Below are 144,179 nucleotides of genomic sequence, written 5' to 3'. Positions count from 1 at the left end.
AAGCAACTGGGTAGGGATCTTCCCCAGAATACACACCTCTACACGCAGAGGACTAGAGAAAACAACGTTCGGACCGCCCGGCAAAACAAAAAGAGGAAGCTAGGTATTTGGCAGTCAAGGGTAAACTTTGACACCTCATCCAGCTCTCGCCCTCTAGTAGACGGAAGGGATAACACGCACCCATCAAGCCGAAAACACCGGTGGACGCCACTCACCAAAAGCGTCACGGAGATATTTGCCACCGAAAAACTCCCATGGCCAAAAGCTCCAATGATCCGGCAACGACCTAATGCGGATCAGAGCAAATCCTGTGACTTTCACGGGACAAAGGGTCACAACACTGATTAGTGTACATCCTTGAAGGATATTGTTGAAACATTCGTCAAGGATGGAAGACTTACACACCTTGTGGCATCAATCAAGAATGGAGGGAGGAATGATAACCGATACAAAGGCAACGGACGAAAGCCCGTTGACATCAGCATCCACATGGTTCATAGTAACATCAGAGGAAGAAAAAGACGAACGACAGAACCATGCGCGTGGAAGGAAGCTGAGGTGCGCTTCCCGCGAGAGCCAGGAGGACCCAGCAAAGAAGGCCCTATCGTCATCAAAAGCCAGCTCGGGCACTACATCACCTCCCGCACTCTTGCTGACAACGGCGCCTCGTCAACGGTTATGTACAGGCAGTTCTTCGACAAGCTAGACGACGAAGACAAGGAACGCCTGGAAACGGTCTACGCCTCGATGGAAGGGTTTGACGGCAGCACAAACACCCCCCTGGGTATCCTATCTTTCCCCGTCATTCTCACGGACGGGAAACACTTCCGCACAGAAGACGTGGACTTTGTCGTGATGAGGAAGCCACACCACACATACGACATTCTCTTCGGGAGAGACGGGATGGCAAGATTCAATGCCGTGGTATCTTCAGTCCACGGCATGATGGGATGGCCAACAGCTGAGGGTGTAGCGATGATCACCGGTATTCCTCAGGTATGCATCGCATCTGTCTCATCTAAACCCAAACCAAATATGGCTAAACCAACCATCACCGAACCAGAAAAATGGGCCCTCAATGGCAAATACCCCGACCAGGCTGTTACCATTGGCCCAACAATCACTGATCCTACGCGCACCTTACTCAAACGCTTACTACAGAAAAACGCTGACATCTTCGCGTGGACACCAGCTGACATGACTGGTGTACCTCGAAGTAAGGCAGAGCATAAGCTCAAGTGTGACCCGGCTTTTACGCCAGTCATACAAAAGCGCAGAGTAATGGGGGCGGAACAAGCTAACGCGTGTAGAACCCAAGTCAAGGAACTCCTTGACGCGAGCATCGTACGCGTTAGCAGATATCAAACTTGGGTTGCAAATCCCGTTATGGTACCGAAGTCTAACAAGCAATGGCGCATGTGCATAGATTTCAAAGACTTGAACAAAGCATGCCCCAAAGATTGTTACCCGTTACCCGAAATTGATCTTAAGGTAGATTCGTTATCACCGTTTCGCCTTAAATGCTTCCTTGATGCGTATAAAGGGTACCATCAAATCCACATGGCCGTTGACGATCAGGACAAAACCGCATTTCGGACGCCCGATGGCACATTCTGTTATCAAATGATGCCATTCGGACTTAAGAATGCCGGGTCCACATACCAACGCCTGATGGACAAAGAGTTTCATGCCCAAATTGGGAGGAACTTGGAAGTATACATGGATGACCTGGTCATCAAAAGCCTTGACCCAGAAGCGATGTTGAAAGACATCGAAGAAACATTCAACACACTCAGAAGGATAAACATGAAGCTCAACCCGAGCAAGTGTTCCTTTGGGATGGAAGAATGGAAGTTCTTAGGAGTCATTGTTACAAAAGATGGCTTCAGAGCGAACCCTGAAAAGGTCGAAGCCATTATCAAAATGGAATCACCTACTACCATCAAGCAAGCTCAGACACTGAACGGACGCCTAGTTGCACTTAACCGCTTCTTGGCAAATCATGCGGATAGGTCGTTCCCATTCGTGTCGACGCTGAGAAACTGTCTAAAGAAAACGCACTTCCGCTGGACACCAGAAGCGGAAGCAGCTTTTCAGGAAATTCGGTCACGCTTGATCGAACTCCCAACGCTCACAGCACCAGAAGCGGGGGAGGAATTAATCCTATACCTTTCCGCCACAGATAGAGCAACCGGGGCAGTCCTGCTATTAGAGCGAAAAGGCATCCAGATGCCTATTTACTATGTTAGCCGTGTCCTAACAGACGTAGAAACCCGGTACTCTACCCTGGAAAAATTAGTCTTAGCACTTGCACAGGATTCACGCAGGCTAAGACGATATTTCCAAGGTTACCCAATCACCGTTCTCACCAACTTCAAACTTGCACACGTTCTAGGCAAACCCGAGTTGTCGGGACGCCTAGCCAAATGGGCAATAGAATTGGGAGAATACGCGATAAAGTACAAGCCGAGACCAGCCATAAAAGGCCAGGTCTTGGCCGACTTTATTGCAGAAGTCCCCGCTTCGCGGGAGAAAGAGTGCCAGGAGGCTCAACCCTCCCCAGCACAGGACATCAATGATGTCTGGCGACTCTACACTGATGGAGCAGCCAGCAACGAGGGTTCAGGCGCAGGGTTGAAACTAACCAACCCAGCAGGCCAAGAATACACTTACACTATTCAACTAGATTTTCCAAGTACGAATAACGAAGCGGAGTATGAAGCATTCTTGGCCGGGCTGAGAATTGCGCGTAAGATGGGAGTGAAGAACTTGGAAGCCCACGTGGATTCCATGTTAGTAGCCAACCAAATAAACGGGACGTACACGGCCGTGAACGACACAATGGCCCTGTACCTCGCACAAGCAAAAACCCTTATGCGCGATTTTAACGATTGTAGAGTCATACACGTCAAGCGTAGCGAAAACAAATCTGCGGATGCGTTAAGCAAGCTTGCATCGTTAGCCTTCACCCACTTGGGAAAGGATATCCGCATTGAACTCCTTGGAGCACCATCAGTCCCGCACAAGGAAATCTGTGTCATCCAAACCGGCACAGAAACGTGGATGACACCAATAATAAATTACCTTGCGGCGGGTATACTACCAGAGTAAAAAACACAGGCAAGAAAAATACGTTGTAAAACACTGAACTATCAACTCATCGATGACATCCTTTACAGACGTAACTTTCTTGGCCCACTCCTAAGATGCGTGGACAACCAAGATGCTGGCTACCTCCTAAGGGAAGTACACGAGGGCATCTGTGGAGTACACGCAGGTCCACGCGCTGTTGTAGCTAAGCTAAACAACGCGGGATACTTTTGGCCGGGGATGCATACGGATGCGCTGGCATACATCAGAAAGTGTAGGTCTTGCCAGCTCTACGCACCTAACACGCATCGCCCGAAGAATGAACTTGTTCCAGTCACCTCTTCATGGCCATTTCAGAAGTGGGCCATCGATGTGACAGGCCCATTTCCCACAGCAGCAGGGAACGTTCAGTTTCTAGTGGTAGCCATCGACTACTTCACCAAGTGGATAGAAGCAAAACCCTTAGCCCAAACAACCGCAAAACATATCAAAAAATTTATTTGGGAATTTATTATTTGTCGTTTTGGACTTCCACAGACTTTGGTGAGCGATAACGGCACCAACTTTGCTGACAAGAAGCTACAAAAGTGGCTGGAAGAACTTCAAATCACCCACACCTTTACCTCAGTGGCACACCCGCAGGGTAACGGTGAGGTGGAAAGAGCAAATAAGAGCATCGTCGACGGCATAAAGAAAAGACTCCTGGAACACAGATCCGGCTGGGTGGACGAAGTTCCACACGTCCTTTGGGCAAACAGAACGTTGAAAAAGGAAAGTACGGGAGAAACCCCATTCAGCCTCACTTATGGCACTGAAGCCATGGTCCCGGTCGAAATTGGTTTACCCTCACCAAGGGTCTTGATTCAGCCAGAAAACAATGATGCGGAAAGACGGTTAGACCTTATGCTAACCGAGGAACGCAGAGACTTAGCCGCAGCGCGTGAAGAAAACTATAAGCGACAAATGCAAAAGTACTACAACACGCGGGTAAAACTCTGCAACTTCAATGTCGGAGACTACATACTGCGTAACAACGAGGCTTCGAACCAAGAACGCCCAGGAAAGCTGGCCCCGGTCTGGGAAGGACCATACATTATCAACGAAGTTTTGGGAAAGGGCGCATACCGGCTCGAAAGGCTCGATGGCACCCCCATCCCAAGAACATGGAATGGAGCTCAATTACGCAAATGTTACATGTAGATAAATTCCAAACTTGTAAAGGCCTAGAGCCACTTCTAATGGAAATGATTCTCCTTTCACATTGTGTTGATAACCTTACCTTTATACTTATGAATTTCCCACACTGATATGCCGGTATTCACCGCATAAATATGGGAAGAAGTAAGTCGTTGCGTGTGGAAGGCGGCAAAACCCGCATAAACACAAAAAACGGAAAAAATTTCTACGGAAAGATGAGGAAAACCTTCACGCAGGTCAGTTATAGGTGAAGTTTGGTCATCCCACTAAATGAAAGTGACGGTCTTACCCGCACAATCATGATAGAGGAAACTGAACATTAACCTATTGACAACCGCGCGTCGAAAGGTTAACTTATTCAAAACACTTAGAAAATTTCTAAGGAAAAGATGAGGAAAACCTCCACGCAGGTCAGATATGGGTAAAGTTTAGCCATCCTACTAAGTGAAAGTGACGGTCTTACCCACACAATCACGAAAGAGGAAGCAAACTTTAACCTATCGTCTGCCACGTTGAAAGGTTAACTTATCCAAAGTACTTGGGAAATTGCTAAGTTAAACTAGAATATGCATGAGCAAAACATATAAGGTTTACAAGGCAAGGCATTAACAAAAGATTTATATTCCATAAAAATACAAGTATTACAAGAATTGCTGGGCATATACCCGCATACAAAAATATAAATCTATTCTAACAGTGGGAAGGGATCTAAAGGGTCAAGCTTCAAGACCACTCCCACTTGAACCCGCACCATCAGTAGAGTGTGGCGGTTCAAGGAAAGCCTTGAGAATGGCTAGCCCATCATCAGCAGCAGTAATCTCGTTCACCTTCTCCACCACCGGATGTGGGAAGGCAGCATACTGGTTCACTGCTTGGTCATAAGCAGCTTCAGTATCCACGTCATATAAAGGGAAGTTGGAAGGCGGGATGCCCTTCTCAACAAACCCTAGACCAAGCAGGAAGCCAGCCTTTTCCCCATCCTCATGAGAAGCGTTGAGGGCTGCGCTCATGGCATCGTCATAAGATGTGTTCGTAAGAACCCGGTGTACAACCTAGAAAACAGAAATATATCAAAAACTCATCTAAGGAAAAGCGTAAAGAAATTGTGAAACTGCGCATACATGAGACAACGCTTCCCAAAGAAGCCATTCCTTGGTAACCAGAGCCTCCTGGAGGGCAGCTTGAGCTTCATCACGGGCGCGTTCGGCTTCGTTTTTAGTAAGGTTGGCAAGCAACACATCTTTAGCTGCAGCCTCTTCGACGCCCTTCAGCTTACGCTCAGTGTGGTCAAGCATGCCCCTCTGGTCCAAGATCTCTTGGAGCTTCTTGGCGTCTTCCATGGCCAAGGCATCATGAGCCTGTTGGAGCCTCTCTAATTTGGCTTTAAGCTCCTCATTCTCGGTGCGTAGAGGCTCAGCAACAGCTTCAGCCTTGGTGGCCCTCTCAGTTGCATTCCGTGCAGTTTCCTTAGCCAACTGAAGCTGTTCGTTAACAGCTTGGGTAGCCTTGGAACGGGCCTCGAGTCGGGCCTGAACTTCAACCTCGAGGGCCTTGAAGGCCTTCTCCTTTTCCGCAGCAACGGCGGCTAGCCTCTTATTCTCCTCCCGGATAGCCCGCGCCTGAGCCACTTCCAGGCTACGCGCCGTCTTTAACTTGTCGTTTTCACGACAAAGCAACTCGACGCGCTGCTGCATCCGGGCAAGGAGAATTCTAAGCTCATTGGGTAGCCTACCCTCCTGGTAGCTAGCCATTGCCTCCCCCAACGCACCGCTTGGGGCGGTGTGGCGCGCCCATTCAACGCAATTCGCAGCAGTCCGGAGGGTTGTTCCCCGGCGGATACTCCACCGAGGAGCGTACACCTCGTTGGAATCACGAACTGCAATAAAACAAAAAACAGTTAAAAAAAGGGGGGGATAAAAAGGATATAAGGCCAAGATAACCCCACGCACCTGTAGGGTCGACAACAGGCCGATAGCCACCAAACCCATCACCTGAACCTAAGGGATATCCATCCAAAAGGTCAAGGAGACGGGAAGGAGGCAAAGATTGGCTAGACGCCCCAACCCTGAACATACCTGAAGGACCGGCCGTAGTCGCCGGCGCCGGAGGAGGCATGGTGGAGGCCGTCGCGGTAGAAACCAACGGAGGTGAACTCACCGGAGGTGAACTCACAACCGTGGCTGTCGCTGCGGAAGAACCCGCAGGAGAAACCACCGCCGGCTCAGTGAAGGATTCCGTGAAGATGGCACTGACAGCCGGCGGGGATGATGTTACAGTTGGAACAGTTGCCTCAACGGGATGAGCAACTGAACCAATACTGCAAACAGGCGTAGCCGTCTGGGTCATCGCCTCAGGTAGGTTGACCAAACCTACCGTCATGGGTCCAGAGCTGCTCCTTCCCGTTCCACTCTGGAATGCGGTTGTATCCACGCCTGCATGAAGACAACATATTTAAATATAACGGCAGAAAGATATGAAGTTAAAGTAAATGAAGTTTATACTTACGAGTCCTCTTGAGCTTGAAGGTGCGAACAGGCGGGGACGAACCCGATGGAGCCGGCCTCTTCATACCGGTCACCGTCGTCGTCCTGGGCTGCTCGGAGGTGACAGCTATCTCAACCTCCGGAACAGTGGTCTCACCACCACCAGGGTTCCCCGCCGCCTCGTCACTTTCGGTCTCCGAGTCAGACCGGTTGCCCTGATCGGCAGCGGAGGCAACCTTAGCCTTGCCCTTCCCGCCAGCAGCCTTCTTCTTCCTCGCGAAGAAAGGACCATCTGCGGATTCGTCATCAGAAGATGACAAAATTAGAGGAATTCCAGCAGAGGTTTGAGCATTGAGAGGGCGAGGGTTAAATAATCCCTTACCTGGCCGCGTGGCGCTCAGAATTTCGTGGCCTGGCGGGTAGGCCTCCACAAACCGATCCGCCGTTTGCTCAAGGATGGGCAACTCGTTCTCGTCAAGAGCACAAGTACCCAACCGAGCGGGACCACCACTCTCCCGCGGCTGCAGAAGAGACTGCAAGTTGTTTCCCTCTGAAAATAAAAGAAAGAGATGGTTAGAACAAAAACCCTAAATTAGCAAATAATATGAAGCATACCGTAAGGGATAGAGTTCAAACCGTATTCGAGGACGATGGGAATCTGTGGCGCCTCCGCCCCAGCATCTTTCCACACCCGGCTCATACCGAACATCATACCAGACTCCGCAAAGCGGTAAACCGGAGTCTGGATCCGGGAGATCTTGGCAAACCATTCCGCCTCCTGGTAGTTGGAAGCGTGAAGGTTGGGGAGTGCTCTCCCGTTCTTGAATGTCATCGCGATAGGGACGACACGAGCAGAGATGTAGAAGAACTCCCGCTTCCAAGACCGAAGACTGCGCTCGGTAGCACAGATCTTCAAACCCTTGATCCGGGTGACCAAGGTGTACCAGCCTTGGATGCACCTCCAGGAGTAGAAGGTCATCAGGCGGTCGACATGGGGCTCCACACCCAGAATGAGGCACACCCATTCAAAATGGCGGATCTTGGCGATCGCCATTGGGTGTACCTCCGTCAGGTGCACACCGTGTCTCTCCAAAACACGGTATACAAACTTCGTCAATGGGAACCTGAGATTCCCATAGACGAAGAATGCAGCATATACCCCTATTTTGCCCTTGGGGGCATCGTACACCGTCTGGTGAGGCTCAGGAAACTCAGGCTCGAACGGCTCGAGCATGAACTTCCTGACGATGTACTGATAAAGGTCGATGGGAAGAGCACACTGGCATTCGCCAGCAGTGCTCTTATCGTCATTATCAGACGTGGACGTCGGGATCTCGGCGTACACATCAGACTCCTCGGCGGTAGCCTCAAGATCATGAGTAGAAGACATGTTTTAGATGTAAAGAAGGAACGATTTCAGGAGAATGCTCGACGGAAAAGTTAGAGTATTCGCCGGAAATCGTTTTGAAGAAGAGAGAAGTGAAAGTGTGGATTAAGATGCACCCTCTCCCCCTTTATATACTCATCGCAATGAATGCGATGAATTTAATGCGGGGGAGAGAGAAAAGCGCAGGTGCAATGAAACTATGACACGTGGAAAGAGCAAGCTGGCAATAGCTGTCGACAGGACGCGTGCCGTAAATCTCGGGCCCACGCGCCTGAAAAAGCGTCTGGAATGACCATATACTATCACGTCGCCATAACTTCCTGCACGTCCTGAAACTGTCAGAAGAAACCGTCGGACGACACTAACGTCCCTTCAACAGTTTGGACTGTTCTTATCCTTTCACCAACTCTTCGAATTTCAAAAAGATTCAAAAAGATTCAAAGATTCAAAAATAAGAGGGAATATACCCCCTTACCTTGGTACCCAAGAAACCGTAAGACAAGTGCGGGTACAGTGTCAAGGCGAAACCCTTCACATACCTAGCACCTGCAGGGAATTGAAGCCAAGAATACATTGGAAGTAAAGAAACCATAAGACGAGTGCGGGTACAGTTTCAAGGCGAAACCCTTCACATACTTAGCACTTGCAGGGAATTGAAACCAAGAAGGATCTTCTGGACCGTGCTTGCGGAAAGAGAAATAGCACCTCCACATAGCAGGAACGTTGAGAACTAGCCTGTTTGAAACTTCAAGGCGGAATTGGTGGTTTAACATAACTGATCACTATGTCCGAAACTACCAAAACCTCGTGAAGAATCTATACAAGTGAAACTCAACGCTCCCGATGTGCGAAGGGGTTAAACACCTACCCGCATCACAACCAAAGATCAGGCAGAAAAGTCGGGAATTTCTGCGAGTGACATTAGGAAAATCGCGGGAAGAATCCCCACGGAAAACCTTAAAACTAAAAAGCCTTTCCAAAACCCCTTGCTTAAGTCCAAAAGTTCACCTCACTTATTAACAATTCATGAGAAGAACATTGGACTGGGGGGACTTGAAGAGGTAGGTCCCAGCAGAGCCCAGTTGGACCCGCAAGACTCACCTTGAAGAGGGACGTCTGCGCAAGGACCAACCATGCTCAGAGAAGACCTTACGCGCAGTACGCCAGCTGTTCCCGTAGGAAAAGCCTCCCAATGGTGAAGTACCCCGCCTGTTCCCGCAGTTGCGGATACAAGCCATCAGGGAAGGCTACCCGCACTAATAGCAAGGCTACACGCACAAGGCACTAAATAATTCAGTAATGTCACCTGAAGGAATGAGCAAGGCGGGAATACTCCCGCCCAAATGAGCCAGTCCGTACGCTTCTGGAAGATCTTTTGTACTATACCTGCCAAGGTATGGACAAAATAGACAAGATCTGACCAAAGCAGCCCATGAACCAATCACAGGGTGACAGCTCACCGACAACAGTACGAGGAGGAGCACGCTCTAGTACAAAATGTCACTATCAGCCGCTGCCTACTCACCAACCCTTGTCGTGGCACGTACATAGCCTGCAGTTGGTGGAAAAGGAATAGTACACAGCCGGCGGAAAAGGAATAGTACGTAGCCGGCGGAAAAGGAATAGTACACAGCCGGCCATGTCACTATCAGCCGCTGCCTACCCACCAGCCACCAGCATGGCACGTGCGTAGCCACAGTTGGTAGAAAAGGAATATTATACAGCTGACTGTACCTGCTTGGAAACCTACCTTCGGCTATAAATACTCCAACACCTTGGAATGATATCATCACATTATCTTCTCTAGCTATTTCTCTTAATATACACTTATATTCAGAGCAATCTAGTCTGATTCTCACGCCGGAGGGTGGTCACAAGGAGGAACCCCCCCTTCTCAGTGACGAGCTCACGGTGTCTGTTTTGCAGGTCATCAGAAGAATAACCATCTTTGCCGGACCTAACCCTCATGGGAAACATCTACTTAACCCCCATACTATCCGTAATCTGCCCGGAGTCACTTAGTGTTTCTTCAGAAATATATCTTTTTTATTAGGTAATATGGAGATTGTCAAGGAAATGAAATAATGAACGTTTGACGAACTGTTTATGAAATGTTCGATAGATAGTTAATTTATGTCCCTTTCATATGAATGAACGTAAACAATGAATTTTTTAGAAATATTAAATGAGCAACATTTTTAGAGTCCATGTTCGCTTAATCACGTTTGTAAATTTTCCTTGATATTTGTTTTTGATTGTTCATTTTATTAGAACATTTTCTATCATTTGTTTGTATGTCAAAAACCAAAAAAAAAGATGCATAAAATGATTGTTTTACATCTAAAAATGAGTTTTTTTAATGAGGATTTTTTTCCCTATAAAACTAACTGTTTACATGATTTTTACCCCCTCCAATTAACCTTTCTCTTTGTTTGTATCTGTGTAAAGAATTGTTTGTTATATGTGTGTGCTGATCAAATATATATGATTCAAATTCCAAAGATAATAATATTTACTAAAGTAATTTCAAAAATAAATTATATTATTAATATATTTATGCAAGTAACATGTTCCTTTAACTCACGAATCATAACCTAGGCCATTGTATGAAATTCAAATTTGATTTATATAAATCTCGTTATAGCTCTAATCAAATTAAGCTTTTAACATAAATGCATTTGTGAATATAAAATTTAAATTAACATAATACATATATTGTTTTAGACTAAACAATTATAATATGATATATCCTTTCGTCAATGGATGCATCTGAGTGACCGGACTTTGTTGATCGTTCAAAATAAAAATAATAATAACTCGTAATATCCTTCAACCATGCTCCCTCATCCGGTCCCCAACGAATTGACAAAATTGCTATTAACTTTGTTGTCCTCAATTTATTGGAATCACATCTCTAAAAGTATTAGAACTAAATACTATTAAATAGCGTTGAAGAAACTTCATAAATAATTGCATGCATTAAAAACACAACAATTTCGTGAGCTCATAGACGGCAACAACAGCTCGAAGAGTTGTACATAAATGCTTCATTGTTGTATTTAATTAGTTAATGTTAAAAGAAATAAATAAAAAAGAAGTGAAATATGGTTGGGACTAAAAGTATTTGAGTGTTGGTTGAAATTGTCGGGGTGTCCACAAAACAACATTATATTATTCTAGAGTTAACATTACGTCAAAAATACAATAATTCATTGATTATTTTACAAGTAATTTGATTTTTTTGTTAGTACATATATTATAATGTTTATAATATTAATTTCAAATATTAAGTATTCTAAAGCTGTTTGAAGCTTTAAAGTAGTCGAATTTAGAATGACATCAATGTATTGTTTCATCTTAAGGGACGCTCATCAAGTTGGAGAGAAAAGAAAATCAAAATAGTTTTTTTTTTGAACGGCAAATTAGGATCACTCACGGATCACTGAAGTATCATCGTGTCACCAGCAGAACCACGCGATCATATCCATCTCCACTAGGCAATAATGCCTAACCACCAATTCATAAAGAAACCCAATAAATCTTGGGAAAACCCTCTTGTGGGATTCGAACCCATGACCTTATGGTCCCAAAGCCTTATCCCACCACCAAGATGCCACTAGGCTATAAAGCCATGGACATCAAAATAGTTAATATATAAACATTTTGGGATTTCTAATTAAACTTGATTGTAAATAATAATAATTACTATTGGTTTATTTTACAAATTAATAAAGGCATTAACCTACTTCACTTTTTATTTGGGGAATACTTGAGTCCTAAACGCGGAACGTCTCGATCGGGCTTTGAAGATAACACGCGGGCATGTGATTGAAAAAAAAATTAATATTACGCGTGTATAAGATGGGTATAAGATTATGTAATATCCCGCTCAATTATTACCTGAAACTATATTTTTGTTTGCCGGAAACATGTACCCGAATAATAAACCTGAAGCTTTTTATTTTTATTTTTCGTAAATCTTGTAAAATAATGCATTATAGTAGTGCCCCAAAGTTATCTTTCGAGATTTTATAATAATGAAACTTACATATTTTTTAAAATTGCAAACATTTGTAAAATCACTATACTTGTTAAAAACATAAATTTATATAACAATTAGTACAGAAAGAAAAGAAATATACTTCAAAATCTCAATGGGAACTTTTTACAATTTAATAATAAATCATTTACAACATCTTAACTTGTTTGATTCATTCATATATACCTAACATGAACGAAGAGTCATGTGTAGGTTCACCAAATTCAACCCATCAACCCTAATTACCAGTGTGACAAGATATATACACCAAGTATAGGCCAATTTTATAGTTTTTCTTCATTTCAAACATAACCAAAACAAATGCCTTTTAAGTTTTAAGTGATGAACACACATGATCATTCCCAATCATAATAACGACCACTTGCTTTGCAGCGATGACAATATAATTAATCTATAGCTGTTAACATTTTATCTAGTTAGCACTGTATGATAAAACAAATGTAAAAAACTTTATTGAAAACAAAAATATTAAATTGTTTTAGATACATTTTCATTAGTAGTTATGGGAGGAGTTGTAGTTATTCCGGTTTTGCTTCAGTTAATTGGTTACAATTTGCACCTCTATTTTTTATATACACATTTATATGTTTTGAAAAGTGAATATTTGCTTTAGAAACGTCAAATCCGGAAAGAATACAAGACCACAAAATGGGCCCACAAGAAAGCCCAAAACTAGACCGAAAGACAAAGCCCGCCTGCCTAGCCCAAAGACATTCGAAAAAGTCCAAGAGAAAGCGAAAGTGTGTACATAATTTCTTTATTTTCCTTGGTCTTAAAAGAACCGATATAACTTGTTGCTTTATTGTTGTGGTGTCCCCAAATGAGGGGTGAATCGATCACTATTGGGCCTGGCGAAAGCCTACACTCTGGGCCGAAACCGAACAATTAGTGGTCGGCATCTTTGCGACTTTGATGTCCAACATGAGCGGCCCAAGTGACAGCCCATATACATGGTATTAGATATCATCATCATTAACAAATTATTGAAAAATCATGATTTAGAAAAAAATAAACTTAATCGTGTTAGTGTTAGGAAAACTTGATATTAAAACAAGAAAAAACATATAGAATGATGCAATAGAAAAACTTGAAACCCTATACAAGACGGTGTCGCTATCAAATCAAACTAGTTTTATACCCGTCCGGTGGACGAGTAATTTAATTTCAAAATGGCAAAACTGTCTTTCTTTGCATGCTAAACCGAGTAGCTTATTGATAACTATCATTATATAAATAAGTTAAAAGTTACAATTTATAATATTTGGATTATTTAAAAGTTAAAATGGAAAACTGCAAGATATAAGCAGTAGATCTATGCTTCCACTGGAGTGTAACTTTGCATGCAAAGAACCTTGTGAACAAAAGGCACAACACTGACAACAGGGTGATGCCATGTCTCTTACATTGAGGGAAAACCTGAAAAACCAAGCATACATTAGACATAGATAATAATAACATAACGAACTTAGTAATTTAGGTTTTATTTTCAACATTTAGGTTACAATTGTTATGCACCTAGCCATCTAGCATGGTTTCATTTGGTTAAAAAAAAGTGCGAAATACGCATCCAAGTGAGAAGTTAGGCACTTAAGTTTGGAAACATACATCCAAATGCAGATTTAATGCTTTGTGTTTCTCACTTTTTGTCATATGACAGTGTTGGAGAAAATAGATTAAGGGGGTGTTTGGGATTTCTTATTTTACCTCCTTATAACTTTTTATAAAGTTAATAAGTTATAAAAGTGTAATTTATGAAACTTTTCCTCTCACAATATAAGCAATCCCAAACAACTTATTACTTTCCAAAAAGTTAATAAGTTATAGGTTGGTAAAAATAAGCAATCCCAAACACCCCTTAAATCCAACTTTGCCTATAATTACATTTGTGGACACTCATGTGTGTGTGTGTAATACATATGGAGCTAAGTTCAATGGTTCCAAAGTTCATTTAAATAAGGTTTGTTTTTGTGGGAGAAAGTTGAGGTTTTTAAAAAAAGTGTGGAATCTGATGTGGTGATGATGTGTCGGTTTGTATGAGTTTTTGTTGTGGATGCTTTTAGTATAGTTAAAATATAATATTATATATTAACTATAGAGTGAAATAAAAAGAGAGCAGAAAATATCATAGATGATTTGGTGTAGATAATTAATAAGAGAAGATGCATGATCACAAAGTGGCAAATGCAAATTATACTTTGTGATACTACAACGCTAAAATGGGAGAATCATGTTAATGTGTAACTTCCTATCTCTTATAAACTGAAAGCAAACAAATATAATGCATTCATAATTATGAGCCGTTTACCCCTATTGTCAACTCAGCATATATCCAAGCATGCCTAAATTTACATGTATAGTGCTATATATGTACTATAAGGTAGCATTTGCATTGAAGCATCAGTCCAACTTTAATGACATGCTAATGCCTTCCAGTTATGAGCACATTTCTAGGACCATCATGGTTCCAACAACAATGCCACCATCATCTTCACCTTTAATCAACATTTCGAGGTTAATTTTGATGTTAAACAAATAATCTAATCTTGCAAAAAACCGAAGCCAATTCAAATATATTTCACTCTGGTGCTCATCATGGTCACAATATATCTCCCAAATTCTCATATTTCTTTCTACTTCCTTTATTATATTTCCCTTCCTCGTTTGTGTAAAATAGGATGTGATGATAAGGTTGAATTTGTAGATTCTTGATTACAATAAGCAAAGACGCTATGTTCATCTCTTCCACGTGTTCATTATCTTTCTTCAATTCTTGTTGTCTACCATATAACAAAAGTAAAGTAAGGGCTTGAGGCCTCCAATTTGAGAAATTTGAAACCATGTATAACCAACCTAGGCTTGTTACCGAGAGGCAGAATGATCGTGAGGAGTAGGAAAAGAGAGTCCAACGACAAGCGTGCAACATGAATTTGTTGGGTTTTACAGAATTCTCAAGTTGCAGGTTCCAACAATGGTGGTGTGGTGTGGTGTGGTGTGGTGTTGCAATATACATAAAATGGTGAAAGATGTGGTGTTTATGGAAGAATGACTTGTTGGGGGAAGCCTCACAAACTCCAATGCCCAATGGTAAATGTGAGCCACACATATTTTTTTTATTTATATTTATTACTGATTCATTTGTGATTTTAGTTTTCTTCATTAAAATGTTTATACTCTTAATTTTATTAATATGTTTGGTTGGTGTGCATATCCATTAACAGTGTTTCTATAATTAAAATTAATAAATATATTTAACTGTTTGTATGTACAAATATCTTCAGAGGTATGTATTTTATAATCCAATCTGTACAAATTAAGATCATGTGTATTGAAGTTTAAAATTTAGTAATTAAAGTTTATTAATGTTGGTAATTTGACGAATAGAAGAGCGGGCTTATAACAATAAATGTCATAAAAGGGCCTCGACTTTCAGATTTGTTTTAGGCCTCTAAAAAGGTTGGGCCGGCCATGGTCTAGTGGATTTGAAGACTTTTGTTAATGGGGAAGTCGGTGTTGTTGTAGATCTCGGTTGCAATAATTGGACTAATCGGTGAGGGTTTATAATAATGAGGGTGAGGGTGGTTTTTAGGTTCCGGAGGAGTGCCACCTTTTTCTCCGGAGATGAGAAAACTACCATCAACCTCAACCGCTAGAAGGTTTTTTTTATACATTGAACGGCCGGGATCCAATCTTAAGGACTTTAAACGGTTTAGATCATCCTAAAAAGCAGTTTTCATGATCGGGAACAATAAATTATATAATATTGGCCGTAAAATTTGCTCATATAATTATGTAAACGAATCAAAGTTATGATTTTAATAAAGATTAAAATTAAAATTTAATTTTATCATTTTTGAAAAACCTTTCCTGGGACGAGTATAAAACTAGTTACAAAAGATGGGGTGATGCCCCCTACACTTCCGAGTATTAGTCATTCCCGAGATGAGGTAGATAAGTGCCTAACTACCCTCAAGTTACTCCATTTGCTTATCCTAGTGATGTTTGACTTCGTTCATGAGTTTTGGTACCAATTTGGCCATTGGGTCATAAATCTCAACGCTTTTAGGCATGTATAGTTGGTAATACTAATAAATACTTCAAATGCCAAGTAATTATATGAATTTTACAAAGTTGATGTTTATTACTCGGGCATGATTCAAGACTTCTAGTTCCACTAATAAACAGGCATCATAACCACACATCAAATAGCACAATGCCTGTAACATAACTTGGCAAAGAACAAAATATATTATAAACACAATGAAATTAAAGAACTATGACATAACTTGAATGTGCTTATTTATTTAGTAACTAGTTGTTTGACCCGCCGCGATGCGGCAGGGAACACTTGGGACACGGGATATTTTCGCTTTGATAACATTTTCAAACGAACTACAATACAAACAAATGACTACCTAGACATGTACATAAGGTTTTTCTGCATGAATTTAAAAAACAAAGTTGTTTTCATCAATTCCATAGGTGCCCCATCTTTTATAAGTGACTAAACATGATCAATAGTTGCATCCTGCGTTTTTAACACAGGTAGATACAATCATGAAGAGGTTAATCAATCATGAAAGATATTAACTATAAAGTAATTACCTTAGCTAAAACCGGAGCCATGCCCATGGTAACAGAGTCGAGAGCAGACATATCATGCTGCGAAGTCAATTTGTACATGCATGCCATTGTAAGAAAAGTAAATGAAAACTTGAAAAGTATAAAATTTTGAATATAAACTTTATGAAACAAACAACTACCTTGAGACATGGAAGAATACGCAGAAAGCAAGTTCAAATGCGAGAGATCTTAGCGAAAAGACCAGCTGCTGCAATAGGAGCTGCTTTTATTTTCACAAAGCAACCTGACGTATGCTGGAACCGTATCCATCCTATTACTTATAAATAGGATCTCTAAACTTCCTCAAGAATTTGCCATTATCTTCTCGATAGATATTTTTGCTGAACTTTTGACGGGCGTTTATTATTCTTGGCTGGAGTGTTTAGCTTGTTGACGATAGTTGTTCGAATTCGGTTACCAATAGGTAGTTAGTTTCTCCAAAGCTGCACATCATACAAAATCATCAAAACAAATATAACTCAGTCACCAAAATGAATATAGCTAGAAAAAATGGCAATGGGTAATCACTACAAATTTTGTAGAAAAGAAATGCAGCTTTATCTAATGTCCAACGATACAACAATACCTACGTAATCATATAAAAACCATAGATGACATTTTAGTTCCCAGTTGAGAAATTATCTGGTTTGAACAAATATTTTTTAAAAATAGATTGTATACTTGTTGCCGGTTAGTAGCAAAGCCTATGCTAACATATAAGAGCTAAATGATCTCATAATCAATGAAGTGAATGACCATGAACTGACAATGAAACATCAACATAGACATATTACATTATTGGAATAGCATAATGCTAAGGAAGACTATGAACAGCAAGTATACAAAATTTAGATAAAAGTTTATACTTTTTTTTAACGAAGAATATTTTTTGTCGAATATGGGACTTAAACCCAAGACCTCCCCCCTAACAAACTCCAAGTGTTTAAAGAATTTGCCTTTGCCAATGAATCACCACCCCATTGGTATAAAAGTTTATACTAAATGATGAGGTGTTAAGAACATTGACATACCTAATTTTAATAGGCATCGTAACTTGAGGTGACAATTCGTGCAACTAATAAAAGAAAGTACATAAGACATACCTTACACATCTCAGCCGTGAAGCAACCTCTAGCAGAATCGCAGAAGTAACATCATGCAACACCAACAACTAAGCCTGTTACAAAAATAAAACACCATGCACAACAATAAATTAGCTCAACTCAACATAAATTAAGTAGTACAATTTTGATAATCTGAGGAACTGAAACTTCGAGACCCGCATTTTGGGTCCCTAAAAGGAAGAAATGGTGCAGTAGAGAATTTGTTGTATATATATATTCAAATATTATTGGTTTTATTATTTACTCATTTACAAAATTAGATCATATACAACAGGGAAATATGGTGTATGATCACCACAAATACGAACCCCCCTCCAAAACCTTCCAAACACAACCCATTACACAAAACTAAATTATGAGATTTACTCAAACAGCCCGTTTTGCCGAGGGGTTTAACTTAGATTTTTATATTGAAATTACCTTAACGCCCTTCGATAGATAAATAAAAAAACAACAAAATCGTAAATTTGCAAGTTCGATACTTTAATTTGAAAAAAATTGATTTACGTTTTGGTCGAAAAAGAGAGATCCACCCGCCAAGCTCAGAATATGCCACCCGAATTTGAATCACATCATAGCCTCATGTTGCAGATCTCGTTAGATAACGTTGTCTGCATAATATCAATATAGTTGCCAAGTTATAATACACCTTTCATATTTCATATATAAACATAAAATAATGAGTAACCTTTGGAGGCATCATTTCAAGAATTTCCAACATAGAGCGAAGTGATCCTGTAAAGTTAATAACCAAATGCTAAATTACCAATTTCGTAAACTCACATGAACAAAATATGACATTAGACTTGAGTCTTTGGGATTTATATTTATGCGTCATCTCTGACATGAGGAAAAAACATAACATCAATTATAATAGTCAAGCCAGTATACATGGGTTTACAAAAGTGAATTTAGGACACATATCGATCCAGCAAACATTTCATCAAACACCTAGCATGCATAACTGAAAACCAAAGAATATCAACAATGACAAACACTCTTATCCGCCAAACATTTCATCATACACGTGGCATGCATAACTGAAAACAAAAGAATATGACCAATGACAAAAACTCTTCCAACCAAAACATTTAAACACCAAACACATAACCAGAGGCAAAAACAAAGAGCAACTACTGTCATTTGGTCCAACAACGGGAATGCAAGCAACACAACAATCGGAATGCAACAAAAGAGAGACAATATATGGGACACGACAAACATACGTACCCAACACAACTTCTGGCCGCCATCTCCAGCAACAAAATAAACCCAATCTGACATTTCAATTAACGAAACTGGGAAGAAAAATTAAGCGAATAGAATGCGAGAGTATGTAGTTTACCGTTAATTTTAAAGAGTTGTCGTTAACTTTTAGACTGTTCCGGCGATTTGTGGATTTCAATTGTTTTTACTTTTTAGAAGTGATAAAAGAATAGAACACGTGTAAAGTTAAAATGCACCTGGCACACAAACACAAACACAAACAGGAGGTAGTTAAAATACACCTGGCACACAAACAGGAGGTGAAATAGGGTTGCAAATGGTTAACCAAATTTCGTGGCTTGTTAACATGGAACGAATTCTTACGTGCTGTTCTAGGTCGGTCTGGACCCACCGACTGTGAAGACCCCTCAGAGGCCTTGACACGGCTAAAGTAGGTTACCACTACTGCCCAATAACACGATAAGATAAACACCGCCATAGAGTAAGATCAGACAACATATTAACACAATACGATAAACACCACCATAGAGTACAATTAGACAACATAATGCATAAAGTTATTCCTCAAACCTCACACCACATATATACAACTGAGCAGTTTACTAGCAACCGCCTAAACGGAAAGGGTAGAACTTTTTGAGAACCAAGGTCTTGTTTAACATGTATACTTTCTGGATGTTGATCATGTGAAGTAACTTCTTCAAGGAGCTTATTCAATCATCTTGGAACATCAGACACTGCATGAAGTTCATACATTAATACAACAACCACATTAATTAGAAAATCAAAAGAGGAAAACAAAGTAAACATGAACTTACTTCTCTACTTGAGGGTTCTTGAAATGAGCACGCCACTTGTCTATAAACGGCAAGTCATCACTTGGATCCATATCACGTGGAGTTTCATCGCGAGCTGCAAGAATTTCCATTAGATTTTTAGTCCTACCTAGAAGCCTGGCTGCATCTTTAACACTGGCCTCCCTTTTTTCTATCGCGTCAGCGTGGCATTTTTTTATTATAGCTTGTGGTAAGTTGGTGAGACAGGCGGCTATTATGTCAGCAATCATCGACGTTAAATGATCGAACAAATCTTGTGTGCTAACCTCATCAATGTTGGGGTAGTTAAGCATGATTGTTTTTGTTATATGATACATTGAGCTGGCACAAATATACTTGTAATGCAAGTGATCATTGTCATATCTTCCTTCATCACTTTTATCTATGCCTTTAGCTTTGTCCATAAACCATTTAACAATCTCTACACCTTTTTTTCCTTCAAAGCAACCGCCTTTCAACTTGTGTCCTAACCATGTTTTGTAAAGATCAACTTCATTCCACAAATTTTTAGCTTCCTTCTGAATGTTTACATAGTCTTCACCAACATTAAGGCTTTCTTCCACACGTGTCACGTATTTTATACCCTCTCTCACGCTTTTCAACAAGCTACGAACTTCATCCTGTTTTTGAGTGGCCGTACTCTGTTCAGGAGAAACCGCGATGGCCGTACTCTGTTCAGGAGAAACCGCGATGGCCGTACTCTGTTCAGGAGAAACCGCGATGGCCGTATTCTGTTCAGGAGAAACTGCGATGGCAGTATTCTGTTCAGGAGAAACCGCGATGGCAGTATTTAGTTGAAGAGAAACCGCGATGGCAGTTAGGGTTACCACCGGCAAGCTCCAGGTTTCCGGATATCGCTCTTTAAATCGTAAACTGGGAACATAGTGATCACTGTGATCAAACTTTCCAACTCCGAGATAATGTTCAGTAGATTTCTTTTCAATGAGCGCTATGAGATTTTGTGGTGGGCGCTTTTCACCCTTTTTGATCACTCGGTTCACCGATTTAAAAAGCCCCCCCAACGTCCTGTCGGCAAGTTCCATCTTCTTTTCAAGATGCAAAACATATTGATCAAGATCTTTCTTGTTAATTTGTTCCAAGGAGTTACTATTAATCCCTTGATCAGTACTACTTTCTTCCGATGAACGAATTAACACGGACTTTAACCACTTCAGACGTTGATAACAATACCAGACACATATCAGAAAGACAAACGGGAACAACGTAGTTATGTTGCATACCACCACAACTCCCTCTTGAAGCTCTATACAAAACCAAAGAATTAGCCTTTTCAAAGTATCTATGACCACTTTGAGTTTATGGCTACCAAATGAGAGATCTATACTTGCACGTTTCCACTCATGTAACTTGTATGTCCAGTGGTTTTCTACTTTAAAGACCTTAAAATGGTTTGAAATGATTTCAGGGGACACTTTAAAGCTTAAGGTTGCAAAACATCTAGAAAGTGGTGCAATTGTGCCAACCACAACTCCAATATATTGTACTACAAGTATTACTATCATGGACCAAGCATAATCCGATTGACATGAGTTTTTATCGAAAATATCTTTAAAAGTCCAGGAAATAGTAAGAGTGTGCGAGACAGTGACCAAAAGACATGTTACCCCGGAAGCAGATGTCGTGCGAAAGTAAGCCGCTATGAATTGGGGGTTGCCACTTCCAGCCATGATCCAGTGGCTGGTCACATGCTTTTTTAGCTTCTTAACCATTCGCTCTTTATCTGTTGCTTGTTGGAACTCTTTTGAAGCTTGGTCATCTGTTGCTTGTTGAAATTCTTTTGAAGCTTGGTTATCTGGTGCTTGGAATTCTTTTAAAGCTCGAGCATGACCTTCTTGGTATTTTGATTCTATAATCTTTTTGGATCTTAGAATCGCTAGACACGAACATACATGTACCATCGTCAATACGAGTAAGAAAGTCACATAAATGGCTGCTTGTATGATATTGCGATGTTTAATTATGCTCAATGAATTTTGATCATACTTAGGAGCAATATGTGTAACAATACGAGCATCTTTACCGTATGACACAACTCCCGTTTGTATTTGAATGACAACATTCACAACCATGGTGACCACTAGAATACACAAAGCCGTAACGTTCGACAAAAGTTGATCGCTGTCCATGCTTGCTAAACAAGGCAACAAATTGGCCATCATGGTGCACATAAAGGCCATGCTTCCGAGCTTTCCCGCTTGGTCCACAGTCCCAGGCATGGAACCACTTAGATCCACAGGTAACTTCATCGCAATAGATATTAAAGCGAGAAAAGCCGCATTAAGTCTAAAAAACTTACACGGGAACCATAGCTTCCGGCGATGTAAACCATATAATAAATCAGCCACCATTGCAAGGATGCACACCAGAGACGCTGACGCGATATACATCCCAATGTATAACATAGGTGCGGCGTACTTGTCGTCCATATCTTTTTGGTATATGGACTTCAAGTAACCCAACAACCCAGGTACAATATCTTTAGACGTATTATTCAAATCAATTAATTCATCTATAATTTTAAGATAATCATCTGTTGAGCCCATAGTGACTGATATGATGAATTAGAGTAGGATTGGATATTGGGTTTGTGTTTGGGATGGGATTATGGTGTTGAGAAAGACTTAACTATTAATTAGTTGTTGTAGTTCAAGTCTGCATATATATGAGATAAGAACAATGATAGATTTACTGATGGTAACTATATAAATATATTACCAGAAACACATGAATCATGCTTTTCCTTAAAGCTACTTTAATTTGTAGCAGTCACACTACTTTCCAGCAAAACTTGCATTTTATTTTTATGAGTATGACATGAGAAGCAGATGCATGATATCATTTTGTGGGGTTTTATTTTGGAATCAAATATATTATACATCCAAATCCAATCATCTGGGCCAATCCATGAAACTTTATTTACAATAATTGTTCACTCCCACAGTCCCACACAGAGCAGTCAATAAGCGGATTCTATTAATTGGTCTCTTTAATTACAAAAGCTTTAAATAACTAATGAATACACAACATCAATGTGGACGTGTCACCATGGACACTATCATTAAAGCTGGTCTTGAATACAACATAACTTGAATAGCCATATTTTGCAAGATTATGTTGAAGATAAATATGTTTTTAACAATCTAGACTATTACCTATGATACTATAAATTTACTTTTGTTTCAAAGAACAATTCCGGTAACGTATATAATCATCGAGATGATTTCCACTTGATTTAGCTCGCAATGATGTGTATGAATAAATTGAGGAAACTTACAAGTGTATCGAGTGGAAATTAAGTGTAAATTGAGAGCAATAATATTATGATTATGTTACTAGAATTGTTTCTTGGCAACGAAAGTGAATGTTATGAGTGCTGCTGGTTAAATTGCCATTAATATTGCATGTAGTAAGGACTAATTGTACAAACATGTAATAAGGTTTACTTGATATTGTTATCCAAAGAAAAACCTTTTGAACTAACTATCATAACTTTCATCATAAAAAGACTCCAATATATTCATAACATCAAAATAAACATGGACCATAGTATCATACATGCATGCGAAGGCAATCGGGCATAAGGTAATTAAGCTCTCCCTGCCAAAGTTAAGTTTATCATTAATGCCAAAGCTAAATTTCATCTAACGTACGTATACTAATTAGACACCTAAAAGGCTACAACATACGGGAGGCCTGTATGGGTCGTTCGGATTAGGTGGCACTTGGTGAAGGAGAGAAGTTAGTGAAAGAGAAGAGAGAAAGTGAAGGGGTCCAACAAAGCAGACGTGAAGCACACAAGGTTGTGAGGATAGAGGAGATAGAGGATGTTGTTGAGGTGGTCTTCCAATGTTGCCGATGCTCTTACTTAATGTTAATGCAATTTCTAGTTAGTAGGAGCTAACTGGTTAATCTTTTTTAGGATTGGATTTCTATTGATGTTTGAATATTGAGTTAACTTTTTAATAATTAAGTGATAGTATTACATTTGTTTTGTTTTTTGCATTTAGATTTTTGTTAACTTCTCATGCCTACAAATTAGAGAGTATGGTTCCATTACATTTGATAACTTTGTCATCTCTTATTGAATTATAAATCGTTTTTTCTAAAAAATATCATCTAGTGCTCTACATCATATGCACATCAAATTCAAAGTATATTATCTATAGCATGAGATGAAATAATAATAAAAAAAATCATAATGCTACAAAATTTAGAAAAATGATTAGTACTAATCACAAGTTAGTCATAGAGAGGTGACATTAACAGAAAAGAGCCAATTTTCGGTTTCGACATATTTATGACAGGATTAGATACCAACATATTTCCGACGAAAAAACCCGAATTTTAGTGACACAATCTTGAATATTTGGGTCTCCCTTTGTTTTCCAATAATAACTTACGTAAATTGTTAACACAATGAACACAAACGCAGGGTAAGAAAATACAGTAGTAAGTTATGACAACAAACCACAAGAAAGTGTATTGAAGCATTCATCAAACCACACAAGAAACCAAATATTTATACAACAATTTACAAAGCTAGCAAACTAGGAAATATGGTAGAAATTATGAGAGCCAAGGACTTGATCATCACATATACTTTCTGGTGATAATTGTGCACATTTTATTCTTCAAACTGGAGCATGTTATTCGATCTCAATCTTATCCTAGATTACACTGCGATTCATACTCAAGTGTTAGCATAAATGCATAAAAATAGGAGGAAATCAACAAAACAAAACAAATAAACATGACATTATATTCAGGCAAATGAACTTACTCCATTACTTGAAGAACGAAAATGGTTTTTGATGAACTAGGGGTCCCCTAAATAGGCACGCCATTTGTCGATAAACGATAAGTCATCTGGATTCATGCTTGGAATGCCGCGATCTTGAAGGGCTTTGATTATTTGTGTAGTCTCACCCAGAAGCTGGGCTGCATATTGGACAGTGGCTTCCCTTTTCTCTATCACACTAGTGTGGCATTTCGCTATTATAACTTGTTGTAAGTTGGTGAGACAAGCGGCCATAATGTCAGCGATCATTGATGATAAGTTATCGAATAGTTTCTTTTGGTTAACGTTATCATCAATGTCGGTTTGGAAGGTAAGCATGATTGTTTTGGTTACACGATACATTGAGGTAGCACAAATAGACATGCTAATGCTATCATCCTTACTTACGTCCTCCGTGTAAACTATGTTTCTAGCTGTATCTCCGAACCATTCGACAATCTGTCCAGCTCTAATGTCTTGGAAAGCATGTTCTTTCAACTTGTATCCTAACCATTTGTGGTGGACATCAACTTCTTGCCACAATGTTTCCGCAGCATGTTGAATGGTTACATAATCATGGGTAGCATTGAGGTTCTCTTCCACAAGTGTGACATATACTAGACCTTCCCTCACACTTTTCAACAAGCTATCAACTTCCTTCTTTTCGATTTTCGGAAGAGAAACCGCGATGGCTGTTAGTGTTACCACAGGTAAGCTCCAACAATCTTGATATTCCACTTTTGATGGAACATCATGATCAATGTGATCAAAACATTTAACTCCTTGAAAACCACAAGAAGATCTTTCTAAAATCAGCTTCATGAGATGGTTTGGTTGGCTTTTTTCGCCTTTCTTGATCATTTGTTTCACGGATTTTGATAGGCGTTCCAGTGTTCTCTCAGCAAGCTCCATCTCATCTTCAAGTTGCAAAGCATACGCATGAAGATCTTTATTTTGCTCCGATGAACTAAACACGGCCCACTTCAAACAATACAAGACAAATATCATCAAAGAAAATGGGATCAAGGATATTATCTTGCATACCACCACAACTCCCTCCTGAAATTCTATACAAAAGCTAATAATAAGCTTTTTCAAAGTCTGGACACTAGCATATTTCCAAAGATATAACTTGCTAGTCCAGTAGCTTTCTACTTCAAAGACATTAAGATGTTTTGAAATGATTTTGAAGGACACTTTAAAGCTTAAGATAGCAAAACATCTAGAAAGCGGCGCGATTGTACCAATCACGACTCCGATAGATTGTACTATGAGAATTACTGGCATGGACCAACTATAATCCGAATTATAGTCCTTCATCAAACCGGCTTTAATAATCCAGGACATAGTAAGAGCGTGTAAGATAGTGATAAAAACACATATTACCCCAGAAGTGGATGTTGTTGGAAAGCAAGTGGTTATGAATTGGGGGCTGCCACTTCCTGCCATGATCCAGTGGTTGGTCACATGCATTTGTAGCTTCTCAACCGTTAATAATCCTCCTGGGAGGTCTTTTAAAGCTCTATCATGACGTCGTTCGTATTTCGATTCTATAATCTTTTTAGATTTCAGAATCGCTAAACACGAACATACATGTATCACCAACAACACGAGTAACAGAGTCATATAAATGGTGGATAGCATGGTATTGCGATTTTTAGTTATGGCCATTGATTGAACATCAGCATACTTAGGTGAAATAATCTGAATAATAGGGGCATCTTCTTTGTATGACACAACTCCTGTTGCTATTTGAATGAGAACATTCACAACCAAGGTGATTACAAGAACACCCAAAGCTATGATGTGTGTCAAAAGCTCATTACTACCCATGGTTGCTAAACATGGCAATAAGTTAGCCATCGTAATGCACATAAAGGCCATGCTTCCAAGCTTTCCGGCTTGATCCACATCACCCGGTATCACACCACTTCTATCCACAAGTAGCTTCATTGCAACAAATATGATAACTAGAAAAGCGGCATTCAATCTAAAATACTTGCATGGAAACCCTAGCTTTCGGCTACGTAAACCATGCAACAAATCAGCCACCATAGCAAGGATGCACACCAAACTTGCTAACACAATATACAACCCAATCCATAACATAGGCTCACTATACTTGTTTTCCATATCGGATCGGTATATAGGTTTCACGTAACCAAGCAACGAAGATATAATATTCTTGGGAAGATTGTAGCCGTCGACGAGTTCATCGACAAGTTGGAGATACTCATCTGTTGAGTAGGTGTAACCCATATTGGATTTGATATTGGAGATGAATTGAAGTTGGGTCTATAGGAATATTAGGAATTTGAGCTATATTATAAGTTGTTATATTTCAAATTTGCATATGAGTTAGACTTACGGACGGTAACTAAATATATTACCGGAAAAACATGTATCATGCTCTTCCTTAAAGCTACTTTAGCAGTGATCACTGATCATTACTTTAGTTTGTGACCCAAAAGCAGATACTTGATAATTGTGTGATTTATTTTTTATTATAAGAATAATATATTTTATCTAATCCATGAAACTTTATTTACAATAATTGTGGAATTAAAAGAATTCTTGAAAGCTTCCCACTCATAGTACTGTCGATCAAAAGTGGGTTCCATCTGATTTTTTGTTTTCAGTGGCAAATAATTTTCGTCTTGATTACGGTCACTAACAGTTGGGTTGCAATATTGGTCGTTAAAAGGAATAGTATGTTAGTAACAAAATCAGCCGCAAGGCAATCCGGACGCTCAATTTCTGATGATAATAAGACTAAATAACACTCGCAAAATTGGTCACAACAATCCCTTGGTCAGAAAAATGCTCGCAATTGATTACTGACAAATATAACCAGCGAACCAAACACTGGAGGAGAGATCATAAAAAAATTTACATTTATGAGAAAACTTAAAAAAAACCAATCTTCAAAAATCATGTGCTAAACACATGAATCATGCTCCTCCTTAAAACTGATCAGTAATCCTTAGGCAGTACTTGTCCAGTTGTCCGCTCAACTAGTGTCTAACGACTAACAACTTCTACAATACCGCAGGAAACACATGAATCATACTCTTCCTTAAAGCTGCTTTCGCAGCAGTCACTAGCTACTTTATTTTGTGACCCCAAAGGACATAGATGACAGTTTTGTGGTTTTTATTTATATATTATTGTACGTACTAAATAAATTATTCATTCTCCTGGGCCAATGGCCAACCCATGAAACTTTATTTGCAATAATGGTGGACAACAATTTCTTGAAAGCTTCATAAACATTGTACGTGATGTCTAAAAGTGGATTCCATTTGATTTTTTTTCTTTTCAAACTTTTTAAAGCTTTTATTCAATAATGCATATTGATTATTGAATGTGCAGTTTGAAATGTTTGGGTAGAATAGCAACTTTAATATTTGAACAATAAAATGACAATCACAAAACCGGTACCAATTTTTGAACACTCGTTAGCTGTTGGGTCGCATCTTGTTTTATTGTTAATACAGGCTACTCGGGAGTACTCGGACACGTTATATATAAAGAAAATTAGTTTTTGGATATTACATATATGTCAAATATTATAATTTTACTAATATTTATAAGAAAATAGGCGAATATCAATATAAGTAAAAGAAATATATTTTTAAATAATAAAATATTTTGAAAATTGCTAATCATTAATAAAAAATGATATTTTTACATTAATATTATTGAAATATGAATTATATTTTATTTTTTTGAGTCAAAATCGGCCCAAGTTCACTGATAAGATGTGATTCTGGCTGATGTTGACCACCTTTGATCGATTCTTAATAACTAGTTGGATTTACAGAAACTCACCTCGGCGACATACCTTGTAGCGAGTAATCAGGGAGTACCCGACCTTGTTATCCTACTTTTACAACATTGCGTTGTATTCATAATATACACCATTTAGATCACTTAATCCGTACATAAATAATTACAATTTACAAATAGAACCACTTAGCTTATAAACCGTATATTCTTTTTTCAAGTCATTAAGCTGTGCATTAACGAGAATTACATGGTTTTAAATACAAACATGATTGTGTTAGGCATGTTCTGTGTGATGTTCTTAGACATGCAGTGTTTCTACTAAAAAGAGGGTCCCTGTTATCTTTCAGACGGATCTGATTGAAGGGAGGTTCACTTTACGGCCAACTGATATTATGGTGTTTGGATTGGCATGGGGAAACACGCTTATGTGGACCTTACATGAGTGTCTTTTCTTGTTGAGCTTAGGGACCATGGTGTTATTGCGGATCAGACTGTGTTGAAGGCCGAATGTTGCAAAATTGCTAAGCACGAGAAAGTTTGTTTAAAGAATCAATATGTGTTTCTCCCGATTTCTTTTAATACGTTTGGTTTCCTAACCCAGAGGTTGTGAATTTTTTAGCAAAGTTCAACGTTCGTGCATGATACTTTTTCGGCTCTTAAGTCCCAAAACTTCGTGTTTACAAGAATCGGTTTTGTTATTCAAAGGGGTTTGCGGTGCAAGTTAATTATTGTCCGTTTACTTGCCACTTTATTGTAATCGTTTTGAGTTTAATAAGATTAAATATTTAAAAAAATATCGTTTAATCAAAAAAATAAAATAAAATAATAAGCCAAGAAAAAGACACATGACTGCATGATCATCCTATAAGTAATTACAAATCATAAAAAACAAACTCACATAAAAAATCATAGCACAAAACAACAGTGTATATACACATCAATTACTTTATTCCTTGTCGATTGTAACTGCGAAAACCACACATTTTCGTCCCATCACTTGATCTTACTTATGTAAAGTGAGTGGCTGGACACCATCGATTAATCATCCATGCATGCATCTAGGCTACCATTAAATTTGAATAGCATCCATTACGTTGAAAGGACATCACAAAACTCAAAAGCATCTTTGGCTCATCATCCACTAAGTTCTTATCAAATATAAAAGGTTAGTGAATTCAAGGCCTTGTTTATTAGCTGTCTTAATGAGTGTGCCAACAATCATGTTAACTATGTGAAATTCATTTTTATTGGATTGAACTCCTAAATTTAGTCGTGCAAAATTCATGTCATGTCATTAGTTCATATTATTGAATTCACATATAATATCTTAAGCATGTAATGTAACATACTTATTAAATAAACATGTATGTGTAAGTATTTAAATAAATGACATGCTTAGTTAAATGTGTCAAGTTTATGTTGCATAGTCGAGTTAAATGAATCTTCTCAAACACAAACCAAAAAAAACCTTCTACATTTAGAATTTGATTTGTTAATTTATTCATTGATCCAAAAGGTTTAGTTTTTACTTTTTAGAACACACCCAAAACAAAGGCACACAACCTCCTAAACAACTAATTTCATGGAAACTTGTCCCAACACATAAAAATCACACGCAATTTTAGTAACATAAACCACCAAACCGAAAAGCAATCACATTAGATTATACAAGTTTACGGTGTGAAGATACTTGTACTTGGTGTATCCCTGGTGTCCGTTGAAGGGGTTTCATCATATCCCCTAGAGTGGTCATCGGATGATGGTCTCAACCACATATCGACCATCCTCCGCACCACATCAGGCATTGTTGGCCGATTATCAGGCACAATCGATACACAATCCTTAACTATTTGCAACAATTGCAACATCTCAAAATCATGACCCCTCCCTACTTTCACATCAAAAATCTCAACATTTGGTTCCTCCCATTTAACTGACTCGACCAAGTTCGATAAATGGACCCTTTCCTCGCCCAATGAGGCTTGCTTCACGGGTTCGCCTGTTAAAAGCTCCAATAACAAGACCCCAAAGCTATAAACATCAGATTCAAATGTGACTTTCCCGGTCTTGAAAGCTTCCGGGGCCCAGTAACCAGTGACATGACGTTTTAAAAAACCTGGCTCGCCAAAAAACATGTTAAGGCCGTAGTCAGACAAGGAAGCTTTGTGGGTTTCTTCTTGGAAGAGGATGTTTGATGATTTAATGTTGCCATGAACAACTTTAGCTTCATGTAAATGTAAGTATGCCAATCCCTTAGCAGCACTCATTGCAATTCTCATTCGCTGGTCCCAATTGAGTTGTGTTCGTCGTGAACCTATACTTCTTACAAAATAGTCATTTACACCTCTTTGATAAATGGATTCAACTATACAACCCATTAAACATTATGAAAGATGATTTATAATCCATCTAAAAGTGGATTAATTAAATCAATTATTAAAAAATCACCTTTCGTGATTTTTTTATAGAATGTGATCGTATGATAAAAGTTAGTATGCAGGAAAACAAAAAGATAATAGAGACATCACATTTCAAAAAGATCGTGGCAACTAAAGGACGGGGAAAAATGGGACACACTTTGAGCAATTATTATACCTCAAACATCCATTATAATACCATAATTTTATTATAAAGTGAATTAAAATATTTTTTATATATTTATTATTACCTTTTTCTTTCTGTTTCAGTCATTTACAAATATTAGTTAAAAATTTATAGAGTACGAATAGTGTTCCTTCAAATTTACTTATAAACAGTAAAATTTTCTCTATCATCCACTCACAACTGCTTATAACCACTCTATACAATATATAAAAACCACTTACATAAATATATATAGAGGACCTATTATAAATGCTCTTGCAAGGTTAAATGGATTTCGGACCTAAAGAAATATGTACTAGAAAATTTATATGTATTTTCGGGTTTAAAAATATAATGTTTTTTATATAGTATCTTTTATTAGTATCTTTTATTCAAACTTGGTTAAAAACAATCGCTGACGATTTCAAACATTTTTTATATAGTATCTTTTATTCATTTCATCTAGTGTTTAAGAATATAATTATGGTTTCTATAATTCTAAAAATTAATAGTGTTTAACGACTTATTCAATTAATTCAATATTGCCGAGTTTCAAGCCGCACATCTTGATAACCTTTAGTTTTGAAAATGTAAACCGAGCCATATAATTTCCCGAACGATCAAACCAATTGATCTTTAACTTAAATTGTTCGGTTAATTTTAACTATTAACCATCACCCTTTTTTTAACCGTTATAAGATTTATTCCTTTCCAATTTATACCTTGTTCTCTCTCTCGTTGCAAGAAAATAGCATCACTCATGACAAGTGACAAGGAATTCTATGATCTATCTTAAACTTTGGTATAAATTCTTTTTAAACACATCTATGCTATTGTCAAATATTTATCTAAAATATTTTAGACTAAAGTTTCAACTAAATATATCACTAGTCACCACTATTTTTAAAGATTATTTTTCTCAATAAACATATTGCATAGGGCTGTACCCAACTCATCATTGCAATAAAGCATAACATTCATGCTTCACGTGTTCCATGTTGGAGGCAATGAAAGACCCAACAAAGTATACCAACTATTATCAAGTTACACTCACATTCAGTTATGAAAAATCCCGATTAAACGTCGATTAATTCTTAGCTAGTCCCGACTTCGCTAAATAATTTCAGGTTAATCGGCTAATTATTCGGTCAATGATTAAATCGGTCAAAATCATGATTAATCAGACTTAATAGGTTTTTTCTGATGAGGGTGGCCAAAATTGGCGTTTCTGGCGATATTCCGACCAAAATCAGCGGTTTCTAACGATATTTTGACAAAAAATCAGCGGTTTCTAGCGAGATTCCATCCGATTTCCAGCAAAATGTGTTAAAAGTATACGTTAAAGTCCGATCCGATTAATCTGAAAATTACATATAAAAATGTGTACGTGTATATAAAAAACTGAAAATTATACGTTAAAGTCCGATCCGGTTAATCCCGATTACTCGCTAGTCTCAACACCATCGCCCGACTAGCGACTAGTAGGGGTGCAAATGAGCCGAGCTTCTCGCGAGCTATTCAAGATCGACTCGTTAAAAAGCTCGATTGTGCCGAGCTTAATCAAGCCCGAGCCCGAGCTTCACTTATCGAGCTAGAGGCGGTTCACGAGCCTAAACGAGCCTGCCATTTATATCATTTTTTTAAAATATATATTTAATAATCATTACTTAATATATATAATGTTATGAAAAAATAAATAAAAATAACCAAATAATATATATAATAATTATAATTATATAAAAAGTAAATGAAAAATATTAAACGAGCCGAGGCTGAGGTTCAAAATCCATTCACGAGTCGGCTCGAGCTCAAGCTTTGAAAATAGAGCTCGCTCTGTGTAAATTAAACGAGCTGAGCTCGAGCCTAGTCGAGCTCAGACTCGACTCATTTACACCCTTAATTAACAACTAGCGATTTTTACATCAATGTTCACATTAGACCATAACATTTTCAACTTATCATTAACCACTTACCCCTCAACAAGGTTATATGATCCTAATAACATGGAAAAGTTATACGGTATTTATAACTTTATGCGACTGGAAAGTAAAAACTCACCGATGATGCATACTGTCATAACTCATAAATAATATAAACGAATATGAAGAAATAAATTACCATGAAGACGATCAGCTAAGCTACCACCAGGCATGTAATCATAAACAAGCCATTTCTCATGCTCCGAATAATAATAAGCTAGCAATGGAACCACGTTTACGCTCTTCAATTCCTTAAAATCCTCTTTCAATCTTTTTCTGAATTCGAATTCTTTCGCCGTAACATCTTTCAATCTTTTCACCACAACCACCCTCTTCTTCGGTTGTTTTTTCGACGTCCCAACGCTCTCTGATTCCCCTTCTACCGTCTGTTTGTACGACGTCCCAACGCTTCCTTCCCCTAGAACCTCCGCGGACGCATTCAACAAATCGTCCACATGGAAACGAAACCCGTCGTCCATAAACACCAAATTGTTAACTTTTACCAAATGAGACAGAGGTCGTTTGATCTCAATATACATCATTTTCCTTATACATAAAAGAAGGATAAATAACACTATTCCTGAAGCTACGGTAATCCAGACGATTAACCGTATGTCAACATGGTGTTTCTTCGGTTTTACATAATCCGGAGACAAAGTAATCGAGTCGTTGCATTTGGTTTTGGTCGGAGGACCACATAGGTAAGGGTTGTTGTCGAATGACGGCAACGAGAACTTAGAAAACGGATGTGGAATGGAACTGAATAGTTTATTATCCGAGACATCAAGTTTGATTAAATTATCGGCTTCTATGTAAGGAAGCTGGCCCGAAAACTGGTTTCGATGAATAAAAAGGCGAGTGAGCGAGGTAAGGTTGGAGAAATCATCGGGGAGCTTGTCGGATAGGGCGTTATCATGGATGGAAAGCACACGAAGGTTAAGTAGCTTTCCGAGTGAGTTATCGGGTATTTTTCCTACGAGAGAGATGGCGGGTAAGCGGATGTAGAGGACGGTGATGTTTTCGGGGTCGCAAATAACGCCTTTCCAGTCGTAGCATGCGCGTTGGAACTTGTCCCAGGTGAGCTTTTCTGGGTCATGATTAACTCCATTGATGAAGGTGAGGAGCGCGTCCCGCTCGTTGGATTTTAGGGTTTCATTGGGGTTGTCGCCGTTGTCGCCGCGCACGGTTTGGAGTGGGAGAATAATAAGTGAAAGCAGGAAAAATGGCTACCGGAGACATGGATGTTTGAGAGCTTTTAGTTTGTGTGTGTGATGAATATTTATAAGTCTGTTCTCTATAGTGGGGATATCGAATTTTCTCCATAACGTCAGGATCATGTAAACACTTGGATTTTGTTTACAAACACTTTTGATGTAATCGTCTTTCGTTTGTTGTTTTCCAATTTATATACATAGCAAGTTCTCAAAGGGAATAAGTGGCAAGTGTAAAGAGAAGCTAAAGAGTTTAGAGAAAACTTAAATGGTGTTGCAACGATCAGTAATTAATTAGGCCGTTAGATTTATTCGTTTAATCGTAATGATTCATTAGTTAAGGAATTATGTTTTGTTCATATTTGCTGTAATAGTGACATGATATAGCAATTAGCAAGGTCGGGGTGTTAAAATATAATTACTTTGATTTTGTTGGGCATGCTTCACAAATCCAAGTCAACTTTGACTATTTGAAATACAAATTAAGTGCAATTTGAGATTATTATTATTATTATTATTATTTTTTGAGCGACCAACAAAAAAAACTTAAATTAAACACTAGCAAGGTACTAGAACCGTCAAATACAAACACCAACAATCTACACAAGATTATTAAATGTAATAAGATGCTCCAGATTTAATTTTTAATGGGCCAAAAGGCTATATGCATGTTTTTGTTAGGGCTCACAAAAATTTTTACAAGTTTTTAGTTCGAAAAAACATGGCTTTGATATAGGAAACGGTAGTATTTGACACAAAAGAACTGTATGGTCGCTTGATCAAAGATCATCGCTAGTTACTTGGTTTTGAATTGGAATGAGGAAATTATCATAAAATTTGTATGCTTTTGGAGTCATTTAAGATTTCATCGTTACCGCTTACTCAAAATGATTTATATATTTTAATAAGTTTGATTTTTTTTTTAACTTACATAGAACCAAAATAATTAATATTTATAACTAAAAGAATAGTTGATTTCTCTATAATTATTATAATTTCAAATAAAAGGATCCAATTACAATAAAGATGCAGGTAAGCGGGCAACAAGCTGCACCGCCACCCCCCTTTTGAATGGCAAAACCGATCCTACTGAAAATAAAATTATCGTTCTTTGGCGTCGTTGAGTTACTTGCTAGCTTTTGTCGATTTTTGTTTGGTTCATAAATGCTATGAAAAGTATTATTTGCTATATTTTTTGTTTGGTTCATAAAAAATAAAATAGTTGATTGTTTGGTTCATAAAGAAAAATGCTATGAAAAGTATTATTTGCTAGCTTTTGTCGATTTTTGTCGCTTTTGTTTGATTTAAGACACAAATTAAAAAAAGGAGTAGAATGAATGGTTGAAAAGACGATTAACATTGGAGAAGATAAATGTGAAAAACTTACCACTTAAAAGATAATAGTTCCACTATAAGCTTTTCAAGTATGTATAACAATGACCTCATTGGAATGCTGTCATCAAAATTCATTGTTATGTAAGATTAATTTAGAGGTTTAAGTATGTGTAACACGAGTAGGACTCTTTAACATATAAAGGAATGAGTCCAACCCGACTCAATCTCGAGTTTCAAAGTGTAATTACAGACTGAGTTTAAGCTTTAAAAATATAGTTCAAAAAGATTCGAGCATATATATATGAGCCTTGTGTGACGTGCCAAATGTTTGAAAATTGCATCTACTCGTTTTGTGATGAATCACTTGGGTCACTTGCTACTCCTACATCTCGTCATGAGAGCCTCAACGATTAAGGAAAGTTGTTCAACTTCGGAAGTACTTGCATTTCGTTTAAAAAAGTAAACGGATATGAAAACATGGAAACTCAAAATGGGAAATCGGTGTATTATTGCGGCTTAATTCACATAATATATGTGCAATTAAGTGCGCAACCGAGCGACATGTGTAGAAGTTGGTGGTACTCCAGGATATATCAAGTGCAGGGGCGGACCCACATAGTGTGGATCGGGGTCCCGGGACACCAATGTTTTTTAAAAATTTATTAGAAGCGGTATATTAAATTTTTTGAGGACCCCATAAGATTTAATACTTGGAACCCATACTATTAATGTTGATGTGGTCTGGTGGAAAGTCCCTTGTTTTATCTTTGAAAGGTCATGGGTTCAAGTCTTACAAGGCTCAGTTTTTGGTTTTTTGTGTTAATTTTTAGTGTTAATCAATCATTTGATTGCTAATGTTGCAATGATAACTTTGGAAACATTCAAACACCTCTAAAATACATATCATTGTTTTCAACTTTATGCATGGTTTTCTTTAGAAACATTCAAACACTTTAAAATATCAGTTTTATTCACTACTTTAAGTTAATGGTTTCAACACATGCTTATGAAAGGATGGATCTAGGTTCTATCTCAAAAATGTTTAAGAAAGGGAAAACAAAGTGTTTATGTGTCAACCCGACCCATTTTGACCCGTTCAGGTAGTGATGATTGAAAATAAAGTTTTATTATGATATTGTTTTTTATTATGTTCTTCGCCTCGACCCGACCTGAACAACGACCGACCCGAAAAATTTGAACACCGAAAATATGGGACCCCATTGGCAAAAAATCCTGGGTCCGCCACTGATCAAGTGTGTTTCGAAATATGTTGCTTAAACAATGTTATAAAAAAAAGAAATAAATCAAATCATTGTCATTATTCCCAAACGTTTTCAAATTGGTACGTACGTATATTTTGAATGCATTATTGAATAATAATTAAAAAAAAAAAATCAAAGGGTGTCCATTTTAGAGACATCTTTATGTGTGGTATAGCTTTCAAGTGTTATTTTCCACAATTAAAGTTTCATGGGGTGGCCCGGGTGATAGGATGATGTCATGAAAACATTGATTTTAATGCAAACGAGCCAAGTTGCTCACGAGCTACTCGAGATCGACTCGTTAAAAAACTCGATCGAACCGAGCTTAATCGAGCCTGAGCCTGAGCTCGAGCCTAAAAGTAAGCTCGTTTAATAAACGAGCCCGAGCTCGAGCCGGCTCACGAGCCTAAACGAGCCTGTTATTTATATAATTTTTAAAAAGTATATATTTAATAATTATTAATTTATATATAAAATAATTATAATTATATAACAAATAATTGATAAATTGTAAACGAGCTGAGCCCGAGCTCTTTGTAAGTTAAACGAGCCCGAGCTCTTTATAAGTTAAACAAGCCGAGCTTAGGCTCTGCTCATTTGCACCCCTAGTTTTCTATATAAATTAATAAGTTATACCCCACAAAATTATCATTCATCTGCATTATCAGGTCATACTCATGTTACAGGTTTTGATGGAAATTAGTAGCAGCTTTAAGGAAGAAGATGATTCATGTGCTTCCGGTACTATTTTTCGTTACCATCTGTAAATGATCATCCCTATTATATGCAAGTTTTGAAACCAAAATCCAGTCCAAAGCTCTATCCGCATTACTTTTAGTCGTTATGGGTTACAAGTTACAACTCAACATGAGATGATATATTATCTTAAAATCTTGGATGAACTCTTCAATAGATTCAACATTAATGAAATTACGAAGAATTCGTTGACGGTTTACTTAAAGTCTATATACCAAGCAGATCTAGCAAACCAATACACTGCACCATGATGGCTAACTTATTGCCTTATTTAGCAACCATGGACAACAATGAATTGTTGTCAAACATCACAGCTTTGGGTATTTTTGTAATCACCTTGGTTGTAAATTACGTTTGCATTCAAATTCACACAGGCGTTGAAAATGTCCAAACTACTTAGGGTGCGTTCGCTTCACGGACTTTTTTTAAAGGATTTGGAATTGGAATAAGAATTGGAATGGAATGGAGTGGAATGAATTGTTTGAGAATCCATATCATGTGTTTGGTTGGTTAATATGTATTGGAATTGGAATCTTCTTCATTCTTGGGTTTTTTTTGTAAGAACGAGGGCAAAGACGGAAACGTTTTAGTTTTTTTACATTTTTCGTTTTTGATTTATATTTTGAGTTATGATTTTTTTATTAATTTTTTTGAATTTATTTTGGAGGGGTTTTTATTGTTAATAAGAAAATCCTTAACAATCCGTTCAAATAGGTGGGATTTTAAAATCCCATGAAATGTGGGATTTGATGGTATTTAGTTTCCATTCCCATTCTTTCATTTAATGAAACGAACATATCAATTCATGAGATTTAAAATCTCATTCCTTATAATTTCTTACAAATCCTTGAAACGAACAGGCCCTAAGTATATTGTTCCTAAATATGATGTTACATCATTGGGCGCAAGTAAACATCGCAGTACAATACTAGCTAACATTTATGTGGCTTTGTTACTTGTATCGTTGATAGTACATGTATGTTCATCTTTAGCGATTCTAAAATCCAAACAGATTATAGAATCGAAATACCAACAACGGCATGAAACAGCTTTAAAAGACATTCAACCATCATGACAGTTTGCTTTCGTACCACGTCTGCTTCTGGGGTAATATGTGTTTTAACCACTATCTAACACATCTTACGATATCCTGGACGATTAATTCTATTTTGGAGAAGGATTGTAACTCGGATTATAGTTGGTCCATGATAGTGATCCTCATAGTACAATTTATCGGAGTCGTAGTTGGCACAATTGCACCGGTTTCTAGATATTTTGCAACCATAAGCTTTAAAGTGTCCTCCGAAATCATTTCAAAACATTTTAAGGTCTTTAAAGTAGAAAGCTACTGGATACATAATTTGAGCTTAAGATAAAACAATTTTGATGTCACAACGCCAACCCTTCCTTCCAACAATTTTGCATTGCATTCATATCTCATAATGGCATGCGATTCCACTTTTCCTATCCGTATATGTGCTCCCAAAACGAAACGCATCATCCGTTCCATTAACATCATTTTGTGCCCTTTTAACCCAATCTTATCTTTCGAATAGCTCCACTATAACATCCCAACAATGACCTCCTTGGAATGTACTTAGTCATCAAAATTCATTGATATGTTGATTAATCTAGTGGTTTAAGTATGTGTAACACGAGTATGACTCTTTAACATATAAAGGAATGAGTCTAACCCGACTCAGTCTCGAATTTCAAAGTGTAATTACAAACTGAGTTTAAGCTTTAAAAATATAGTCCAAAAAGAGTCGAGCATATATGAGCCTTGTGTGGTGTGCCAAATGTTTGAAAATCGCATCTACACGATTTGTGATGAATCGCTTGGGTCACTTGCTGCTCCTACATGTCGTCATGAGAGCCTCAACGATTAAGGAAAGTCATGCAACATAAAATTGTTGTGTCAAAGTCCTAGCGGCAAACGATTTTAAAAAATATATATAAAAATTGATCAATAAAAACCCAACGAGGACGCAGCTGTGAGTCCACCAAACAACTGGGCAGACCACCGGAGACATTTTGTTAATAAAATTGCCAAATCGACGATATTATGTCAGGTGGCGTAATCTGATAGACTAAAATTCCCGTCAAGTTAATAATTAAAAATCGTCGAGTTGTCAGGATTTAACGTGGTTAGCTTTGGCAAAACATTAATGGACAGGCTAGGCCTTTTCCCTATATAAGTATCCCCCTTTAAACCTTAGTACTCACTATCTTATCAAACAACATCCACCTCATGTCTTTGGTAGCCTTTTTCCTATTTTCACTTCTTATTGTTCTCCCACTACAAAACGAGTGTAGTGATCATGTGAAACTCGAACCCGAACCCGAACCTGAACCCAAAACAAAACCTGATAATATGCTAATTGCCGAAGAGAGGAAAGCGCTCATCGACTTCTTCCATAATGTTCCCAACAACACTACTTGGAACACTTCCGAACCCGCTTGCTCTTGGAAAGGCGTTACTTGTGACAACAACAGCCAAACTGTCTTCTACCTTCAGTTACCCGGGAGGAGCCTCGTCGGAAGCTGTAAGGCCCCGTTACCGGTAGCCCTACTTTCGTGTTGGATTTACTCATAAACGCAGTTCTAAATATCAGAGTTAATTAAAACATTCGTGGAATATAAAAGCTTTCATAAAACTTTTCATAACAAAACACGTCTTGTCTTAAAACATCATTTTGTCCTTCAAAATAAACGAAACATTAAACTTAAACGTCTTGAGTCTTCCGATGCCAGCCTCTTGTTCAGTGCCACGTGTCTCCTCAAGCGAGCTGCCTCATCCTACTCACCTGCGTGCATACTAAAAGTCAGCTACGCTGAGTGAGTTCTAGTTAATCATACACTATACAATACACATAAACTTATATTCTTTCATTCATACTTTCATACTTTCTTTTGTATTAACTTACTTTCATATCTTACGTTATAAAGAGCATTACGCCCTACATTCCTCGAGTATTATTAGGGCTTGGTACCCTCCTTCCTCGAGTATTATTAGGGCTCGGTACCCTCCTTCCTCGAGTATTATTAGGGCTCGGTACCCTCTTTCCTCGAGTATTATTAGGGCTCGGTACCCTCTTTCCTCGAATATTAGTAGGGTTCGGTTCCCTAGTTCTCGAATATTAGTAGGTTCGATTCCCTCTTCGTTACCATACAACCATACATCATACCTCGAGTATTATTAGGGCTCGGTACCCTCTTTTCTCGAATATTAGTAGGGTTTGGTTCCCTAGTTCTCGAATATTAGTAGGGTTCGATTCCCTCTTCGTTACCATACAACCATACATCATACCTCGAGTATTATTAGGGCTCGGTACCCTTTTCGTAACCATACAACCATACAACCATCATTTCCTTCTTTTATTAACTTTATGACGTTCATACACATAAGCATACATATCATACTTACCTTATACATAGCGTTACAACCTGACAGTACGTGCAATATCCGAAAATCGTTCACGTACCATCAAGCAATCATTCATACATTTCACATTATCCACATAAGACATACACTTATCTCTTAGGATAAGCGTATTAACAAACATATTGAGTATGCACACAGCCCCGAAAACATAACACATAAATGGGGCTAGAAACTCACCTGAACACGGTTACGTTCACCGTTAATCGTAATCCCTTTCTTCAGTTGTGCACGGCTGACTGTATAACAAGTATACGTATCAATTAACTATCACTACTCATATCATCTTTCTAGTCTTAACTACTACCCACAACGAACGGGGTCCGGGGGCAGCGCCCCTGGCAGCGGGGTCTAGGGGCGGCAGCCCCTAGCAGGGTCCAAGGGGCAGAGCCCCTGGCTGGGGTCGAGCTGTCTTAACTGTCTTAACACATTTTCCATTAGGTTTTTAAGTTATTTTCTAAGCGAACTTAACTTTAGGCAAAGTTGAACCTTAAGCGAACTTAGCTTTAGGCGAAGTTATCAGTTAGGCGAACTTGGCCTTAGGCGAAGTTATCAATTAGGCGAACTCGGCCTTAGGCGAAGTTATCAATTAGGCGAACTCGGCCTTAGGCGAAGTTACCAGTTAGGCGAACTTGGCCGTAGGCGAAGTTAGGCCTTGAAGGCGAAGTTAAGCTTTGAAGACGAAGTTAAGCTTTTGCAGGCGAAGTTGCCCAGTTCGCAGGCGAAGTTGCCCAGTTCAGCTACGGGTTTGGTTTTTATCAAGCATTTTGGCGATTTTAATACCCTTGTTATGGTTCGACATCACCCACTACGTTCCCTAACCGTTTTCGGTCGTATATATATCCCGTATATACTATAAAGCTTGGACCTTTAAGTAAAAACGTTCAATACTACGTAAACTTTAAAGGTCAAGAACATACCTTTAGCGCTCGTTCGATCTTGGTTAGCTTGTTTATGCACTCCAGATCTCGTGTAATAAGATCTAATACCAACTAACGTTTACTCTCTCTCGGGTCTTGCTCGTTTATGGTGTGTGTGTGTGTTTGGAGTGTGTAGAGATTATGATGGAAATGAAATGAGGGTTTATGGTTTTAGGTTGGTTTAGGGGATATTTATATCCCTTAAAGCCCATGGACCTAAGGCCCATTCTCATTTAACCCATCTCAATTAATCTAAATCCATGATCCGTTCTTTACTCGATATTAATTAATTAATAACGCGAAATCACTAAACGTAACTTTCTTTATTCAACATTATAAATTTTAGGATGTTACAGAAGCATACCACTCAAACGATTGGAAGTTTAACTAACCTTCGGGGGTTATCCTTTCGCGCTAACTGCCTCTCAGGTGAGCTCCCTACGGATTTCACCAACCTCACTTCCCTTACCCACCTTTCACTAAATAATAACAACTTTTCGGGCACCATCCCTTCAGGTGTCTCCAACTTCCCCGATCTTATTCGCCTCGACTTAAGTGACAACAATTTCACTGGCCAGCTCCCGTGCATAAATGCAAAGAAGTTAAGCATATTTAACGTGTCGTTTAATAAACTAAATAGTTCAATTCCACGTTCGCTTTCTAAGTTTCCAAAAAATTTATTCTCCAAAAATGTTTTCCTTTGCGGTTCTCCTTCTAAAAATGTATGCATTAGTTCGTATCCACCCTTGTGTCATATTGATCATGAACCATTGAAAAACCCTAAAAAGACACCTGAAATAATAGGTATTTCGGTTGGGTCTGGTCTGCTGGTATTGATTCTCGTATGCTTTGCACGGAACAAGATACACCAGCAGACCAAACAACCTCCAAAACCTATAATATTATACAAGGAGAGAAACAACATTGTGGTGTTGAATGAGGGGATTTACCGTCTTGATTTGGATGACTTGTTGATTGCGTCCGCGGTAGTTCTTGGAGAAGGGAGTGTTGGGAGGTCGTACAAACAGGTACTCGAGGGGAAGAACACAACGGTGGTCGTGAAAAGATTGATCATAGATGTCATGGTGACCGCAAACGAATTCAGGACAACAATGGAGAGTTTGGGGAAGATGAAGAACGAAAATGTGGTTCCATTGAGAGCTTATTATTATTCAAAACATGAGAAATGGCTTGTTTATGATTACATGCCTGATGGTAGTCTATATGATCGACTTCATGGTAATTTCTTCGTCTTTTGGTCTTTTATTTATCACTGAATTTAGAATAAGTTAGTACTGTAGAGTTTTCCTTAAAGTATTTGAAGAAACACTAAGTGAACCCTGGACAGATTATAGATAATCTGGGGGTTAAGTAATGTTTCCCACGGATGAGATCTAGCTGAGAAGGCTGTTCTTCAGGAGACCTGCAAAACAAACACCGTAAGCTCGTCACTGAGAATGGGGGGGGGGGGGTTCCTCCTTGTGACCACCCTCCGGCGTGAGAATCAGACTAGATTGCTCTGAATATAAGTGTATATTAAGAGATTGCTAGATAACTGGATAGCAGATGATCTTACCATTCCAAGATGTTGGAGTATTTATAGCCGAAGGTAGGTTTCCTAGAAGGTACAGCCGGCTGAATAGTATTCCTGTTCTACCAACAGTGGATTATGCACAGGCCATACTGGTTGGTGGATAGGTTACGGCCAACAGTAACAAAGTCGGCTGCACTATTCCACCAACTGTAGATTATGCACGTCCCACCTACTGTGGATTATACGCAGGCCATGCTGGTTGGTGAGTAGGTTACGGCCAACAGTAACACTATTCCACCAACTGTAGGCTGCGCACGCCCCGCAGTAAGGGTTGGTGAGTAGGCAGCGGCTAATAGTGAAAACAGTACTAGAGGGTGCTCCTCGTACTGTTGTCGGTGAGCTGTCACCCTATGATTGGCTCATGGGCTGTTCTGGTCAGATTGTCTGTCCTATCCATACCTTGGTAGGTTACAGAAGATCTTTCAGAATCATAGACTGGCTCATTTTGGCGGGATTGTTCCCGCCTTGCTCATTCCTTCATGTGACTACTGAAGTATCTATTGTCTTGTGCGTGTAGCCCTGCTGTCTGCGGGTAGCCTTCCCTGATGGTTTGTATCCGCAACTGCGGGAACAGGCGGGGTACTTCACCATTGGGAGGCTTTCCCTGCGTGTACAGCTTGCGTACTGCGCGTAAGGTTCTCTGAGCATGGTGGGTCCTGCGGGAGCAGATGGCCTTTGCGCAGACGTCCCTGTTCAAGGTGAGTCTTGCGGGACCAACTGGGCTCTGCTGGGACCTACCTCTTCAAGTCCCCCCAGTCCAATGTTCTTCTCATGAATGTTTAATAAGGTGAGGTGAACTTTTGGACTTTAAGTAAGGGGTTTTGAAAAGGGTTTTTAGTTTTAAGGTTCTCCGTGGGGATTCTTCCCGCGGGTTTCCTAATGTCACTTGCAAAAATTCCCGATTTTTTTTGCTTGATCTTTGGGTATGATGCGGGTAGGTATGTAACCTTCTCGCAAGTCAGGAGCGTTGAGTCTCACTTGTGTGGATTCTCCTTGAGGTTTTAGTGGTTTTGAACATAGTGATCAATTATGTTTAAACCACCAATTCCATCCTGGAGCCTCAAACAATGTAGTTCTCGACGTTCCCGCTATGCGGGGATGTTATTTCCGTTTCCGCAAGCATTGCCCAGAAGATCCTTCTTGGTTTCAATTCCCTGCGGAGCGCTAGGTATGTGAAGGGTTTTGCCTTAACACTGTACCCGCGCTCGTCTTACGGTTACTTTACTTTCAAGGTATCCCTGGCGTCAATTCCCTGCGGGTGCTAGGTATGTGAAGGGTTTTGCCTTAACACTGTACCCGCACCCGTCTTATAGTTACTTTGTTGCCGGGGTATTCTTGGCTTCAATTTCCTGCGGGTGCTAGGTATGTGAAGGGTTTTGCCTTAACACTGTACCCGCATCCGTCTTATGGTTACTTGGTTGCCAAGGTAAGGGGTATTTTCCCGCTTACTTTTGAATCTTTTTGAATTTTGAATTTTGAAATTCGAAAGGTTGGTGAGGATAAGAACAGTCCAAACATCTGAAACGTCGTGCGACGGTTTCTTCTGACTGTGTCAGGACGTGCAGGAAGTTATGGTGACGTGACAGTACATGGTCATTCCAGACGCTTTTTCAGGCGCGTGGGCGCGATTTTTCGGGCGCGTGGCCGCGAAATTTCTGGCACGCGTCCTTTTTACAGCTGTTGCCAGCTTGCTTTTTGCCACGCGTCATAGTTTCATTGCACCCTCGATTTCTCTCTCCTCCGCATTAAATTCACCGCATTAATTGCGATTAGTATATAAAGGGGGAGAGGGTCCTTTTTAATTCACACCTTCACCCTTCTCTTCTTCTTAGCGATTTCCGGCAAATACTCCCCTTTTCAGGCAAGCATTTTCCTGAAATCGCTCTTTCTGCAAGATGTCTTCACATGATCTCGAGTCTACCACCGATGACAGGAGTACTGCTGGTGAGTGCCAGTGTGCTCTGCCCGGCGATCAGTACCGGTATGTTGTTAGGAAGTTCATGCTCGATCCTTTCGAGCCTGAGTTTCCTGAACCCCATCAGACCGTGTACGATGCCCCCAGAGGCAAGATCGGGGTTTATGCAGCATTCTTTGTCTATGGGAATCTTAGGTTCCCATTGACAAAGTTTGTTTACCGTGTCCTTGAGAGGCACGGTGTTCATCTGACCGAGTTGCACCCCATGGCGATCGCCAAGATTCGCCATTTCGAGTGGGTGTGCCGGATTCTGGGCATTGAGCCCTATGTGGACCGCCTGATGACCTTCTATACTTGGAGGTGCATCCAGGGGTGGTACACCCTGACAACCCGGATCAAAGGTTTGAAGATTTGCGCGACCGAGCGCAGTCTCCGATCGTGGAAGCGGGAGTTCTACATTTCTGCCCGCGCCATCCCCATTGCCATGAAGTTTAAAAATGGCCAAGCAATTCCGAGCCACCACGCCACCAACTACCAGGAGGCGGAATGGTTTGCAAAGATATCCCGGGTCCAATCTCCGGTTTACCGGTTTGCGGAGTCCGGGATGGTGATGCTGGGGATGAGCCGGGTATGGAAGGATGCGTCTCAGGTTCCCATCCTTCTCGAATACGGTTTGAACTCTACTCCTTATGGTATGTCTTGTCTTTCTTCCTGATATGAGTTTGTCTTCTAACTGTTTCTTTTCTTTCAGAGGGGAACAATTTGGAGTCGCTCCTGTACCCGCGGGAAGCTGACGATCCTGTGCGGGTGGGTACTCGTGCTCTTGACGAGAACGAGTTGCCCATCCTGGAGCAAACAGCGGATCGGTTTGTGGAGGTCTATCCGCTGGGCCACGAGATCCTGAGCCACCGGCGGCCAGGTAAGGCGTTATTCTCTCCTCCACCCCTCAGTGCTGTACCCGCTGCTGGAATTCCTTACATCCTGTCTTCTTCTGAGGAATCCGCAGATGGTCCTCCGTTAGTGCGGAAGAAGAGGGCTGCCGGCGGGAAAGGGAAGGAGAAGGCGGCCTCCACAGCCGATCCAGTGCTCCTATCTGACACTGAGTCAGATAGTGAAGAGGTGGCGGGGAACCCCGGTGGTGAGAAGACCACTGTTCCGGAGGCTACGACTGTTACCTCCGGAGAACCAATGACGACGACGGTGACCGGCATCAAGAGACCGGCTCCATCGGGTTCGTCCCCGCCCGTTCGTACGTTCAAGCTCAAGAAAACCCGTAAGTACAACTCTCTTAGCTTTTATCTTCGTAGTTTAATCTTCAAGTCTTTTTAACACTTTTCTTCTTTACGCAGGTGTGGATGTTGGCGCATTCCAGGGTGAGGGGCCGAGTACTACCTCTCCGCCAATGACGGTAGGCTTGGTCAGCCTACCTGAGGCGTCGACCCAGGCGCCTGCGCCTGCTTCCGCTGGTTCAGTTGCTCATTCTGAGCCGACTGTTCCAGCCGAGATGACGTCACCGCCGGCTGTGAGTGCGATTTTTACAGCATCCTTCACAGAGCCGGCGGTTACTTTTGCCGCGGATTCTGCGGCAGCGACCGCGGCGGCGACCACGGCGGCTGCTACCATGCCCCCGGCAACGACGGCCGGTCCCTCAGGTACGTGTGGGGCTTCTCGCATCTTTCCGCCACCTTCCCATCTGCCTGACCTCTTAGATGGATTTCCATTGGGTTCAGGTGATGGGTTCGGTGGCTATCGGCCTGTAATTGACCCTACAGGTGCGTAGGGTTCCTTTGGCCCTTTTTCACTTATATATTTTATCATCTTTTCCTAACTGCTTTTTGTTTTCTGCAGTTTCGGATTCCAATGAAGTGTATGTTCCGCAATGGAACATACGCCGAGGAACAACCCTTCGTACCCCTGTGGAGTGCGTGGAATGGGCTCGCCACGCTGCTCCCCATGGTGCGTTGGGGGAAGCCATGGCTAGCTACCAGGAGGGTAGGCTAACCAACGAGCTTCGAGTTCTCCAAGCCCGGATGCAGCCGCGCGTCGAGCTGCTTTGTCGTGAAAACGACAAGTTGAAAGCAGCTCGCGCCAAGGAAGTATCCCAAGCGCGGGCTCTTCGGGAGGAGAACCAAAAGCTGTCCGCAGCTGCTGCGGAGAAGGAGAAGGCCTTCAAGGCCCTCGAGGTTGAGGTTCAAGCGCGACTCGAGGCCCGCTCCAAGGCTGCCCAAGCTGTTAACGAACAGCTTCGGCTGGCTAAGGAGACTGCGAGGAACGCAACCGAGAGGGCCACCAAGGCTGAAGCCGTTGCTGAGCCTTTGCGTGTGGAGAATGAGGAGCTCAAGGCCAAATTAGAGGCTCTCCAACGTGCTCATGATGCCTTGGCGATGGAAGATGCCAAGAAGCTCCAGGAGATCTTGGACCAGAGGGGCGTGCTTGACCATACCGAGCGGAAGCTTAAGGGCGTCGAAGAGGCTGCCGCAAAGGAAGTTCTACTTGCCAATCTTAATAAAAGCGAAGCCGAACGCGCCTGCACCCAAGCTCAAGCCGCCCTTAAAGAAGCTCTGGTTGCCAAGGAATGGCTTCTTCGAGAAGCGTTGTCTCAGGTATGTCTATCTTCATGTCTTCACGCGCTTTTCTTTGTAGATAGGGTGCTGACACTTGTATATTTTCTTATGTAGGTTGTGCATCGGGTCTTCTCAGAGACATCCTACGACGATGCAATGAGCGCAGCCCTCAACGCTTCTCACGAGGATGGGGAACGGGTCGGCTTCCTGCTTGGTCTAGGGTTTGTTGAGAAAGGCGTCCCGCCATCCAACTTCCCTTTGTACAATGTAGATACCGAAGCCATATATGACCAAGCAGTAAATCAATACGCCGCCTTCCCGCATCCGGTGGTGGAGAAGGTGAATGAAATTGCTGCTGCTGATGACGGGCTACCTATCCTTAAGGCTTACCTTGAACAGCTACGCTCTACTGACGGCGCTGGTCCAAGTGGAAGTGGCCCTGAAGCCTGATCCTGAAGATCCCTTCCCGCTACTAGGATAGATTTAGTTTGTATAGATTTACTTTCTTGTAGGCGGGTAGTTACCCGGCCATTCTTGTAACGAATATTTATGAAATGTAAATCTTTGCGCGGCTAAGACCGCTTGATTCATTGGATTCCTTGCTTTATAAACGTTATGACTTACATAAGTTTAAATTAGCAATTTTCCAAGTGTTTAGAATAAGTTAACCTTTGAACGTGGTAGATAGGTGTGAAGTTTTGCTTCCTCTTCCGTGATTGTGCGGGTAGGACCGTCACTTGCACGTAGTAGGATAGCTAAACTTTACCATCTGACCTGCGTGTAGGTTTACCTTATTTGAGGATAAGTTAACCTTTGAACGTGGTAGATAATAGGTGTGAAGTTTTGCTTCCTCTTTCGTGATTGTGCGGGTATGACCGTCACTTGCACTTAGTAGGATGGCTAAACTTTACCCATATCTGACCTGCGTGTAGGTTTTCCTCACCTTTTTTATTTTTTTTTTATTTTTTTTTTTTAGGATAACCTTTGAACGTGGTAGATGATAGGTTGAAGTTTTGCTTCCTTGTTCGTGATTGTGCGGGTAAGACCGTCATTTGCACTTACAAAGATGGCTAAACTTTACTTACATCATACCTGCGTGTAGGTTTCCCTTATTTTTAACGTTGTGTTTATGCGGGTTTTGCCGCCTTCCACACGTAACGACTTACTTCTCCCCGTTTATGCGGTAAATACCGGCACCAGTGGGAAGTTCATAAGTATAAAGGTAAACACATTATGAAAGGAGAATCATTTCCATTAGAAGTGGCTCTAGGCCTTTTCTTTACAAATTTTGGAATTGATCTACATATAACATTTGCGTAATTGAGCTCCATTCCATGTTCTTGGGATGGGAGTGCCATCGAGCCTTTCGAGCCGGTATGCGCCCTTTCCCAGGACTTCTTTGATAATGTATGGCCCTTCCCAGACCGGGGCCAGCTTTCCCGGGCGCTCTTGGTTTGAAGCCTCGTTGTTACGCAGTATGTAGTCTCCTATCTTGAAGTTGCAGAGTTTTACCCGCGTGTTGTAGTACTTTTGCATTTGTCGTTTGTAGTTCTCTTCACGCACTGCGGCTAAGTCTCTGCGTTCCTCGGTTAGCATAAGATCCAACCGTCTTTCCGCATCATTGTCTTCTGGCTGAATCAAGACCCTTGGCGAGAGTAGACCAATTTCGACCGGGACCATGGCTTCAGTGCCATAAGTGAGGCTGAACGGGGTTTCTCCCGTACTGGCCTTCTTCAGCGTTCTGTTTGCCCAAAGGACGTGCGGAAGCTCGTCCACCCAGCCGGATCTGTGTTCCGATAGCCTCTTCTTGATGCCTTCGACGATGCTCTTATTTGCTCTTTCCACCTCACCATTACCTTGCGGGTGTGCCACTGAGGTAAAGGTGTGGGTGATTTGAAGTTCTTTTAGCCACTGTTGTAGCTTCTTGTCAGCAAAGTTGGTGCCGTTATCGCTCACCAAATTCTGTGGAAGTCCAAAACGACAAATAATAAATTCCCAAATAAATTTTTTGATATGTTTCGCAGTTGTTTGGGCTAAAGGTTTTGCTTCTATCCACTTGGTGAAGTAGTCGATGGCTACCACTAGGAACTGAACATTTCCTGCTGCTGTAGGAAATGGGCCTGTCACATCGATGGCCCACTTCTGAAATGGCCATGAAGAAGTGACTGGAACAAGTTCATTCCTCGGGCGGTGCGTGTTGGGTGCGTAAAGCTGGCAAGACCTGCATTTTCTGATGTATGCCAGTGCATCCGTATGCATCCCCGGCCAAAAGTATCCCGCGTTGTTTAGATTGGCTACAACAGCGCGAGGACCTGCGTGTACTCCACAGATGCCTTCGTGTACTTCCCTTAGGAGGTAGTCAGCATCTTGGTTGTCCACGCATCTCAAGAGTGGGCCAAGAAAGTTACGTCTGTAAAGGATGTCGTTGACGAGCTGATAATTCAGTGCTTTACAGCGTAGTTTTCTTGCCTGTGTTTTTGACTCTGGTAGTGTTCCTGCTGCAAGGTAATTTATTATTGGTGTCATCCACGTTTCTGTACCGGTTTGGATGACACAAATTTCCTTGTGCGGGACTGATGGTGCTTCGAGGAGTTCAATGCGGATGTCCTTTCCCAAGTGGGTGAAGGCTAGTGATGCAAGCTTGCTTAACGCATCCGCAGATTTGTTTTCGCTGCGCTTGACGTGTATGACTTTACAATCACTAAAATCACGCATAAGGGTTTTTGCCTGGGCGAGGTACAGGGCCATTGTGTCGTTCACAGCCGTGTACGTCCCATTTATTTGGTTGGCCACCAGCATGGAATCCACGTGGGCTTCCAAGTTTTTCACTCCCATCTTACGCGCAATTCTTAAACCGGCCAAGAATGCTTCATATTCGGCTTCGTTATTCGTACTTGGAAAATCCAACCGAATAGCGTAAGTATATTCTTGGCCTGCTGGGTTGGTTAATTTTAACCCTGCGCCTGAACCCTCGTTACTGGCTGCTCCATCAGTGTAGAGTCGCCAGACATCATTGATGTCCTGTGCTAGGGAGGGTTGAGCCTCCTCCTGGCACTCTTTCTCCCGCGAAGCGGGGACTTCTGCAATAAAATCGGCCAGGACCTGGCCCTTTATGGCTGGTCTTGGCTTGTACTTAATTGCATATTCTCCCAATTCAATTGCCCATTTGGCTAGACGTCCCGATAATTCGGGTTTGCCTAGAACGTTTGAGAGTTTGAAGTTGGTGAGAATGGTGATTGGGTGTCCCTGGAAATATCGTCTTAACCTGCGTGAAGCGTGTATGAGTGCTAAGACCAATTTTTCGAGGGTAGAGTACCGGGTTTCTACGTCTGTTAGTACACGGCTAACATAATAGATTGGCATCTGGATGCCTTTTCGTTCTATTAGCAGGACTGCCCCGGTTGCTCTATCTGTTGCGGAAAGGTATAGGATTAACTCTTCTCCCGCTTGTGGTGCTGTAAGTGTTGGGAGTTCGATCAGGCGTGACCGAATCTCCTGAAAAGCTGCTTCCGCTTCTGGTGTCCAGCGGAAGTGCGTTTTCTTTAAGCAGTTTCTCAATGTTGACACGAAAGGAAACGACTTATCTGCATGGTTTGCCAAAAAGCGATTAAGTGCGACTAGTCGTCCATTCAGTGTCTGAGCCTGTTTGATGGTGGTAGGTGATTCCATTTTAATAATGGCTTCGACCTTTTCAGGGTTCGCTCTGAAGCCATCTTTAGTAACAATGACTCCCAAGAACTTCCCTTCTTCCATCCCAAATGAACACTTGCTCGGGTTGAGCTTCATGTTTATCTTTCTGAGCGTGTTGAAAGTTTCTTCAATGTCTTTTAACATCGCTTCTGGCTCGGGGCTTTTGATGACCAAATCATCCATATAGACTTCTAAGTTTCTCCCGATTTGGGCATGAAACTCTTTGTCCATCAGTCGTTGGTACGTGGACCCTGCATTCTTAAGTCCGAATGGCATCATTTTATAACAAAATGTACCATCGGGCGTCCGAAATGCGGTTTTGTCCTGATCATCTACGGCCATGTGGATTTGATGGTACCCCTTATACGCATCCAAGAAGCATTTAAGGCGAAATGGTACCAACGAATCAACCTTAAGATCAATTTCTGGTAACGGATAACAATCTTTGGGGCATGCTTTGTTCAAATCTTTGAAATCTATGCACATGCGCCATTGTTTGTCATTCTTCGGTACCATTACGGGATTTGCAACCCATGTTTGATATCTGCTAACGCGTACGATGCATGCGGCAAGGAGTTCCTTGACTTGGGTTCTACACGCGTTAGTTTGTTCAGGCCCCATTACTCTGCGCTTTTGTACGACTGGCGTAACAGCCGGATCGCACTTGAGCTTATGCTCCGCCTTACTTCGGGGTACACCAGTCATGTCAGCTGGTGCCCACGCAAAGATGTCAGCATTTTTCTGCAGTAAGCGTTTGAGTAGGGTGCGGGTGGGATCAACGATTGTTGGTCCAATGGTAACGGCCTGGTCGGGGTATTTGCCATTGAAGGCCCATTTTTCCGGTTCGGTGATGGTTGGTTTAGCCTTTTTCGGTTTGGGTTTAGATGAGACAGATGCGATGCATACCTGGGGAATGCCAGTGATCATCGCTACACCCTCAGCTGTTGGCCATCCCATCATGCCGTGGACTGAAGATACCACGGCGTTGAATCTTGCCATCCCGTCTCTTCCGAATAGGATGTCGTACGTGTGGTGTGGCTTTTTCATCACGACAAAATCCACGTCTTCTGTGCGTGAATGATTCCCATCAGTAAGAGTAACGGGGAAAGATAGGATACCCAGGGGGGTTTCTGTACTGCCGTCAAACCCTTCCATTGAAGCGTAGACCGTTTCCAAGCGTTCTTTGTCTTCATCATCCAGCTTATCAAAGAACTGCCTGTACATCACTGTCGACGAAGCGCCGTTGTCAGCAAGAGTGCGGGAAGTGATGTAATGCCCCAGCTGGCTTCTGATGACGATGGGGCCTTCTTTGCTGGGGCCTCCTGGCACTCGCGGGAAGCGCACCTCAGCTTCCTTCCACGCGCATGGTTCTGTCACTCGTCTTTTTCTTCCTCTGACCTTGCCATGAACCATGTTGATGCTGATGTCGACGGGCTTTCGTCCGTTACCTCTGTACCGGTTGTCATTCCTTCCTCCCTTCCTGATTGATGCCACGAGATGTGCAAGTCTTCCATCCTTGACAAATGTCTCAATAATATCCTTCAAGGATGTGCACTCTTCAGTACCATGACCCTTTGTCCCGTGGAAATCACAGGATTTGCTTTGATCCGCATTAGGTTTCTGCCGGATCAATGGGGCTTTTGGCCATGGCAATTTTTCCGTGGCAAATATCTCTGTGACGCTCTTCGTGAGTGGCGTCCACCGGTGTTTTCGGTTTGAAGGGTGTGTGTTGTCCCTTCCGCCAACAAGAGGGCGAGAGCTGGATGAGGTGTCAAAGTTTACCCTTGACTGCCAAATACCTAGTCTCCTCTTTTTGTTCTGCCGGGCGATCCGGACATTGTTTTCTCTTGTCCTCTGCGTGTAGAGGTGTGTACTCTGGGGAAGATCCCTTCCCAGTTGCTTTGCCGTCTCGGCAAAGCGCTTTGCCGCCGTCATGATGGCATCCCATGTTGATGGCATGCCATCCTTACCCGTCAATGTGAGGATAAGTTCTGGGTATTCGGCGCCTTGGATGAAGGCGGCGCGAACCAGATCCTCACTTATGTTGCCGAGACTTAGCTTTTTGGAGTTGAAGCGAGTGATGAAGTCTAGTAAAGATTCATCCTCCTCTCTCACGCAGTTGAGGATCGTCCACTGCTCTTCAGTGTACTTCCTCTGTTGGCTGAAGTGCTGGCTGAACTTGTTCTGAAAGTCCGCCCAGTCATATATGTGGTGGATCGGTAAACGATCGAACCATGCCCTGGCCGCTCCGACCAGAGTCATCTGGAACATGTAGCACCACGTGGGTTCCGTCCAGTTGCTGACGGTAGCCCCCGCAATGAACCTGTTCAAATGGTCGTCTGGGTCGGATAGACCATCATAAGTGCCAATGTTGGACATTTGTTTGGCACTTCTCGGGGCGATTGCTTCCGCAATGTCCCTTGCGAATTTTGACTTTCCTGCATTTGTAGCAGTTGGTCTAAAGGTTTTGGAGAAGTCACGCGGGTTTCTCTCCGCGATTGGTTTAAAAGCTTCCCCAAAATTCCTTTTTGGTTGGACATCCGTTTCCTTATTCTTCCCTTTCGCCTTATGGCGAGGGTTTGCGTCGGTATCGGACTCCAACTCGTCGTCTGAGTACTCGCAGTCACTGCTCATATTGAGGTGTTGGCGAGTACTGGCGAATTCGTCAGCCTGTTGAACTGAACGCAAGCGTTCATCCAATTCGGCTTGGAATTCTCTTTGCCGTGCTTCGGCCCACGCCTTCACTTGATCTAGTGTTTGGCGAGGGACCTTCGTTCGTTTTTCCAGCTGGGTATCGGTGAACCCCAGTGGAATATTTACTGCACTTGCCCCGGCTTGGGTAGTCGGGGTAGTGTTCGTAAGGATTGTATAACCGCCGGTGTTCCCCCCAGTTGCTGGGGTTGTTACCGGGGTTTCTTGGTCGGTTACTGGCCTTTGGACCGGAGTAACGTTAACCATTTCTTCAGAAATTGTGAAAAAACTAAAATAGTTCTAGCTTTTATGCACGGATGGCGCCAATGAAGAAACACTAAGTGAACCCTGGACAGATTATAGATAATCTGGGGGTTAAGTAATGTTTCCCACGGATGAGATCTAGCTGAGAAGGCTGTTCTTCAGGAGACCTGCAAAACAAACACCGTAAGCTCGTCACTGAGAAGGGGGGGGGGTTCCTCCTTGTGGTACCCTCCGGCGTGAGAATCAGACTAGATTGCTCTGAATATAAGTGTATATTAAGAGATTGCTAGATAACTGGATAGCAGATGATCTTACCATTCCAAGATGTTGGAGTATTTATAGCCGAAGGTAGGTTTCCTAGAAGGTACAGCCGGCTGAATAGTATTCCTGTTCTACCAACAGTGGATTATGCACAGGCCATACTGGTTGGTGGATAGGTTACGGCCAACAGTAACAAAGTCGGCTGCACTATTCCACCAACTGTAGATTATGCACGTCCCACCTACTGTGGATTATACGCAGGCCATGCTGGTTGGTGAGTAGGTTACGGCCAACAGTAACACTATTCCACCAACTGTAGGCTGCGCACGCCCCGCAGTAAGGGTTGGTGAGTAGGCAGCGGCTAATAGTGAAAACAGTACTAGAGGGTGCTCCTCGTACTGTTGTCGGTGAGCTGTCACCCTATGATTGGCTCATGGGCTGTTCTGGTCAGATTGTCTGTCCTATCCATACCTTGGTAGGTTACAGAAGATCTTTCAGAATCATAGACTGGCTCATTTTGGCGGGATTGTTCCCGCCTTGCTCATTCCTTCATGTGACTACTGAAGTATCTATTGTCTTGTGCGTGTAGCCCTGCTGTCTACGGGTAGCCTTCCCTGATGGTTTGTATCCGCAACTGCGGGAACAGGCGGGGTACTTCACCATTGGGAGGCTTTCCCTGCGTGTACAGCTTGCGTACTGCGCGTAAGGTTCTCTGAGCATGGTGGGTCCTGCGGGAGCAGATGGCCTTTGCGCAGACGTCCCTGTTCAAGGTGAGTCTTGCGGGACCAACTGGGCTCTGCTGGGACCTACCTCTTCAGTATTCCAAAAAGAGAAAAAAAAAATCTAAACATTCTCATAAAATATTGTCAAATCCTCCATTTCTGTAAAGAGAATTATATGCTAAAGTTTTAATGTGACAAATTGTTTAGAAAAAGACCTTGGCTGCAAAAGTTTCAATACAAAAATACATATATGTTAAAAGGGATGATTTGTGTTTAACGATAAAATAATTACCCTTTTTTAGGATTCATTAATCCATTTTAACATATACATCATTAATCCCTTTTATTATTTTATCGTTAAACATAAGGTCATCCCTGAAATTTCGAATGACTCATACGAATACAAAAAATTGGTTGAATTATATAATTTTAAAAAAACCTATGAAGAACTGTACCTTTCTATAGTTAATGACTAGGTTTATGTGTTGAAAAGTTAAGGTTAACCGTTAACGATGCATTTCTTCGTTTGAAACTTGAAGCAGGCTGAAATTGAATTGTTTTAACCGCAAAGATAGGATTTGATTATAGGTCTTTTGAAGCACCCGTGAATAAAGACCCCCCCCCCCCCCACAATGTCAAAATACCATAAGTTTGGGGTATAATAAGTGCTCAAAATGTATCCATTTGGACGTATTGATTTTTTTTAACAGTGTTTAAAACTATCTCTTATATCATAGTGAAACTTTCTGAGAGGGGATATACTGTCCATACTGATTTTAACGCTTTAAATCTGACTCGTCCTAAAACACCAAGGAAACCTACCACTATAAGAAAATCTCATTGAGTCAGGTTTTGAACCTAAGACTATTAAGACCACAAGTCTTAACCATCGTTCTCATGTCCTTAGCGCATAAAGACAGTTGCTGGAAATATTGATGCATACCCTCTTTGACTCTTTCATTATCATCTCTCTTTTTATTTTGAACTAATAATTAAATCATGGTGTTACAATAATTGACGTTGGGGGCATAATAATTGCTCTAAATGATTTCATTTTTGCATGTGGTCGATCATTTGTTGCCACAATCTTTTGGAATGTGTTGTCTTTATTATGTTTCTATTTTTCTTTATACCAACTTTTATCATATGATCACGTTCTATAAATAAAATGCACGAATTGTTATTTACTTATTTATATTATAACTCATGTTATGTAGTACTTCTACTATTGCATCATTGCGTTTAGCTTCTACATGCACAATTTTGTAGGAAGTACTTCTTTGGGACAAACACACATCGATTGGGACCATCGTATGAGAATTGCCCTAAGTGCCGCTAGGGGACTTAAATACCTACATGAAGCCGGACAACTTCACGGCAACATCAAATCCTCAAACATCCTCCTCCGATTATAAGAAACCAACACCGAAGCTTCCTTGTCTGACTATGGTCTCAACAAGCTTTTTGACGAGTCAAGTTCCATAGAGTATCAAGTGAACACGGGTTATTGGGCCCCAGAAGATCCTAAGGACCGCAAAGTTACATTCCAATCTGATGTGTATAGTTTTGGGGTTTTGTTATTGGAGCTTTTAACGGGCAAAATCCAAAGCAAGAGTCATTTTCTAAGTTGGTTCAATCGGTTATATCCGAGGAATTGGAGGCTGGGGTTTTTGATTTGAAATTAAGGAGGGGGGATAATATTGAGGAGATGAAGCAATTGTTGCGAATTGCAAAGAATTGTGTGTCGAAAGATCGAGATCAACAACGAACAATGGAAGAAGTGGTTAGCATGATGGTTGAAATGTGGCCGAGAGTGTCTTCGTGTGACCACTCGAAGGGGTATGATGATACGCCTTCAACAGATACCCAAGATACACTGAGTACGAGTACCTTCACACCATAAACCCTTGTGCTCTTGTGTGATATTCATTTTTTTCTTTCAAGATTCTATGGGACTAAAATTGTGTGTGATTTTTATGGGTTGTTTTAAGTTTTTATGGAGTCGATTGTAAATGGCCGGGCTTCATTCTAGGGGTGTTCTTCGGGTTATTTATTCGGGTTTCGGATTTTTCGGGTCGGGTTGTTCGGGTCGGGTTTCGAGTTTAACAAGTTAATAAAAGTTCATCATTTACAAGATCATAAATAAAACCATAATTTGAGCATTCATAAAATCATAATCAAGTCAGAGCGTAGTAGGAGTGCTTCACGGATTTGTGTGATGCTATTAATGTGATGTGCGGCTGTGGATTGAGGAATGGAGAAGAAGAACCACCGATCAATACATAATTACATATGACCAATAGAGATTTCGGGTTTTTTCAATTAAATTGTGAATGGAATGAATATTGCATGCCATAACTAATTATTGATGATATGTATGCATGCAACAACCAAGACTTGAAAGCATGAGACATTTGGTGACCCTAGGCTTATAACACATTGAACCTAGCTATATGGGTTATTCGGGTTGTTCGGGTCAACCCGATATTGGATATTACAACCCAAATACCGACCCGCTTGTTTGTTCTCGGGTTCGGGTTAGAAGTTTAATTGGGTCGGGTTATTTGGATATCGGGTTGCTGGGTGGGGTTTGGTATTCTGGTACGGTTAAAAAACACACCCATGCTCCATTCTTCAGATACATGACATCTATACAATTGTTGTATAAATCTACATTACTCATATAGATGTTAGATATTGTCTTGTGGTTAGACGACTCATATAGGCGTATACAAATTGTACAGGTCACTATATAAGTCGTGTAAGTTTATATAACTTGTTCTTTATAGTTTGTCAAAATTTATAACTTTTAATAGTTTAGTATATAGCTATGCGAGTTGTCTCTTTTATAAACTTTTAAATAATGAACGGCTTGGTTGCTGTTGGTAATTTTTAATAATAAACAACAAAAAAAGAAACAAATAATATAAACAAACAACCAAAATAAGCACATCAAGAAAACACAAAAGTATGCATCTACCAATAACACTGGTTCTCATGATCTAGAGGTCGTTGTGACTTACTCTGGATACTGTCGTGACACTAAGAGTGGAGGAACTTCGAAACCCGCAAGACGCTCTCGGTAAGCCTATCACATAATATACCGTGTCTGGATGTCTTGTTGGTAATTCCGGACCGCAGGGCCGAACCAACCTTTTCAGAGGCCTAAAGCAGTCTCTGAATTTGAGGCCTTTTTACTACCAAATAAGTTTGATATAACGAGTGGATCAGCCAGGTCGGGTGACGTATCATAACGGGTTCAGGAATAGACTTGAGTCATTAACAAAGATCATGTACTTAGTCAATTAGCAACATCAAAACAAGAAATTCGGACTTAACATCATCACATAGTTTTGCATAAAAGGGCACGATTAATGAATATATATTGATCCATAAAAAGACCAAAATATCACATTTTACTGACCATCTATGGCCGAGTGTATTTCATGTATTTAAAATTTTAAATAGTTTATTGTTGGAAAAATTTATTAGTGAAAATGGGTTTTTCACTAACTTGGACATGAATAATATATTTATATATGTGTTGTATAAATATTGATTTGAGTGTCCAAAATGGAACGTAGATAAATGAATATCAATGCTCGAAGTTGTATGGTTGGAATAACCAAAGAAGAGAAAATTGGATTTATCTTTGACATCGTGTCCCACGTAGGAGCGCATGAGTGTCGCGCCTGCATAATGACTGTTGCGAACAGTTGTTTGGACCTGGTTATATAGTTTGTTTCAACTCATGTCATGAATAAATATGATGGTTTTGATTCACCACTTAAATCTAATTAAAAGTATTTAACCATGTTAATTACAATAATTAATTTCAAGTTTATTACAAGATTAATTATCTTGTTTATGACTAAATTAATTTTATTGTTTATGACATATTAATTTTGGTTGAGTATTTCTCATTTTGTGTAAGTATATAATGAACTTGTTGGCTCATGTTGTAATACACTAAAAACATATTTTTGAGTCACTTACACACACTCATGACAAAATTTAGAGAGGAACACTCTCTATACTTATGTCAAACAACTTCAACAAATTTTTTCTACATCTTGATAAACACCAATATAGCCAGTGACTTCCTCGGGTTCGTGGCCATCTCCGGCAGTACACATACTGTTTCGGTTGTTGTACCCTGGGAAACAGACGCGCTTGAAAGTAGGCACGGAATCTGTTTTAAGGGCCTCTTGTCTAACACCATCCTCAACCAAAACCGTTACCCAATTTCAATAAACAAATTATTGTTTTGAAGAAACATTTGTTGAAGACTCAAGTGATGAAGACTTGTGACATGAATGCTAGAAGAAAGCTTATGGAAGCACTCCTAGTAAGATATGGATTGAATCATTTCGGTATATAAATTTGAATTTTATATTCTTTTTATGTACTTTTGTTAACGGTATTGTACTAAGTGAATTTCCCACGATTAACGAGATTATCGTTATTGTATTTTTATTATTATCTTAACTAAAAGTGAACCACTTTTCCTACAATCTTAAAACAAACTTTCGTGAAGATTGACGGGTCAATCTTAAAACCTATTGATAAGGATTTTTGGTTCACGAAAGTTTAAAATGTTAATTGGATGTTTTCTATAAAATCTTATAAATATTTGGGGAAATAATGTGATTAGTACAAAAGATATCGGATTTATTTATATTGGAGTACAATATTAAATCCGAATACCGTTACAAATCGTATGGTTCGATTCAACCTTTAGAGTCTTTAAAACGATTTGTTATCGTTTTATATCTAACAGTTGTGTTAGAAAAGACTTCTAGCAATCCGTTTGAGTTAAAATGTTTTATGAGTCCAGTAAACCTAGTATGAATTTGTTGCATTTTTTTTATTATATGCTAGCAAACATATGTCATAAAATAATATAAGAGTTTTGACAATTTCTTCTCATGAATTAATATGGGAGTTTGTTATTAAACTTGACATTAAACATGTCATTAATAAAATGGCGGTTTTATTTTGACTCATAAAATCCATGTTGATTTTGTTTAGTACAAAACTTAATATGGAAAATAAGTTTCAAGTGGGTGATTGATGAGATGAACAAAAGTGCTCATTTTGTTGCATATATATTTGTGTGAAGAGAATCACAATATATTGAAACGATTTGAAAAACCGTTGGGTTTTTAATTTAAAATGATTTTTATAATCATTCTTCATCTAACGAGCGCGTTAGAATATATATTATTTAGCGTAATAATTCTGGTCTTATTGGGTTTGAAATGTTTATATTTTCTAATGAGCGTATTAGAAAAGGTTGGTTTAGAAAAACCATATGTATTTATAAACATACAAGGTGGGATGCGAGGTACGGTTTGTTGTTTGCGAAGTAGGTATTTCGCAGTGTGCGAACAAGTTAAAAAAAGATTATTTGACGAATTGATGGTTTATACCTTCTAATGAGCGTGTTAGAAATGGTGTTATTTGTATAAACTACTAAGCTTTATAACGGTTTTTACCGTTTATTTCTAAGGAGCATCTTAGAACCGCTTTAAATCTTATAAATTAATGAGCTTTATAAACAAGTCTATTCTTTTATTTTCTAAGGAGTGTCTTAGAAGTGGTTTATAAGAATCGTAAGTTTTAAAAACGATGTAAAATTGGTTATTTCTAACAAGAATTTAGGAATGGCTTATGTTAATAAGAACCAACATTTTATCGTTTAGTAAACATTTTTTTCTAATGAGCGTATTAGAATCGTTTTATCTTATAAACCATCTACTTCAACGATGTGCAATCGTGTATTTTTCTAACGAGCGTGTTAGAATCGGTTTAGTGTGATAAAACTATATTTTGGTGAACAAACGATTTGTAATCGTTTTAATTTTCTAACGAGCGGGCTAGATAATGTTTTATTTAATAAACATATATTGGAGTTTATGGTCTTGATTGGTTATCAAAACATAAAACACATAAAGTTTATTATTAAAACAATTGCAAACTTAAGATATGACTTGAACGAATAAAACATGTCTTTTGCAATTAATATTGGTTCGTTGCTAGAAAGATAATTAGCACATCTTGAACCATATATTAGCTAGTCTCGAGTAAGTTATTTTGTTAAAACAATTTTTTATTGTTTTGAACATAATTAATTGTTCAACTACTTATGAGTAGTTTGTCATGTAAACAACTTTATTGTTTTGGACTAGATTTGTCATTGTTCAAGTTTGGAGTTTCAAGATGAAACAACTAACTTGTCTTTATGAATACTTGACAATTTATTGAGAGAGTATCTCATGATATGTCGAAAGACAAGATATCAAACGTTTAACTACATCGTGAGAGTATCATGATAAAAACTATACGTATATTGAAAGGATATACACAAGAATGAAATATATCATTAAACGTTGAGAGTATCAACATGAGAATTTCACAAAGTGTGAATTCTAATTTGATTACAACATATGAAAAAATATATGTTATTATTATTATTAACATTTATAATAAATCGTTCGAGATTTGTTATAAGAGTTTTACTAATGATGGACTCGTAGATGCTTCTACCACCATCAATTTTGTTTGAATTATGTGGAGGACGTGTCCTTCATTTTGGGAGAGTATCCTAATACATGGTTTCAAGAAAACAAGGTCTTCACCAAAATTGACTTGGATTAAGACTTATGTGTAAGTCCACATAAGTCAAATGTTGAAGCCTTGAAGATCAAGGGAAAAAGAGTTGTGTTCTTAAACTGAATGATAAAGTCATGTTTGTAACATGAAATAATCTAGATACTTTTTCTAAACATTGAAGTTTGTGGTGTGTCTAAGTGAATGTGAACAAGGTATATGGTGTTATACCTTGAGGCTGTGAAGAATCAGAATGATGCATCTTCTGTTCACATGCTAAAGTATTGTAGTCTAAAGCATGCTAGACTAGTACTTAGTTAATTATGGTAATCCTCGGAGACTAATTAACTTTAAATATTCAAAACGTATATATGGACACACAACGAATTCGTGTGTAGAGAAAGTTGAAAGATACTTTCATTCATTGTAAGGAAGGGCATTAAACTCATTGGTTTGATGACAAACTTATGACAATGACATATGTTGGTTGGTCAACTCAAAAGCTATTGAGTACCAAAATAAACATTGATGAACTCACTGATACAATGAGGCAACTCTTGTTCAAATCACGGGTATCTAAATGTCGTTATAAACATTTGTTGTCATAAGTAAGGTTATACAAATAGTAGTTCAATGGCAAGAAATGTGGGGGGATGAGACATTTAAGAACCGACCCTTTGGGTATGTAAAATTGGTTGTATGAGAAGATTCTCAAACACGTAGAAAGGGAGAACCTTTCATTACCCCATTTGGATGCTATCCAATAACACTTAAATCTGGGAGTAACTTGCATTTGAATATTGGGCATATATTTGATTGCTAATGTTTGGCAATAAGAATTTGGTGATCCAAATAGATATTGCAAACACGTGTTCGCCTAAAACATAATATTTATGTTCTTCTAAGACACTTATTATAACAAGGTTCAAGGTAGAGGTGCACATATCGGTTTTTTTTAAAAAACCGGTACGGTTAATAACCGGACCGGTTTTTCTTGGCCTGGAAAAAAACCGGTTTTTAAATAACCGGACCGGTTTATTAACCGGTTTTTTTGGTGCAAAAATCGGACCGGTCTAACCGGTTAGGACCGGTTTAGAAACCGGTTAGAACCGGTTAATAACCGGTTTTTTTAATTAACCGGTTTTTTTTTTAAATAACCAGTTAATAACCGGTTTTTTTCATAATAACCGGTTTTAAAATTAACCGGTTTTTTCCATAACCGGTTCAGTAACAGGTTTTTTCTCTAGAACTTGTAACCGATATACGAACCGGCGGTTACTAAACCGGTCAAACCGGTTTTTAAATAACCGGTTTTTGTAAAAACCGGTTTTCGGTTTAAACCGTTGAACCGGTTCACCAACCGGTTTTTTTGCCCATCTCTAGTTCAAGGTGATACCTGTTGTTATAGTCATAGAAGCTTGAATATAGGCAAATTAACTTACAAGTTAAGAACACATCATAACAACTCATCTCAAACTGAAATTATCTACAAATGACTTGACAAAGTCATAGATAATATTTGGATCCAACAACCCGAGGGTTGACGAGAGATGAAGTTGTGGAATGGGACTAAAGCCCGTGGGAAAAGGAAGTATGAGGGAAACCTAACTTAGCAGACTGGAGATCCCAGGAGCTAAGTTCAATAGGACAACTTAATCATATAACCGAAGGGTAGTCACTGTGGGGGCATCGCTAATGTATATGTTTACATACAAGCTAATATATATGTTTATATATATATATATATATAAATATCCTTCAAAATTATTAAAGGGAGTTTAATTACTTCCTAGTCCATTCCTATTAACAACGGTGACATGTTGTGAGGTTAAGCATAATGTATGGTTGATGATTTTGTGTAAATCGTGTTAACCTTAATGTTTTTAATGACTTGAGACAAAATCACCTATGTGAAAGAGAAGTGGAGTCGCTTCGAATGAAACTGTGGGGTGCGCAGTTCCTAGAGCTTTCACAGAACCAGGCTAGTGTTCCATGACCATAACGGACACGACAGTGAGGGATGTGCCCAGCTAAGAAGAGTATTGTGTGAAGGCATATTGTCGTTTCCACAAATGGGGGTCTGTTCAAAGACATCGCGTCTACAAACCGCTAGGAGGCTAAGTATGCTTCATAAAGGAAGGTTCAAAGGGTAACACCTACCTATCCTGCAATACTCAACTGTCGAGGTTTTCATTGGAAATTTGTGTGTTTTGATTGATCTCCATTCATGTGGGGGATTGTTGGAAAATTTTATTAGTGAAAATGGGTTTTTCACTAACTTTGGACATGAATAATATATTTATATATGTGTTGTATAAATATTGATTTGAGTGTCCAAAATGGAGCGTTGATGAATGAATATCAATGCTCGAAGTTGTATGGTTGGAATAACTAAAGAAGAGAAAATTGGATTTATCTTTGACATCGTGTCCCACGTAGGAGCGCATGAGTGTCGCGCCTGCATAATGGACTGTTGCGAACAGTTGTTTGGACCTGGTTAAATAGTTTGTTTCAACTCATGTCATGAATAAATATGATGGTTTTGATTCACTACTTAAATCTAATTAAAAGTATTTAACCATGTTAATTACAATAATTAATTTCAAGTTTATTACAAGATTAATTATCTTGTGTATGACTAAATTAATTTTATTGTTTATGACATATTAATTTTGGTCGAGTATTTCTCATTTTGTGTAAGTATATAATGAACTTGTTGGCTCATGTTGTAATACACTAAAAACATATTTTGGAGTCACTTACACACACTCATGACAAAATTTAGAGAGGAACACTCTCTATACTTATGTCAAACAACTTCAACAATTTTTTTCTACATCTTGATAAACACCAATATAGCCAGTGACTTCCTCGGGTTCGTGGCCATCTCCGGCAGTACACATACTGTTCCGGTTGTTGTACCCTGGGAAACAGATGCGCTTGAGAGTAGGTACGGAATCTGTTTTAAGGACCCTGTGTCTAACACGATCCTCAACCAAAACCGTTACCCAATTTCAATAAACGAATTGTTGTTTTGAAGAAACATTTGTTGAAGACTCAAGTGATGAAAACTGGTGACATGAATGCTAGAAGAAAGCTTATGGAAGCACTCCTAGTAAGATATGGATTGAATCATTTCGGTATATAAATTTGTATTTTATATTCTTTTTATATACTTTTGTAAACGGTATTGTACTAAGTGAATTTCCCACGATTAACGAGAGTGTCGTTATTATATTTTTATTATTATCTTAACTAAAAGTGAACCACTTTTTCTGCATTTATTTTATAGATTTATTTAGTTTGAAGTTAAGATTATGATACTTCAAATGTGTTTTTATATTTTGTAGGTTCCAAAAGAGCACGAGCTAAAACGTTGAATTATTCTATTAAACATCGCAAGATCGACATGCGCGTATTCACTCTCAACTTAATGCTCGAACAAGTGATTAAACCTGTGGTGAAATTAAAATAATTGGGAACATTATGTTGCCAATTTAAAAGAAAGTGAAATGTGTGCATGTAGCCACGGATTAATATGTGGAGTTTTAAAGTGGTGTGAGCCAGAATTAATAAAATGGTGTCGGAAAGTGTAGAATTGAAGTTGGCTCCACCACTAATTGATAAAATCGAGTCGAGTTTTATTTAAGTCGAATTGAGTTTCATTTAAGTTGAATCGAGTTTAATCTAGTCATGTTTCATTTAAGTCGAATCGAGTTTCATTTCGATTCTATTTGTTTCGACTTTTCTTCCAAACGAATCGAGTTTCCTCAAGAACTCGATTTGAATCTGGTCCTCCATGCCTTTCAGCTATAAACGTTTTCTTCCGTCTCTTAAAGACCCGTTTTACTACTACAACGAGTCCTGGGTCATAACAGCTTCAACTTCTCGCTTTAACAGGTCCGAACGTCACCCGTTCGTCCCGTTTCACACATGTTAAGTCGTTTACCATAAAATTTATGTTTTTCTAACACTATAAGATCCGATTTGCCTTCGTATCAAATCTTAAGACAAAATGATGTCTAAAACTAACCTCTATATCATAAACATACCTTTTTGGATTCCGGTTTTGCTTCGTACCAGATTCAACACGTGGATCTTAGACGTGTTTCTTGTTTGACGATGATGTTAGAACATGAAATCTATTCCTCTTTAGCTCATATCTGAATCCATGTTTGAAGGAGTGTTTGTGTGTGTTTTTAAGTGTGTGTATGGAGGCTAGGTGATGGAATGAGGGTTTTAGGGTTATAGAAAGGTTTAAGGGTGTTTGAATACCTCCAAGATTATGGACTTAAGGCTCATCACACATCCCTTAATTCATAAGCATACACTCTATTATTATTATTTAACTTAATTAAATAATAATACACCATTAAGTAAACAAAATTCTTTTATTTATTATTATCAAAAGTAGGATGTTAAAAATGGATAGATATCTTTTTTTCAATCCAAAACGTTTAATTGTCATTGTACCCGTGTATTCACTACTACACTGGCATTTTAGAAAAACTTTGGTCACATGACCTGCAGCCTTTTTCTTCAACCATATGGAGAGTACAATGACACGAATGTCACGACCACTAGCTTGCATCCAATCAGCAAGGATTTTATAGACACGAATGACTAAAACAAAACATAATGAATTAAAATTAGTTTGGTTTAAACTTGATCAATGGAAAACGTTGATATGTTTGTTAGAACATTCACCACCTAATTCTAGATATAGTTAAAATTATTGATAATGCAAGTGATAGAATGAATTAAAGAAACAAGAATGTAATGAATAAAATGTAGAAACCTCTAGTCTTGTATAGAGTAGCTCCGGTGGAAGCTTGTAAAATGTCAAATAATTGATGATGGAATCTTGTATCGTGCCAAATAATTGGCGGGTTCTTGTATCGTGTCAAATAATTGGCGGAATCTTATATTGTTTCAAATAGTTATCGTAATCTTGCATGTATCGTGTCAAATAGTTGTTCTTGTTCAACATGTATATCACACTGAATCTTGAATTGCACATAAAACCATATATCTATAAGAGTCGTATAAGGCTATACGACTAGTATGGTGACCTAGTCAACGCCTTTGGTCAAGTCCATCTATATTTGATGTCTTTTAGTAATAAGAAAGAAAATAATCATTATATATTCATTATTCAATGATGAACTTACATTTCACATTGGTCTTTTATAATTGGAAAAACCAATCAGATGAAATTCACTTTAAGACCGCACTATATGTGGAAGTGAAGAGTTGCTTTCCACAATTATTGCAAATAAAGCTTCACTGGTTGGTCCATGTGACTGGATTAAATTTTGAATTCCTAAAGTAAAATATAACAGAAGGACCTCAAAATTATCATGCATCTGCTTATGTGGTCACCCACATGCAGGTTTTGCTAGCTGGCTGCTGCTGCCATTTTCATCTCTTTATCAAGCATGCAGCAGCATGATTCATGTGTTTCCAGTAATATATATATATATAGGGTGAGGTTATAATAAAAAGTAAGGTTTGTCTAAGAAGTGTAGGAAGAGATCTAGAGCCTTGGATATGACGATCCAATGGTTGTGCTTCGGTGTTATGTTTTTCCTAAGTGTGTTATATTTTTATTCTTGTTTTATAACACTTCAGGGGCATAATTGTCTAGTGTTTTATACTATTTATGGAAACATTATCAATATATGATTATCATATTTAATCCAAATTTAAAACGCAACATAAAAAACGTCATAATCTATATTATAGTGTGTTTTAGTTCAATTTTGAATCAAAATTTAAAAGCAACACCAAATTTTAATCTCAAATTTAAAACACAACACCAATAACACCAAGAACTAAAACACACTATCTTAAGCATTATAACTATATTCCGGTGCGCTTTTGATCAAAGAACAATAAACACCCTTATATAAAAAAAACACATCCAATCGTCAAAGCGTCATTACAAATATACAATCAGTCATTACAAAACACACTAAAACGATTAAAAAAACCATATGTTCATTATACCGGACCCCATATTCTTGATTAGTCAATATGCATAAATTTCTCCAATTCCTAACTTGGCTGAATGGGAAGCATTTGAACACATGGTTGTAAATGTTTCAAAACCTGAGTCAAGAATCCTTCATTTGAAAGATCTGAAAATGAATGTTACTTTTTTTGAAAAATATCGTTCAAGATAGTGAGGATGGAAATGATTTCACGTTGACAAATGTATAAAGGAAAGAAATTGTGATTGAAGGGAAAAATAATGTGGCACCAAGGAAAATAGGTGAACCGTGAGGTTGTTATATCAAAAAAAAAAAGAAAATGAGAGAGTAATTTGTAATAATGTTAAATTGATTCCAAAAATTGCATGAACACATTCCAAAAATAATAAAAATTCTATGGTTCATCATACCCTTATATGTTTTAGTTAATCCAATGGCTTGAATCACTTTTTACACTTCTTAGGAAACTTTAACTTTTTATTCTAACCCTATATATATATATATATATATATATATATATATAGGATGAGTATCATTACAGAACTCCTAAATTATTTAAAAACTTGAAGGAACCCTTGAAAACTATCGTTTTTTATAAATTTTTTTGTATGTTAGTGTTATTTGAGTGCAGTTTTATCATTGTCTTTTATATATATTTACGAATACAATTTAAAAAAAATTAGTTTTTATACATATCTATATTTTTTTTGCATATATGTAAATTTGTTAGTACTTAAATTTTACACATATGTAAACTTTTGATTAATATATGTAATAAAAAATTTGTATATAAAATATGATAAAACTACTCATAAATAATGATAATATATAAAAAAAATAAAAAAAATGTTTGGTTGTTAAGAGTTCCTAAGAGTTCTTAACTTTTTTAGAGTTCTTAAATGATATCAACCCTATATATATATATATATATATATATATATAAGCTTGAAAGCTACTTTTCATTTGAAGAAGGTGGAGTATTCAGCAGAAAAAAATATTAAGAACACTGATGTATACTAGATTAAATTTAAAATCGATCAAGATCATTTTTGTTAAAGATTTGACATCTATGCTATATTTCAAACCATGTATCCTATATAAATACTACACAGATTTAGGGAAGCTACCAATCAAGAAGGAGAAGTGAAATTGAGTATGTGGAATTAATATAAGATTATGTTTCAAAGTGCATTAAGTGTATGTCATCATTGATGGGGTAAAATTAACCAATCTAATTGGTTAGTTTTACTGTTACACCTTAAGTAAATCTTATACTCTTTAGACCTTTCTGTCCATAAGAGAGATGTCAGGTTCATAAACGCATTTTGAGCTTAATAGTAATGGATGAGAGAAGAATTTCACTGTTAAGCATGCTTAAGTGGAATAATACCATGATAGGTGACATCCTAGGAAATGCCATCACGGAAACCAAAAACACTTGTCCGTAAACTAAACAATATTTGTGGTATGAGAGGTCAGATATTACAAATGGTATAGAGCTACTAAAGTTGTATTTTGTTTACGATGGTGGGGCAAGCCTCATCAAGGACGATGAGTCCAGAGGATGTTTGTAACACCTTAGGCAAACCAGCCACTCGTTCACGTTCGTTTACATACCTAATGACATTGTATTTAATTGTGTGTTTTTCCTTTGACGATGTACTTTCATTATGAAATTGTCTTTTAGTAGATGGCTCACACGACTCGAAATTCTGAATTTGGTTGTAAGAAATCCGAGCACTAAAGATGCTAACACCATAAAGAATATCCTAAGTTCCTAACTAAGTCCACCACTGCTTTGAACCATATTTCCATTCCAGAAAGTCTTCAAGGCCCATGAAATAGAAAACTCATGAAACACAACTTTAATCAAACTTTAGACGGGTTGTGACATTTATATTTTATGATATACATGTTCTTATAAACGGCCTGCATAACTCATTAGGGTGTGCAAAAAAACTCAATTAACTTACCAATAATCAAATTAACCGATATAATCGAACCATTTAAAAAACCGATGGATCATATTAATGATTTTCTGAAAACCAACAATAGTGGGTCGGTTATGGTAACATGGTTTCCATGCCTACTAAACCAAACCAAACCGTATGTATGTTTTTAATGTTGTGTAATATTCTAGTATATACAAATGTGTATTAACAATTTATTCCAATGTACAAAAAACTTCAAGTTGAAACCTTTAGGCCCAAATAATACCCAATTTTATTGTTTTGAGCTATTTTTAGCTAGGCCCGAATTCACGATTAACCGATCCATAACCGAGCAGCTATATTCTTCAAAACTTATTAACTGAAACCGCCATAACCGATCGGTGAAAATGGTTACTGGTTATCCATTATAACCGACATCTCGGTTATGCTTATGGTTTCGGCCAAAACCGACACATGCACACCCCTAGCTAAGACTCATTCATGCAAATCTTAAGTCGTATACTTTTATCTCGAGTTTGCTTCAAAAAATGTTGCTTATACTACGTTTATTAAATATCAAATCATTGTCATTATTCCCAAACATTTCAAATTGGTACGTATATTTTGAATGCATTATTGAACAAAAGCTTGTATAGTTGAAAAGAAATCAAATGGTGTCCATTTAGAGACATCTTTATGTGTGGGACAACTTTCAAGTGTTATTTTCCACAATTATTGCTGCAAATAAAGTATCATGGCGTGGCCCGGGTGATAGCAGCTTTAAGGAAGAAGATGATTCATGTGTTTCTGGTAGTATTTTTCGTTATCGTCCGTAAATGATCATCCCTATTATATGCAAGTTTTTTGAAACCAAAATTCAGTCCAAAGCTCTAGCCGCATTACTTTTAGTCGTAATGGGTTACTACTCAACAGATGATTATCTTAACATCTTGGATGATCTCTTCGATAATTTCGAGATTAATCAAAATACAAAGAATTCGTTGATGGGTTACATAAAGTCTATATACCGAGTAGATCTAGCAAACCAATACAGCGCACCCATGTTATGGATTGGGATGTATATCGCGGTAGCTTCTCTGGTTTGCGTCATTGCGATGATGGCTGATTTATTACAAGGTTTCCGTAGTAGAAAGCTATGTTTCCATGTACATATTTTAGAATCAATGCTGCATTTCTCACCGTAATATCAATTGCAATGAAGTTACCTGTGGATCTAAGTGGTTCTATGCCGGGTGAAGTAGACCAAGTGACAAAGCTTGGAAGCATGGCTTTTATGTGCACCATGATGGCTAACTTATTGCCTTGTTTAGCAACCATGGACAACAATGAATTGTTGTCAAACATCATAGCTTTGGGTATTCTTGTAATCACCTTGGTTGTGAATGTTTGCATTCAAATTCACACAGGCGTTGTTTCGTACAGTGAAAATGCCCAAATTCTTGAGCATATTGCTCCAAAATATGATGTTACATCATTGGGCATAAGTAAACATCGCAATTCAATACTAGCCACCATTTATGTGGCTTTGTTACTTGTATTGTTGATAGTACATGTATGTTCATCTTTATCGATTCTAAAATCCAAAAAGATTATAGAATCGAAATACAAACAACGGCACAAAAGAGCTTTAAAAGACAGTCAATCGTCATCAGGAGAATTATTAACGGTCGAGAAGCTAGAAAAGCATGTGATCAACAATTGGATCATGGCGGGGAGTGGCAGCCCCCAATTCATAACAGCTTGCTTTCGAACCACGTCTGCTTCTGGGGTAATATGTGTTTTCATCACTATCTTACACGCTCTTATGATATCCTGGACGATTAATTCTATTTTGGAGAAGGATTGTAACTCGGATTATAGTTGGTCCATGATAGTGATTCTCACAGTACAATTTATCGGAGTCGTAGTTGGCACAATTGCACCGCTTTCTAGATGTTTTGCAACCTTAAGCTTTAAAGTGTCCTCCGAAATCATTTCAAAATATTTTAAGGTCTTTGAAGTAGAAGGCTACTGGAGTAGCAAGTTATATGACTGGAAACGTGCTAGTATAAAACTCCCACCTCATAGCCGCTCCAAACTCGAGGTGATCACTGAGACTTTTAAAAGGAAAATTCTCGGTTTCTGTTCCAAACGGGGGTTGTGACGTTGTGCAAGATAATATCGTTGGTCCCCTTCGTCTTTATGATATGTGTGTTATATTGTTTCCGTTGTGTGAAGTGGTTATTAGGTAAGAAGGTTGATAAGTTTGAAGGAAACAAAGATCTTCGCCCGTATGTTTTGCATCTTGAAGATGAGATGAAGCTTGCTGAGAGAACATTGGTAGGCCTTTCGAAATCTGTAAACCGATTAATTAAAATGGGCGAAAAAAGGCAACCCAATGAAATCATAAAGCTGATAGGACAATGTAGTAGTGGTTTTGAAGGTGTTGCAAAGTTCGACGAAATTAATCAACATCATGTTCCATCTTTACTATCAACCGTAGAACATCAAGATTGTTGGAGCTTACCGGTGATAACCCTAACAACCATCGCCGTTTCTCTTTACAAAAAGAAAAACAATGAAGTTGAAAGCTTGTTGGAACGTGTATGGAAAGGTCTAGTATATGTCAAAGATGTGGAAGAAAGTCTCAATATTACTGATGAAGATGTATGCTGTCAAAAGGTAGCTGATATTTTGTGAAAAGAAGTTCTTCTAGACCAAAAATGGCTAGGCAACAAGGTTCAAGACTCTATTTTTGAAAAGAAAACAGCTCAACAGATTGTTGAATGGTTCAGGGATACAGCGAAAAACATAGATAAAACGGATGGAGGCATAAATGATGATGAATACATACGTTGCAAGTCTATTTGTGCCAACTCAATGTATCATGTAACAAAAACAATCCTGCTTAACTACCGAGCCAACATTGACGACAAGGTTAGCCGAAAGGAACTGTTCGATAGTTTATCATCTATGATCGCTGACATAATAGCCGCTTGTCTCACCAACTTACCACACGTTATAACAATGAAATGCCACATTAATGCGATAGAGAAAAGAGAAGACAGTGTCAAAGATGCGGCTCTACTTCTAGGTGAGACTAAGGAAATAATCAAAACCCTTTATAAAGATCACGGTGATAATATTTTAGGCATGAATTCAAGTGACTTGCCGTTTATCAACAAATGGCGTGCTCATATAGGGAATCCCTGATTCCATAAAAACCGCCTTCGTTCTTCAAGTTATCAAGTAAGTTCATGCTTATTTATATTCCTCCTTCAGTTTCCTCCTATTGTATGTATTTGTATCATTGTGATGTGTTTGATATTCCAGGATGATTGGATAATATCCTTCAAGAAGTTATTCTGCCGATTAGCATCCCAAAAATATGTTGACTAGCTTATATTTTGTTTTCAGATATATATGTATTGTTTTCGGTGTGGTTTGAAGAATGTTTGGATGCATTTGTTGTCTATCTTACTCCATATTCCATATTGGTGTTTATATTTATGTGTTAAGGCTACATGTACAACTACTTTTGGCTTTTTTAAAAAGAAAAAGAAAAGAGCTAGAAAGGATTGTCAGCCTTTGATTAAAAAAGGCATAGGTTATTTTCACGTCACATAGGTTATATGGGCAGCATATGCACCTATACGACTCGTATAGGGCTATACGAGCCGTATATGTGCAAAATTTTGTCATTTTGTGTTGGAGAGTGTCAGGTGTCACACCCCGATCAAAGGCGGCGGAACATGCCGGGGTGCAACGTGATTGGACAAATACACAAGACACTATTTAAAGTGACAATATTTAAACAACTCATTTATTTCATAAATCAATAAACAAACACATCTCGTTCATATAAACAAATTTGGAAACAAGTAGTAATCATATTGTTCGTTTTACTAATACCCTAATAGTCTTGGTAACGTTTTTTCATCAAGTCCTCGAGTCAACAAAAGTCAAACCTGTAACATGCATAAAATAATATTTTGTCAACACGTATGTTGGTGAGCAATTTCACAGTTTGAGTATATATATAATATGAGCGAAATCCACAAACGTATATGAAACTATAAATAAAAAACATCAATCGTGGCATATAAAACATATGTAAATGAGACCCTATTCTACTAGCACAAGGCTAAGTAGTTAGGGGAGCGTATGATCATACTTAATGAGGCTCAACAACATAAAAATAAACATTCGCGCACGTAAAGCATATGAGGCATATAACACACAAAAGAGCAAGTATTCCAAATATCATATACCCTAAAGTTTGTGGTTTGAGAAAAGTGTATAATAAATCATTCTTGTTTTGAATAAGTATGCATGTTACCCCCAAAACATAAAAGGGAAAATGGGGATGAAATGTACTCACCTCGATTGACGAATCGAGAAATAAATAGATAAATAAATGAAGCTCGAACGGTAAACGAACAGATCCGACTTGAAACGATAAACACCTTAGCTAAAATAAATAATGTAACATATATTAATGAACTTGAAACCATAATGAAACTATATTGGAAATATTGAATGAGAAGGTTCGGTTGTTAGTCGGGTTACCGGTTAATTTGTTAACGACTAGAGACTCGTACTTAATTGATAATTTAAAATAAAATAATATTATTTTATTTTGGCTTTAAATAACTACACCAATATTAAATAGAAACAAGACGGGTTTTAAATCAAGGGTTCGGTTTTTATAAAAATGAATTGATAATAAAGTTTATAATAATATTATTAATAATAAAGATAGAAATGATAATAATGACTTTAAATATATATATATATATATATATATATAAGATAATAATAATAATAACAATAACTATTTCTAATAATACTAATATAGTATAATAATTATAACAATGATTATTATTAATAATACTAATAATAATAGTTAAAGATATAAATGATATTAATGATTTTAAAATATGTTTTTTATATATATTTATATATATATATAGATAGATATATAAGATAATGTTGATGATATATAAACATACTACAACTCAATGATTGTTGTTAAAACTAATAATAGTAATAATAATAATAACAAATACCCTAGTAATTACTTTTATTGTTGATTACATTATTAATATATTTGAATTTTACTAATAATAATTATTATTATTATTGTAATTATATATGCCATATTAATGATAATAACTTACTTATAACCTTTAATAATAATAGTATTAGTGATAAGAATATAACTTGAGTAACGACGACGTTAAATGGTAATTAGGCCCGACATGGGTTTCGGTTTAACAAAAACAAGTAGATAATGTTAACAACACTAGATTTTAATAATAGTCTTTAATAATCGTAATAATAAAAATAATAATATTCATAATAATAAATATTATCTTGTTAATAATAATAATAATAAATATTATCTTGTTAACAATAATAATAATAATCTTTATGTATTTATGTTAATTCAAATAGTTATAATAAATTTATTAAGTATAAAAAAAGAAACAATACCAAGAACGATATAGGATGAGATCCGAACACGAGACTTCTAGTTTAATAACTAATGTTCCAACCAACCGAACAAAGATAACAATTTGTTAAACAAACTCAAAACTAGACCCACAATTGTTAATTTACCTATTAGTCGTTCACGGGTCGTCGGAGAAAGGTTGCCGGAGACGTGCCGGAAAGACAAACCGGAAAGAAAGAGAGTGAGAGAGAGAGAGATACGAAGAGAGAGAGAGCCGAGAGGGAGAGAGAGATACGAAGAGAGAGAGAGAGAGATTTCGGGACTGTGTAGGCGGACACCGGCGGTCGACTCTCGCCGGAAAAATCGACCCGGAGAGGAAAAGGATTGCCGGAGCAGGGAGGGAAGGAGGAGAGTGCGGCTGGAGGTGGGTGGTGGTCGGAGGAAAGGGAAAGGGTAGCCGGAATCGCCTCGTCGGAATTCGCCGTCGCCGGAAAACGGCCAAAGGGGTGGTGTCGGGTGTGTTGTGAGTATGTGTGTTGGAGGTGGTGGCCGGAACTGGTGGTCGGAGGTGGTGGCGGCGGCGGCCGGAATTCGAGAGGAAGAAGATGGAGGCTTGGTGAGATAATATGAAGATAGGGTTAGGGTTTGGTGATATATGTGTGTATTACATATTTACAAAACAGCCCCCTCAAGTTACAATGAATGTTTAAAACAAGTTAAATGTTTCTAATGCTTATAACAACTTTACAAAACTCAGTTTGAACCCTTTATGTTTTTCTTAACGACACTAAAATATGACAAACATCGATATTTATGGTCGAGGTATATAATAATATTATTTAAATAAATAAAGAAATAAAAAGATGTTGAGTCGGGTTTATATAATACAGGTAACACGAATATAAATCGGGATCCGAATTTTGACGAATGTCACATCAGGTGTTTGAAGTTATACGACTTGTATAGGGGCTATACGACCCATATAGATTGGAAAAACTGAAATCCGTACATTAGTTAGTCATGTGAGAGTTATACGACTCGTGCAGCCCCTATATGAACCATATAGAGTTATTAACACACCCTGGGGGTGGCGTTTGAATATAACGACCTTTAAAAATCCATAGTTTTGACATCTAAGTAAAAGTATTTTTAAAATAGGAATGCATGCATAATATTTTGACAAACCACAGCTGTTTAACTTTACTCAACTTGCATCACTTAATTTAGGTAAAATTACTCATAGGTATGTTTGACTTAAAACTTTACAATAATGGCAAAGAAAAAAAATCTCAACCAAAGTATGCATGCTCAATAGGGATTTAAACAGAACCTCCTTGGGCACCGCTACGCAATAAGGAGGCCCTGCCGGTTTTCCATTCAAAATAACTTGACACCTCCTTTGTCACAAAAGTGTCTCAATTGACCACAGAAGTGTTCAAACATGAATAAACGGGCTAAGAATGTCTTTTGCCTTCCAAGACTCCAAAGATGCCCAACAGGCCATGTCAGTCACCTTCTTGCCTAGGCAAGCCAAATACTAAAACAACTTTTGAAGTCGGCAACAAATACAAAGGCTAGGCTACTTCGATGCCTTACAAAGCTAGTTAAGCTATAGCACTGCTAAACCAGTTAGGCATCGAAGGTGATTGACGTTTAGCGCCTAAGCTGAAATGGTGCCAACTTGATCAAGTCCCTTGGTGCTTGACCCTCATTGTTTAGGATTAAAGTGTACCATGTTGGGTCCAGAGCCAAGGCCGAATTCAAGCTTCGTAGTGTGGCAAACTTTCAGCCTAGGCGCTGTAAATCATGCACTAAGAGAGCTAACCTAGCAGCGCACCATTTCAGCCTAGACACTGTAAATCATGCACTAAGAGAGCTAACCTAGCAGCGCACCATTTCAGCCTAGACACTGTAAATCATGCACTAAGAGAGCTAACCTAGCAGCGCACCATTTCAGCCTAGACACTGTAAATCATGCACTAAGAGAGCTAACCTAGCAGCGCACCATTTCAGCCTAGACACTGTAAATCATGCACTAAGAGAGCTAACCTAGCAGCGCACCATTTCAGCCTAGGCGTTTAATTCAGACATCCTAGTGTGGCCAACTTTATCTGGACCATCATCATTCAATGGTGCAATTTAGCGCCCGTATGTAATTTTTCAGTAAGAACTATTCTAGAGTACCATAAATTCATTCTCAGAAGTTAAAGAAAAAGGAAAATAATTAAAGTTATTCTTCGTATCACATGTCGGTGCGTTTGGAATCCCTGCAAGGCTGCAATGATAGAATTTTTAACAACAAAGATGTATCTACTTTCTACTCACAATTTATCCAAATACATAAAGATCATGTGTTTCCTATGGTGAAAAATAGATCAAAAAATCTTTCTTTGGATTGGGATGTGATTTCAATTGATTATAAGCAGGATACCAGAAGTTGAGTCATGATAACTGATAAGCTAATGACTAACTAATTGATAAAAAAACATATCGTTTTATAAAAATATATATAATTTTGATAATTGGGTTTTTTTTCCCAGAAAATGGGTGATTGGGTTAAAATGTGTGAACTAGGCTTTATTAATTTTGGTTTAAGTAATTTTGGCTTGCTAATTTTGAGTTACTGAAATATAAATGAACTTTGGGTTTATTAAATTTAGTAAGATGGGCTTCTAATAATGGGCCAAAAACGATACAGTTTCTTCGGTATAGAAGCCTAGAGCTTACACGTTCTTATAGAGGTGCACAAAATACCCGTTTTCAGACCCACCAGTGTACCTGACCTAGAACCGGTTCTTACCCGTAACCGACCTGCAGGTACGAACTAGTTTTGGGTTTCTCCCTGGACCTACACCCGGAACCAGACCTATCTGGGACCCAAGTTCCACCTTTACCCAGTCAAAACCCGATTCGACCCAACCTGAAACCCGGAAAACCCGGTCAAATACCCGACTGTACCCGGAACCAGTTTCTAGCTGACCTGATTTTGACTTTTGTTGATCATACCCATAACTGGTTCTTACAAAATACCCGATTGGTGCACCTCTACGCTCTTATAAATGGGTTCGTCGTAGAAAAATCCATGTCAATCGAAATGAGCATCATAATTCCTATGTAACATATAAGGTAGGCCCGTCTCTGATCTCATGGTTTTAAATCGAGACAATGAAACCATCATCAAGTTCGTATGTTCTTGCAGCATTTACGATTTCATCATAACCGCTTACTTAAAAAAAATATTTTATAAGTTCAATTTTATACTAGGAAAAAAAATATCATAACTAAAAGAATTAAGAATAGGGTAGTATGTTCATAAATAAAAATATAAAATGAAATCAGAATTATCATCATTTGCTTTTGTGGATACTTAATTCACTTTTGTTTGATTTAAGACAAAGGAAAAAAGTGAGTGGTTGGAAAGGCTATGAACATTGGAGGAAATAAAGGTGAAAAGCTTACCACTTAAAAGATAGTTACAAGTTCCACTATAACATCCGAACCATCACCTTTGTGCTTTCATAGTGTATATGTGATAAAGTTAACATCAAATGGCGATTTGGTAGATCTTAAATGAGCGGTTTGACAGAGATCATAAAGTTCAAGAAGGTATTGGTGTTAACTTGGAGAACAAGCATATATTTAATTATCTTATTAGTTTTTTAACAAGCGTGTTTTAGTTAAAGTTTCAAATACCTTATTTGTTTCTTTGAATCGGGCGCTACTTGCGGTGCACGTATATAATGTTTATATGTGTGGGCTTTTGGGTGAGCAAAAGTAAATTGCACTAATTTTGACATTATTTTACTAATTTCGTGAAAATAGCGTTAAAAATGACCGAATGCTAATCATGTATCATGTGGTGGCGTTGATAGCCGAAAGACAAGAGTGCATGCACCAATCGGTTAGGGTCCCGATGGTTGAGTGTTGTGCGCCTTGTGTCCAAGGCTTGATGAAAAACTATTATCGAGCTAGGAGTCTCATTGGAAGCAACTTCTCTATTCATATGGGGTAGAGATAAGGTTATCTACATCTTACCCTCCTTAGACCCTACCATAACTTTGCTGTTGATGAGATTTACTGAGTACGATGATGATGATGTTTCTTTGAATCATGATTTTTTTTCCTTGTAAATTGTTACATTATAATTTGTACTCATATTAAAATTCATCGATATGATGATTAAGTTAGTGAATTAAATATGTATAACATGTGTGGGACTCGTAACATATAATTGAGTTTGAAAAACTGCACATGAGTCGAGCTTAAACTTCAAAAATATAACCACAAAAGAGTCGAGTTTGAGCTCGGTGTGATGTGCAACGTTTGAAGATATTGCCTACGATGAATTGCTTGGATTCAGTGGCTACTTCTACATCTCATAGGGACAGCTTCAACGAATAAGAAAAGTCTTGCAACAATAGTGTTTACACCTCTCATGTACCACTTGTCAAAAGTTGTTACCTGGCATGACGAAGTGCATGAATCATGTTAATAACCGAGACAAAATTGTATCATCAATTTGTCTTTGTGTTGTCAACAAAGTTGTTGCCAGTTACTGACCGAGACAAAATTTGTTAGTACAAAATAACCAAAAGCTTTTAAAACTAATTAACATAACCAACCTAATTAAATTAAAAGTTAGGGTACAAACAAGTAGAGTTGCTCGCAAACTACTTGAGCTCGAGTCGTGCCTAAGCCTCAATAAAGCATGTTTAGAGTTCGAGCCCAAACTTGAGCCGAACTTTGGATTGTTTAAGGTACTACACGAGCTCAAGCCGAGTTTAGGTTTGTTTACAATTTTCTCAAAATATATAAAAACAATTAATTAATAGTTAATAAAACGAACCAAGCCCGAGCCCAGCTCGAGCTTGAGAAAAACCTCACAAACCAAGCTCTAGCTTCTAAAAAGAGCTCGAAACAAGTTGAGCTCGAGCTCTCATAAATCAAAACAAGCCAAACCCAAACATAGTCAAGCTTGACTCGACTTGACTCGTTTAGACCCTAAATCAAAAAGACCATATTTCAAAACAAACAATACATGATATGACACTAAATTCATAAAATCATTAACTATGATAAAAATTGCAAGTTACCCTATTATTATTATTATTATTATGATTATTATTATATAACCGCCTTTGGACCTTCTTGTAGAAGCTAGTCCGTACTCTTTCCAAGTCAAAAAGAAACGTTTTTCTACTTTCATATAATTATAGTATTATATGTTAAAAAAACAATAAAAACATTCTGATTACACTTTTCATCACCATTTCTTTTCGCCTATTTCATCGTATATTGTGGCCGTTTTCATTCTAGTATTATTATTATTATTATTATTATTATTATTTACTTTCTGGGGTTTAACAATCATGTCTCAATCACCACACATCATGGACAGTGATGCAATGTAAGCATGAATCATCCATCAATTTTGTATCTTTATTTGAGGGTTTGCTTGATTCTATTCAACAAGGGTTTACCCTTTTGCATTGTCTTTGTGTTTCAAGATTCTTTATGTGTTTCTTGAAATGAGGGTTTTTGGGTCTTTAGTGTGTGATTATGTGTAAAGTTTTGGTTTTTATTCAAGGGTTTTTTTGGGGTTTATTGGTCCACTGTTTATAATCAACTGTGTGTAAAATATGTGTGTAGTTGTGTATGTATGGATCAATAGTTTAATACTGTTATTTTTTTTAAATGTTTATGAATGAATAGTTTAATACTGTTATTTTTTTTTAATGTTCATATTATTGATCATCAGTTTTATATTTTTATTTGTGGGCTTGTTTGATTCTATTCAACAAGGGTTTACCCTTTTGCGTTGTCTTTGTGTTTCAAGATTCTTTATGTGTTTCTTGAAATGGGGGTTTTTGGGTCTGTAGTGTGTGATTAGGTGTAAAGTTTTGGTTTTTATTCAAGGGTTTTTTTGGGGTTTATTGCTCCAATGTTTATAATCAACTGTGTGTAAAAATATGTGTATAATTGTGTATGTATCATTAATAGTTTAATGCTGTTATTTTTTTAATGTTTATGAATTAATAGTTTAATACTGTTATTTGTTTTAATGTTCATATTATTGATCATCAATTTTGTATATTTATTTGTGGGCTTGTTTGATTCTATTCAACAAGGGTTTACCCTTTTACATTGTGTTTGTGATTATATCTTGAAATGAGGGTTTTTGGCTCTTTAGTGTGTGATTATGAGTAAAGTTTTGATTTTTATTTAAGGGTTTTTTTGGGGTTTATTGGTCCACTGTTTATAATCAACTGTGTGTAAAAATATGTGTATAGAATCACCAATTTCAAGAGCCTTAGGTTAAATGCAAACTTTTTTTAAAAAAAAAATTAATTTTTAATTTATTATTATTTTTTTTCAAATTTTGAGGTGATCAAAATGATATGTTGATGTTTATTGAAATAGCATTTTGATCATCTGACTATTTGAAGTGTAAAATAATAAGAATAATAATAATAATAATTATTATTATTATTGATATTAATGTAAAATTACTTTACATTATGTATTTTTTAATGTTTATGAATGAATACTATTATTTGTCTGTTTATTTGATTCTATCAAATGCGGATTTTGTCCTTTGCATTGTGTCCGTGTTTCAAGATTCTTGATGTGTTTCTTGAAATGGGGATTTTTGTTTCTTTAATGTTTTGTTAGGTGTAAAGTTTTGGTTTTTATTCAAGGGTTTTTTGGGGTTTATTGATCCACTGTTCATAATCAACTGTGTGTTAAATATATGTGTAATTGTGTTATTGTTTCAAGATTCTTGACATGTTTCTTGAAATGGGGATTTTTGGCTCTTTAGTGTGTGATTAGGTGTAAAGTTTTGGTTTTTATATAAGGGTTTTTTTGGGTTTATTGATCCACTGTTCATGGTCAACTGTGTGTAAAATATAAGTGTTATTGTGTATGCATATAGTGTCTCCAGTTTCAAGAATCCTAGGTTAAATGCAAAGCTCTTTTTTTTAGTTGATTAAAATGCTATGTTGATTTTTCTTGAAAGAGCATTTTGATCGTCTGACTATTTGAAGTGTAATATGATTATTGGTATTAATGTAAAATTACTTTACATTATGTTTTTTTTAATGTTTATGAATGAATACTGTTATTTTTTAGATTTTCTCCAAATTTCAGCTTGTTTTGTTGGAAAACAGGTTGGATGTTTATATTCTTGATTATCTTACAAAGAGGAAACTTAATGCTTCAAGAAGAACATTTGGAGAGGAAGCAAAAATGCCCCTTAACTTTCGCGGTAAATGAATATGATAGTTTATTTGTGTTTGTGTTTTTATCTTTATCTAAAGGATTTAAATGTTATTTTATCGGTTTTTGACACTAGCAATCGTTGCTCCACGTGGTTTCCTATGTGAATGGTGGACGGTTTTCTGGGATATCTTTATTTCTAGGTACAAACACCACCAAGGGTTTATGGAACCAAGCAATGAGGTGAGCTTGCATTGAATTTGAAAGTCAAATTGTCAACTGGGACGAGTCAAACTTCACTATTATACTATTTAAATCTCCCAGAATGTGTGAATTAACAAATTCAAGTTTTTGAGTTTCTAGAAAAGATTAATTTCCAAGTTGTGGTATGCATGTCAATAAAAGTTTATGTCTATTATGAATTTAAAAGATGAATCTTTGACTTGGAAAGTCAAAGCACATTTCTTTTTATTCTAACAAATGTTATTCATATAAAGTGAGGTTTATTATATGAATTTTAACTTATGTGGAGTTTAATTGCAGAATTTTAGAGTACCACAGCATCAGCAGCAGCAAGGAAGTCAACGTCACAGTCAAAGTCAAAGTCAAAATGTCAATGCAAACAATGTTGCTACTGGAAGGAGCACTTGGGTTGCCGAGGCGTCAGGCCCAATGAGGCAAGCAATTCCTAAGGTAGGAACTACGAAAAGGGATTTTCGGTTTTTTTTTCTTTATGATTTTGAATATAATAATACGTATTAAAAGAATATATCTTTTTAATTTTTTATATAGCAATGGCATGGAGACAACGTATTAAAAGAATATAGCTTACTGATGAATCACCTTCATGAGAATCAATCTTTGGTACCTTCAGTTGTGTGTAGCTTTCGGTTTTTTATGTACAATATGCCATTAGTTTATTTTCTAATGTTTCTTGGTGGAACAGGACATTAATGCTATGGTCAATAACTTGATTAATCAAGGTGCTCAAGAGTCCGAGTGTTTACTGAGTGGAGCTCATGGTACTTTTTTGGATTGGTACTTTTGTGTGTGTGTGTGTGTTACTTTTTTTTAACCTTTTGAGTAGTTTTACTGAGTCGGTTTCCATTCTTATTGTAAAAGCTTTGGAAAGTCTGATACTTTCAAGAATGTAAATTAAGCTTTAAATAATCGGAATTGACTTGTTTAATTTCATAAGTTGGATTATTCACTTATGTTTTGCTGTATGTTTCAGCAGCAAGTGGAGTGTTAAATAATGTGCCTTTAACGGGAGTGCCACTGACGGTGCGTCTGAACCTAATATCTAAATTAATATATTAATTTCAGCTGATTTTTTAATATCCTATAATCACTTTTAGTGCTCAAGGTGTAACACATACAATTATATTTGATATGTGATTATATTATGGAAATCAACAGGGACCGGATGGAATTCGGGCACGAATTCATCAGCAGCAAGGTCAGGGTGGACTACACCCGCCCTCACTATCTTACCAAGGTAAAAACGAGGGTCAAAGTCAGCCTCCGAATGAAAGAAAAAGAAGTCAAAGTGATGGTCAACTTCATCATCCGATGGAAAACATGAGAATGCGGCCATTGATGGCTTCAAGTGTTGCTAATACATCAGGAACTGCAACTGTTACGGGAGACTGCTCAAGTTTAGCAGAAGCATAACTGCCTCATTCTCCGCATAATGATAAGGTGCATTTAGTTGTCGGTTTGACTGTTGACTAATTTGAGTTGACCGAAATCAACCCGTTCTTTATTAATATTATTAAATTATTTTGCAGATTAATATTGATGATTATTTGAATTATGGAGCATTTGATGGAAATGATAATTCCCAGTTATCTCGGCCGGGTAAAGAAGCTGATGTGGACCCCTCTAACGGTATGCAAATATTGGTTCAGGTCCTGTTTAATGTCATTCAACATTTTATCTTTATGGGCCTTATTGGATAATTAACATTTCTTTTTTGTAAAAAGGTTTCACATTTTTGGAAATCGGAAGTGTTCACGCAACTAGCGTTAATTGTTGTGACATCTCGTATGATGGAAAACTGGTTGTGGTTGGCGGGCAAGACAAAAAGGTGTTACCTTGACTTTACCTTTTTTGTTTCTATTAATTTAATAATATTTGGCGCAGGCGAGACTATGGTGCACAAATTCCCTTGAAACTAAAGGTACACTTGATGGACATTCACAAGCAATAACTGATATCCGTTTCAGTCCCTCTATGCTACGCATTGCTACTTCTTCGCTTTGACAAAACCGTCAAGATTTGGGATCTTGAAAATGTAAGTCAATTGCTTCTTTTCCTTTTTCTTATATGAATGGTGGGTCGGGTCGACTAAAAAAGGGTGAATTTTGAAATGGGTCGGGTCAGGTCGGGTCGAGTTGACGTAAAAAAATTTTGTTCACTTTTGAACGTGTTTATAAATAATTAGCATGTCAAATACGAGTACAGTTATATTGTTTTAGTGACAGTTGGAATAAAATGGGTAACTTTTGTGCTCACTTTTGTTTTTCTAATTACATTTTTATAATTATATAAACTTGATGAATTGTAATATGCAGCCGGGCAGATTAATCAAGACAATCACAGGGCACACCGGGTCAGTTATGTCGATTGATTTTCACCCTAAAAAAGAGGACCTAATTTGCTCATGTGATGACTCGGAGACTCGTTACTGGAACATCAAGAATGCTAGTTGTGTTAAAGTTAGCAAGGTAAGTAAATAAATATATTTAAAAAAAATAAATAAAAAAAAAGAAGACTCATAAATCATAATCACATCTTGTGTTGGTTGTAAATCTTTTTTTTATTATTTTTTTAGGGTGGTGCGAATCTGGTTAGATTTCAGTCTGGTACCGGGAAACACATTGCATCTGTTTCTGGAAAGACTGTATCTTTATTGGATTTGGAGAATAATCATGCGCGTAGGAATGCTTTAAAGGTTGATTTTTAGTTTATTTAAAGGTTTATTGTTAGTTGTTTCAACCTTATTATATTTTAATTATTATTTTTCGTTTAATGCAGGGTCATGGATCAAATGTTGAGTCTTTATGCTGGGATCCATCGGGCGAGCATTTGATATCCGTAAGTGAGGAGTCGTTAAAAGTGTGGAGAATGGATTTGGGTGGGAAAGCAAACTGCATTCATGATCTAAGTGTTCCCGGAAAAAGATTCCGTTGTGGAATATTCCATCCGTGTTATCCTTCTTTGCCCATAATTGGTTGCTATCAGGTACAAAGATCACATTTTTTTCAAAAAAATTTTGTTCGTTTTTTAAATAAGTTTTAGAGTGAAGTACCCTTTTCGTCCCTGACGTTTTGCCATTTTAGCCGGTTACTGTGGTTTCATCTTTTAACCCTTTCCATTTTACATGCGAGTAGAAGGGTAATTTAGTCATTTCACTTGTAAGGTACTAGTTATGAAAAATATCAAGGGTATTGAGCTGCTAATAGTTGGGGGGGGGGGGGTATTTGTGTAATTTTCTTTAAAATAATAAAGTATAAACAAAATTAAAAGTTATATTAGAATCGTCGTTCTAAGATATACTGATTTTGTTAATGTTTTAGAGTAAAGTACCCTTTTCGTCCCTGACGTTTTCCCGTTTAACCAGTTACTTTGGACTTTGGTTTCATCTTTTAACCAATAGAAGGGTAATTTAGTCATTTTACATGTAAGGTACTAGTTATAAAAAATCAAGGGTATTAATAGTTTTGTTAATGCTATTTGTGTAATTTACTTTAAAATTACAAAAATAAAGTATAAACAAAATTAAAAATTTATACTAATACTGATTTTGTTAAATGTTTTAGAGTATGGAACTATGGAACATGGCGGAGAACAAGATGATGATGCCGGTTGAAGAACCTATTTCTGCGCTTGTGGTATCGGGCTCTGGTTTGGTAGCGTCGGCTGGTCACAATGACAATGTCCTTAAGCTTTGGAAGTAGTTTCGTTTCGACACGTTTAATGTATTTTGGTGTTTTGGAGTTGGTAAATAAATCTTTTGGTGACATCGGCGGATTTATATGAATAGGTTTTTGGGGTATACCTTTAGAACTATCCGTGTGCTTAATAGTTGATTTTGAAAAGGTGATATAATGTTTTGTTATGCGATTACCACTTTCGTACATGTTATGATAGATATGTTAATAACGAGCTGTGTGTCGGTTTTAAAGCGCATATTATAATGAAATTTTTTGCACATAGTCACATATGAAAGTATTACAAACCAATGAATTTGCAAGTCTCAAACTATGCTGCAAATACAACACTAGGAAAGGATTATTATTTATTATATTTTATTGTTGACGGTTTATGAGCGACTCAGGATATAGTGTCTTTCAAACATTTTAAGAGTTAGAAATTAGTTGCTCGTCATGAGCGTTGTGTCAAAATGTGCCACTTTATAGTAGTCACTTTTCTTTGGGTAATTTTAAAAAGGTATTAATTTGATTTGATAATGGTTTAGATTATTGGGTAGAGGTGCACAACAAACCCGAACCCGGAACCGGGCCTGACATAAAAACCCGGAACCGGTTTTTTTAATACCCGAGTTTTTAATACCCAAACCTGTACCCAACCCTACCCGTAGGGTACGGATAGGGTATGCATTTCGGTAGTAAAACCCAAACCCGAACCGAACCCGATTTGTACCCGGTAATACCCAAAAACCCGAACCGGTTCCATTCCCGAAGCCGGGTATTTCAAATACCCAATGTATACCCGAAAAATACCTTAAAAATACCCGAAAAATACCCCTAAAAAAGGCAATCCAATCTATACCCAAAAAATACCCGAAAAAAAGCTCGAAAAAACCCGAAAATAGGGGTTTTTCAATACCCAAAAATAGGGTATTCAAATACCCGGTTTTAAAATACCCGGTTCTATACTCATCCCGAACCCGATGCATAGGGTATGGTTTTTAGAGGAAATACCCGGACCCGTAACCCGACCCGCTTATTGCCAATACCCGATTTTCCAATGCCTGGTCATACCCGGACCTGGTTCCATACCCGAACCCGTGTATTTGAAAAACCCGATTTGTGCACCTCTATTATTGGGTATCGTTTGCTTTGGATTGAGTTCCTGAAATTGTGCCAATGGATACATGTAAGAGGTATGATGTTTGGGTATAAATCTCAACCAAATAAGATTACAAGGATTACTATTCAGTTATAACTGTATATGTGTTATCTAATATGTTTGATCTATGCAGTCGATATCGTCGATATATCACTGATATATCGGTTATCGGTCCCTTGACGATATATAAATCAAATTATCGGTACCGATAATTTCTAACGATATTGACCGATATTTGGTCAATATTGGACTAATATTTGACCGATATATCACCGGTATTCACGATATCACTGTTTTAGGTCTTAATTATCCACTTTTAGTGTTCAATGTTAGTGTTTTACGTCTTAATCAATTCTTACTTGCTACGATTGTTAGTGTTTTTCAATTTGTATTTTGTAAAAGGTTAATTTGTTAACGATAGGAGACTATACTGAATTATTAGTGTTAGATTGCTATATATATGAATTTTGTATAATAGTCGATATCTCATATAACTGATATTTTTCCGCATTTACTGCTTAGTGTTTGATAATACTTTCTCTGGCCGTATATTAATTACTCTTCCATCGATGGTGGTGTAAATGATAAATGTCACATTTGAAGGCAATCGCAGTCCGAATATCAACACTGAAGCAGTTATCACAGCTACACGCACAGCTGATTCTGATTCCGCATTCATTCCACCATGACAACTACAACTACTGGGCATCACTCCTCATCACCCACTGCACACGCCTCTGCGCCTCACCCACCTACACCCGTCTCATTTTCAACTCAACCCACCAACCCAACCTCCACACCTTCACCAACATGCTCAAGTTCTACTCCCACATTGGCGCCCATCATGACGTCATCACCCTGTTTAATAACTGTAGCATCACACTGACGCCTGATGCGTTTGTGTTTCCCATTTTGATCAAATCCATGGGGGACAAGGCTGTTGGGTTGCATGGCCGTGTATTGAAGCTGGGATATTGTTCTGATCGGTATGTGCGTAATGCTGTTATGCAGATGTATGCGAAATACGGCCCGGTTGAGTTTGCACGCAAGGTGTTCGATGAAATGCCTGAGAGAATGGTGGCCGATTGGAACTCGATGATTTCTGGGTATTGGAGGTGGGGCGATGAGGTTGAAGCGGGTAAGTTGTTTAACTTAATGCCGGAGAGAAATGTGATATCGTGGACGGCGATGGTGACCGGGTATGCGAAGAGACGAGATCTGGTTACCGCGCGTAAGTTGTTCGATGAAATGCATGAGAAAAACGTGGTTTCGTGGAACGCGATGTTATCTGGTTATTCACAGAACGGGTTTGCAGAAGAGGCGATGACTCTGCTGGGTGAGATGGTTGTTGGAGGTGTTCGACCCGACGACACGACCTGGGTTGCTGTTATTTCAGCATGTTCAGATCGTGCGGATGCTAAACTTGCAAATTCACTAATGAACATGATTAATAAAAACGGTGTTGTTAAATCAAATCACTTTGTTAAGACCGCGTTAATCGACATGCATGCAAAATGTGGGAATCTTGCGGCTGCTAGGAAGACGTTCGAGGAGTTAGGTGTGTTTAGAAACGTCGTGTCATGGAATGCGATGATTTCTGCTTATACAAGCGTTGGTGATTTGAATTTGGCGCGGGAACTGTTTGATACAACACCTTGTAAGGATGTAGTTTCTTGGAATTCAATGATTGCTGGTTATGCACAAAACGGGCAGTCAGCAATGGCGATCGAGCTCTTCAAGAAGATGATCTGTTCTACTTCTAATCACGTAAAACCAGATGAAGTAACTATGGTTAGTGTGATATCCGCGTGTGCACATTTAGGTGCATTGGAGATAGGAAACTGGGCTTTAAACTTGATAAATAAATATCAAATCACATTGAGCATTTCGGGTTACAACTCGCTTATCTTCATGTATTCCAAATGTGGAAGCATGAAAGACGCCAAAACAATCTTTAACAAAATGGAGACGAAAGATATTATCTCCTTCAACACTTTAATTAACGGGTTTGCAGCTCAAGGTGATGGATATTCAGCCATTGAGTCAATGCATAAGATGAAAGAGCACGGGTTTGAACCCGATCGAATCACATATATCAGTGTTCTAACCGCCTGCAGCCACGCAGGGATGTTAGATGAAGGTAAAAAGGTTTTTGACTCCATCGCGATCCCAGACGTTGACCACTACGCGTGCATGGTAGACCTGTTAGGCCGAGTCGGTAAGCTAGATGAAGCCAAGGATCTAATAACAAGAATGCCAATGGTCCCACACGCGGGAGTGTATGGTTCACTTTTAAACGCGTGTCGGATTCGTAAACGAATCGATATTGGGGAGTTTGCGGCTACTCATCTTTTCAAAATCGAGCCCGAGAATTCCGGGAATTATGTTTTGTTATCAAATATGTATGCTTCGATGGGCAAATGGGGCGACGTTGAACGCATTCGTGACAAAATGGAAGTATTAGGATTAAAGAAAGCCACCGGATGGAGCTATGTGGAATATAATGGGAAGTTACATAAGTTTATTGTGGGTGATAAATCACATGAAAGATCCAAAGACATATACAAATTATTGATGGAGTTGAGGAAGAAAATGAGGTTAAGTGGATATATAGTTGATATGGAGAGTGTTCTTAGAGATGTTGAAGAGGAAGAGAAGGAAGAGATGGTGGGAACTCATAGCGAGAAGTTAGCACTTTGTTTTGCACTTCTTGTTAGTGATTCAAAGGCCATTATTAGAATTGTGAAAAACTTGAGGGTGTGTTGGGATTGTCATGAGGCCATGAAGGTTATTTCAAAGGTGGAGGGAAGAGAGATAATTGTGAGGGATAATAATAGATTTCATTGTTTTCATGATGGTTCATGCTCGTGTAAAGATTATTGGTAGCTTGTGGAAACCATGCGTGAAGACCAGTTAAGCATTCTTGTCACACCCCCATCTACGGCCTAGGCGTGTGACCCATAGTCATGGCGGAGGCATAACCAAGCGTGGCGCGGTGTGCCCACCGTCTAACCACATATGAAAGGATCCAGACAAACGTACACGACAGCCTGAGGGCCAGAGACAATTTTTGTTCATAATGTTTTAGAGATGCATAATCTTATGTAATCAAATTAGTTGACTCGATTAAACTAGTATCATCATCATCGTACTCAGTATATCCCACCAATAGCAATGTTATGGTAGGGTCTGAGGAGGGTAAGATGTAGACAGCCTTACCTCTATCCCATAGGGATAGAGAGGCTGCTTCCGGTGAGACCCCCGGCTTGATAGTAGTTTTGCATCAAGCCTTGGACATAAGGCACATAGCACTCAATCATCGGGACACCGGCTGATCGGTGCATGTGCCCTTGTCTTTCGGCTATCAACGCCACCACATGATGCCTGATTAACCTTCCGCCACTTTTAACGTTATTTTCACGAGATTAGTAAAATAACGTCAAAATTAGTGCAATTTTACTTTTGCCCACCCGAGGGTTCACACATATATACATTATATGCGCGCACCGCAAGCAGGGCGTTATTAAACTAGTATAAAATAACATATATAAATACATGATTATACCCGATCATCAAGTATCTCCTTCACATCATGCCCTCTCTCCTACACGGAAAAAGATTCCGTTGTGGAATATTTCATCCGTGTTATCCTTCTTTGCTCATAATTGGCTGCTATCAGGTACAAAGATCACATATTTTTAAAAAACTTTTTGTTCATTTTTTAAATAAGTTTTAAAGTAAAGTACCCTTTTGGTCCCCGATGTTTAGCCATTTTAACCAGTTACGTGGTTTCATCTTTTAACCGGTAGAAGGGTAATTTAGTCATTTTACATGTAAGATACCAGTTATGAAAAATATCAAGGGTATTGAGCTATTAATTTTTTTTTTGTGTGTGTGTGGGGCGGTATTTGTTTATTTACTTTAAAATTACAAAATAATAAAGTATAAACAAAAGTTTAAAGTTATATTAGAATCGTCGTTTCTAAGATATACTGATTTTGTTAATGTTTTAGAGTATGGGACTATGGAACATGGCGGAGAACAAGATGATGATGCCGGTTGAAGAACCTATCTCTGCACTTGTGGTATCGGGCTCTGGTTTGGTAGCATCGGCTGGTCACAATGACAATGTCCTTAAGCTTTGGAAGTAGTTTAGTTTCGACATGTTTAATGTATTTTGGTGTTTTGGAGTGAGTAAATAAATCTTTTGGGGACATCGGCGGATTTATATGAATAGGTTTTTGGGGTATACCTTTAGAACTATCCGTGTGCTTAATAGTTGATTTTGAAAAGGTGATATAATGTTTTGTTATGCGATTACCACTTTAGTACATGTTATGATAGATATGTTAATAACGAGCTGTGTTTCGGTTTTAAAGCGCATATTATAATGAAATTATAATAGAAGTATTATAAACCAATGAATTTGCAAGTCACAAACTATGCTGCAAATACAACACTAGGAAAGGATTATTATTCAATCCAAAAAACAAAAATAATAAATCTAAAAAAAAACTCTACAACATATTCTATATATATATAACTAAGTTAACAAATTTGAAATGTTTTCTATATATTGTTTTACTTCATAAAAAGTACATAACTCCAACACTCTCGGCTTTCTTCCTTTACCTCTTTTGGAAGACAAATGATTTGATAGCGAAAGCAAAGATAACCGCAAACAAGAAGCAGAAGCCAAACACCATGAAAACCGCAACACCAAGGAAATCATGTCTGTAACCAAACACTTTGTTGACCAGTACATTTGTAGGCACAGTAGTGACACCATCTGATAATGTCACCGGGTTATCTACGTCCCCGTATTGAGATACGAAGAGCCCGTATAGAGTCCATGCTACCGGGTTGGCCCAATAATACCACCTCCACCATATAGGAATCCTCTGTAATCACCATTTGAATATCAGTATACGTACATAATATATACAGAGATAAAACTCATTCTTAGTGAGAAAACCGAAAAACTCCATACTGCATATATGCGGTATATTATACTACACATAATATTAGTACTACATATATGTAGTATGATATACTGCATATATGTAGTATATATACTGCAAAATTCTTCGTGAGAAAACCAAAAAAGTCCATACAATGCAGTATATCATACTACACATATAATATTAGTACTACATATATGTAGTATGATATACTGCATATATGTAGTATATATACTGCATATTAGGGGTGTGCAAGAAACCGAAAAAACTGATAAGAAACCGAAAAATCGAAACCGAAAAAACCGAACCAAAACAAAAACCGACTGGTTTTATGTTTTTGTATTCGGTTTTGGTTTTGCATATAATAAAAAACGAACCGAATTTGTAGTTTTTTTATTATTTTTTATTTTTTATTTTAAATAATTTATAAGAATTTAATATTTATATAACTTAATACTTTTGGCCAAATATATAATAGTCTATTAGTTAACGATTAGCAAAATTATTTAACTTAAATTCATTATTTTCAGCCAACTTTCTTTTCGGCCTAAAATTTTCAAGCTCAAAAGGCCAAAACCGAAACGCAAACTGAAAAACTGAAACCAGAAAAACTGAAATCGAACGGTTTCAAAAATCCAAAAACCGAAGTTTTGGTTTTCGGTTTCGTTTTAGCTCAAACCGCACCGAACCGCACCACACACACCCCTACTGCAAATACCGTATGATAATTTTCAAGAAGTGCTTATATGCTGTCAAGAAAACATAATAAACAGATAAAATACCTTATGAGGAATCATAAAACCACTGAAAAGATTCCACAGCATGTAAAAAGGAGCAGCGATAATGGCGGCTACATTGTGATTCGGTGTCACAGCAGTAGTCATCATCCCGTAAAAAGTGAAGTATAGCATCGTTACGTACATGAAATATATGTACCATATAAACTTCCATGTGGTCCATTCAAATGCAGCTAAGGAGTAAAATATGGTACTGTAAATAAGTGCTTGTGCTAGCACATATGGAAACTCAATTGCACCCTACAAATAAAACATATAAAGTATTTCGACAAAGCATCATATAACTTATTATTATTATTATTAATATTATTAATATTATTATTATTTTATTATTATTATTATTATTTGGAATAAAAAAACTGACCTGTGCAAAGGCAAAAGGTAGAGCTGAATACATGCCAGCAGCTCTTTCTCTGTAAGAAACAAATCTTTCTACAGAAACGACGGGTTGGACAGCCGTCGCGTTAGTAATCCCGATAAATAGTACCGCTATGTACATGGATCCCATGGCATTAAATAAATCCTGCTGAGTCTCCCTAATATGTCAAATTAAAATAAAATAAATTAAATCATAGTTAGAAAGATGATATACAATTAAGCATTTATTACACACCGTTTAGAACCGAATTTCCAGCATATTGTTCCAAGCATGAGTGAAATAATAGTGGTGTAGAAAAACCGAACTGCAGTATACTGCGGGTTTCGCCAGTAAGAAAGATATTGCTTCCAAAGACAGGTGGCAAACTGATCCGTGTATGATCGCGAGTACTTGGTTGGAAAATGCAGTTTATTTGAATTATTTCTTGGTTTCTTTAGCCTTTCGACCAACTCTCTATTGCGTCTGTAAAAACATATTAAGAATTATTTTTATATATAATTAGTTTCTCAAATATAAGAAATAATATATATATATACACACACATCACTTACACAAATAATTTGGACTGTCTGTAAACCTCAGCAAAGTCAACACCTAACCGGGCTTCTTCTGCTGGTGAAGTAACCTCTAACATCCATGTGGCGGGATTATATCCGGATTTTATTTTCCTCACTCCTTCAATTGCCTGCATAACATATATATAATGAAACATTTTAATATGATCAATCTGACTCGTTAAGTGAAAAATATAAGCAAAACAAACCTCAAAATAATCGACAAGTTTGCATGATTTGGGACCAAGTGGCCCCGCATAAATGAGTTGTCCTCCTCGCTTCATAAACAAGAGCTGCATAACATTATAAATCAGTTTGCTTTAACAATGACATATTTATTATATAAGAAATAAGTTTCTTGTATCAATAACCTCATCAAAGGCCTCGAAGATGTCGATACTGGGTTGGTGTATTGTGCAGACGATAGTTCGGCCCGTGTTTACAATGTTTCTAACTGTTCGCATGACTATGGCTGCAGACCTTGCATCTAACCCTGAAGTGGGTTCATCCATGAACACTATAGATGGGTTTGCAACTAACTCGACGGCTATAGTCAATCGTTTTCTTTGCTCAGTTGATAAACCATCAACACCAGGCAGACCAACCAATGCACCCTTTATTGGTGTGAGTTCAACAAGCTCCATCACTTCCTCAACAAATATCTAATAGAGAAAAATAAAAACAAAAACAAAAATAAAAAATTAAACTTATAAATGCATACGACATTCTAGATGGCATGGGATATTCAGACACCAGGATGTTATATTCAAACAATGTCTGACATCTATACGACTTGTATAGGCACATACGAGTTGTATAGATGTTAGGTGGTGTCAGATGACGTTGAGGTAAACCTAAACAAGTCGTATAGCGTGTATATGAGTGAAGGTGAAATTTTTGAACAAAGAATGAGATATGGCTATAAGAGGCATATAGTTCATCCATGAAGTACTATACGAGACGTTATGGCCGGTGGCAAAGCTTAGACCCGAGCGTCCGGGGGGGGGGGGGGGGGGGGGCGAACTCAAAATGTATTAAAAAAAATCATAAACGAGGTGGACGGCTTTCGGCCGAAAACAGGTAAGTTTACACTTCGTATAAAATTTTCGCGCGAAAAACGGATACATATACACTACTGCGAAAAAATATAGGGAGGTCGGGCTCAAATTTTCGAACGAAAACGAGTAAATTTACACTATGTATTAAATTTTCGAGCGAAAAATGAACACATTTACACTACTGAGAAAAAATATAGGGAGGTCGGGCTCAAATTTTCGAACGAGAACGAGTAAATTTACACCATGTATTAAATTTTCGGGCGAAAAATGAACACATTTACACTACTGCGAAAAAAAAATAGGGAGGTCGGGCTCAAATTTTCGAACGAAAACGAGTAAATTTACACTATGTATTAAATTTTCGGGCAAAAAACGAACACATTTACACTACTGCGCAAAAAAACAGGGGGGGGGGGGTGGCCCTAATGAAACTTTGCCATTGGTTATGGCCTATACGGCTCGTATAGTTCTATACAGGTCGAACAAACATGTCAAACTGCAGGTCTGACACTTCCGTACCATTGCCATGCACGCAACGTCTATTCGACCCGTATAGGCCTATGCGAGTCGTATAGGCCGTAAAAAACACCAGGGGGTGGTGTCCGAATATAGCATCCCTTCTAGATTGCTAATATTTATAAAAGATGTACCTTTTGTGTTTTAGAGTCAACATCTGAAGGTAAACGAAGCCAAGCAGAGAATAGAAGTGATTCAAGAACAGTCAAACAAGGCGAATGAATGTCGTTTTGCTCGCAATAACCAGAAACTCTAGCAAAGGTTTCTTGTGACTTCGGATATCCAGAAATATAAATGCTTCCCTCTATTACTCCACCGGTTTTTCTGCCAGCTAATACATCCATTAAGGTGGTTTTGCCAGCACCACTCACTCCCACTAATGCAGTAAGCACACCGGGCCTGAATGCTCCAGTAACATTTACTAATAACTGTAGTCTATCTTCTACAATCCCTTGCTGCTTCAATTCCTGAATACGTACATAATCATGCAATGTTAGCAAAAAATAAAAAACTGAGAATGATGATGTCAAGGTACATACCAGAGGGACATCAACGTAATAATTGATGTTGCTGAAAGCCATGGAGAGTGGCTGGAATGGTAGAACCATGCCTCTTTGATTAATATTCTTTCCTGACAAATGATAATATACAGTTTTGATTCATCAGCTTATATGTAGAGTAATATAGTGTGAAAGAACCCACATTATGAATTTGTTGATTCATAACCGGTCAAAACGGTGTAACAAATAATTTTTTTACTTTAAAGCGTATTTTTAATGCATAAAACTTTGTAAAGCAACGCAATCCAAATATTAGACTATTTTTTAAATAATATCATATGTTTTAATAATGGCATTTTTTTGTACCAAAAACTTATGCCTCAAGGCTACATAATGACCCAAAAAGTACAAGTTTGCATAATGACTCAAACGGGACAAAGGCCATCTTTTGCTGACTCGAATGAATGTATAGAAACAAGTATAACAACTAACATGACAAAAGTGAAAATACATTGGTATTATCAGTCAATCAAATCCGATCCGTTTTGACCCATTAGCCAGCAGGCCCATAAAGCTGCCTCTAAAACTTATAATAAAGCAATTCTTACCAGTGAAAGAGCCTGAATGCTCCAAAAACTCTCTGAGCTGAATGACAACACTTTCACCGTTCTCTTTTCCATCTTTGTCCTTAACTTCTTCCTTCGAAACGACAGCTTGACTCCTTCCCAAGGCTATACGTTATAAAGAAAGACATTAGAATTTCGTTACGCATATTTATTCCTCGACAAACACTATATTATACAGAAAGCAGAGATGGCTTACGGTTAAGGTACGATAAAAAGAAAGTGAAAAGGGCATTGAATAAGAGTGTGTATCCAAGCAAAGCACCGACACCGATCCAATACCAATAAGTCTGAGGGAATATACTGCGTGCTTTCAGCACCTTTTCGCCTAATGTCATCATTGATTGATTCACTCTCTGCATGAAAACTTCTTTAATAAAATACATGCAATTAAAAAATTTAACCATATATTTTGAAGAGAGATAATTTACTTTATCCCAAGAATGCCCATGAAACTCATTCACAGACGCAGCATCTTGAGCGTACATCAAAGGAGAAATCCAGAAACCCCAAATCCACCAACTTGGTATGCTATCTGTTACAATGCAGAAGATAAAAAATAAATAATAAAATAGCGGCGCAGCTTGTTGCTCGCTTACCCATTATTCAGATGTAGCTTGGTTTGTGTTAATATTATTAAAATATTTCTCTCATTAAAATAAATAAATAAATAAATAAATAGAAAGAAGAAAGATTGTTAAAAAACTATTAATATTAGTACAGTAATCACCCAAAAAAAAAGGTCAACTTACCTCTTGAAATAACATATCCACCAAGAGCCATAACAATCAACATGGCAAAAGATCCGAAAGTATTAGCCACGATCATATTACGCCCTAACGATCCCATCAAACGGAAAAGACTGATAGACATTTGGTGTAGGAAGAAATACAGCAGAAACTGCTTCAAGAACCTGAAAATTTATTAAAAAAAAAACTTTTATAAATTATAATCCACTTGATTTTAACTTATGTGGAGAATCATGCTGTATATAGTGTACCTGATAATATTTGGATCAAGTCCGACAACGTAGTATGTAACCACCACCCAAATACCAGACTCAATGAGTGAAGTTGGGATACTTAAAACCCAAGAAGGGAGTGTGTAAACCCAACAAGGGTAGAAATGCAAATCTCTATGCTTGTAGAGCACTGGGAGCTTTGCAACTAACATCGAGACTTCTGTGAACCCGTTAAAAAGAAGAATAACCATCGAAAAATAAAGTTCCCCGAGATATAGCCCTCCATCATCAACGGTGTTATGATGCAAAGTTGTCCGGAAGAAAACACTCATTGTAATGAATGCAACAAACAGAAGCTGGAAAAAAGCATTATATTTAGTTAAAGCGTTTAGCTTAATCCATTTGACCCGTTATAAATAAACATAACCTACTTCTAAATGATCCACGGTTGTATTACCTGAACGAATTTGAAAACGTAGATAAACGAATTCCGTTGCATGAGTAGCAATTGCCAGTCAAAACTTGTCTTAAGAAGTTCACTTCTCTTTACACCATAACTAGAAGTTGACAATGCTGCTGGATGATTATATCGTCTATCAAACGGAACATTTAATTCCTCAACTAAGTTCTTCCCAACTCGATATGAACGAAACGCTTCAGAAAACTTTTTGACCGGAATGTAACAATAAGGTCGATTTAGAGAAGACCAATATTGCTCTTGATCCTTCTCGGAAACAACCTGTAGCATATAGTTTATGTAAATAAATGAAATAAAAAAAATATGGATATTAAACATGTTATACATATTTATAATCAGGGGAAGGTTCATGTGCATTTTAATCTTAACATGAGAACGTAGGAAATAATAATAATTTATAAAAAAATGAGAACGTAAGAAACAATACCAACTACAATACCAATCTATGTAAACAATGATTTATAATAACAAAGAAAAAAACCTAAAAAACACAACAAAATAATCAAAATCAAGAACAAAATAATAACAACAAATACCAACAAATACTTATAACAGAAAAAGAAAAAATCTAATAATAACTACAAATATAAAACAGCAAATACTTATAACGTCTCATAATCGAAAACTAGCAAATACGAAAAAAAAAATAACAACAAACACCTATAAAAAGAAACCTAATAATAACAAAAAATTAGTTCTCACTGTTTTCATGTTAAGAATAAAATATTAAAATGTATATGATCATGTTTCTATATAATCATGTATAAAATGTAGAACTTACTTCTTGAAGGAAATCTGCAACATTCTTTCTTTTGGGACAGTGGAATCCCATAGACACAAAGAAATCAAGAGCCGTGTTTCGTGGACCTTGGTACACGATATGTCCCTCACATATGAGTATAACATCATCAAACAAATCATAAGTTTCGGGAGCAGGTTGAAGAAGAGAAACCACTGTGGTTCCATCAAGTGCACGGGTTGAATGTTTAAGATACTGAATTATTTGGTAAGTGGTTGAGCTATCAAGACCGTTCGATATTTCATCCATGAGAAGAACTCTAGATGGGCCCACTAACAGCTCACCAGTTGTAAGCCGTTTCTTTTGCCCGCCGGAGATCCCTCTGAGCATTTCGTCTCCAACCAAGGTGTTTGCGCATGTATCCAAGCCTAAGATCTTTGCCAAGTTAAAACATTAGTACTTAAAATTTTACATATTATTAAATATCCACAACATAATATGTTTATAAATACCTTTAAAATGTACTCCACAACAAGCGACGTTTCGTGTCCCCCTAACGCCAATGCCTAAAAACAATATATATATTTATAAATTTATATAACCAAGGATGGAAAAACATGTCTCGCATACCTTCATAAATATATCCAAATCCTCATCAGGTCGAATTCCAACAATTTTTTCTCTTCTTGTAAGTTCGGTAAGCATATCTACAATGCAGACCTGCCATTCATCATTTTTGCACCCGAAAAAACATGCATATTACATATAACATAACAAACAAACAGAATCTCCAAGAACATACCATACTGAAATCCAACGCCTTGACAACGTGCAGATAACTCAAGAGTTTCTTTAACTGTCATTTCTGCAATATGCCAATCTTGTTGACTGACATAAGCCGATGTTCTCTGAGGAACAAACTCCTTAAGACCGTGCCCGTTATAAGAGATCTTCCCTGACACCTTTAAGACAATCAAGATGTTATACAAAGAATTTATAAACAAAACCGTTTTATTGCAGACACGAAGTTAATATTAATACCTGCAAATGGTTTCCAAGGCGACCGGCGAGGGCCAACAACAGAGTTGTCTTTCCAGAGCTCGGAGGACCAAGAAGCAATGTCATTCTGCATATATATAAATATATATAAAGTTACTAATCACTAATCAAATGATTAAAACTTTTACTACCAAAACAATATTTTGACTCGATAACGCACCTTGAAGGTCTAATAATCCCGCTAACATCATCCAAAATGGTCAGTTTTCTTCTATTCCCTTTGTATATCCTCAATTGTCTTAAGAAAGCCTGTTTCATATATAACGAATTGTAACCGATAAATATACACAAATTCTTAGTTTGATCAATGGATGTTTGATTAAGTAACCATACCTCGGTCATGTTAACGATGAAATTGGTAATGGTTGGCAATGCTCTACTACCAACATGAACAAAAGTTTCTACATTTAAATTCTGAAATCTGACTTCAATCTTTGGAAACTCCAAATCCACACTGCATTTAAACATAAAAAAACTTTAGATAAAAAATGTACAAAGGAATGCTTGCAAATTTCATACATGTTTATACCAATTAACATTTTTAAACTTGAATCTAGCAGTTTTTTTAACATAACTCACAATCTAGACTAAAGATTCTAAATTTAATAGATTGTAAAAAAAAGGGGTGTGCGTGAAACCGAAAAAACCAGACCGAAACAAAAACCAACGATTTGATTTTATGTTTTTGTAAAACACCAAACTTACAGTTCAGTTTTGGTTTTGCGTGTAATAAAAAACAAAAAAACATAACCGAATTTATGGATTTTTAGATATTAATAATTACGTAACATAAATAATTTTGCCCAAATTTATTATACTCAATTAGCTATTAATTAACAAAATGATTTGAGGCCGAAATTCATTATTTTAGGTCAAAAAAAAATCGCCCCAAAACTTTCAAGCTCACCTGACAAAACCGAAAAAACCAAAACCCGACACCAAAAAGACCAAACCCGAACTATTTTCAAAATTAAAAACCCGAAGTCCCAATTTCATCACAAAAACCAAAAATAGAAACCGAAAAAACCAAAACTGGACCCAAACCGAAAACCAAACTATTTTCAAAATTAAAAACCTGACGCCTCGGTTTCATCACAAAACCAACCCAAACCAAAAATAGAAACCAAAAATACCAAAACCGGACCCAAACCGAAAACCGAACAATTTTCAAAATTAAAAAACCCAACGCCTCGGTTTCATCACAAAACCAACCCAAACCAAAAAAACCAAAACCGGACCCAAACCAAAAACCAAACTATTTTCTTTTCAAAAAATTAAAGACCCGACGCCTCGGTTTCATCACAAAACCGACCCACACACTCTCTCCTCCCCGATCTAACCAAACTCCCACCCCCACAATCCACCAGCACAAAATCCAAACCAAAAACAAAACAAATTAAGCTAATTTAAATTATATTACGCATCAAATCTCCGTCTCATTCGATCGAAAAACCGCCTCCGATCCTCATCATCAGAACTCAACACCCGGTCCAACACCAGCTTCACCTCCTCAACTTGAAGCTTATTAACCTCCACCTCCTTAGAGTCTCCAACAATATCCGTAAATATGCCTTTTCGAACCCGATTATAAGTCGGCAGCCGCTCGATTGCCGCCCACCGTAACGCCTCCTCGTCGTCACCGTCTTCACGGAACGAGGATGATCTCGCCGATAGGTTCTCGGCTGAGTTCCACATTGGTGAAGATGTTGAAATCGAAACCCTAGCTTAGCTTAGATTTGAAATGTAAATGTAAATGTAATTGCAAATGCAAAGACTTGTTGTTGTGTGAAGATGTTGAAATCGAAACCCTTAGCTTAGATTTGAAATGTAAATGTAATTGCAAATGCAAAGAGTTGTTGTTGTTATCATGTGTAATGTAATGTGGAGTATATTATTTACTACATAAGTAGTTGTTGTTCAAGTAGTTGGGTGAGCATTAAATGGCGGGTTTTCTTTTTTCTCTCCTTTTTCAGCAAAACGTTAACTTTTTATATAATAATAATAATAATAATAATAATAATAATAATATTGTATTCAATTATTCATCACCCTATCCGTTTTTTTCTCCGGAATAAATTGCTTTTATATTTGGACGGTAAAAGGATCGAGTTTGAGTTTGGCTCATTTCGAACTTCTTTTCTAAAAAACGAGCTTGATTTGTGAAAGTTGTTTCTTAAACATGGGTTCGGCTGGTTTATTATTAAGTATTAATTTGTATATTTTTTATATAATTTGATAAATATCAGGATCGAGACAAAGGTCGACTCGAGTTTGGTCGTGCGGTGTGTAACTAATAAATATTTAAATCCAAAAGAGGAGAAATTTAAAAATATATAAGGTTGGTTAAGGCTTGGTGAGTCTAAACGAGCTTCTCATACATGGTTCGAGCTTGGGCTCATAACTAAATGAGCTTTATATGAGGTTGGGGTTCAGCTCAGACTCGAAAAGGCTCAGTTCATTTCGAACTTTTTATAGATTTGAGATTGAGTAGCTACGATCAGCTTGGCTCGTTTTACACCCTTGTTTTTAACAATGACTCGTGTTTTGTGGACCCTAATCTAATCTTTATAGAAATTAAGGAAACATTACACCACCAGGTACCATTATTAAATGCACTTTAGTTGTTAAATTACTTATTGATATTTTAAAACTAATTTTTAATAGTATTTATTAAATTGTTTTTAATGATATAGTTGTATTTATTTAATAATTCACTTATGTTTATAAAACTATTTTTTCCGGAATTTAATGTTTTTCTTGTGTTAAAAGTATTACATAGTATGTATATAACTTTTAAATTGATTTAACTTTTTGAAGAAAAGAAAAGGAGTACACACATGATTTACAGGATAGTACAATATCGGTCTTTAACCGATAAAGTAAATGTAACTTATGGACCATCAAAATTCTCCATGTGTTTTAGCAGTGTTGTATGCATGTTTTATTGGTGAATGGTAAGGTATGAAATGACTTTTGATAATCTCATTGTTATAGTCAATTACAAAATCATGTTTTCTAACCGTCTATACTTTATGGCTTGGGTTATACATACACCATGTTGGTTATTCATACACCAGGTAGCATATACGAGTTGTATAGGTTCTATACGGCTCGTATAGGTGCATAGTCAAGTCATTTTCAAGCAGAAGTGTCAGATTTTATTCTTTTGTATCGTATAGCCCCTATACGGCTCGTATATGGCTATATGGCTCGTATAGGGTCTATTTGACTCGTATAGTTTTTTTTTTCTTTTTTTTTCAATTTTAAAATTACAAAAAATATCAAAATAACACCCGAGTTGGTTACAGAATAAAAATATACATAACAACCTACGTACAATATGAGCGTTTCGGGGTAACGACTTTTTAGTTTCATTTGTTGGTGTAGATGTTGGTATTATCTTACAAATCAACACACAAATCTTACATGGTTTGAGAAAGAAAATCTGATACCTGTTCTATACGGGTCGTATACCACCTATACGAGTCGTATACACCAGAAAAGTAATTAAAAATCTCTGGTCAAAGTACATGTTGACATGATGTATATACGAGTCGTATAGACCCTATACGGGTCGTATAGGTCAGACGAGTTACGTAGGCTATACGAGCTGGAAAATCTATACGGCTCGTATAGGGTCTATACGGCTCGTATAGACTGCAAAAAGCTGCCACACTGACATGTTCGTACGCAGGTCAATTAGTTAGGGCTATACGACTCGTATAGGCCCTATACGAGCCGTATAGCCTTATTCCCACACCAGGGGGCTGGTGTATTCATAGCATGACCCATACTTTATTCATCTTTTAAGCCGGAACCTATGCCGATCATCCAAATAGGCTCGAATTCCTTTTCTAAAATTATATATATTATTTTAAAAGTGATATGCATTCTTAATGTTTAAACTCATTTAGCCAGTTTATTTAAATTAATTTTCGTAAAGTGAAAAATTACACAACACAAATCATGACATTTTTTTTCCGAACGGTAGCACAAATCATAACCTAATAACCTCATTAAAAATTATGTAATTATTTAAATTCAATTAAAAATTCTTAAAGTTCAAAAATTTTCATCACATTTGACTAAAAAAATTAATAATTCTTGGGGACAGCCATGTCATCTTAGTCATGTTACTTCTCTTATGAAAGAACGTGGGTTCGAGTCTCGTTTCCGATTGTAGGTTTCCTCCTATATGAATGGATCGATTCATTATGTTCAGTTCTTCGAGCGGGATGGTGACCTATTTGTCAGGTGATCTGAATGTCGGAAATTTATTGTTAAAAAAGTTTTAAAAGAACATTGTGTTAAAATATTCTGGCTTACAATCTTACATACCACGTGGAGGAAACATTACTACTTGTTGTTTGGGTTTCAGCTGGTCCGTGGGTGGGGCATACAATGCATGAGGATCTTAATTGTGACGGATGGGGAGATGGTTTAGTTACTATTAGTGACGAAAAACCAACGCTATGTGGTCAAAAATCTCCACTATACTTTGACTTTACTTAATAATTTATAAAAGTGTGATGTCAAGTCAACTTTGAATTAACTTTGTTAAATTATTTATGCTGAATTTGTTAAGTGATATTATAATAATTTTTATTTTTTAAGGCAAGCTAATTTTTTTTATTAAAATTAAAATACTAGCAAGAAGTTAGCATTGTCGATTGCTATTACAAGAATAAATAGGGCTTGACATCATCGGGGCCCGCCATCAAACAAAAAACGCAGGAACAAAGACTTGTTACTATCGAAACCTGGTCCGATCCTCTCACGTTAAACCTTTTCTTTTAGACATGTGCTTGATCCAAAGATAACCAAGAGCTTTAATCTCCTCAATCGTATATTGAAGGTTAACCGGCTTCCCATTGTGGACTAGGGTGTTCCGTTTCTTTCAAAGACACCACATCGTGATTAAACAAATCGCATGGAACACTTTCGTGTTTGCTTTAGGAAACGTATAAAATGTATACAACTCAACCAGATCCCAAACACAAAAGGCAAAAATCGAGGGTGCCTTAGTACCTTACACCGTTGGGAGATCAAACACCATATTGTTTGAGCAAACTCACATGAACCAAAAAACATGTTCGACCGAGACCTCCTTCTCACATACCAGACAGACCGTAGACATTACCGGGATACAATAATAAGTTTAAAAATAATTTTATAGCATTTATAAGATTTTGTGTTTGATGAAATTTGAAAATAATAGTTGTGACGTAATAAAGTGAGTGTTCTTTTTTTTTTAAAATGGCAATAAAGTGATTGTTTGTAATCAGGTTCTGCCAGTTTTGAACCAATTAAGTTGGTGGGTCAGTGTAACCAGCTGGTTTTATAGGCTTTGAACTTTGAAGATTTGACGGTTTTTATTTTTTTTATGGTGTGTTTATTTTTATGGTGCGTTTAGGATTACTTATTTAAGTGAAAAATGACTTTTAATTAAAAGGATTTATAAACTTATGAAATTTTATAAAAAAGTTTTTAAAAGAATGTTTGAATTAGCTTTTGTGTTGGGGAAAACCAAAATGACCAAAAGGGACACTCTTTTTTAAAAGGAGTGTAATTGGGTTTAAGGGTGAGAAGGGTGTAATAGGTAAATCAAACTCATTAAGTTAATAAATTACATATTCCTAACTTTTCAAAACCCCTCTATTTTGCCTTCATCATAAGTTAAAATCCATAAGGCATTATGGTTTGCTAAACACCTTATACACCTTATTAACTTTTCAAAAAGTTTATAAGTCATAAATTGATGAAAATAAAGAATCCCAAACACCCCCTTAAAAACCATCAAAAACATATAATTGTCTATATATACTTTGTCCAGGGTGACCCAGTAGCAACAGTTCACCGTCCGTTGACACAACCCAACCGTATATAGTCTGTAAACGCTTGCACGTTATCTCTAGTTTCGGGGAAAACCCACCCGTCCAAAGGTTCACTGGTGGTAAAACCCGGACGCTCTCATTATCAAACTGGAGATCACAAAAGATTCAAGTCTTTATTCATTGAGCCACTCATACCCCCCCCCCAACCCCGACCCCAAAGTGTTATTGTTGGGGATTCAACATGGGTCTCTATTGAGAAACTCAAGCTTTATACGCATCGATTATAAATTTCAAGTGTTTCATATTGTTAAACCATTGAAATTGAATTGTGAGTTGAATTGTACAACTCTCAAAACTGGTAGAACTATCGATTTGCTTAGGTTTGGGTCGCTCGATCGATTTCAAGGTTTATGAACCACCCATAGTAACAAATGTTAATTTTTCAGTTTTAAAACGAAAACAAGTAGACCATCTTCATTAATTCTTATAAATTTTGGGGAGTGTCCATTAGAGATTAATCAAATTGGTTTAAAAATTTATAATATCCTGATTAAGACGTTGGAATTGAGAATAATTTTACTATGTTTTCTCTAATTTATTTTTAACATTTTTATTCTGTTATGTTTTCTCCATGTTTTTGGTAAGAAAGGTTTATGTCCCTCATCCTATGGACTTGGCATAGGATATAGGATTTATAAGTGTACACCAATTTAATGATTATATATTTATATGGTTGAGTGGTACATGATGGCTTTCCGAAATATGGGCAATCATTATTCTATAAAATACTTCATTTGAAGGGGTGCCTATTTATTATGAAATTTTATATAACTTTACTAAACATTTGAGGTGTAACGAAGAATTCTAGTTGGATGAGAACTGTTGTTCCTCTTAAAACCGACAATTACCGAGACCAAATACCGAACAATGTTGAATATAAAAATAAATTAAATTATCTACGGCAAATAACTATATCTGATTATACATATATAACCTTTTTTCCACATTTATCTTATGAAATTTGTGTTGAAAATGAAAAGAGTATATTAAAGGTATATACGTTGTTTGGTGTATAGGTCAAAGTCACAACTAAATGTTGATCTTAACCACCAAATCGGTCATTTACTATTATTAGTTTAATGTTCATTTATTAATGATTTTGATGGACACAATATATCATTTTGCAATTTTTTATCAAATAAAATAATTAATAAGAAAATGTATTTTCCATGTTACATTACTGACAAATGATTGTACTTAATGTAGAAACAATAATAGGTCGAAAACACACATTTACGTGTACAATAATAATTGTAATAATAATTATTATATTGTATTTAATGGCATCTTACAAACTTTATACATATTCCCCCCCCCCCCTCACTTTTAAAGAAATCACACCCTTATAAAACCTTAAAAAGTGATTGCGTGCCATCTTACAACGAGCCACATCGAGTGTGATATGGTTTTAAATATACATATTTTTTCACACCGTTTAACGTGATGGTAAAGATGGTTTAAATGTAAATATGGACGTCTGAGGTTCGATCCCCTTTGAGGTTGTATGACAATTTTTTAAATATTAATAAAAAGAGATTGCATGTGAAGGTAATAATAAAATCTTGACCGATATACCTCGTGGCTCGTACTTTTCGTTCTTTGTTGGCCATAATCCATGAATTCAGTTACCGTAGGAAAGATATTGAAAAATTTAGTTACAAACTTTGGTTAATTGGACTCTTTCACAGAAGTTTAAATATATACATTTTTGTTCCTCAACTTTGGTAATAAACCTTTTGCCACAAAACTTTTGCCATGATGAATCGAACCGATACCGATCGATTTTCGGATGTGTTCCACCACAACACGCAAGTATAAATACTTTCCAAGTATAGCATGTATCTCCTGTTTAAATTGAACCGATATTCATACCGAGTATTTTATTTATAATTTATACGTGTAAACGATTAGATCAAACAGTATCTGTAATTTCTAAATTTAAAATCTCTACAAGCTTTTCAAAAGTAACCCATCCTTCTCACGATTCACAAACCTTCTTGCTTCTCATAACCAATTTATAATTCTGTAATATGAACATGACCTTTTATGTAAACGAGTTCGAGTTCTTGAATTTAATATGGAGTTCTTTAAAGGTAGATCTAAGTTGATATATTTATTTTTATTAAGCTTTAATAAATTCATATATTTATTTGTATTTTACAAAAGAAAAAAATATACACAAGTTTACGTATAAAAAATAGATTACATAAATAAACTTAACTTTCATTAGTTTTATTTTTTTTTTGAAAGCCGGAATTTTGTTAAACACCGATTATCAAAAGACTAGTTGGGTAATAACAAAAAAAAATACATGAAAGTTAGAGAATTTTGTAACCACTCTATCCAAATTAATATGCATTTACTCTTCCCATTTCGAGTACCCAAAAAAAGTACATAACATCATCAAACAACACATTTTTGAAAGGCTCTTATGAAGACCGTATCATTACTCCGAAGCTATCATATAGCCCACCAGACTACCCAAAAAAATCGATCCAACAATCTCTTTCTTAGCCAAAATTTAATGAAGAAATGTCTAGCCAATCCATTAAACCTGTTAATACTGTTAATAATATTAGGTTGAAGAAGGGGAAAACAAAAATAAGAAAAATAGAACATGAATAAAATGAAATGAATAGCCTCATCTTTTGGAATCAGTCCAACAAATCTTAAGTTCTCAACCACAAAAATCACCTAAGGGCTTGGACCCTAGCCATAATGTTTAGTCTTTGGCCACCGATTAGACTGTCACATACTTAGATGTAGGTCAGTGACCCTATTATGAACGTTCTTATATAGGTGACACTTAATGAAAACATGCATTAGTAGGTGACAATGTGACATATATTAGAACCTAGTATTATTTACAAAAGGTGTATTGGTTTTTATTAATCTCGACTATCATCTTTTGGTCGCTGTCAGTCCTAACTAACAAATTGGCTTATGACTATCCCACCTTTTATCATATTTGTTCTCAGCGATTAGCGATTAACAGATTCTAACATTATTAGTTGCAGGTCGCTGGAAAAACGTTTTTGCCGGGAAACTCACATTTTTTTAGAAAACTCAATATTTTCGTCCCAAACATCTTTGCAATCTTGGATCGGACATTTAGAAACATTTTCTAGTAAAAACCCCAATTATTGAGGTCGCCATTACACTAGAACCAGTTTTGGATTCGGTTTGGTGCTCAAGTGGTGGTGGTGGCGGTGTTCAGGTGGTGTTTAAGTTGAGTTTTCCGACAAAAAAATATGCGACTTTTCCGGCCAAAAACGTTTTTCCGGTGGACTGCAAGTAACGGCGTTAGGATCCTGTTAGTCGCGGACCATTGGGAACAAACACGTTAAAAGATGGGACCGTCAGCAGCCAATTCGTTAGTTGAGACCGACATCGACCAAAAGATGATAGTTAAGTTTAATAAAAACCAATATACCTTTATAAAAAATGTATTTTGAGAGGAAACTGATATTATTTTTGAAAAATTCAGTAACTAATGTCAAATCTTAAATTGAAAAAAAGAAAGGTTAAAAATCAAATTGGTGCGTTGAATAAATATGTTTGATTGACGAAATTGATGATCCACTCGTTTTGTTAATTCATTTTTAAACAACGTTTGAAACTACTCATGTCCCACAATGTTTGAGTGAGTTTTTCTGAAACGGGATGTTAATTGTCAACCGTCTATACTAATTTAACATCAGTTAAGAAATAAATGAAATAAGTTATAAATGAGTTCTTTTAACATCAGTTATGAAATAGATAACATTGTCACAAACTCACATGTCACAATACATATATGCATCCAAACTACTAATAACTAGGTGGCCCATCATCTTAAAACTAGCATTTACATTATTATTTGAACTAAACTACAAAATATAAGAGATTGATCATGTTATTTAATGACTTACAATTGTAGTTATCAATGTTAAACCAATAATATGATCATATGTAATTATACATCAAACATCGAAATCATGTAATACTTAAAAAGGAACACAAACAAATTATCATATCATGGAGGGTCATTATCATTTCAAAGGTTACACGAGAACATTGGTTTTTAAAAGACCGTTATACGTAAAAGTTAGTTATTGTGAAAAGAACATTTCACGAGTTTATTAAACAAGATCATGCATTCATGCTTATTTTTATTTATATTATCGGGTTATTAATTCATGTACACTTGTACTGTGCAAGAGCTTGTATTTGAATATATAAAGTGCTTGAATCAATATTTAAGTAATATATAAACATTGTAATTATCATACAAGTTTCATAATAGCTGTAGCGTCGTCAGGTTATTGACTACTGGGGAGTTGCAAGCACTCGCTTAAGTCGGGAAGTACTCAAGAACTATTCTTTGAGTGCCTGGCCTAGTCGGGGAGTACTCGGCGTCTAGGTGTGATTTTTACAATTATAGGATTGAGTGGTAAGAATAAATGATGATAAGGTAATGATGTGGTGTTGAGGTAATACTGAATGAAAAATGAAGGATAAAAGAAATAGCTTTAAAAATCAATTTACAATGTTTGAAATAAATAACATTAAATTTTTGAATGGTATAAAAACAAAGTGACCCAGTGAATGAAGGCTTTATGAAGCCATTATTGGAGTATGACGCATCAAGTACATCTGCCCAACAAGCAAAAATAATAATTCAAATTTAATCCAAATAGTAGTAATAAAAATAAAAGAAAATTAGAAAAAACAAATAAAATTAATTTTTTTTTTTTTTGACATAATAAGGGGAAGAGAAATACCAACGGGAAAAAAGTTAAAGATGATATGTTAAATAACTATTTTATTTTAAGTATGGAGAATGAGTACTATTAAGTAAAATAATTATAAAGAGTGATAATTCAAAATAAATAAAATCTAATGAATTGCATTTCAATATATTATTATTATTACTACTACCACGGTGACAAAATATTTCTATTATTATCACGATGACCGGGGCGTAGGGTAAGAGGGACAACGGTATCTAAAGTCATCACTGTTTTTTCGCTTCGTAGTGTAAATATTAGCAGTTTCGTCTGAAAATTTTTATCGGTATTGAGTTTTGCCACCCCTCAGTGACTTCGGTCACTCCTATGGCTTAACCCAAGCTTCATCACTGCGTGATGAAAGAGATGTTTGCGAGTAATGTGCTAATGGTAAGTGCTTTTGAGTGTGGGATTTAATCATTTAATAGAAGCTAAATGTAAATAAATATTAGAAAAAACAATCAGATATTTCAACTTTTAGAGTTCAAACACTTTCATTTGCATTTTAACTAACAAGTAATGATACATGACAAAACAACACACACATATATATAGGATATGCTAATAACTTATTTGATTGAATGAATGAGATCATACTAAGGCTATGTGTAGTTGAGGGGTTACAATTGAGGGGCGAAATGTGACACGTGGCGCCCAGTCATCAAATGGGGCGAATTTGTTTTTGGCGTGTAATGGTGTAGGGGCTACAAGTTGGGCCCACAGTATCTTTTTTTAATATTTTCTTTTTATAATTAAACTAATCAAATAAATCCAATTTATTTAAATAATTAAATAAAAATGCATTAAAATTAGAAAGAAATACCAAAAAAAATAACTAAAAATATAAAAAAACATATAGCTCGGTTGGCGTACATGTTTAGGTTCGGGTCGAGAAATTGAAACAGTTAGCTCGGTTGGTTTAGGTTCATCGGGTTCCATTGTATGTTCACGTTCGGTTAGTTTTGCGAACCATGGTGTTGACCGAAAGGAGGGAATGGGTGATTCGGTTGGTTCGGGTTGTTTCTATGATTCATTTTGCATATACATATACACACACACAACATATATACATATACATATATATATATATATCACACACAACATATATACATATACAAATACATATATATACACACACACAACACATATACATATATATATATATATATCTCACACACAACATATATACATAACATATATATATACAATAGTAATATAAAGTCATATAATAATAATATATAATATAATAATAATCTTCATCTTTTCCGGGCGACAAACTAACCCCGCCCCCGTTCCTAATTGCCCAAATATCACCCCCGGGGGCGGTGTTTGCACCCTTTGTCGCCCCTTCTTGTCCCAAATTGTAGCCCACTATACTTGGTCTAATTGAAGAAACGTGAAAAATAATTGTTGTGAAATAATAAATTGTAATAAATATAGCAGGTGTAATTAATGCATACTTTTGAAAAACTATATGTAACATTTTCACATTTTGTTTTCTTTTCAATTCAACATTAAATCGATGGCCCCTTATAACTTTATTTTCCAAATAATCTGCGTGCACCTTAGAATTTTTGTCTTACTTTGGGATTATCTTAACGGACCCGATAGTAACACGAGTATAGATCTCCGATTGCTGATTAACCTGAAAGAGAGGGGACGGTGTTTGAAAGAGACACTTGAAAGCTATCGGGCCAACATTATTCAATACATCAAGCATCAAGAACTCGGCGTTTACAATTGTGATCACCAGATATACATACGTACGTACGTACATACATGCATACATATAACTTGATAGAGAACTATGATGCTAATAGCCAACCCACATTACTGACTAACGGTGGTGAAACAAGAAAATTAAAGATTAGTTCTTTTTGTATAGCGGATTTCTCACACTGTCGGACTTTCAGTCAGACTTGATATTCTAACTATGCATGACTTATATATCCATTTTTATCTACAATACAAATATTTTTATTTATTTCATTAGTTGATACATATAGGGATGGCAATGAAACCCGAACCCGATGGGAAAACCCGAAACCCGACATAAATGGGACGGGTAATACCCGACCCATTAGGGTTTGGGACGGGTTTGAGATTAGTTTTGAAATTTTTCGCGGGTTTGGAACGGGTTTGGGATTTCTAATATACTCGATTACCCGATAGCATAAACCCATTTACTTGATTATACACCCGATGTACCCGATATCACTTATTATATTATATATATATATACTATATTCCATATATATTATTTGCCAAAACTTGTTTATGTCAATTATTTGAGACATTTTATGTTTATGGTAACTATCTTTGTAATCCATTAGTTATATTTTGTCAAAACTCAGTAAAAACCTAGCGAGTTTTGAGTCGGGTATACCCCACAAGTATTTTATCTAAACCCGATAAGAAACCCGAAACCCGATAGGAAAACCCGAAACCCGACGGGTAATTACCCGATTAAAACCCGACGGGTTTGGGACGGGTTTGGGATGGACTTTCATAACCGGGTATGGGTTTGGGAATACCTAAACCCGACCCATTGCCATCCTATAGTTAGCTATATAGGTTTGGAAAATATTAGATTACAAAACAAGTTATGAGTTGAGTCCTTAGGAAGTTTTAAAAAACGAGTTTTGATGGTGTTATTATTTTTCATACTCATACAAGATCATTGCTTGGTGCCTTTCTAATTTGGTGAATTGTATCTGAGTGTTTTGTTTTGTGTAGTCTAGCCTCTTGCTAGTCTAGATATTTGTTGTTCAATAATAATATACTAGATTAAAAAGGAGGTGGCTTGAATCAACGCGGTGGTTACCTTGATCACTAGGTATTTATGTTACCATTGTCTTGATAAGGACTGTGAATGTACTCCATCGTCGTTATTATGCCAATATGTAATGACAAAACGTGCGTTTTTTTGTTGCTAGAGAATCGTTATACAATATCAAAGCCTGGTCTCCCTTGTACCAGATCACTAGGTATTTATGTTTATTAAAACTCATAGTTATTAAAAGGCATACTATACTAATCATTATATCTTAATGTCGATTGGTTTACAAACCAAAAAACATTACAAGACTGACTTGTTACCAAGCAAGTTATAGCTTTGTAGTTTGGAACAGAGAAAATTATCATTAGCCTCCTTGGGATCGGCGGGAGCAAGATAGACCACTGAAAACTATTTTACGCATGTTGTGTCATTGTATATCTCCGACGGGCTTTTTTTGCTCATTCTGTCAGTTGACCAAGCGTTGACCTGATAAAAAATGTTGAAATTACATTTTTACCCCTAAGCCTTTAATCCAGTTTAAAAATAATCATCCAAATCTATGTAAATGACGGGATTTGAACCCCATACCTCCGGTTTAACATCCCACCAAAACTACCACTTAAGTGTCATTTTAGTACCCGTGGTTTGGTCAACTACGCAACTTTAGTACTGATGTGTTGCAAAACACATAACGTTTTATCCCGTTTTTGTGTTGTTTTGTGCGTAAACCGTTAACGAATATAACTTGTTCTTGCATGAAATTAAATGTTTGTGTATATGATAGGTCCCATGTTGAAGAGAGCGAAAAAAAAGTTTAATGAAGAAAGAATTAGCTCAAACGGGATTCGGATGAAGCCGGTATGCGCGTTTGAAGATAAACGAGTCAGAAAATGAAGAAAAGAGCACCCAGGACCTGGCCGCGCTACGCTACCAGATGAGGCATCCATGCCCGCACTATCCGACGTCCCACATGTCCCAAAGGCTACCAAGAATGTTCAGGAATCAGCTACCCCATCTATTTTGTCTTCTAGTGGGCCTTGTGGGCTTGTTTTAACTTATTTTATATTAGGAAGGACGTGTTTAAACATATATATAAAGGGCTAATACCCTATGAACGAATTGAAGATAATATTTCCAGCCACCACACCTGCTCTAGAGGAGAAACCAAGGAGAACAAGCTTATGGTTCTATCTTTTATCCTTTGGTTGTCGGTTTTGACTATTTTAACGTTTGTGAGTTCATTTTTTGTTTTTAATCATTCAAACCTTTTGTAATCAGATTTATATGAACAAGTTTATCATTTATATCTATTTATCTACTGTTCATTGATTATGATTGGCTAAACTTCTTTGTTCTACGTAGGTTAGATGATTATTGTTCGGTTTTAATGAGTTAAATGGATTGTTTGATTAATATGACTTGAATTGCTATTGAAAGTTTGGTTTAATGATGAATTAGGTTGTGTTTAGTGGCTGCCATAATTTTGATATTATATCATAATCTCGTGTTTTGATTAATTGAATTGGTTTTGATTGATAGTTGTATGTTCAAATCTTTACTTTGTGTTTAGAGTTTGTTTGCGGTAGGATCAACCGTAGGGTTTTGTTGAGATTGTTAATTGGTATAATTCAGTGAGTAAACACCTTCTTATAGACCGAGAGGTTATAGGAAGTAAAGTCGTCTCATAGCTTTTACTTGCTAGAATTAGGATTGCGCGAGAGCGGGTTCGGTTCTTGTCGGGTTTGGGTTCGTGAGCGATTAGTTGGTCTAATTTATGTTAAACCAAATTGTTCCTCTATCCTTGGTTGCGTAGTATTCGTTTCCATTATGGTCGTGTGTCGGTGAGACCGAGAGGAGAGTCAACATTAGAACACCTTAGCAGTCATTTCCCGATTTGTTCTTAAAATCAATTAAGTGTAAGTTAGATTTGTTAGTGAGAGCGAGAGGTGATCTAGCTTTCTTGAGCGAACCTTAGTTGTGTCATCCTTAGATACCGGTGTCGTGAGATCATTCAATCCATTAGCTTGTTAGACCTTCAGTATGATTCTTACCTAGGTAGACGTTTTCTCCATTGTCTGTCACAAAGGTTAAGTTTCGTTAAGTGTTTTCGTTATGTTAAATTAATTAATTTAGTTAAAGTAATTTAGGTCAAGTAATTTAATTATTAAAAATCAAATTAAAAAATATTATACTTAGGAAGGTCTTGTCTAGGGTTTAGTGGTCATAGGCGTTCTCACGTGTCTTTGTGCTCGATACTCGAACTTCTTAGGTCTATACTACTTTTGATTGGTATACCTGTTGGTTGTGTGTGGTGTCATTAAGAGTTTCCGTTTTATAAATTTAAAGCTTCGTTGTGAGTCCCATTAAAAAAGCACTCATTAGATACACATCAAGTACCTATTCTTTATTTTGTGCAAATTGCTACCCCAGTTTCAAAAAACTTGCAATTTTAGTACTTTTCTCTAACCCCGTCTAATTTTGTCCGTTAAATCATGTGTAAATTGGAAATTTCGTTATTTTTTTTATCTTTTTATTTTCTTATAAGATAATTGCCTAATTAAAATTGTTTCTAGAACCATTTTCAAAATAGCCTATTAAAAAGCATGGCTTTTGTATAACAGACCCTCTGTCCTACGTCAAAACCACAACAATCTACAACCTCCAATGTGTTTGTGGTGGTGAGCTCGATCGGTTTTCTAGAAAAGGTCTACGACAGAGAACCAGCCCCAAATCGAACACACCAGTCACGTATTTACGCAACACTATTCAAAATTAACAAAAAGCACATACAAACTCATCGATTTAGATAATCGATTATGCAAATGTTAGGCGACGGAAGTGGCCAGAGTTTTCAGATCTACATCGGTCATTATCGTCGAAGATGAGAGCATCAACGGAGCAACGTTCTGGTAAGGTGCAACAGTGATTTGGTTACTGATTTCAAGTATGCTAAGAGAGCGACGATCCGGAGCTTCCAGATCTGCAGCGGATGTTTTTTTATATGTAAAGTGGGGGGGGGGGGGGGGGGGGGTTATAAATGTAGGTTAGGGTTATGATATTGAATCTAGAAGATATTGAATCTTTTGCAATGTTTTATTTATTATTCGGATGCGATATTGGTGAAAATTCAATTACATTTTTACAAAGATTTGTTTACTATTATTTAAAATTACACTTCGTATTCAGTTTGATTGTTCCGTTTAATTATAAAATTTATCTCAAGAGGTTGGCAGCCGGTTATTTAGAGTAATAAGAGTCACTTAATTGTCCGTGAAAATCATTAAAATATAGCAAGGCTATTTCAAGAGCCACTCATTTGACCGGTTATTTAGGTATAAGATGTTAAATTTTAGGTATAATTATGGCATTGGCCTAAGTCATTAAGCCCTATATAACGAGCTCTTAATCAATAATCTTAAGTTCATAAAACATCATACTCTCAATCAATACTCTTAAACTAACAAAACATCATACTCTGAAATTACCCGGTGCTTGTTATTTATTCATTTAGTCTGAAATTGAAGATGCATAACGATCGTTATTATACCCATAAATTTGTATCTTTCTTCTTTGTTACGATACCGAGTATGACGGTGCATGACGTTGTAATAAATATTAAAACTAAAGGTGCCAAGGGTGATGGAACTACCGATGGCAGTGCGGTAAGAATGACATGTATATTGTTGCATGCTTATGTTCATGCATCACGGTAATTGAATTAGCTGATACTAATTTTATATTATTTATTGTTTACAATTGTTGTGCGAATTGAAGTTTAGGCTATAATGAGAGCATGGAGAGAAACATGTGATGCATCACCACCGAGCTCTTTGTTGATTCCACCAAGTACATACATGTCACTTGTTGTAGGGTTGATCGGTCCATACAAGGGTCCGGTTGAGATTAATGGAAAAGGAGCCATCATAAAGGCGCCGACAGAGTTCACCAAGTTCAAGTTGGAAAACTTGATCCACATCACTAATGTTGATAAATTTACTATGATAGGCGGTACTTTTGATGACCGAGGCCAAGAAACATTAAAGAATACAACATGCTCTGATTTAAAAAAAATGCAAAATGCCAGTGGTACCATAATGCATGAACATAAACATGTAACAATATGCATGCCATTTTTACCGCACTGTCATCGGTAATCCATCATCCCTGACACCTTTAGTTTTAATATTTATCACAACGGCATGCACCGTCGTACTCGGTATCGTAACCAAGAAGTAAGATACAAATTTGTGGATATAATAACGATCGTTATACATCTTCAGTTTCAGACTAAATGAATGAATAACAAGCACCGGGTAATTTCAGAGTATGATGTTTTGTTTGTTTAAGAGTATTGATTGAGAGTATGATGTTTTATTAATTTAAAATTATTGATTGAGAGCTCATTATATAAGGTTTAATGACTTAGGCCAATACCATAATTATACCTAAAATTTAACATCGTATACCTAAATAAACGGTCAATTTAGTGGCTCTTGAAACAGTCTTGCTATATTTTAATAATTTTCACGGACAATTGAGTGGCTCTAATAACTCTAAATAACCGGCTTCCAACCTATTGAGATAAATTTTATAATTATACGGAACAATCAAACTGAATACGAAATTTAATTTTAAATAATAGTAAACAAATCTTTGTAAAAAACGTAACTGAATTTCACCAATATCGCATCACAATAATAAATAAAACATTGCAAAAGATTCAATATCTTCTAGATATATTCGAAAGTAATAACTCAAAATTTAATGCAAAGGGTTATGTTTAGCAACTCGGAGTCGATTTTCCATCTACTAACAAAACAGCACCGACGATGTGTTTTCTACAAACCTCAAAGTCACACAACGTGAGTGAAAAATTATCCATCAAAACACACTGAAACCATACTCACCATTATCTAACATAACATACTAAAACCCTTAAACCATCAAGGGCATGTCTAGTGTGGTTAGGAAGCTTCAAGGGCAAAGCGTCTCGAATGCTTTATCGATTAACTAATTTAAAATAAAAAAGAAAAACCAGAAGAAACGCGGCTAGAAGATTATCTTGTTTTTATTAAATTTTGAGTTATTACTTTCGAATGTATCTAGAAAAATATTGAATCTTTTGCAATGTTTTATTTATTATTGAGATGCGATATTGTTGAATTTCAGTTACATTTTTTACATAGATTTGTTTACTATTATTTAAAATTACACTTTGTATTCAGTTTGATTGTTCCGTATAATTATAAAATTTATCTCATGAGATTGTCAGCCGGTTATTTAGAGTTATAAGATCCACTCAGTTGTCCGTGAAAATTATTAAAATATAGCATGACTCTTTCAAGAGCCACTCAATTGACCGGTTATTTAGGTATTAGGTATAATTATGGCAATGGCCTAAGTCATTAAGCCCTATATAATGAGCTCTCAATTAATAATCTTAAATTAATAAAACATCATACTCTCAATCAATACTCTTAAATTAACAAAACATCATACTCTGAAATTACCCGGTGCTTGTTATTCATTCATTTAGTCTTAAATTGAAGATGTATAACGATCGTTATTATATTCACGAATTTGTAACTTTATTCTTTGTTAAGATACTGAGTACTACGGTGCATGTCGTTGTAATAAATATTAAAACTAAAGGTGCCAAGGGTGATGGAACTACCGATGACAGTGCGGTAAGAATGACATGCATACTGTTGCATGTTTATGTTCATGCATCACGGTAATTGCATTAGCTCATACTAATTTTATATTATTTATTGTTTACAATTGTTGTGCGAATTGAATTTTAGGCTAAATGAGAGCATGGAGAGAAACATGTGATGCATCACCACCGAGCTCCTTGTTGATTCCACTAGGAACATACATGTCACTTGTTGTAGAGTTGACCGGTCCATGCAAGGGTCCGGTTGAGATTAATGGAAGAGGAGCCATCATAAAGGCGCCGGCAGAGCTTGCCAAGTTCAAGTTGAAAAACTGGATCTACATCAAGAATGTTGATAAATTTACTATGATAGGCGGTACTTTTGATGGCTGAGGCCAAGAAGCATGGAAGAATACAACATGCTTAGATTTAAAAAAAATGCCAAATGCCAGTTGTACCGTGATGCATGACCATGAACATGCAACAATATGCATGCCATTCTTACCGCACTGTCATCGGTAGTTCCATCACCCTTGGCACCTTTAGTTTTAATATTTATTACAACGGCATGCACCGTCGTACTCGATATCCTAACAAAGAAGAAAGATACGAATTTGTGGATATAATAACGATCGTTATACATCTTCAATTTCAGACTAAATTAATGAATAACAAGCACCGGGTAATTTCAGAGTATGATGTTATGTTAGTTTAAGAGTATTGATTGAGAGTATGATGTTTTATTAATTTAAGATTATTAATTGAGAGCTCATTATATAGGGCTTAATGACTTAGGCCATTGCCATAATTATACCTAAAATTTAACATCTTATACCTAAATAACCGGTCAATTGAGTGGCTCTTGAAACAGTCATGCTATATTTTAATAATTTTCACGACAAATTGAGTGGCTCTTATAACTCTAAATAACCGGCTGCCAACCTCTTGAGATTAATTTTATAATTATACGGAACAATCAAACTAAATACAAAGTGTAATTTTAAATAATAGTAAACAGATCTATGTATAAAATGTAACTGAATTTCAACAATATCGCATCTCAATAATAAATAAAACATTGCAAAAGATTCAATATTTTTCTAGATACATTCGAAAGTAATAACTCAAAATTTAATGCAAAGGGTTATGTTCATCAACTCGAAGTCGATTTTCCATCTACTAACAAAACAGCACCAACGATGTGTTTTCTACAAACCACAAAGTCGCACAACGTGAGTGAAAAATTATCCATCAAAACACACTGAAACCATACCCACCATTATCTAACATAACATACTAAAACCCTTAAGCCATCAAGGGTATGTCTAGTGTGGTTAGGAAGCTTCAAGGGCAAAGCGTCCCGAATGCTTTAGCGATTAACGAATTTAAAATAAAAAAGAAAACCCATAAGAAACGCGGCTTGAAGATTATCTTGTTTTTATTAAATTTTGAGTTATTACTTTCGAATGCATCTAGAAGATATTGAATCTTTTGCAATATTTTATTTATTATTGGGATGCGATATTGGTGAAATTCATTTACATTTTTTACAAATATTTGTTTACTATTATTTAAAATTACACTCCGTATTCAACTTGATAGTTCCGTATAATTATAAAATTTATCTCAAGAGGCTTGCAGCCGGTTTTTAGAGTTATAAGAGGCACTCAATTATCCATGAAAATTATTAAAATATAGCAAGGCTAAATCAAGAGCCACTCAATTGACCGGTTATTTAGGTATAAGATGTTAAATTTTAGGTATAATTATGACATTGACCTAAGTCATTAAGCCCTATATAATGAGCTCTCAACCAATAATCTTAAATTAATAAAACATCATACTTTCAATCAATACTCTTAAACTAACAAAACATCATACTCTGAAATTACCCGATGCTTGTTATTCATTCATTTAGTCTGAAATTGAAGATGTATAACGATCGTTATTATATCCACAAATTTGTATCTTTCTTCTTTGTTACGATACCGAGTACGGCGATGCATGTCGTTGTAATAAATATTAAAACTAAAGGTGCCAAGGGTGATGGAACTACCGACGACAGTGCGGTATGAATGACATGCATATCGGTACATGTTTATGTTCATGCATCACGGTAATTACATCAGTTGATACTAATTTTATATTATTTATTGTTTACAATTGTTGTGCGAATTGAATTTTAAGCTATGATGGGAGCATGGAGAGAAACATGTGATGCATCACCACCGAGCTCCTTGATGATTCCACCAAGTACATACATGTCACTTGTTGTAGGGTTGACCGGTCCATACAAGGTCCGGTTGAGATTAATGGAAAAGGAGCCATCATAAAGGCACCGGTAGAGCTTGCCAAGTTCAAGTTGGAAAACTGGATCTACATCAAGAATGTTGATAAATTTACTATGATAGGTGGTACTTTTGATTGCTGAGGACAAGAAGCATGGAAGAATATAAAAGCTCAGATTTAAAAAAATGCCAAATTCCAGTGGTAACGTGATGCATGAACATAAACATGTAACAATATGCATGCCATTCTTACCGCACTGTCATCGGTAGTTCCATCACCCTTGGCACCTTTAGTTTTAATATTTATTACAACGGCATGCACGATCGTACTCGGTATCGTAACAAGAAGAAAGATACAAATTTGTGGATATAATAACGATCGTTATACATCTTCAATTTCAGACTAAATAAATGTATAACAAGCACCGGGTAATTTCAGAGTATGATGTTTTGTTAGTTTAAGTGTATTGATTGAGAGTATAATGTTTTATTAATTTAAGATTATTGATTGAGTGTTCATTATATAGGGCTTAATGACTTAGGCCAATGTCATGATTATACCTAAAATTTAACATCTTATACCTAAATAACCGGTCAATTGAGTGGCTCTTGAAACAGTCTTGTTATATTTTAATAATTTTCACAGACAATTGAGTGGCTCTTATAACTCTAAATAACCGGCTGCCAACCTCTTGAGATAAATTTTATAATTATACGGAACAGTCAAACTGAATACGAAGTGTAATTTTAAATAATAGTAAACAAATCTTTGTAAAAAACGTAACTGAATTTCACCAATATCGCATCTCAATAATAAATAAAACATTGCAAAAGATTCAATATCTTCTAGATACATTCGAAAGTAATAACTCAAAATTTAATGCAAATGGTTATGTTCAGCAACTCGGAGTCGATATTGATAAGGTTTTCGCACCGGTGGCTACACTCGAAACGGTTCGTGTATTATTATCTCTCGCAGCGAATGAAGGTTGGGAATTGCATCACCTCGATGTCAAATCTGCGTTCCTACATGGCGAGTTAAAAGAAGAGGTTTTTGTTACCCAGCCGCTTGGTTTTGTTAAAAATGGTGAAGAACACAAAGTATACAAATTATCCAAAGCGTTGTTCGACTTAAGGCAAGCTACTAGGGCGTGGAATACAATGTTGAACGGTAGTTTGTTAAATATGAAGTTTCAGTGGTGCATACAAGAACAAGCGGTATACCGAAAGAAAATTGGAACCGATCTTTTAATCGTCGGTGTGTATGTTGACGACTTAATCGTGACGGGTTCCAATTTAAACTTAATAATGGAGTTTAAGCGCGAGATGGCTTTAAACTTTAAGATGTCGGATTTGGGAAAGCTAACTTATTATATCGGAATTGAAGTTTCACAAAGCAATGATGAGATACAAATTAAGCAAGAAGCGTATGCGAAGAAAATTTTAGCTGAAGCTGGAATGGAGATTTGCAATCCTGCTCAAATTCCATTGGATTCGAGTATAAAAGTTTCTAAATTTGAAGATGGAGAAGATTTTGATGCTACGAGATATCGAAAGATTGTCGGATGTCTCCGGTACCTTTTACAAACTCGTCCCGACTTGGCATATTCGGTTGGAGTCGTAAGCCGTTACATGTAAAGCCCTGAGAAATCTCATGCAATGCTCATAAAGCAAATTTTTCGTTATATTCAAGGTACTCTCGGTTTTGGTATTTCTTACACTCGTGGGAAAAACGTGTTACTTGGTTATAGTGATAGTAGCCATAACATTGGCCAAGACGATGGCAGCAGCACTACGGGGCACGTATTTTATCTTGGGTCTTCATAAATTACTTGGTGTTCTTAGAAGCAAAGTATTGTTGCACTCTCATCATGTGAAGCAGAGTACATGGCGGCAAGCGCAGCCGCTTGTCAGGCGGTTTGGCTAAGGGACTTGATAAGTGAGTTATTCGACAAGGAAATTCAAGCAGTGGTGTTACGTATCGATAATACATCAGCGATAGCACTCGTGAAGAATCCGGTTTTCAATGGAAGGACCAAACACATTAAATCTCAGTTTCACTACATTCAAGAATGTGTTAATCGTGAAGAAGTGTCGAGCATGTTAGTGGTGTTAAGCAATGTGCCGATATCTTGACTAAGGCTCTTGGGAAATCAAATTCAAGGAGATGTGGGAATTACTTGGAGTTGAAGACTTGTCGGTTTCGAGTTCGAAATTCCGGGGGTGATTATTGGGAATTTCGGTTTAAGGGCGTTAGTTGATGTGCAAGGTTAAGTAACAAGATTTAAGGAGTGGATAATTGTAGACAATTAAATGTGCTTAGATTTAATTGTTAGTATAATTATTATGTCCTATTATTTAGCAATCCTAGTTGTAGTCTAAACGTGATAGGTTAGATTTAAATACCTGTGCTTTTGGGGTTAGAGATTGTAATTGAGTTTTGTGAAGTTTCTCAATAATAATATTCGTGTTTGGGTGTTAGCCAAATTAACGTGTTCGTGTGCGAGTTCGTGTTCCATACCTGGTAACAATTCCATTACATCTTCCTCCTCCTTTAGAGACTCAGCTGCTTCCAAATACTTGAGGCGCATGCGCCTATGCTCCCGAGCCCATCTCGGTACTTTTTTAACCACTTTACCATCCTCCCAGTGTAGCTCGTACCTAATATTTGATCATTACCATTTATTAAGTTTTTGCTTCACTTTTTACAATAGTAGACATGCAAATGAACCGAACGAACATATAGTCAAACAAATTTCTTTTGTTCGTGGTCGTTCATTAAGAAAATGGGCATGTTCGTATTCGTTCATGTTTGTTCGTTTGGCACTTAACCGAACAGTTCATGAACGTAAACGAACATAAACGATCAAACATATTCCTTCGCGAATACAAACTTTAGTGAAGATCTCTAAGACTTATATTTTTCAATAAAAAATAACCAAACATATGCGTGTGTACATATATATAATTTAAACGAGCCCATTTTCTGTTTATATTTATATAAATATAACTACCAATGAACATAAATGAAACGAACAAAACGTGTGTTCATGTTCGTTCATTTATTTAAATAAACGAACTTCCTGCCGAACAGTTCATGAACGTTCAGTTCATTTACAAGCCTACATAACACTAATGGCACCCTCATTTCCTTCCTTTTTAGCTAAGAACACCAAACTCCATCAAGTTTAAGCATCGAGTGGTACCTGTACTAGGCGGATATTCTGATAAATCCAAATAATAGGGGCTCCTTGGAGCCATGGTACCTAATAATTTATCATAAATATATTGTTAAACAAGAACATGATAAATGTATATCTTAATAATATGGAGTGGTTACCAGCAAGTGCTAATTCAGCTCTTTGAATCTCAATGGGGATTACAAAATCTTCTTCATCCTTTATCACTGTATAATAAATGGTGTTACACATCAAATAATCTCTATATATTTATCTTAATAATATGATTTACAACTCGACCAAACGGGAAGTTACCAGTAGTTGCTGCTGCTGATGCAGAGCTTGGATTCTCAACACGAGGGCGGCTGCGCTTCCCTTTCACTCGAGCTTTTCTACCTGCGTACGCGTACGTACAATTATTAATTATATTAATGCTCAAACAAAAACACTATATATATAATGAATGAATCTGCTACCCGTCCGTCCTATTTAGTCGAAGCGGGTTTTACAACAACATATGAATCCGTAACTGATCGCAGATATCTTGATTAATGCTTAAACAAAAATATAATGAGCATAATATACATACCTTCATCTTCCATAGAGAGAGACACAAAAAACAATTTATTGTTTTAGGGTTTGTATACGTAGGAAATATTAAGGGATCTTTTTATAACATATACTTTTTATGAAGTGGAGCCGAGAAACTGTCAACCGCTTGTTACGGATGAATTATTGGTGGAGGAATTTTCATTAAACCTACGAAAACAACTCACACTTAATCAACTATGTATTAGACTTAATCAACTATATATACGGGTATACAAATTCATTCGGTTAAATTTATTACGTTACCCGAATTAATTATTTCAGCTTCGTGAACCGAAGCTTCTAAAATTAAGATTATGACCTATTATTAATATTTTCATTAATAATATAAAAGTTTGGGTCATTTCCAACGTTTTAAAAGGTTAACTATCGAATAATAAAACAAGAATAATAAAAATGAAAACGTTACATATAAAAAGTAGTACTTTATTTGCTTTTTAGCTCTTAAGTTTTGAGTGGGCCTCATGAAAAAGACTTTACAAGACTTGTGAGTCCTTGCACTACGATTTTGTGTCTCTCAAATTATCACTTTTGAAGCCTAAACTAAATACAAATAAAACTAGACAAAATTGTAGTTTCTAATTAATATTCATTCAATATTTTATTAAAGTTTTCAATCTCGAGTTTAATACTGGTTCTTTTTAAAGTTTACTAGTTAAGTTAATTAACTCAAAAACGTGTACAGTTTTTCTTAGTAACACCTTTATAGAAAAACTAGTAGAAGAGCCCGCGCGTTGCGACGAGTGTCTCAAATGACGTTAAATTAAATTTTGATGTAACCATTCAACCCATTCCTTGTTTCAAACAATTTATTTCGTCAATCCATAAATAATCGTAGTAGTCTATATGGCGCGTATGAGTGTATGTCTAGTACGTTTAATCCATCCAACACTCATACCGATCAACTTTATGAAGATCTTATTGTGCGACTACGTCAGCTGTATATATATATGATTTAGTCGGTATGAAGTTGATGGTTACATTATATATGTACACAAATTGGGTATATTGAAAGAAATCCAAAGTCTCTATATGAATGATGTAAACTGTAACTTTTATAAGACGTTAATCATGCCTAACTAAAAAATATATGTAAAATATGACTACTAATATCTTCTCATAAAGATGTGCTTGCATTGTATATAATACAAAAAAACAAAAAAATGGTACAAGTTTTGCGCACACATGCAAAAAAGTCCAAAAGTTGTCATATGAGCTCGCCAATAGGATTAATCAGAACAAATAGCTTTTGGTCTAGAAATTCGTATAAACTTGGACCAAGCTTCTCAAAAACCTGATGACGATAACATGACATTATTGTCATTGCTAAATATGTAGAATGTTAAACATACCTTTAACAAAGGAAGACCACATAGTGTTTCACGTTCATTACTTCTTATTTTAGAAATTGTTGATACAAGTTCTATCAACCTTGACATTACAAGTTTGCCTGAATGATAACAAACAAAATGTAACTCATCAATTACATTATTACAATAAAACAAAGAGCAATACTCATGGTTGGTGGCACATGTGTTTTTTGTTTAAACCCTACCTAAACATCCCCAAAATCTATTATTTGTGATTTTGGCAGTTTATTTTTATGGCTTGGTTTGTATGTACCAAAATCTATTATTTGTGATTTTGGCAGTTTATTTTTATGGCTTGGTTTGTATGTAACGCGTGCGCTTTGTGTTCTAAATTAAGTAATTAACTACAATAAACTGAAAGTGATCATATATATATATATATGTATGCATGGTAAGGATCCTAAGAGAACCCTTTGCAAATTGAAAACTTTGAAAATCATTTTGGACCACTAAAAACACCTTTAAAAAATATTAAAAAAATCATAAAACAAAAAATAACAAAAATTTTAAAAAAGTAAAAAAAAAACCAAAATTCTTATATTTCATTCCGGTTTCATTAAAAAAAACGTCGTATTATACACATATATATAATTTTATTTAATCTTTAGTTACGTAATATACACATATGTACAGTTTCATTTATCTTAAATTCATCTATCTTAAATTATACACATGTGTATAAAATAATCACGTAAATGTACATATATGTATATATTATACATATGTGTATATAATTTGACTAAAACGAGTTTTTTTATTATGAAACCGGGATGTTAAAATAAAATTTTGGTTTTTTTACTTTTTTCATTTTTGTGTTTTTTTATTTTATGGTTTTTTTTTATTTTTGAGTTTTTTGTGGTCCAAAATGGTTCTCGTAGTTAGCAATTTTCAAAAAGTTCTCTTATGATCCTGATCATATATATATATATATATATATATATATATATATATATATATATATATTCAAAGAATCATGATATTAATGGATGCCTCTACCTGTGAAAGGATAAAAAGAGTCTAGATCTTCGATTGTTGAATAACCTGAAAGAGAAGGAACGATGTATGAAAGAGACACTTGAAAGCTATCGGGCCAACATTATTCAATCCATCAAACATCAAGAACTCAACGTTTACAATTGTGATCATCGGATATACATATGTACGTACATACATACATATAGCTTGATGATGTACAAACGCGTCGTTTAAATGAATGACACAACACTAATCTAATATACAATCTTTACATAATGAATCCCTGATTTATTAGTAAATACATAATAGACACTAAACGTACTATGCGATAAATACACTTTTTACCCAAACTTTATAGACAATTATGAGGCTAACAGACAATCCACATTACTGACTAACGGTGGTGAGACAAGAAAGTTAAAGATTAGTTCTTTTTCTATAGCGGATTTCTCACACTGTCAGTCAGACTTGATATTCTAACTATGCGTGACTTATATATCCATTTTTGTCTCCAATACAAATATTTTTATTTATTTTATTAGTTGATACATATAGTTATATAGGTTGGGAAAAAATTAGAATAAAAACAAGTTATGTGTTGAGTCCTTAGGAAGTTTTAAAAACGAGTTTTGATGGTGTTATTATTTTTCATAATCATGTATAGATCATGGTTTGGTGGCTTGAACCTTTACTTTTTAATTTGGTGAATTGTATCTGAGTGTTTTGTTATGTCTAGTCTAGCCTCTTTCTAGTATGGATATATATATTTTATTCAATAATATTATCAGCAGTTAAAAAAAAAGTGACTTGAATCTTGATCACTATGTATTTTTGTTACCATTGTCTTGAATTGGAGACGTGTTACAAGAGAGCAACATGTGCCACTTTGATAAGGCATTTTGATTTGTGAATGTATTCCATCGTCGTTATTTGGCCAATATGTAATGACGAAATGTGCATTTTTTTGTTGCTAGAGAATCTTTATACAATATCAAAACCCGGTTTCCCTAGTACAAATGTACAATACCACAAGGTAGGTAATTATGTTTACGAAAACTCGTAGTTGTTCAAAGGCACACTACACTAATCATTATATCTTAATCTCGATTGTTTACAAACCCAAACAACATTATGAGATTAATCGAGTCATTACCAAGCAAGTCATAGTTTTGTAATTCGGAACACCAACACAGACAATATAGCATGAATCAAGACATGTAATCAGTTGGGTCAGTAGTGCATAGTTTTGAAAAACTTCGTGTAACATTTTCACATGTTTTGTTTCAAATCAACATTAAATCAATGGCCTGTCTAACGTCGACTTCCATATAACCTTCATCCACCTTGAATCTGTCTTACCGTTTGAATATGTAATTATTTATTATAATAACTATAATCAAATATTCGCTTTGACCAAAGGAGTCGATTCTTCACAAACCCGAAGAACATTGCCAAAATGTTTTAGAAGTACTCATCTTGAAACAAATAAGTTACAGCTTTGATTGTCGTACTTTAGCGATAATTCAGAACACCAAGTCACCAACACGTACAAACAATATGCATGATGTAAGATAAATCAAGCCATGCTCTCATTTAGGATAAAATCACCACCAAACGAGTGCAAATCAATCCATTAATTGGTGTATTTAGGATTAAATTGAATATAAAGTTTCATTCACTTTTTATTTAAGACTAAAACAGTGTTTGAATCCTAAAATTAAAATCTCTAAAAAAACTCAAGAAAATAATAGATAACACGTTCAAAAAGAATAAAGAGTTGACATGGAAAATTGACGAAACTTGAACGGTATCCCAAGTTTCCAACCTATGCTTTAGATGGATTAGGCCTCACGGCATCAAACCCCCCTTCAGAGCATTCCAAGTTAAAAGTCTTTAAAATGGTTAAATCGTGTGTGATGGCTAAACATTAAAGCAACCGATAGCAGTTTTATGTGCGAAAAGGTGGCTAACTTGGTGGCAAAAGGAATAGCATACTTATGTAGCAACACAAACAGGAGAAATCATAAAAAAACTAGTTGACTAAGAGAACCCATTTGATTTATAAACCTCGCATTTGTTGCTCATATAAACCCAAAAACAAAAACGAAAAATCCAATTATGTTATAGGAGTAAAGGTTAGTTACCCGTCTTGAAACAAATAAGTTATAGGGTCAAAACATTTTTAACGTTTGACAAGACTAGAGACTTGAAGCGGAAACTTGACGGGACTTGAATGTCGTCTAAATTAATCTAAACTACATGTTAAAGAAAACACATACACACACACAAATTTATCTTAAGCCACAATCATTAGTTAGGAATACCAACCGGTTTCAAAGTAACAACACCGTGAAAAGTCAAAAGTAAGAAGTGAAAACATCTGAAATAATAATACTAACTGTTACATAAACCCCCTGGTCTCCCAGCTTGTTCCATTGACTTTAACTTTGCAACCTATATATCAAGTGTCAGTTAAGTTAGTTAACATAAGACTGAGCGAGCGAGTCATCATTAAAAACTGTATCAATACCATTAGCAACTAGTGACGCATAGCTTGGATTCTCACTCAAGGGCAATAGGTCTTGTACAGGACTCTCCGGACGATCATCCACTTCCAACTCCTCAGCTGCTTCGTGATACTTGAGGCGCAGTCGCCTATCCTCGCGAGCCCACCTCGGTACTTTTTTAACCACTTGATCATCCTCCCAGTGTAGCTCGTACTTAATATCTGATCATTACCATTTAGTAAGTAAGTTTTTGCTTCAGTTTTGACAAAAATATTCTTAGCTTAGCCGTTTCTTCTAAAACTACTTTTATAGCCAAGAATATGAAACTCCAGCAAGCTTAACCATCGAGAGGGTGTTACCTGTACCAGGTGGATATTCTGAGTAATCCACGTAATAGGGACTCCTTGGAGCTATGGTACCTAATAATGTATCATAAATATATTGTTAAACAAGAACATGATAAATGTATCTTAATAATATCTTAATAATATGGAGTGGTTACCAGCAAGTGCTAATTCAGCTCTTTGAATCTCAATGGGGATCACAAAATCTATTTCATCCTCTGTCTCTGTATGGAAAATGGTGTTACACATCAAATAATCTCAAGTTTTCTGTTAATGCTTATTCAAAAAAAAAAAAACAGTTAAGAAAACATGTATATATTTATCTTAATAATATGATTTATAACCCGACCAGACGAGAAGTTACCAGTAGTTGCTGCTGCTGCTGCTGATGCGGAGCTTGGATTCTCAACACGAGGGCTGCTGCGCTTTCCTTTGATTCGAGCTTTTCTACCTGCGTACATACAATTGTTAATTATATTAATGCTCAAACAAAAACACTATATATAATGAATGAATCTGCTACCCGCTATAACAACATAATTCCTTTTAATATGTTTTTAAACCCAACCCGACTAAACGAAGAGTTACCAGTAGTTGCTGCTGCTGTTGCAGAGCTTGGGTTCTCAGCACGAGGGCGCTTCCTTTTCACATGTGTCTTTCTACCTATGCACGTTTTAACTAATAAGCTGGTTAATATTGTGCGCATCTTGATTAATGTTCAAACTTCAAACAAAAACACTTTTGCAAGTGTATTGTATACAAATATCTTAATATCTTTTATAACCAATCAAACAAGTAGTTACCACTTACAAGTAGCTGCTGATGCAGAGCCTTGATTCTTAACACAAGGGCGCTTCCCTTTCGCTTGAGCTTTTATACCTATGCACGTAAATATATTTCATTAAAACGTAGTGTTTACATCAATGCAGAAGACAAACGGATAACATGCTGCGTCGTCAGTCCTTTTTGGATAGAAAAACTAAGCCGTTTAAAAATAAGATTGCGTTTTTTCGAACGGCATAAAATAAATAAGATTGCTAACATTAACAAATTCAGCTTGGGGGGGGGGGGGGGGGGGGCTATGGTCATTTGACTAGAGGTGCACAAACCAGTTTTGGGTTGAAACCGGTTTGGTTTGGTCAACAAAAGTTAAAACCGGTATATGATCGGTTCCCAGTTTCTTGACCAGGTTACGATCGGTTTCGGTTCGGGTTTGATCGATTTTGCCTAGTTTTAGCCGTTTTCAATTAGGTCTGGTGAAGAAAATTATAAACCAGTTCCGAACCAACGGTTTTGTGTTAAGTTTTTGCAAAAAGAAAAGCATCTAGATACGTACAAAAGTGATTGTTATTTGTATAGATGAACGTGTGCACCAATGGTGTCTTCAGTTAGATCCATGTCAAAGACTCCCAACGGTGTGAGTCTTTCATTATTGCAGCACTGTATTTTTAATTTCAAATTTCAATCCTCCAGTCTTTTGACTTTTGATGTGTTCTTAGTCAAAACATTTTATTTATTTATTTTTGCGAAAATGTCTTTCATAGGTGCAATTTTTTAGTATAATCGTGTATATGCTTCTCAGAAAAGTTGCTATGGCCTAGGTTCATACCGAACAACATTTAAAGCATAATGCATAAAGATAAAAAAATCAACTGGAGATTTTGGCTTTAAAATATCATGTGGCTTTATATGCTTACAATTGTCAGTGTCTTTTTTATTTGATTTCATCAAATTTTGTTATTGATCTTTTGTAATTATACTCACTGTGTCTGACTTCTGGTAGTACTCTTATACATGGTGTTTTAACTTAAATATTATAACAATATATTTTATCAGTTTAAATCCAATATTTCTTTTCTCAGTTAAGGTTTTTTATTTTGACTTATTTTTTTCTCTCTTAATCTAAGTTAAGGTAGTAAGGTACTTATAATTGTTAATGTGCAAGATTTTATGTAATGTAAGTGTTTAGTTATGCATAATTGTATTTTATTATTTGAGGCGAACAACATGGGAGTATTTATATATGTGAAAATTGTATGATTTTTTCATGTTAATTGGTACTCAGTTTGTTTTATGTTATATGTTTTGGTCAATTTTGTTGGTGCTGAAGTTTTTGGCTATGTGTCGCTTCTTTGTAGCATTTCATTTTCGTTAATTCTCATTAACTGTAAATTAGTTTTATATATCTTTTTCATGTTAAATATGTTAAAGTACTTGGCACTCAAGTTGCACAAATATAGATTGGTTCTATCTCTGATGTAATGGTAATTGGAAGCTTACATCAAATTGGTTCTATCTCCGATGTCAACGGTAATTGGAAACTTACATCAAATTTTGTTGAAGTTGCCAAAATTAGAGTTGTCAAATTCCTGATTTGCTGTTAATGTCATTTTTATGATAATAATTTATATATTGTTGTATGTTTACTTTTGGTAAAGATTCTATAATAAAATTAAGTTATTTCTTAGTCCAGAAGTTGTACTTTTCTTAATTTCAACAAAAACTATTCATATTCCAACCCCGTGTATAACACGGGTTCTAACATAGTTGTGAGTATATGATTCTCTAATGAAAATGAAATTCATTTTTTTATAAAGTGGCCCCACTTAATGAGTAAAGTGTCCCAAATTGTTGGTTATATGACCAAAGTGCCCCTTAAGTTGATAGTTACGCATTTACGTGTAGAGGTGGGCAAATGTAATAATTTTGTAAAAGTACTGCCCCACCTATCTCTCTTACTAATAAATGAGTGGGTTTTTCATCAAAACTCTTTAAATTGTCACATTGTATTTTCTAATTTTTTCTTAAATTTTATATGTTTCAATAATAATTTTTGAGAAATCGCAGGTCTTTTAAATTAACCCTACTTTAACCATTTTCTTATAATCATATATTTTTATAACCCAAAATTTTCACTGTCACACAAATCATTGTTCCTTTATGCTTAACCCTAGGCTTTAGCAATATCCGATCATCATCATCAACCTAACTTCTATCTTCTTCAACGATTAAAGTATTAATCTGAATTCATATGTTATCGTTAATCGTGTTCTATACAACCCTAATTTTGAATTATAGATTCCATCATACTAAAAGTGCAATTTTTCAAAATTAGGGTTGTAGAGAACACGATTAACGATAACATATGAATTCAGATTAATACTTTAATCGTTGAAGAAGATAGAGTTGTATAATACTAAGTAGTATTATACAACCTATACAACCCTATCTTCTTCAACGATTAAAGTATTAATCTGAATTCATATGTTATCGTTAATCGTGTTCTCTACAACCCTAATTTTGAAAAATTGCACTTTTAGTATGATGGAATCTATAATTCAAAATTAGGGTTGTATAGAACACGATTAACGATAACATATGAATTCAGATAATACTAAGTAGTATTATACAACCTATACAACCCTATCTTCTTCAACGATTAAAGTATTAATCTGAATTCATATGTTATCGTTAATCGTGTTCTCTACAACCCTAATTTTGAAAAATTGCACTTTTAGTATGATGGAATCTATAATTCAAAATTAGGGTTGTATAGAACACGATTAACGATAACATATGAATTCAGATTAATACTTTAATCGTTGAAGAAGATAGAAGTTAGGTTGATGATGATGATCGGATATTGCTAAAGCCTAGGGTTAAGCCTAAAGGAACAATGATTTGTGTGACAGTGAAAATTTTGGGTTATAAAAATATACGATTATAAGAAAATGGTTAAAGTAGGGTTAATTTAAAAGACCTACGATTTCTCAAAAATTATTATTGAAACATATAAAATTTAAGGAAAAATTAGAAAATGCAATGTGACAATTTAAAGAGTTTTGGTGAAAAACCCACTCATTTATTAGTAAGAGAGATAGGTGGGGCAGTACTTTTACAAAATTATTACATTTTAACCTGATTTGTTTATCCGGACCCATATCTCACATATGAGAAATCCTGAATCCGTAACTGATCGCATATATGTTGATTAACTCTTAAACAAAAACATGATGAGCATAATAATAATATAATATACAAACCTTCGTCTTCCATAGAGAGAGAGGGAGACACAAAAACCGATTTATTGTTTTAGGGTTTGTAAACGTAGGAAATATTAAGGGATCTTTTTAAGACATATACTTTTTATAAAGTGGAGCCGGGAAACTGTCAACCGTTTGTTACGGATGAATTGGTGGAGGACTTTTTATTAAACCTACAAAAACGACTCACACTTAATCAACTACTAGCATGGTGTCCGCACGATGCAGCGGGGTATGTACGCAAACATGACATTGAACGCATAATCATGTTACCGTTTCAGTAAGTGTGTGACTTCACAACAGTATACGCGTAACCTGACGATAATATGCTCGTAATGCGGCATTGGAAGCTCAACTGGTGTACGGTGTCAGTAAGCACGTCAAACGATTGTACGCGCGCAATCAGGTGTCGGTGCATACGTAACACTACATTGAATGGGTCTTGACCAGCCACTCGTTCCGCCTGACAATGTTATAACCCGAAATCCGTACTGATTTAACCCCTTTCGACCCGAACTTGTCCCGAGCCAAACCAAATTAACCTTTTTTGTATCGACCCATTCCGACCTTAACCTTTTAGACCCATGACACAAACGGCGAACCCGCCTGACTCGTTTTGCTGGTTTTTAATGGTAATCACGTAACACATTAAGTTTTTAAAATGAAAAAAATATATAGCAATACCATACTCAAAATAAAGAGAATAAAATACACGTTTTTATGGTATAATATTTTTTAAATAATATTAACGGGTGAAAAAGTAAACGTTTAAACGTCATGGGGGGTAGTTGGTTTAAAATAAGGGGTAGGGGTTAAAATAAAAAGTGGAGTGTGTCTAAAAAGTGTAAGAAGTCATCTAGTGCATTAGATATGTTGATCTGATGGTGGATATGGAAAGTGTGTTTATTGTGCGGTGTGTTTTATTTTAGTTGTGGTGTGTTTTATTTAATCTAATGGTGAAAACACACTTTCTACACTTTTTAGAAAAAATTTACTTCTTATTATAATTTTGCTCTATATGTAACTATTCTATAAATTAACAAAATGTAATTAAAGTGAAAGGACCAAATTTGTAATTATTATTGAATAAATTAAAAATCAACCGGACATTATTTTTACTAAAAGAAAAAATTGTCAAAAGACAAAACTGCCCCTAAAATATCTTAATTATATGCATTGTGGTTTGTACTTAAAGCAACATGTTTGGTACCTCTTAAAATTTAAGAGATCCCTCACCCATGCTTTATATAGTGTATAGATGTATCAGACTTAATCAACTATATATACGGGTATACAAATTCATTTGGTTAAGTTTATTACGGTACCCCGATTTTATTATTTCAGCTTTGTGAACCGAAGCTTCTAAAATTAAGTTTACTAAAATTAAGTTTATGACCTACTATTAATATTTTTATTAATAATATAAAATTTTGGGTCATTTTAAAACAAGATGAATAATAAAAATGAAAACGTTACATATAAAAACTTTTTTGTTCTTTAGTTCATAAGTTTTGAGTGGGCCTCATGAAAAAGACTTTACAAGACCTGTGAGTCCTTGCACTACGATTTTGTGTCTCTCAAATTATCACTTTTGAAGTCTGAACTAAATACACATAAAACTAGTTTGAATACTAAAGACAAAATTGTAATTTCTAATTATATTCATATAATATTTTATTAAATTCTTTAATCTCGAGTTTAATACTGGTTCTTTTTAAAGTTTACCAGTTTAGTTAATTAAGTCGAAAACATGTACAATTTTTCACATTATGTGAGTTTATATAACATTGTGTTATAAGAATAATTGTAGAACGTAAATCCACATGTGACATTGTAGCACAATTTTTGTTATTATGGATTTCCTTTTTGACGTCAATGTTCAAACGAGATATGTATTTTCTACGAGGTGTAATGTGTGAACTGTGATGGCTTATAGAGTTATATATAGATTTGTGTCTGCCTTTATACGTTAGATACAAAATTATCTATTTTTTAAACAGAAGTTAAAGTAGTGGATCTTTTAGCCCCTTATCGCAGTGGAGGAAAAATCAGACTATTCGGGAGAGCTAACGTGTGTAAAACAATACAATTATGGAACTGATTAACAATGTTGCCAAAGCTCAAGGGGTTGTATATGTATTTGGCGAAATCGGTGAACGATACTCTACCCAATAAATTTAGTTTCCATGTCTTCTCATCTCACATTTTGCATAAATTTTCGGGTTAACATTCCTTTCTCCTTAGTTATAATACCAGTATTGTACTCAAAAGTAATAATAATAACATTGGTAAGTAATTAAGTTACCGTCTAGACACTTCCACAACATAAACCACACTTCTATATACACAAGAAAACGTCTCTAGTGATTTTTTTTTTGGAAATTTGACCGTTAAAATCGAAAATAATAATCATTACGAAAATAATGATCATTAACAATAATACTAATACTAACATGGATTTTCGGGGTTGCAGGCAGGGTCAGGTTTTATTTGATTTGTTTACTATATTTTTTATTTGTACAATTTTGATAAAATTACTATATAAATATATATCATGGTTTGAATCCCGAGCCCACCCGAGTTTTAGCCCCATACCCTAGAGAGTTATGCTCTTGTGGTAGCACAACACTTTTAAGTGGTAGCTGGCGGTAACGGCTGACCTAACACAAAAAAAAAGTCGTCGTTATAAAAACATAATTATAATTGTGATTAATTTGTATGTATGAATTAATTATCAATATATATTAGTTAACTAATAAATAAAAAGACAGTTGAGTTCGAGATTTAGAAAAAAAAAATAGATCTTAAATAAGTCCGTCCTGGCCTGGTTTATACTGCTAAATATGATCAGTGACATGCTATGCTATTTTGTTTGTGAAGATATGCTATATAGTATATATGGTGAGGGAAAGCATAGTCTCACCATTTCGTGTGATTATGTACATAATTCACTTGGTTAATGTTATCAGATTGATCGCCTATCTAGTGAACTCGTCGAAGCAATCGAACCGGATATAAATACAAAGCATAGTAGAGATAGTACATAAAACAAAACTGTTACATAGTATAGATTTAATATTTATGAAAGTTACAAAACATATACTCATCAAGTGAAAAAACAAATGCGGTAATATTACATTGAGATCAGTTATATATAAAATGAAATGGGTTAACAAAAATATATGTACCATATATATATATATATATGCCAGTAGGCTTATTCATGTCCAGCCCAAAACACAACTTTAAACCCTATAAATGGTTGCAACACTTCCTTCTTCATACACTTTTTTTTCTGCAGACAAATGAGGCTTACAAAGATCAATCTAGCAAACTATCAATTATTGCTTTTTGAAGTTCATTTATCCGGAGGAGCTACTAATGACGTTTTTCTTAGCTTTAAAGGTGAGTCTTAATAAAACAAGATGTTCAGAAATATCTATTGTTTGTTCTACTTTCTAATGAAGATTAACTAATTAACTCATTTATATTACTTTATTTCCAGATCTACTAATTATTTATCTCCGATCGACGACCGTTTACTGGTGCTTACTCACTCAACCTAGCTAATATTAATTATTGATTATCTAATAAGTTAGCTAGATTTCAATTTGCTATGAGTTTTATGAACGATTGCATTTCTTGTCTTGAGATATGATATTATTTTCTTTCAAATGTTTCATAAAAACTGTTTTTTGTTAATTTCTTCATCGGTTGGTGGTTTTATTTTTTTATTAAACGAAATTTCCCATGTAAGTACTACTTTTTTAAATTTCTTAATTTAAAAGCTAGGGCTATATATCAAGAGCAATACTTTGGTTCGGTTTTTGATTTTCGAAAACCTTTGGGTTTCCACTTTTCAGTTTTTGGTTTTGGTTTTGACATTTGAGTTTTGAAATTTTGGGGTCAAAACAACAAATTATATGTCATACAGGTTGACCTAAAAGCTACACTCTTCTAGGTTATGCATCTTGGGCTTCCTCCGCCTTGGTTAACAACGTTTTAGTCGCCACTGAACTTATATCATTCCCTTAGAAGAACTATTCTCATCTCTAGGGAACGACGGGTCGCGGTTGTATCGTTGAGGGGGAGGGGGGCGATGCATTTCATTAGAGGAGGTGAAGATGTTTTTGGAGAGTCATTTCAAGATGAATACCGAACTGCACCGCCTTGACGTAATGGCTATCAATACTAAAAGGAGTGTGTTTACAGTGAAGATGGTTATTTGGTGGTATTGAAAAACTGAAGGGTATTTATAGCGACAATGCATTCATGTTTAGGGTGAAACTCTTTAATGCAGAACCAAACTTGGAGGGTGGTCACATATTCATATCAAAAGTGCCCCAAAGACATATCCCACAAGATTTCCAACATTTCACAAATCTTCTCTGAAAGTGGTGGGAGAAGAAGTGAATCTAACCATGAAAGGATCTTCTCCACCCGGCTGGCCCCACCAACGGACGTATGTGGTATTGAGGTATATCCGTCAAGAGGATGAAAAATGGGTTTGGGTTTCGAAAGGAAAGACTACATGTGTCCCTTCTCAATTGATGCACTTTACATACTTTATTACATTATAATTGCTTGATAATTCACCAATGTTATTGCTTTTGAGTGCAATTCTTGTATTACAACTAAGGAGAAATGAATGTTAACCTGACAATTTATGCAAAAAGTGAGATATTAAAATTGAACTTATTAGGTAGAGTATTGTTCATTGACTCTGTCAAATACATATACGTCTCCGTGAGCTTTGGATTACCAAATGTGTACTGTTTTACCCAAACTAGCTCCCCTAAATAGTTTGATTTTTCTGCCACAACGATTAGGGGCTAGAAGATCTACTACTTTAATTATGGGTTAAAACATATATAGTTTTGCATCTAATTGTATAAAGGCAAGCACAAATCCATGAATACCGAATAGGGACTTTATAAGCCTTCACTACCCACACATTACACATTGTATCTCGCTTGCACGTAGACGTTAAAAAGAAAATCAATAATAGCAAAATCAATGTAAAGTTGTAATGTGTGGATTTACGTTCTACAACTATTCTTTTAATATGTGATATATGCTCACATATTTTTGCTTATTTTGTTTAGCCGGAGCTCCAAAACACATTTTTTTATTAAGGAATTAGTAAGAAAATTGAACATATGTTCAAGCTAATTAGTTAAAACTATACAAAAGAACAATCAAATAACTACACAAGTAGGTTATCCAAACAAGTGTTGAAGTCGAAATTGAACAATATGATAGAATATGAACTTGAATCATATTAATCAGAAATTGCAATTTTGTCTTTTTTTGTCCACTTGCATGTAACAAATATGATATGTATTTAGTTCAAAGTGATAATTTGAAGGACACAAAATCTTTATGCGAGGACATACATGTCTTATGTGGGGCAGTAAAGTCATTTTCATGAAGCCCACCCAAAAGTTTTATTACATGACATGTTAACCTTTTCATTTATTTGCTTGTATTAATTTCATCGTATATGATCATCGCTTGAGCGTATGTGTAATTTGTGTCTTATAAAAGATGGATTTGTAGGTGTCATTAATGATAATGCGATTGAGCACTTCCAAAAAAAGGAAAGCACATAACAAAATAAAGTGCAAATCATATTGAACAAGAACGGTAAATGTTAAAACATGTTTTTAGGATGATACTGTAGGTCGAAACGTGTTGCATTTTTTGGACTTGGATCAAACCTATAGGACCAACTTGGGTTGAACTTTTCATACGTTTCTGTAAGTGATTGATGTTTGGTTGACCTGTGAGCATTTTTATTATTTGAAAATTTATATATGATTAACGTTTATAAACTTTTTTATATCTTAACATTGCTTGTTAAATAAAAAAAAACAAGTATTGGGTTATAGGTTATGAAACTCTTATGTGTTAGTATTCAAAGATGAAGTGAATCTTGGTTAACCGGCTAGTTGTGAAGGGGATTTAAAGCCATGATAAAGTGTCCATGTCATATAGACAGCGAGGACTTTATCGTTAACGCCATGCTATGGTTTAAAGTCTTAACCATTTAAAGTTGGGACCCACCATTTGTCAATATTCTTCCACCACTACACCTTTCATGCGCCGACAAGCAATACCGACCACCACTTTAGCGCCCCTCTTTCGAAGAACCAGCACGATGTTGAGGCTTTAAAGCCCTGGCACATTACCTTAGCCGCTCTCTTTGAAGCCCCACATCGAAGAGTCTTATAAAAAGAAGTCATAGGTCATTGAAGACATTATCTTCAACACACTATTATAATCAATTGAAAATATATATGTAGTTATGTACCATACATGGGCTAGCCCAAAACACAAAGTTAAGTTTCCTATTATTAAACCCTAGAAACCATTTTAGTTTTTCCAGTACATATATGATATATGTACCATACATAGATCACATTTTATAAACCCTAAAGATTGTTGTAGCCACCACAGCCACCATTATTCTCTTCTTCATACAATCCACCATTGTAGGCACCACCATTCACAAACCAACCACTACACCTATTTAAGGTTTTTAGACGGATGAGGTTCACAAGGATCTTTCTAGCAAACCATCAATGGCGGCTTTTTGAAGCTCATTTATTCGGATGAGCTACCAATAGCGTTTTTCTAAGCTTTAGAAAGGTGAGTATTACATCATATTCAGTAAATTTGTTTTGGTTAAATTTGCTTCATAATTATTATAATTTTCTTTTGTAAAAATAAACTTAAACAAATTGGGTAATTAGGTTTAAATATTAATAATAAATATAAATTTTTTTTCAAAAAACTAAACAATAATTAAATATTTCAAAAAAGTTTTGGACCTAACGAGATAATACTCCATTCGGCCCCACCTCCTAAAATAACGAAGAATGAGACTACAAAAACTGTAAAAACTTTTAGATGAAACAAACAAATTTTAAGAGCATATTTATGTTGCTAATGTAGTTGATTCCAAACCTTTAATGCACTTTTTATGTTTTGACAATTCTTGTCTTTTTCTATTAGTGATTTATTGGTGCATTTTATAAAAATCGGCATTTTCTTTAAATTCTAGTATCAAAAGCGATACTTTGGTTTGATTTTTGATTTTCGAAAACCTTTGGGTTTTCACTTTTCATTTTTTGGTTTTGACATTTGAGTTTTGAAATTTTGGGATCAAAACAACAAATTATATGTCATAAAGGTTGACCTAAAAGCTAAACTCATCCAGGTTATCAGCTTGGGCTTCCTCCGCCTTGGTTAACGGCGTTTATTCGTCAATGGACTTATATCATTCCCTTAAAAGAACGGTTGTATCGTTGAGGAGGAGGGGGCTCGTGCATTTCATTAGAGGAGGTGAAGATGTTTGTTACAGATTCATATCAAAAGTGTCAAAAAGATATACCCCACAAGATTTCCAACATTTCACATATCTTTCTTCGAAAGTGGCGGGAGGAAACGTGAATCTAACCATGAAAGGATCTTCTCCACTCGGCTGACCCCACCAGCGGACGCATGTGGTATTGAGGTACACCCGTCAAGAGGATGAAAAATGGGTTTGGGTTTCAAAAGGAAAGACTATGTGTGTCCCTTCTCAATTGATGCATTTTACATACTTTATTACATTATAGTTGCTTGATAAATTCTTGTATTACAACTAAGGATCTACGAATGTTAACCTGAAGATTTATGCAAAAAGTGAGATGAAAATTGAATTTATTGGGTAGAGTATTGTTCACCGACTCTGTCAAATACATATACGTCTTCGTGAGCTTTGGTAATGTAACACCCCAACCCGGAACAAGCTGGTGTGTCACCATTACAGATATCATAAACCAAACACAATCCTTTTAAAAGAAATAAATAGAATCCAAGGACAACCAACGAGTTAAAAACAACCAAAAGGAATTCCTATGTCAAATTTTATCAAATCCTGAAATAAACGAAATAAATAAAAGTCTTTATTCCCAAACTTCATTTTTTCTCTCATCACTGATTTCCCTGATTTCCCGGATTACCTGTGAACAAATAAGAAAAACACAGACAAAGAAAACCACGGCTGAGCCAAAAATTGCCCAATAACGGATTGAACAATAGTACATGTAAAGACGAACTTACGAAAAAGCAACAAAAATAGAACTGACACTAGACCATAACTGAACTAACTGAAACTAATACATATACTAAATATAATACTAATATGAATGCCGATATAACCCTATATACTAAATAACAGAATCGGATATAAGACAATAATAATAATAAACATACAGAAACAGATGCAGAAACATATATCAAACTACACGACAATAATATATCCATAAAATAAGTCGCGTACACAGAAGCACCCAGAGCCAGAAACAGAAACAGAGGGGTACACAGTTAGCTAATCTATGCACCAATGAGATAGCACGTGTGGCGTACACGCGTTGTTCCATCCCCCAGAAATCAGAAGTCAGAACAGAACTAGGATCGATCCATACGCCCCTAAGTGGCCCTAATACTTCACAAGTACTAGTTAGAGACGCCGTGAACTTTAATTACGCACTGTCACGACAAGTGCCATGTCGTTGACGCCCCAACGACAAGTCAGAAAATGCTCGGGTAACAGAGTACTAAAACTAAAAACATATAACTAAAATATATTATATAAAATAACTAAACTCAAAATATAACTGACGCGTAACAAAAATCCGCACTAAAAGTAACGGAATAGAGTCAATACTATAAGTAAACGAAAACATAAACCGTAACGAAGAAACGGAATATAATTTATACTATGAGTGAAAGAGACCAGAAACAGTACCTTAATAGCCAATAAGTAATTAAAGTCGAGTCGCGTTACGTTGTACTAATACCTACATTTTATTTATTACAATAAGATTTACTTTGCTATGTTAAGGTGTCCAATTCACTTGATGATCGATGCTCCGGCGACGGAGACCTTTATAATTTTAACACATCTCTTTCGGTATGGGTTATGATTATCAAAACACGACTTATTTTCTTTTACACAAAATAATTAGCTGATAACTTATAATGAA

General features: G+C 36.6%; 6 protein-coding genes, 1 long non-coding RNA gene and 3 pseudogenes across 11 annotated transcripts; 5 read left to right on the top strand and 5 right to left on the bottom strand.

Moving 5' to 3' along the window:
* Positions 1–19,828: 19,828 nt before the first annotated feature.
* LOC143634684 (uncharacterized) lies at positions 19,829–22,730 on the bottom strand. Its single transcript, XM_077102699.1, has 2 exons — positions 20,007–22,730; positions 19,829–19,925 (listed from the first exon to the last, which is right to left on the bottom strand). Exons 1-2 carry the CDS (start codon positions 22,586–22,588, stop codon positions 19,919–19,921), a joined length of 2,589 nt encoding a protein of 862 aa, XP_076958814.1. The 5' UTR covers positions 22,589–22,730; the 3' UTR covers positions 19,829–19,918.
* A 1,692-nt stretch (positions 22,731–24,422) lies between these two features.
* LOC143634683 (uncharacterized) lies at positions 24,423–27,234 on the bottom strand. The gene is made up of 2 exons (XM_077102698.1): positions 24,826–27,234; positions 24,423–24,722 (listed from the first exon to the last, which is right to left on the bottom strand). Exon 1 carries the CDS (start codon positions 27,079–27,081, stop codon positions 24,862–24,864), a length of 2,220 nt encoding a protein of 739 aa, XP_076958813.1. The 5' UTR covers positions 27,082–27,234; the 3' UTR covers positions 24,423–24,722; positions 24,826–24,861.
* A 2,776-nt stretch (positions 27,235–30,010) lies between these two features.
* On the bottom strand, positions 30,011–35,241 carry LOC143634660 (putative inactive receptor kinase At2g26730). Its single transcript, XM_077102679.1, has 3 exons — positions 35,185–35,241; positions 33,313–34,399; positions 30,011–30,925 (listed from the first exon to the last, which is right to left on the bottom strand). The coding sequence occupies exons 1-3, from the start codon at positions 35,239–35,241 to the stop codon at positions 30,285–30,287; spliced, it is 1,785 nt and encodes a 594-aa protein (XP_076958794.1). The 3' UTR covers positions 30,011–30,284.
* A 3,423-nt stretch (positions 35,242–38,664) lies between these two features.
* On the top strand, positions 38,665–59,223 carry LOC143634682 (putative inactive receptor kinase At2g26730; annotated as a pseudogene). The gene is made up of 3 exons (XR_013153902.1): positions 38,665–40,300; positions 42,459–43,338; positions 57,070–59,223. The product of XR_013153902.1 is annotated as a putative inactive receptor kinase At2g26730 (transcript).
* A 12,027-nt stretch (positions 59,224–71,250) lies between these two features.
* On the top strand, positions 71,251–73,036 carry LOC143634659 (uncharacterized). The gene is made up of 3 exons (XM_077102678.1): positions 71,251–71,414; positions 71,516–72,440; positions 72,575–73,036. Exons 1-3 carry the CDS (start codon positions 71,251–71,253, stop codon positions 73,034–73,036), a joined length of 1,551 nt encoding a protein of 516 aa, XP_076958793.1.
* Positions 73,037–81,059: 8,023 nt separating this feature from the next.
* On the top strand, positions 81,060–87,232 carry LOC143634658 (transcriptional corepressor LEUNIG_HOMOLOG-like; annotated as a pseudogene). Its single transcript, XR_013153899.1, has 15 exons — positions 81,060–81,198; positions 82,961–83,058; positions 83,146–83,252; positions 83,553–83,728; positions 83,837–83,873; positions 83,956–84,031; positions 84,244–84,293; positions 84,429–84,710; positions 84,800–84,899; positions 84,995–85,098; positions 85,155–85,305; positions 85,586–85,738; positions 85,846–85,965; positions 86,049–86,255; positions 86,834–87,232. The product of XR_013153899.1 is annotated as a transcriptional corepressor LEUNIG_HOMOLOG-like (transcript).
* A 1,437-nt stretch (positions 87,233–88,669) lies between these two features.
* Positions 88,670–92,364, top strand: LOC143634681 (pentatricopeptide repeat-containing protein At1g14470 pseudogene; annotated as a pseudogene). The gene is made up of 3 exons (XR_013153901.1): positions 88,670–91,222; positions 91,620–91,785; positions 92,120–92,364. The product of XR_013153901.1 is annotated as a pentatricopeptide repeat-containing protein At1g14470 pseudogene (transcript).
* Positions 92,365–92,552: 188 nt separating this feature from the next.
* Positions 92,553–102,448, bottom strand: LOC143634680 (ABC transporter G family member 32-like). 2 transcript variants are annotated; one of them, XM_077102697.1, is made up of 23 exons: positions 102,152–102,448; positions 101,065–101,185; positions 100,892–100,980; positions 100,714–100,798; positions 100,475–100,634; positions 100,303–100,379; positions 100,185–100,238; positions 99,715–100,107; positions 98,913–99,194; positions 98,495–98,811; positions 98,247–98,407; positions 97,926–98,029; positions 97,694–97,850; positions 97,480–97,602; positions 96,911–97,002; positions 96,506–96,838; positions 95,169–95,459; positions 95,007–95,090; positions 94,795–94,928; positions 94,478–94,705; positions 94,229–94,400; positions 93,850–94,104; positions 92,553–93,007 (listed from the first exon to the last, which is right to left on the bottom strand). In XM_077102697.1, the coding sequence occupies exons 1-23, from the start codon at positions 102,424–102,426 to the stop codon at positions 92,735–92,737; spliced, it is 4,260 nt and encodes a 1,419-aa protein (XP_076958812.1). In that variant the 5' UTR covers positions 102,427–102,448; the 3' UTR covers positions 92,553–92,734. The 2 variants fall into 2 exon arrangements, with proteins under 2 accessions (XP_076958812.1, XP_076958810.1); XM_077102695.1 differs by having other exon boundaries at positions 96,506–97,002.
* Positions 102,449–117,760: 15,312 nt separating this feature from the next.
* LOC143634655 (polygalacturonase-like) lies at positions 117,761–119,986 on the top strand. Its single transcript, XM_077102677.1, has 4 exons — positions 117,761–117,835; positions 117,953–118,285; positions 119,777–119,860; positions 119,978–119,986. Exons 1-4 carry the CDS (start codon positions 117,761–117,763, stop codon positions 119,984–119,986), a joined length of 501 nt encoding a protein of 166 aa, XP_076958792.1.
* Positions 119,987–125,320: 5,334 nt separating this feature from the next.
* LOC143634620 (uncharacterized) lies at positions 125,321–131,605 on the bottom strand. The gene is made up of 3 exons (XR_013153894.1): positions 131,466–131,605; positions 131,260–131,325; positions 125,321–125,383 (listed from the first exon to the last, which is right to left on the bottom strand). It is a non-coding gene; the product is annotated as an uncharacterized LOC143634620 (long non-coding RNA).
* Between the last annotated feature and the right edge of the window lie 12,574 nt (positions 131,606–144,179).

This window comes from Bidens hawaiensis, unplaced genomic scaffold (assembly GCF_021521415.1).
Source record: "Bidens hawaiensis isolate Kalapana, Puna unplaced genomic scaffold, B.hawaiensis_p1.1 tig00007139_1, whole genome shotgun sequence".
Classification (NCBI taxonomy): Eukaryota; Viridiplantae; Streptophyta; class Magnoliopsida; order Asterales; family Asteraceae; genus Bidens; species Bidens hawaiensis.
The sequence above is the reverse complement of the archived record's forward strand: the minus strand, read 5'-3'. Positions and strand labels throughout refer to the sequence as shown.

What these genes read in the sequence shown, in the direction of transcription:
- LOC143634684 (XM_077102699.1), bottom strand. Translation starts at nt 22,588, where the DNA reads ATGGGCTCAACAGATGATTATCTTAAAATTATAGATGAATTAATTGAT.
- LOC143634660 (XM_077102679.1), bottom strand. Translation starts at nt 35,241, where the DNA reads ATGACTCCAAAAGCATACAAATTTTATGATAATTTCCTCATTCCAATT. An exon ending in TCATTCCAATTCAAAACCAA is followed by an intron (nt 34,400 to 35,184) that starts GTAACTAGCGAT and finishes TGTCTCCGGTAG; the next exon opens with CCATTTTTCCTGCTTTCACT. An exon ending in CTTAGCTGATCGTCTTCATG is followed by an intron (nt 30,926 to 33,312) that starts GTAATTTATTTC and finishes TAAGAAGTATAG; the next exon opens with GTTCACGACGAACACAACTC.
- LOC143634655 (XM_077102677.1), top strand. Translation starts at nt 117,761, where the DNA reads ATGACGGTGCATGACGTTGTAATAAATATTAAAACTAAAGGTGCCAAG. An exon ending in GAACTACCGATGGCAGTGCG is followed by an intron (nt 117,836 to 117,952) that starts GTAAGAATGACA and finishes ATTGAAGTTTAG; the next exon opens with GCTATAATGAGAGCATGGAG. An exon ending in TAATGCATGAACATAAACAT is followed by an intron (nt 118,286 to 119,776) that starts GTAACAATATGC and finishes TTCTTTGTTAAG; the next exon opens with ATACTGAGTACTACGGTGCA.
- LOC143634659 (XM_077102678.1), top strand. Translation starts at nt 71,251, where the DNA reads ATGGGTTACTACTCAACAGATGATTATCTTAACATCTTGGATGATCTC. An exon ending in CCCATGTTATGGATTGGGAT is followed by an intron (nt 71,415 to 71,515) that starts GTATATCGCGGT and finishes TACATATTTTAG; the next exon opens with AATCAATGCTGCATTTCTCA. An exon ending in ATAGCCGCTCCAAACTCGAG is followed by an intron (nt 72,441 to 72,574) that starts GTGATCACTGAG and finishes CGTTGTGTGAAG; the next exon opens with TGGTTATTAGGTAAGAAGGT.
- LOC143634683 (XM_077102698.1), bottom strand. Translation starts at nt 27,081, where the DNA reads ATGGGTTACACCTACTCAACAGATGAGTATCTCCAACTTGTCGATGAA.
- LOC143634680 (XM_077102695.1), bottom strand. Translation starts at nt 102,426, where the DNA reads ATGTGGAACTCAGCCGAGAACCTATCGGCGAGATCATCCTCGTTCCGT. An exon ending in TCATCGTTAACATGACCGAG is followed by an intron (nt 100,981 to 101,064) that starts GTATGGTTACTT and finishes TATATGAAACAG; the next exon opens with GCTTTCTTAAGACAATTGAG. An exon ending in TGGATATGTTATTTCAAGAG is followed by an intron (nt 98,030 to 98,246) that starts GTAAGTTGACCT and finishes GCATTGTAACAG; the next exon opens with ATAGCATACCAAGTTGGTGG.